General features: G+C 43.2%; 3 protein-coding genes across 5 annotated transcripts in view; all 3 read left to right on the forward strand.

The window, feature by feature from the left end:
- Positions 1–7222: 7222 nt before the first annotated feature.
- On the forward strand, positions 7223–69220 carry tmem45a (transmembrane protein 45a). Its single transcript, XM_034180597.1, has 6 exons — positions 7223–7351; positions 45985–46195; positions 50915–51127; positions 51249–51433; positions 67777–67919; positions 68059–69220. Exons 2-6 carry the CDS (start codon positions 46000–46002, stop codon positions 68150–68152), a joined length of 831 nt encoding a protein of 276 aa, XP_034036488.1. The 5' UTR covers positions 7223–7351; positions 45985–45999; the 3' UTR covers positions 68153–69220.
- A 5442-nt stretch (positions 69221–74662) lies between these two features.
- On the forward strand, positions 74663–94457 carry sft2d2a (SFT2 domain containing 2a). Of its 2 annotated transcripts, none has more exons than XM_034180598.1 (8): positions 74663–74804; positions 74862–74963; positions 80523–80608; positions 81982–82063; positions 83842–83877; positions 85952–86010; positions 92237–92266; positions 92360–94457. In XM_034180598.1, exons 1-8 carry the CDS (start codon positions 74739–74741, stop codon positions 92397–92399), a joined length of 501 nt encoding a protein of 166 aa, XP_034036489.1. In that variant the 5' UTR covers positions 74663–74738; the 3' UTR covers positions 92400–94457. The 2 variants fall into 2 exon arrangements, with proteins under 2 accessions (XP_034036489.1, XP_034036490.1); XM_034180599.1 differs by having other exon boundaries at positions 74874–74963.
- Positions 94458–119140: 24683 nt separating this feature from the next.
- Positions 119141–122500, forward strand: part of tbc1d23 (TBC1 domain family, member 23) — a 76833-nt gene continuing 73473 nt past the window's right edge. For both annotated transcript variants that reach the window (XM_034180600.1, XM_034180601.1), the window contains exon 1: positions 119141–119252. In XM_034180600.1, coding sequence (XP_034036491.1) covers positions 119215–119252 — 38 coding nt within the window. In that variant the 5' untranslated portion in view covers positions 119141–119214. The remainder of the gene's footprint in view (positions 119253–122500) is intronic.

Below are 122500 nucleotides of genomic sequence, written 5' to 3' on the forward strand. Positions count from 1 at the left end.
GGGACACACACACACACACACATACACATAGATACACAGGAGGCACAGAGACGGGACACACACACACACACACACAGGAGGCATGGAGACAGCACACACACATACACACACACACACATAGATACACAGGAGGCACAGAGACAGGACACACACACACACACACACAGGAGGCATGGAGACGGCACACACACACATACACACACACATAGATACACAGGAGGCACAGAGATGGGACATGCACACACACAGGAGGCACAGGCACTCTGGTCAGAGTGGGACCATACCGTATGTATTGCTCTTGTGTAGCTGCTCTTATTTGTATTTGTGCTTCAAGATATTTTCCTTCATGTAGATTTTTATAACTTTGTCACAGTGATGCCCCAAATTTACTGAGTTTTTATGTTTGGACATAAAGTCATTGTTTTATGCTGTAACCAACAAGTTCAAATGCAACAAATAATGGTATAATTCAAAATGAATAAATAAATAATAGAAATACCTGCAAAAACCAGTCTAGATAAAACACAGATGTAACACTCTGTTTCAACATGTCTTTCAGGGTGTGGAGACGTGGCTGTGGAAGAAAGAGACATGTCTGACATGCTGTGTCCACATGCCCATGCCAAAGCTCCTCTATTGGTCCTTGGCTCACATAAAAGTCCCTTAACAGTCCTGGACCTCCTGCATGCATGTGTGACCCAATGACTCCCCACACCAACCTCCACCAATCCTTAGTAGTACTCAGACGGGAAAGCAGAATCAGAATAGGTTTTATTTGGCAAGTATCCACAGAATACAAAGAATACGACTTCAGTTTGAGCTGTATTCTTTCTGTACGGACATGTATAAATATACACTAAACACTGAATAATTCACAGGAAAAAAATGTGCAAATGAAATGTGTAAGTAAAATAAAATGTGCAATAAGTGGAAAAAAAATGAATGCGTGAAACAGACAAACAGATTGAAGTTGGTCTGTGGAAAGAAACTGTTCCTGTGTCTAGTTGTTTTGACATACTGAGCTCTGTCACTTCAACCAGAGGGGAGGAGTTTAAACAATGTGTGTCCAGGGTGTGAGGGATCTGCAGAGATGATACAAGCTCGCTTCCTGGTCCTGAAACGGTAGAAGTCCCGGATGGAGGGCAGGCTGGCTCCAATGATTTTTTTTTTTTTCCTGCAGAACTGTTGTTTGTTGAAGTCAGTGCTTGTCATGTTTGGAGGCAGGGGGAAACCAAACAGATGGAGATGCACAGGACAGACTGGATGATGGATGTGTAGAAGATGATGAATTCCGGGGGCAGGTGGAACACTTCCTGAGCTGTCTGAGGAAGTCCATCCTCTGCTGTGCCTTTTTTCTGATGTAGTCGATGTTGGAGGTCACTTCAGATCATGGGTGATGGTGGATCCCAGCAACCAGAAAGTGTCCACAGTACACACTGTGTTGTTGAGGGTGTGGGGGGGAGATGGGGGGGTTCTCCTGAAGTCCTCTGCTGTGCCTTTTTCCTAATGGAGTCTATGTGAGTTTTTGTGTCTGTGTGTGTGGGGGGGTCCACTTCAGATCTTGGGAGATGGGTGATCACTCTGTCACTTCTACATTTTCCAAAGAGTCCTGGAAAAACCATTCTAAATGTCCATAAAGCCCTGCTCTGGGTGTCACCATACTGACAGTGCCTACTCTGTCTACATGACTAATCCACGAATGTCTTATGACATGAAGGGTGGGCAAGAACCTACTGGTATGTAACCTGGATAGGACAAATGAAGCCTGAACACTCCCCCATCTTAGATTTAACAAACCAGCTAATCTAATGTGCTAACCTTATTTAATCATATTTTTGGTAACTGGGCAGTTGTTTTTATGTTTTGGTTTTATGGCAGTTGCTTTCATAACTTTGGTGTGGGCTTTTAAAAGTATAGCCATTTTATTCCCTCATTATTAGTGTATTAATAACTAGACCTAATGTCACCAAGCTACTGCTAAAAGTGCTAACTCTGTTAGTGTGACAGAGGCCAGCAGGTGTCGCTGTGCATATGGTTAGATAGTAAACCTCACTCCCCAACACCAAAAGATGCTCTGGCCACAGACCGAACTGGATGAGTTGATTTAATTCATTAAAGTTATTCTGAATGTGCAGCTTGAATGTGTAGAATGTATGCAGTAGAGGTTGTTGTGTGTTGGGGGGTTTGGCTGGACATTGTTTGCTGTTTTTGTGTTTGTTTTCCTTCCCAGGTGGTTTGGAGCTGATCTCTGGGGAGAGTGTGCTGCAGAAGAGTCTCTCACCTCTGTCACGGCGATCTGCTGCACCTGTTGCATTCACGTGCGGCTCTCCATCAGGACGATCTACGACACCTGTGGCATTCACGTGCGGACCTAAGGACTCTCAGCTGGTGCCAATGAAGAAATGAAGAACTGCATTTAAGCCAGCAGTGATCGGGGCTGAATTGCCGGAGAATACGACCTTGTGACGACCGTTTGAGGGACGCTGAGGGCCGCTCCAGGTTCTGACATCGCGCCTGTGAAGGAGGACGAGGTTGAGAGGCAAACGCTGTCAGCACACGTCAGAGGTGATTATTTTTAAGAGATTATGTGTGATTGTAATTTGGCGTTTTTGCACAGTTATATTTAAATATTGGTGAAAATTGTCTGGTTTGCTCCTCACGGCTGTGGCGCGTGGATCAATAATCCTCCACTGGCTGTAAGCAGCTGCCCTTTTAAATTAAGTCCAAAGTCAGACCTGAACGTGTTGCTGATAAGTGTGCCTCTAAATAGTATTTCTTGGCAACAGTGTTGAATAACCTCACCTCTGTTCCTCCTTTGCAGAGTACAGTCCTGGGAAAAGCCACCTGGGGGATGTCAGCGGGATTCCTGAGTCCAGAACGTTCGGGCTGCGATCCGTTGTTACACTGAGAGAGCGCGCCGCCTCTTCACCTCACCAGATTTATTATTTAGTATTTTGTGTACAGCACAGGGGGAAAGAAAATACATTTGTTTTTTTTGGAACTGCTTCTGGTTATTTAACGCTGGGTTCAGGTAGACGCTGGATCGGTTCTCACCAGCGTCCTACACATAACAGTATTCTCCGGCCAAACCAGTATGGACCCAGCGGCAGAGGCGGTTCCTTTTCAGGAAAAAGTCCAAAAACACCTGGAGATGATTTGGGAGCAAGTACAGCACCTTTCGATCCAAATTAAGCAAACAAATACCGTGGCTCAACGGTTGCTGAACCTCCGACAGGGTCGGGGAAGCGCAGCCGATTATTCTGTGGATTGTCAAATCTTTTCCGCACAGTCCGGCTGGAATGCTGCCGTTTTGAGGGGGGTGTTTGTAGACGGGTTGAATGAGTCCCTGAAAGACGAGCTAGCAGTCCGTGACGAACCGAATGAATTAGATGAGTTGATATCATTGGTTATTCGTCTAGACGGTCGGATTAAAGAGTGTGGACGGGAGAGAGGGCGAACGTCCGAGCGGGGTTTTGTGTCTTGGGGCTTTCCCCGACACCAGTCCGGACCGCCTCTTCTTCGCTCCACTGAGAGTCCTCCGACGGGACTTCTAGCTCCTCTAGTGGATGAGACAATGCAACTCGGAAGGGTTAGAACAGCCATATTGCCCCGGTCAGATGAGGGTCAGGAAACAGGTGTTTTTGGAAATTAATTAGGACATAAATGGGGAAATTTTTTGTATATCGCGTAGTAAGAAAAAAAAAAAGAAACAGACCACATGTTTCTGTTTTAGTTTTTGGTCTGTTTTTGTTTGTTTTTCTTGTTGACTGATTTTGTGAATTACAGCACTTGAGGCAGTTCTGGTGGAGTGAACAGGCTGGTAGATCGGAGTTCGTTGGACTCATGTAAGCATGAGTTTTTATTATTTGTAGTTAGTTTTTGTTAGTGGGGTGGGTCGTTTTGTTTTGTTTTTTTATTTGCCTGTCCCCTAACCCCAACCTCACACGCTTCTGACCGTTCATCTTTAGCGTTGTGGGGTGGTGCAGGTTGGTTACGCTGGGCGTCTCCGAGAAAACCTCTGCACCTGGGGGGTTTCAGGGTCCTTATTTAGGTTTAGTTGATTCCCGGTTCCACTCCAGCCTCAGTGAGCCTCTGACCGTTCGCCATTGGCGTCACTGAGGTGTAGTGCAGTGGGAATATGCTTCAGTCGGCGCGGTGGGGCCGATCTGAGCCGTACGCCTTTTCTGCTGTCCACCCCTCCCGGTAGGCTGGAGTATAGTCGGAGTGACGACACTGGACGTACTTCCGGTTTTCCTCTACGCTTGGGGGTGGACTGGGTTAAGTTTTTCCTGTTGTCTCCACCCAGCTCAGTAGTCCTGAGCCGATTGCCGTGACGTGACTGCCGATAGACTCTGGGGGTGTTCTGGGGTCTTTCGGGGTGCTGGGGGGGTCAACAGGGCTCCCTTTTGTTTTTATTTGGCCCCGGGGTGGTTTTTGGGGTCCCCTGGGGGTTTGGGATCTTTATGTAATTTGTTTCCTCCTGTTTTCCACCTCCGGGGTTTGATGGGACGGTCCTCTGGGGGGAAGTTGACTGTGGGGCCAACTAGCCGTGTATGACTGGGGTAGGGGTTTCTGGGTCATGGGGGTGTCTCCTGGGGTTGATGGGACGGTCCTCTGGGGGGCGTTGAGACTCCCGTGTATGCCTGGGGATTTCTGGATGGCCCTGGCCACGGTTGTTACTCCTGGAGCTGGTGGTAATGTCCTCTGGGGGTGTTGTGCTCTGCGTGTTGGAGGGAGGGTGTGTGTTGTTTTTCTTGCTGCTGCTTGTGTTATATTGAGTTATTGGGGCTTTGTTGGGTTTTTGGGTTTGTATGTTTTTCGTTTCTCCCCGGGGTTTGATGGGACGGTCCTCTGGGGAGGTGTTGGGGTGGGTGTTGTGTTTTTATCTTGTGTTTTCCCCGGTACGCTTCCCTGGGGTGTGTTTGTACTGTTATCTGGGGCGGTATGTTGGGTTTTTTTTTTCTGTGTTTTTATTTTCATGTTGGATTGTGTTGGGACTCTTTTGGGGCTGTTTGGGAGTGTTTTTGTTTTGGTGCCAGCCGGCCTTCCAGCTGCATCTCCTGGCCCTGTTGCCTGCTGTGGACACTGGGGGCGTCGTCACTGCCTGACTTCTGCTTTGGACCCTGGAGAGAGGGGCTGTTTTCGGGCCAGGTTTGTGTGGTCGCCGGGAGGCTTCCCGTTGAAGGAGGGGGTACTGTTGTGTGTTGGGGGGTTTGGCTGGACATTGTTTGCTGTTTTTGTTTGTTTTCCTTCCCAGGTGGTTTGGAGCTGATCTCTGGGGAGAGTGTGCTGCAGAAGAGTCTCTCACCTCTGTCACGGCGATCTGCTGCACCTGTTGCATTCACGTGCGGCTCTCCATCAGGACGATCTACGACACCTGTGGCATTCGCGTGCAGACCTAAGGACTCTCAGCTGGTGCCAATGAAGAACTGCATTTAAGCCAGCAGTGATCGGGGCTGAATTGCCGGAGAATACGACCTTGTGACAACCGTTTGAGGGACGCTGAGGGCCGCTCCAGGTTCTGACATCGCGCCTGTGAAGGAGGACGAGGTTGAGAGGCAAACGCTGTCAGCACACGTCAGAGGTGATTATTTTTAAGAGATCATATGTGATTGTAATTTGGCGTTTTTGCGCAGTTATATTTAAATATTGGTGAAAATTGTCTGGTTTGCTCCTCACGGCTGTGGCGCGTGGATCAATAATCCTCCACTGGCTGTAAGCAGCTGCCCTTTTAAATTAAGTCCAAAGTCAGACCTGAACGTGTTGCTGATAAGTGTGCCTCTAAATAGTATTTCTTGGCAACAGTGTTGAATAACCTCACCTCTGTTCCTCCTTCGCAGAGTACAGTCCTGGGAAAAGCCACCTGGGGGGTGTCAGTGGGATTCCTGAGTCCAGAACGTTCGGGCTCCGATCCGTTGTGACGCTGAGAGAGCGCGCCACCTCTTCACCTCACCAGATTTATTATTTAGTATTTTGTGTACAGCACAGGGGGAAAGAAAATAAATGTTTTTTTTGGAACTGCTTCTGGTTATTTAACACTGTGTTCAGTTAGAAGCTGGATCGGTTCTCACCAGCGTCCTACACATAACAGAGGTGGGCGGATCGATCCTAATATCGATAACATCAATACCAACGCTGGTATTGATATTGAACGATCACCGTGTAAAAAGATTGATACTCAAGCTTTTTTCTCTCCCGCACGCACTCCCACAAAGTCTACTCTCTGTAAGAGCAGCGCTGCGCTGTTCACACAACACAGAGCAGCGCACCCTTGTATTGTGGTTTGTCAGCCCTGTACCTCAGGAGATTTAGTTTTAAATTGTGTTGAGTGATATTTTTTAAACAAAAATTTGATTGTGATAAAGTATTTTGTTGTCACATACAATGTTTGGCAAAATTCTATCCTAGGTCTTTTGGATCCATGAAGCTTAAATATGAAAAAGTATCTGTATCAATATCGGTGATACTGGGCCTGTATTTACTTGGTATCGGATCAATACCAAAATTCCCGGTATCGCCCACCTCTAGTATGCGGGTCCTGTTGTACACAGAATCACTGTCAATTCCTTGGATATATAATATATTGTGTATGTATGTTTATGTTAAATGTATTTATTTAGGATATCCAGACTGGGGCAGAGGTGGTCAAGCAGTTAAGTGTGTGTGTTTTCAGTGTGGAAGGTTCCTGGACTCACCCTCACTCAATTCTACTATACTTTGAAAAAAAAATACTGTATTTAATATATTATTGTTTGCAATATTTAAGAATAAAGTAATGTAGTTTGAACCATGTTGACTTTCAAACTAAGACTGATTTTGACTGATTTTGTCTGAGCCCACTGAATAAGCCAAATCGGCATTATCAACATGCATGCACCATTGCATAATTTTGTAAAACTTTATTTGTGATTTAAGATATTCTCTTCACTTTCACATATCTGGACGGGATGTGACAGAGTGAATTTCAAATGCGCGTTCCCGCGAAGGGGCTGATTTTTGGACACCGGAACCCGACAGGATCCGCGTACGTGCTGCGGCTCTCGTTCCGTCTGGAACTTGGAAAGTCGCGGTGAGCGGGGAGGTACGAGCGGCTGGAGCGAAAGTGCACACGTGGAAACACGAGACTGACAGGGATTCCAACCAATCACAGCCAGCGCTGCCGTTGTCTCTGTCATAATCAGCCAATGAGATGCCTCCCAGCTTAAAAAAAAAAACAGCAGCGAAAAGATGTTTACTGCGCTCGCGCTGAAGAAAATTATCATTTTTACATCTTGAAAAAGCGAGGATGCTTTGATGTTTCTCATTGAATGCAGTAGCTTTTCATTTCCAGACACAACAAAACGCTGCTTGGGTAAGACGTCCTTTCTTCTTTCATCTGTTAATGTAAAAAGCAGTTTTCCCCTCAACGGTATGTTATATTAATTAATCAGCGATAATCCCGTGATTCGGGTTTCTACTTTTACACTGACTTTGCATTTAGCTACAGTAACAAAAAAAACAACAATAAAAAAAAACATTTGCAGCAGTGGTGAAAGTAATGATTAAGTTTGTTTAGTAATGAATGACAAGGCGAGACTTCATATCTGCTTTATGTCTCTGACTCCTTCCATTATTATAAAGTCGGCACAGTTCAAAAGAACATTTTAAAAGTTTCATTTGTGACCTTAAAAATCCAAATCCTGTCAGTAAGCATTTTTAAACCTCATTAATTGTTTATGTTTTAAGTACCTAAAACTAAGCTTTTTGGTTTGAGTCTTAACCCTGTTTACACCACATAGACCACATGAATAACACTGAAAAACAGTCCTTATGTGGTACATTCGGGTGCTTTCAGTATAAACTGGGTTAACGAAAGGTTTGTTTTCGGAATCGCCTTTATTCACCAAGTATCTACAGGTATACAAGGAATTTGACTCCAGTTTGAACTGCACTCTCTCTGTACCAGCATGTATAAATATACAATAAACACAAAATAATTCACAGTATAAATGTGCAAATAAAATATATAATAAAAATATGTACAAAGGAGAAACAGACAAACAGACTGAAGTTGTACATGAGGTATATGATTTAGTGAGTCTTATGGCAGGTTAAATTGTTCATCAGTGTGATGGCCTGTGGAAAGAAACTGTTCCTGTGTCTGGTTGTTTTGACGTACTGAGCTCTGTAACGTCGGCCAGAGGGGAGATGATGAGTTCCGGGGGCAGGTTGAACACTTCCTGAGCTGTCTGAGGAAGTCCATCCTCTGCTGTGCCTTTTTTCTGATGTAGTCGATGTTGGAGGTCCACTTCAGATCATGGGTGATGGTGGATCCCAGCAACTAGAAAGTGTCTACAGTAGACACAGCGTTGTTGAGGATGGGGGTGGGGGGGGTGGGGGTGGGGTTCTCCTGAAGTCCACTATCATCTCCACAGTCTTGAGCGGGTTCAGCTCCAATTTGTTCTGACCACGCCAGAGGACCAACTGTTCCACCTCCTCTCTGTTTGCAGCCTCATCACCATCCTGGACGAGACCAATGATGGTGGTGTCGTGTGCAAATTTCAAGAGTTTAACAAACGGGTTCCCTGACGTGCAGTAGTTTGTACAGAGGGAGAAGAGCAGTGGGGAGAGCACACACCCCTGAGGGGTGCCAGTGCTGATTGATCTTGTGCTGGATGTGATGCTCCCCAGCCTCACCTGCTGTGTCCTCTCCATCAGGTAGTTTGAGATCCACTGACAGTTGGGAGCTGGGCCAGAGAGGTTGGAGAGCTTTTTTGTGGAGAATGTCTGGGATGATGGTGTTGCATTCTGAGCTGAAGTCCACGAACAGGATCCTCATGTACGTCCCTGTAGAGTCGAGATGCTGCAGGATATAATGCAGTCCCATGTTGACTGCATCCTCAACTGACCTGTTTGCCCAGTAGGCAAACTGCAGGGGGTGTAGCAGGGGTCCTGTGATGTCCTTCAGGTGGCTCAACACCAGTCTTTCAAAAGACTTCTTGACTACAGATGTCAGGACAGCGGGCCTGTAGTTATTTAGTTCTGTTATGGAGGGTTTCTTTGGGTCTGGGAAAATAGCAGGGCTGTGAAAACTCCGCGGATCCGCGGGATTCCGCGGATTTCATCATGGGGAGGGGGGGTGGGGTGTTAGTGATGTACTCTTTAATCGTGAACATCACTTGAGTTTTTAAAATGCTTATCGCAAAACATTGTCTTTTTTACGACATCGTGTAAGTTTTATAAGTCCGCGGACACTGATCTGTGTGTTACAGATACAAATCAGTTTCCTCCGATCCGCGGAGTTTCGCGGAAGCAAAATGCCCCCCAAAGCGTAGCTGTTACGACAGTTGTCGTAAAGCGGGACTGGTTGGTTGCTGCGGCGACGCTGTGTGGCTCCTGTGCGGCGCTTAAGCTAAATGTAGCATGTGGATATCCCAAACTTTTAGAGCTTTCAAGTTTTTAAAAGAAGATTTGTGCAGCATGTGCCACGGAGCGACGTCGCACAGAGAGAAGATGGTGAGAAAGACTTTTTGAAAAAGTCTTGTAAGGACAACAATCCGTGGGATCGTTGCGGGCTTCATCAACACACCTGAAAGATAAAAGAAACGGGAAAAGTGAACTGTGCCCTCTCAGGAAAACATGGTAAGAATTTTTCTCTCCCTGGAAAATAAATATTCTGCTGTTCAAACAGGATTTTAGACAAGATTATGTAACTTTTTTCACTAATCTAGATTTTCTTTCATTGTTAAATAGACATTGTGGCTTTTAATGGATTTAGGCTACATGAATTTACACAAGAATATGTGACTTATTAATATTTTACCATGATTTTCCAAATATTCTACAAGCTTTAGCTGTGGTTTTTGAAATGTAACAGTCTTTTCAGTCTTCATAAATTTCATGTAGTTTAATTGTTCTGAGTTGATGCATAATTTGGTTTACAATTAAAAGGAAAATCATTCCAGGTCCTACTTCCACGTCATATTCTGTTATTTCAACATCATCATTGACAGGTCAAATAAAAGGTTGAATGTAGGATCATTTAAATATCCACTAATTTTGAGATTTGTTCTTCCAGGAGATGCTGAAAAAGTATCATTAGATAAAAATTTAATTCTGGGGCCCCACAGGGCCCTAGACCCCGGCTCCTGGACGCTGCCCCCCCCCCCCCAGACCCCCTGCATATTTTCCTCGGATTTCACAATTTTCATTTGTCAGCCCTGTAATAGTGGAGCGTTTGAAGCAGGAGGGGACCGTGCACAGCTCCAGTGATATGTTGAAAATCCAGGTGAAGATAGGAGCCAGCTGATTAGCACATGCTCTCAGACATGAGGGAGAGACACCATCAGGTCCTGGACCCTTCTTGATCTTTTGTCTGTGAAACTGCTGGCAAACATCCTCTTCATAGATCATTAGTGCAGGTGGGGTTGCAGAAGGGAGGGGGAAAGAGCTGTCCAGGGGGAAGGTAGTCCATTGTTGTTTGGTGTGTGAGGGCCTCTTTAAACTCTGGTGTAAAACACGTTCAGCTCTTCAGCCAGTCGGGGGTTCTCCACAGGCAGGGGGGATGGTAGGGATGCACCTGAATTTGGATACCTGCCGATACCGATACTTTTCCGATCTGATGCCAGAGCTCTGTTTGCTTTAATATTATTATTATTATTATTATTATTATTATTGTTGATTTTATATGAGGATTTTCTTAAAAAGGAGACCTGAAAGTTGAGCTACAATTTGCTAGAATGTGCATCTAAGATGAAAGCCTAGATTTGATGTTTTGGTGAAAGAATTACAGTGAGGAAAATAAGTATTTGAACACCCTGCAGTTTTGCAAGTTCTCCCACTTAGAAATCATGGAGGGGTCTTTTCATCTTAGGTGCATGTCCACTGTGAGAGACATAATCTAAAAAAAAAATCCAGAAATCACAATGTATGATTTTTTAATAATTTATTTGTATGTTACTGCTGCAAATAAGTATTTGAACACCTACCAACCAGCAAGAATTCTGGCTCACACAGACCTGTTAATTTTTCTTTAAGAAGCCCTCTTATTCTGCACTCTTCACCTGTATTAATTGCACCTGTTTGAACTTGTTACCTGTATAAAAGACACCTGTTCTCACACTCAGTCAATCACACTCCAACCTGTCCACCATAGTCAAGACCAAAGAGTTATCTAAGGACACCAGGGACAAAACTGTAGACCTGCACAAGGCTGGGATGGACTACAGGACAACAGGCAAGCAGCTTGGTAGAAGACAACAACTGTTATGATTATTTATTAGAACGTGGAAGAAACACAAGATGACTGTCAATCTCCCTCGATCTGGGATTCCATGTAAGATCTCACTTTGTGGGGTAAGGATGATTCTGAGAAAGCCCAGAACTACACAGGAGGACCTGGTCAATGACCTGAAGAGAGCTGGGACCACAGTCACAAAGATTACATTAGTAACACATGACGCTGTCATGGTTTAAAATCCTGCAGGGCAGCAAGGTCCCCCTGCTCAAGCCAGCACATGTCCAGGCCTGTTTGAAGTTCACCAGTGACCATCTGGATGATCCAGAGGAGGCATGGGAGAAAGTCATGTGGTCAGATGAGACCAGAATAGAGCTTTTCGGAATCAACTCCACTTACCATGTTTAGAGGATGAGAACAACCCCAAGAAAACCATCCCAACCATGAAGCATGGGGATGGAAACATCATACTCTGGGAGTGTTCTTCTGCAAAGGGGACAGGATGACTGCACTGTATTGAAGGGAGGATGGATGGGGGTCATGTATTGCGAGATTTTGTCAAACAACCTCCTTCCCTCAGTAAGTGCATTGAAGATGGGTCATGGCTGAGTCTTCCAGCATGACAATGACCCCAAACACACAGCCAGGGCAACTAAGGAGGGGCTCTGCAAGAAGCATTTCAAGGTCCTGGAGTGGCCTGACCAGTCTCCAGACCTGAACTCAATAGAAAATCTTTGGAGGGAGCTGAAACTCCAAACCTGAAAGATCTAGAGAAGATCTGTATGGAGGAGTGGACCAAAATCCCTGCTGCAGTGTGTGCAAACCTGGTGAAAAACTACAGGAAACGTTTAACCTTTGTAATTGCAAACAAAGGCTACTGTACCAAATATTAACATTGATTTTCACAGGTGTTCAAATACTTATTTGCAGCAGTAACATACAAATAAATTATTAAAAAATCATACATTCTGATTTCCGGATTTTTTTTTTTTTTTTTAGATTATGTCTCTCACAGTGGACATGCACCTAAGATGAAAATTTCAGGCCCCTCCATGATTTCTAAGTGGGAGAACTTGCAAAATCGCAGGGTGTTCAAATACTTATTTTCCTCACTGTAAGTACTTTTATTTTTCATAGACTTTTATAGCCTTATTTTTATAGACTCTCTCTGCCTGTCTCTGTCTGTCTCTCTCCCTCCCTTTCTCACTCTCTGCCTATCTCTCTCTCTCCCTCTCTGTCTCTCTCTCTCTTTCTCTCTCTCGTTCAGTTTCTCTCTCTCTCCATCTCTCTCTCTCTCTCTTTCTTCTTCTCTCGCTGTTTAAGTGCTGCGCAAACTTAAAACTTTTAGGAAGCCTTTCAACTGTAAAGTAAATATCATCATCAACGCTCACGTGCAGGATTTTAATGGAGACTTTTCCCTTTCAGCAGACAGAATCTCTGTTCGGTGTCCTCCTCGGCTGCACGCTGGGCTGCCGTTTTACAGCCTCGGGACAGTGAAGTGGCTAACTTTTTAGCACACATTTTCAGCAACAGTTCATTTAATTTTTCAGTAAATTCGTGCTCAATGTACAGACAATTTGAAACAGAGAGCCAGGCAGAAATTTGCTGTTACCCGCAGCTAGAACACTGCGGAGGAGAGCTCTCTCAAACAGTCCGGCTTCAGAAAAATCCCTCCTCCTCCCGCTCGGCAGTAAACAAGCAGAGAGTAAACAGCAGTTGAGAGGATTCACAGTGGCTCTTCCCCAGTATCGGAAAATGTCGTGGGTTAGATCGGTATTTTCCGATACGTGAATTACGTCTCCACACTGTCGCAGGATCGTTGGCTGAGAACTGTATTTTTTCAGCTTATCAGAGTAGCTCCTCTTTGCTACTTTGATCTCCTTTGTCATTGTGTTCTTGGCCTTCTTGTGCAGGCGCCTGTGCCCACTTCTGTAGGCCTCCTCCTTGGCCTGGTAGAGCCGCTTCCGTTTCCCAGGAAACCAAGGTTTGTTGTTGCTGTATGTGCATAAGGTTTTGGTCTGCACACACAGGTCCTCACAAAAGCTGATGTAACAGTTCACAGTGTCACAGAGTCCATGATTGTTTGTAGATGCAGCTTCAAAGACACTCCAGTTTGTGCAGTCAAAACAGGCCTGTAGCTCCCGCCTTGACTCATCCGTCCACTTCCTTACAGTCTTCACTACAGGCTTTGCAGATTTCTGCCTGTAGGTAGGAATGAGGTGGATCAGACAGTAATCAGAGAGTTCCAAACAGAGCGATAGGCATCCTTTATTGTAGTGTAGCAGTGGCCAAGAATGTTTGCGTCCCTGGTGGGACACGTGATGTGCTGTCTGAGATGTACTCAAAGCAACATCCCATTCTGCGCTAATCAAAGCAGCAATGTCAGCGTGTATGACGCTGCACTGGGGAGGAAGGGACTGTGTGAATTTTCACTCCTCTCCGCTCTGTTTCCTGCTTGCCATGAGCCACGGTCTTTCTCCTCCCTGTCTTCGTGAGAACATTGGCAGACCTTCCCCAAGTAGAGTGGGTTGTGGCTTTGCTTCGAACCAATGAAGCATTAATCCGACTCACTGTTTCGATATTTTGTTGCATTATTTTGCATTTTTCTTAATTTTCCCCCGCTAAAACCCTAAAGAGCATATGTCTGTGAGTGATATTTACCTTTTTTATATTAAACCGACCTGTTATGATCTTCTAAAACAGTTGATGGATGTATTTTAGAACTTAAAAACGGGACCAATGCCAACGCTCTCGATTTACCGATCGATCTACGTTCTAATCCTCACCTGTGGTCATGAGATTTGGCTCATGACTGAAAGAACGAGATCGCGGGTACACGCGGCCGAGATGAGTTTCCTCCGCAGGGTGGCTGGGTGCTCCCTTAGAGATAGGGTGAGGAGCTCGGTCACTCGGGAGGAGGTCGGAGTCGAGCCGCTGCTCTTCCACGTCGAAAGGAGTCAGTTGAGGTGGCTCGGGCATCTTTTCCGGATGCTCCCTGGACGCCTCGCCGGAGAGGTGTTCTGGGCACGTCCCATTGGGAGGAGGCCCCAGGGAAGACCCAGGACACACTGGAAGGATTACATCTCTCGGCTGGCTTGGGAACGCCTTGGGGTTCCCCCGGAGGAGCTGGGGGAGGTGTGTGTGGATCGGGAGGTCTGGGCGGCTTTGCTTGAGCTGCTGCCCCCGTGACCCAACTCCGGATAAAGCGGAAGAAAATGGATGGATGGATGGAATATTTTTTTATAAGCTTTGCTTCTTCCCACCCCCTTTTCAGGCACACAGTGTTTAATTTGGTCTTGTCTTTTTTTGATTTGTTTGATATGTTGTCTTTATGCTGCTGTGTTGTTGCTGAAATAAATTCTATTCTATTCTATTCTATTCTATTCTAAATACAGAAATAAATAACTGTTTCCTGTGAACACCTAGTAACTCTTAAATCTCCACTTCATCCCTGTTACATTTAAGTTTAACAACAATTTGTTTCGGTCAAACCACATCTGTGTTGTTGTGTGTGGGCCGCCAGAAGAGGAGGTACTGCTGGCCCACCACCAGTGGGCGCTCTGCCTGAAGTGCGGGCTTCAGGCACGAGAGGGCGCTGCCGCCATGGACACAGCCGGGGGTGACAGCTGTCGCTCATTACCTCTTGACAGCTGTCACCCATCTACTCAACATCATCTCACTCCATAAAGACCAGACGTCATCTCCACCTCGTTGCCGAGATATCATACTTCATTGGAGGTAATATCCTCAGCCTTTATAAATCTGTTTATTGTGAGTGTTTGCAGGAGAACCGGTCGTTTTTGAGGAGGCTGTGCAAGACGGCGCTCCTTTTCAGCTGAGACCTCTGCAACGCGCTGAGTGTGAGGTGGAGGTGGCATTCCCACCGTTATTGTTACTGGGTGTACACACACCCACACTTGACTGTCTTTGTTCTTCGCCAGCAGTACCAGATCCGACAGTCGGGGACGGTGATCACCTGGGAATTCGGGACTTGGCGGCTCCAGTATTCACCAGGTTCTGGGGCGGCGGAAATCGTGTGGTTCCGGCTCTCCTCAGGACAGACGTCTTCTATCCTCGAGCCTGCCCACACGTCACCTTTGTGTATTGACTGTTGTGATATTCTGAGATTGTCTGTATGTTCGTTGTGCACATTCACAACATTAAATTGTTATATTTTGGCTCATCTATTGACCGTTCATTTGCGCCCCCTGTTGTGGGTCCGTGTCACTACACTTTCCCAACGTGTTTTTACACAAGAAAAAAAAATGCAGTAAACCGCACATTTGTGTCTTTTTTTTATGAAAATAACTTATTAAAGATCACATATTACACTTTAGTCGGGCCTTTAAAATACTTTTGTGGACTCTTGCTGTAATATGTTGTCAGTGGTTGAGATAGTTGTTGTAGGCATCTAAAAATGCTCATAATTGAGTGAAACCAGATGGAAATCTCTGTGATGTGTCAGTGATGTATGTATGTACAAAATAAAACAAAACACTACTCCAGGTATGTTTTTGATGAGAATATAACATCATAACTTTATTACAAACTCAAATGTTGATGTTGCCTGACAAAGGCCTTTTAATAATAACTCACTTCAAGAAATAATGGCAAAACTCACATGTAAGTAAAAAAAAACAAACAACAAAAAAATGGTTAATACACCAGTTTTGAGTTTCTCAGTGCACATGCGTTTTCAAAACTGGTGACAGTGTTACTTTGTGCACAGCAGAACAATGTTGTCAGTTGCTTTAGGCCCTAATTTTGTATTTTATTGACTGTACAGCCAGCGACACAGCACCCATTTGGTGCATTCACGAATTAGAACAGATCAAAATGAGTGAGTTTTCTTTGTTTCAGAGGGCTTCATACCCATTAAAATTCACTAGAATATGCAAAATTTGACTTGCTCTTTCAAAAACATTTCTGGGGGAGATCCCCCAAACCCCCCATAATCAATACTGTGATTTACTTCACACTTTGAAGTGAGTTTTCGTTGTTTCAGAGGGCTTCATTCTCATTAAAATTCACCAGAATATACAAAATTTGACTTGCTCTTTTAAAAAATATCTGTGGGAGATCCCCCAGCCCCATAGTTTAAAGTGAGTTTTCTTTGTTTCAGAGGGCTTCATACCCATTAAAATTCACCAGAATATACAAAATTTGACTTGCTCTTTTAAAAAATTTCTGTGGGAGATCCCCCAGCCCCCCATAGTTTAAAGTGAGTTTTCTTTGTTTCAGAGGGCTTCATACCCATTAAAATTCACCAGAATATACAAAATTTGACTTGCTCTTTTAAAAAATTTCTGGGGGAAATCCCCCAGACCCCCATAGTTTAAAGTGAGTTTTCTTTGTTTCAGAGGGCTTCATACCCATTAAAATTCACCAGAATATACAACGTTGGACTTGCTCTTTTAAAAACATTTCTGGGGGAGATCCTCCAAACCCCCCATAATTAATACTGTGTTTTTACTTCACAGATTGAAGTGAGTTTTATTTGTTTCAGAGGGCTTCATACCTGTTAAAATTCACCAGAATACACAAAATTTGACTTGGTCTTTAAAAAATGTTCTGGGGGCACCCCCAGACTCCCCAGAATCAAGACTACACCCCGTCCCCCACCACCCTTTTATGTACCTTATGTTCAAGTTTTGCATTCTTTTTATTCTTTGTCTGTCTCTCCTTAGAGGCTATTTAGAATAGATTTGTATGCTGTATAATGTGTTTATTGTATTTATTGAGGAAAAAAGAGTGTGTGCCCCCACTACACCACATTTTTGGGAATTGCTGGCATTGATTTTTGCCAGGATAAAATTTCAGTCAGATGAAAATTTATTGCTTTAACCCATGCTCTACATTGATTACAGAACCCCTGCAGGGTCTGTAATCAACCGTTTCTGCAGCACAGCTCTTCTTAGAAGCTTTAAGCAATGAAGCATTGATCCGATCTGCTTTGTTGGTTCTTTGTTTTATTTCTCTTTATCGTAATTTTTCCTCGCTAAAACCCCAAAGAGCACATGTCTGTGAGTAATATTTACCTTATGTTAAACAGACCTGTTGTGGTCTTCTGAAACAGTTGATAGATGTATTTTATAACTTAAAAACGGTACCGATGCTAACACGTTAGCATGTGTACGGCGTTTTCAATTGTAGCGGGATGAAAGTCCCGGGTCCCAATTGAAAAGACATTCCCGCTAGCTTGGCTAACGGGGAGTTCCCCTTTGGCTGACCTGGTAGACGAACGGTCTTTTGGTGCGAGCCGCGTGGGTTCGATCCCCCACTGTCGTCCCGGCCACGAAGGTCCTGCTGCTTCAATCTGGCGTCACGAACAGGATGTGGGTCACAGAGTATGCTAACATGCACCTGTGACTTTGGGACGAAGTCAAAAATGGTGGGGAGATGTGTAGCGGGATGAAAGTCCCAGGTCCCAATTGAAAAGACGTTCCCGCTAGCTTGGCTAACGGGGAGTTCCCCTTTGGCTGACCTGGTAGAGGAACGGTCTTTTGGTGCGAGCCGCGTGGGTTCGATCCCCCACCGTCGTCCCGGCCACGAAGGTCCTGCTGCTTCACAATGTTAATGTTAGGATTAAGTTGTTCGCATCTCAGCACGTTTGTGTGCATTTTTCTGTATAATAATTAATGGCTTAACGTTTGTTGTCGTAAAAGAGTCAAATATATTACAAATTGTAATATTTTTAAAAAAGTTTTTGTTTATATATTATTAATAATAATAGCAACAACAATAGTAATAATAACTAATAATGTCACAATGCAATTTTAGAGAAAGAGAAAAAGAACCTGATTAAAAACACAACAGAAAATATAAAACAAACTAACAATGAACATAAATAAATATAGAAATAAGTAACTGTTTCCTGTGAACACCTAGTGACTCTTACACCTCCACTGACGGGGTGGCTGCCCGACAACTGTAGCGGCTGGACCCGCAATGAAGACTCCCAAGCAAGGCTTTTGTGTATCAGAAATCGTTGTCTTTATTCCAGGCTTAGGTTCGGAGCACAAGCAGTCAAGCAGCGGAGCGGAGGTACAAGCAGGATCAGGCAAAAATGCAGTCATAGTTCAGCAGGGGTCAGAGGCATGAGCTAACACAGTAGTCAGAGATGAGACAAAAGACATGGTTGAGGAATACAACGCAGAAGACGGTACATGGCTAAGCAAAACAGGACTGTGATCAAAAGACTGGAATGTGTGCTAAGAGCAACGACAAACTGGCAAAGGTGTGGTGGCTGGGAGGAGATTAAATAAGCAAGTGTTAACAAGGTGCACATGAGGAGAAGGATCTAGAAAGGGGGCGTGGCTGGTGAACAAAGAGTTTGGATGGGGCAAGATAGTGGGGAAGGGAGTGTGCAAATTGGAGTGATGTAATAGACAAAGACACGTGAGCTGGTGCAAGAGCGGGAGTAAATGAAAACACAAAGCAAACTGGATCAAAGTGTGGGAGGAGGGCACAGAGCTGGTGAAGTGACGTGACACTACAAACAGAGATGCGAGAGGGATGAAGACATAATGGCAGGTGCAGGGCGTGGAGTGAAAATTAACTTGGAGGGGCGTGAGGGAAACTGAGAACTATGAACAAAAGTAAAATAAAAACTGAGGGCAGAATAACATAACCGAGAACTGGGCATGAGCATGAGAACTGAAAACGGAACATAAATACTTAAGCCTACCCTAAACTAGGAAACAAGCTATAAGAAAAACAAACTACATGAAAACAGAAGGCAAAACCTGAGATAAAGCACAACTGATAACACAAATGAGAAAAGCAAAATAAACAAGTGATAAACAATGATCAATAATGCAAAAACAATCTGGCAGAACAAAACTGGAACAGAACTGGAGAAAGGCTCAAGTATGAAAAGTAACAAAACAAAGTAACACAGCAAAACTAGAACAAGAGAATAACCACAAGATGAAAAACTAACTGATACATCAAAGCTGAGGGAGGAGGTGAGCCATAGGGAGAGGCAAAATAAGGATTAAGGCCTAGACCCAGGTCGGGCATGGCATCCACTTCGCCCCTGTCTTATTTAAGTTTAATGACAATTTGTTTTGGTCAAACCATATTTTCAATTTGTTATTTTCTTCAGTGATTTCATCCAGAAAAATCTGCCAAGCTAGAAAACTGCTGCATGCTAGTAAGCACAGAATACTGCTGGAATGAATTTGAATAAGGAAAGTTGTGTTTTTTTCTCACAAAAATGGATGCTGCACTCTCTGCAGTTCATTGTCTGGAATAGCCACAGATTGCATTTCAGAGCTTCTAGAATTTAAACATTTTCGTGTGGGTGGTGGTGGGGGTAATTTTGGGTTACAGCTTTTTTTTTTTCACCACTTTCATCACTGAATATATCAATCGTGAGTCACCTTTGTGCGGATTAAAGTCACTAAATGGGTCTTGTTGCGAGAAAGAAATGAGAATGGAGCGACTGTGTGAACAGCTCCAAACACTGCACGGCTCTCTGCTGAGTCAAGTTAGAACAATAGAGTCCAGTTGGAATTAATAAATTCTAAGCGAAACACCGTTTAAATCAATTGACACCTCTTTCCAAATGTTGTAATACAAACAAACTGCAATCGATCAAAATGTTTTTTTCCTCCCAAAATGTTTTTTTCCTCCCAAAATGAGATGTCCTGCGCTGATGTGCAGCAGTCGGCTGGGCTCAGCTCAGAGGTATGGAGAGACATTCATGCCAAAATGTCTGAAAGGAAATGCTTTTGACAAAAACTACAGACTTTATTTTTATTTATGTCCAGAGATCAAGGATACAGTGACTCATTTCATATTTATTTACTTTAAGACTCAATAAAATGTTGTTGACATAGAAAATTCACAAGAGGTATCGATAAGGGAATTGATAAGGAATCGGATCGATAAGCAGAATCGATAATGGCATTGATATTGATTAAAATCTTATCAATACCCATCCCTAGTTAAAATCTCCCAGAATAATGAGCAGGGAGTTTGGATACTTTCTCTCCATGTCTGTGATCTGGTCAGCGAGCTGCTGCTGTGCCTCCGTTATGCATACCTACGATGGAATATACACACTGACCGGCACAAATGAGGAGAACTCCCATGGTGAATAGAACAGGCGACAGTTTATGAAAAAGTTTACAGCTGAGGGCTGCACATCCTCTTCAACATAATGACATCCGTACACCAACCTTTGTTTATATAAAAGCATGTTCCACCTCCTCTCGTCTTCTCAGAGAGCTCTGTTATGTGGTCTACACACAGCAGCTGGAAGCTGGAAAGGTGTAGAGCCAGGTGCTGTCTACATTTATCCTGGATGGAAACCATACAGGCAAAAAACTGGTCCATCCTCAATTGTCAAATGTAAATATCTGTAGCCAGGTTGAGCATCCCCTTGGCCTTCTCCAGATGCTGGAGTCCACAACACTGAAGTACCTGTGTGCTGGATCATGCACAGAGAACCACTTGGCCATAATGTTGCGAGGTGATGTTCCCTGACAATGCAAATCTTATCTGTGTTTCCCTAACACTCCTGTCACACCTTGAAGATTAGGCAACATATGTCGAGCATATTTAAAACGCTGGCATACGTCTAATAAGTTATGGGTAAGTTTTGTATAAGTTAAGCCCACATTGAAGCATGCTGATATACATCGTAGTATGGCGAGGTGGTCAAAAAATTGTTTGCATGCACAATATTTTTGACGTATACCAGCATATGGTTCATAAGTCCCGCATACATGGGACATAAGTTGTAGTTAAGTTATGCACACACCCCCACACATTATTTGTAAGTCACGCATAAGTCGAAATACGGCGAGATAATGTTTAACATACCCAAAAGTTTTTTACAACCTATGATCAGTGGTGGGCACAGCTAACCAAAAAGTTAGCTTTGATAACTGCTAATCAGCTAATTGAAAAGTTATCTTTTATAATGCTAAACTGATAAACTCAGGGAGCGTCTTAGTGAGCCCTTCTGATTGGCTCACATAGATGCCAGACAGTCTAGTTCCCACCGCCGTCTTTGCAACAACTGTACATGTTTATTTTTCACCACATAAAATTCTATTCATAAATTGTTTTTGGCCCAAGTGCTGTATTTTTTATTGACCCTAAATTTTAATCCAGAACAACAAAATTATAAATAAATGTCCCAACTGTGCCTTCCTGTGTGTCATGTCAATTCTGGGCAGTTTTTTCTTTGTCAAAAATAAATCACTGCACTAAATACCAGACTTAAGAAAACTTAAAGCAAAAAAACCCCCCACAAACAAACAAACAAAAAAAAGCAAACAAAAAACGTTCGATATGGCTTGGTAGGTCTTGATACACTACTACATATGAGATCTGTGAGAAAAGTATCCGACCTTTTTATTTTATGCAAAAAATATATGGATTTGATTCATATGTTTTTATGTCAGCCAAGCTTGAACCTTCGTACGCATGCGTGCGTTTTTCACACCTGTCGGTTGCGTCATTCGCCTGTGGGCAGGCTTTAAGTGAGCACTGGTCCACCCCTCTCATCGTTTTTTCATTGTGAGGAAATGGCAGAATGATTTGGGCTTTGTTCCATCAGAATTGTTTCAGAAACTGTTAGAGACAGGCAGCTGGAAACTATTTGGAAAATTCACATGGCTTTCGGTGAAAATTTTATGGGCTTCACAGAGATTAAGGAGTGTTACTACCACTTTAAGGACGGCCCACAATGGCGTACGGCGTGCCGCGCTCTGAGCCACGATCAACAGGCAGAAACGACCATTTCATTTCTAAACGGATGGCTGTATGGATCCAGGACCATCGCGTGCAATTTCTCTGGTTATCACAAGAGCTGGACATCAGCCATTTTCCGGAAGATTTCACTTTTAACAAGAGATTTTGTCATGGAAAGCCGCGCGGAGGCTTCGCGCGTCACGATGGATTCGCTGATGGAGCAAGACAAAGAACACCTCCGTTTTGGAGTGTCAGAGGACAAGTTTGTTTGCTTTGTTTGATCAAAATTTTTTCAAAACCTGTGAGGCACATCGAAGTGGACACGGTTCGAAAAATTCAGCTGGTTTTCGGTGAAAATTTTAACAGCTGATGAGAGATTTTGAAGTGATTCTGTCGCTTTAAGGACTTCCCACGGAGCGGGACGTCACGCAGCGCTCCCAGGCGCCGTCGTCAGCCTGTTTCAAGCTGAGAACCTCCACATTTAAGCCTCTGTTGACCCGGGACGTCGTGAGAGAACAGAGAAGTTTCAGAAGAAGTCAGTTTCAGCATTTTATCCGGATATTACACTGTTAAAGGAGATTTTTTTAATGAAAGACGTGCGGGCGGATTCGCACGTCGGCTTGCAGCCGCCGCGATGCACCGCCACAGGAAAAACACCTTCGTGTTGATAACCATTTGTAAAATCCAGGCGGCGTTTGATGGCTTTCAGTGGAGTGAGTATCTGAGAAATTGTTTAACAGTTAGGCATGTTCCAACTTGTCCTTAAGGCTTCCAACAGAGGTGTTTTTCCTGTTCCGCCACGCTGCGTCGGCTGGGGCAGCTTTTCTTTGTAATCCGCTGGGAGTTGCTGCGCCACGGTAGTCCTCGCGCGGATAGAGAGCTGACGCCTTTTCATAAAATGAAAGCACCAAGACGGACCTCCGTCAAAGTTTTCGATGTTCATGTCTTGTGCTATCGTTTTTGCCTTCAGCCGAATGGTGACTGTAGAGACGCTTCTCCCGGCTGTTCTTTGTTCAATGACCCATTGCTCGAGTTGGTCTTCTAACTGTGGCCACCTCGCTTTGTTCCCGCAGAAACTCAGTTTGGTCTTTTTAACTTGGCGCAGTTCATTTTCTTGTTTCCTCCACTTACGTACCATAGATTCATTGATCTTGAATTCTTGAAGCAGCTCTATTCCCATGAACAACCGTGTAACTGATAGCCTGCAGTTTGAATTGTGCCTCGTAAGCATGTCTCTTCGCTGGCGCCATTTTCGGGGGTCCTTAGACAAACAAATGTTGTTTTGCAGGATACCTGTAGTATACCTACCGGAGGAGTGGCAGAGGTACCGGTAAGTGTACGTACAACGGACTCTCCTCTGATTGGTTTATCGCTGGCAGCGTACGTACTCTACGCTGCAAGTGTACGAACTTTACGTATTACGTAATGTTCTCTGATTGGTTTATCGCTGCCAGCATACGTAATCTACGCTGCCAGCATACGTATTTTACATATTACGTCCCTGTGTCAGCGGGAAATGGTCCGCTATTCTGAAGGTCAAGGAAGACCTTCAGAATAGCGCTATATAAAAAAATTGATTGATTGATTGATAAGACGCACCGGATTATAGGGCGCACTGCCGATTTTTGTGAAAATTTAAGGGTTTTACGTGCGCCTTATGGTGCGGAAAATATGGTGTGTGTGTATATATATATATATAAAATTATGGTGCCATCACAGATGTGTACGTTGTCCATGCCATGTGCACTAACACACCCTCATACCATCGCAGATGCTGTCTTTTGAACTTTGCGCTGGTAACAATCTGGATGGTCTTTTTCCTCTTTAGTCTGGAGGACACGACGTCCATAATTTCCTAAAACAATTTGAAATGTGGACCATCATCAGACCACAGCACACCTTTCCACTTTGCATCTGTCTATTTCAAATGAGCTCGGGTTCAGAGAAGGCGGCGACGTTTCTGGATGTTGTTGATGTATGGCTTTCACTTTGCATGGTAGAGTTTTAACTTGCACTTGTACAGTGTGGCAAAAAAGTATTTAGTCAGTCCCTGATTGTGCAAGTTCTCCTACTTAGAAAGATGAGAGAGGTCTGTATTTTTCAACATAGGTACACTTCAACTGTGAGAGACAAAACGAGAAAAAAAAATCCAGGAAATCACACTGAAGGATTTTTAAAGAATTTATTTGTAAATTATGGTGGAAAATAAGTATTTGGTCAATAATAAAAGTTCAACTCAATACAGGGTTCTAGCTAGGATAAAATTTTAGCGTAGTGGTAATGTCGAGGGAGTGAAGCGACCGGGGGGGTGCGGAAGGGGGGAAGCTTTTGAAAATTTAAGCTAAAAATTGGCCATTCTAGGGGTACCCAAAGGGGAAAAGCCAGGTACGACAGCCTAAAGCCCCTTTCACACCGGGGCTGCTCCCGGTTGCGCCGTGCGACGCCGCGTGGAAGCAACTCGGTGCCGAGACGATGCAGCTCGGCGCCACAACAGCGCGAGGGGCGCAAAGGAGGAAGCAAGTCGGGTGCCGAAAAATTAAAACTGTTTAATTTTTTTGGCGTCCTCTGCTCGACGCAGAAAGGAAGTGGTTCCAGCGCAAGCGGGGGCAAAGAGGCGTTACCCGGCGTGACTCGAAGTCACACCCTCAAAAGACCGCGCTACTCGGCGCCATTTCGTGATCGCACATTGCTGCATTGTTCAGCTGTATATAAATGTTGGATTGTGCGTGTAGTACACCGTTATTGATTTTTGTCAGATTTTTGTCCCGCTGGACTGTATTGTTTTGGAACTTTTATCCTGCCGGAGGCTGCTGCAGTATTTTTAACTCGCTGGAGTCTCATCCCGCCACAAGCCGTTTTATCCCGCCGGACTGTCCCGAACTTTTATTTTCTATACTTTTATTTATTGGCTCCAGCTGCATGAAGTTGGTAAATGCTGAAACATCCTCGGCAGCTCCTTCATCAGCTTTTCATATTGTCCATGCAAGAGTCTGCACTAGATCCAAGGTTTCACCCACACACTTCTTCTTGCAATAGCTTGCCTCCTTCTGTGTTCCTCTTCTTCTCTCAAGCGCTCTGATTCTGTAATTAACCAGCAATTAACAGCGCGGTTTTTCGGCATCGTCGTGGCGCAATAGGGAGCAACCGGGAGCAGCCCCGGTGTGCCAGGGGTGCTCCCAGTTGCGCCGTGCGTCATTATGACAACGCCGCATGGAAGCAACTCAGTGCCGAGACGATGCAGCTCGGCGCCACAACAGCACGAGGGCGCAAAGGAGGAAGCAAGTCGGGCGCCGAAAAATTAAACCTGTTTAATTTTTTTGGCGTCCTGTGGTCGACGCAGAAAGGAAGTGGTTCCAGCGCAAGTTGGGGCAAAAAGGCGTAACTCTGGGCAAAGACGCTTTACCCGGCGTGACTCGAAGCAAATTTATGATTCCTGCTGTGTTCCATTGTTCCCGCAGTATAAATCACACAGGATTGTTTTTATACCGTGTACTTAATGCAGTAAAAACTACACGCTGAACAAAAAAAATGCAGACTGAAGAAATATGCCAGAAATATCCAGTAAAAAGTCTGGACATCTCTAGTCCACTCATGGACGTTCATTCACGTGCGCACATTTGATCAATTAAAAGAAAAAAAAGTCTGGCTGCAGGCATTAGTTCCTTGTTCTCTGCTCAAACTCTCACATCACAGTTAAAAAAAAAGGACAAAAAAAAAGGACATAAGTCCTGAGACAGGACATTTCAACATCAAGTAGAACTCCAGACATCTCCAGATTTGCTTGACGGTCCGTTCGCTCGCGTGTGCATCTCGCGGTCAAAGGAGGAAAGAAAAGAAAAAAAAATTGTCTACAGGCAGTTAGTTCCTTTCTCTGCTCAGACTCTCTCATCACAGTTAAAAAAGGTAACTCCAGGACATGTCAATATCAAGTAGAACTCCAGCAATCTCCACATTTGTTTAAGGACAGTCCGAGCGTGCGCGCGTGCGGATAAACTATAACAGAACTCAGAGCGCAGCCCTGCAGCTCAGCACAACAAGTAGAAGAGAAGTTAGAGTGCACAGTCTGTCTGCACTCTGACTTCTCTGTGCAGAGAACCTGCAGGCTGCTTTCTCACCTCCTCTCTGCCCCCTGCTGCGCGCAACTGACGCAGAAATTCCTGCGTTGACATGACGCCACAGGGAGCAACTGGGAGCAGCCCTGGTGTGAAAGGGGCTTTAAGTCCCTTCATCATGTCCAGAAGGCTGGGGAACTTTGTTGAGTGGGCAATCTCATTTTGGGTTAGCCAGTACATGGCCCTCAATGAGGCAGTCGGAGTCCGTGGACATTTTTAATTCAAGACTTAAAACCTATTTTTATTCTCCTTCTTATGAGTAGTTTTTATTTTGTTATGTTTTATTATTTTACTTCTGTTTTTAATTAGGTATTTGATTTTTTTATATTTTTATTAATAAATATAAATATTTGAATTTTTTTATGTTGAACTGTTCTGTGTGAGGCACCTTGAGATGGCTTTTGTTGTAATTTGGAGCTTTATAAGCTGATTAAATTAAAATTGAACAACATTTTATTGAGTCTTAAAGTAAATAAATATGAAATTGGTTACTGGATCCTTAAACTCTGGACATAATAAACTCTACATGGTGGATCTTTGATCTCTGGACATAAACAGAAATAAAATCTGTTAGTTTTTGTCAAAAGCATTTCCTTTCAGACATTATTATTGGCATGAATGTCTTTCCATACCTATGAGCTGAGCTCTTGTAGCTGTGCTGCAGGTCAGGTTTATAAAGAATGCAGGGCGTCTCATTTTGGGAGATTTTAGTCGATTGTAGTTTATTGTCTGTATTGCAATGTTTGTAAGAGGTGTCATTTTATTTAAAGCAGCAATTCATTTTGAAGTTATTAATTCAGAGTGGACTCTGTGTCAGCAGAGAGTCGCGCAGCGTTTGAAGTTGTGGCAACGGAACGGAGGCCGATTCTTGTTTCTCGACTGCAACAAGACAACAGTCCCAGTTAGTGACTTTAATCCAGACAAAAGTGACTCATGATATTTTAATGGCTTTCAGAGGGGTTAAGAAGCGGACTTACCGCTTCTGAAGAGCTGCGAATCAAAGCCACGAGCCATTGGTTCGAAGCATTGCTTCGATTCACGCTTCAAACTGGAGTCGCTCTGCAGAAATGGTTGATTATAGACCCTGTATTGAAAATAAGCGTAACAGTCCAAAATTATAGCGTAACGGGCCACAACGCAAGTTTGTGCTAGCTAGAACCCTGCAATACTTTGTAACATAACCTTTGTTGGTAATGACAGAGGTCAAAAGTTTCCTGTAAATCTTCACCAGGTTTGCACATGACACTGAATTGAGTTGACACTTGTAACGGATCTAACAAACCAAATGTGACGAAATGCGACGTGTCTGGAAGCTCAAGTCTTGTCTCCATTACAGTTGTGCTCAAAAGTTTACGTACCCCAGCAGGATTTTAGAATATTTTTGGCCATTTTTGAGAGAATATGAATGATAACACAAAACTTATTTTTCACTCATGGTTAGTGGTTGTGTGAAGCCATTTATTGTCAACTATGTTTACTCTTTTTAAATCATAATGACAACAGAAACTAACCAAATGACCCTGATCAAAAGTTTACATACCCTGGTGACTTTGGCCTGATAACATGCACACAAGGTGACACAATCAGGTTTGAATGCTACAAAGGTGTCAGGATTTGGGTTTTGTTTGGGTTTATTTTCATGGTTTGGTTAGGTTATGTTGCTTTTCTGTGTGTTCTTTCTCTTGTCAAGGTTTTTCTGCTTTTGGCTTTCTGTCTCTGCCTCTCTTGTCTGTTTCCGCTTTCTCTTGGTGGTGGGCGTCTCCCCCGCTCTGGCCACTCCCCCTTTCTGGGGCGTTCCACACACACCTGCTTCCTATTTGCACCTCATCACGTGGGTGTACTTATAGCTCCCCAGTTTACCTTGTCCTTTGCCAGATTGATGTGCCCTGTGCCTTCTTTCAAGTGCTGTATTGTTTTCACGTCCTGCTAGTCTCTTGTGTATTTTTGACCACCTGCTTGTTTCCTCAACCATGCCTTAGCCTGCCGCTCCTTGTACTGCTGCTTATTTTAGACTGCCTACCTGTGTACCAGACCCCGTTTGCTTCAACAGTAAACCATTTTTATCTACAGAGCCTAGTATCTGAGTCCTGAATTTGCGTCCTACCTAACCTGTCTACCAGACCTGTCAAAAGGTAACCGTCTTCACCTGTAATCTGTTTGCTTGTAATCAGTGTGTGTGTATAAAAGGTCAGTGAGTTTCTGGGCTCCTGACAGACCCTTGCATCTTTCATCCAGTGCTGCACTGACGTTTCTCTTTCTCTTTATTGTTTATTTGACAAGGACAATGCACATTAATGAGCACTTTGTGCATTTTCATGCCAGTGTAAATTTGCCAGATTTAGCTAAAAGCTACTTTCCATCTGTAGTCCTCAGACACACAACAACAAACAATAATTACAATAAATAAATAAATACAAAACATTAAAATATGTACAATACATCTCACCTGTGTTGACAGGTTTGATTGTTTTTGAGCCATTTTTTATGCCTATTTTTAAAAGCACTCAGGGTGGGACTGTCTCGTATAGTTGTTGGAAGGCTGTTCCAGTTTGTATAACCCTTCACAGAAATGGCGTTTTGTCCTGTGGCAATTCGTCTAAAGGGCACCTCACAGTCCCCTCTTGAAGCAGACTTAGTCCTAAGGTTATTATCTCTATGTCTAATCATCCAGAGGAGGAGGGGCTAGGCCATGGAGAGTTTTGTAAATGAGACAAGCATGCTTAAACATTATAAAATTGTTAAAACTTAACAGATGGTAAATCTCTAGAATTTCACAGTAATGAGTGGAATATGGCTTTTTGGCAAACACTTTGAGGGCTTTTTTATAAAGTTGCTCTAAAGGTTTTAGTACTGTCATACCAGCAGATGACTATATGGTGCAACAATATTCAATATGAGACAGGATCATACAATGAAGGTACGATCTAGCAGCATCAGTCGAAATACAAAGCCTGATTTGTTTAAAGTTTTGAAGGTTAAATTTTACAGTGTTGACAACTTTTATCACATGTTTTTTGAAAGAAGGTTTAGAGTCCAAGATGATATCAAGGTACTTGAAATGGGGTACCGTTTCAAGTACCTCTCCACCTATCGACACTTTGAGGCTGTTCTGCTCAACTGGTCTTTTTGAAAATGTCTTAAACTGTTTTAAGCATAACTTAACTGTGTTAAGCATAAGCCAATTATCATTAAGCCAATCTTGTATCTTGTTTAAATATTGGTAAGTTTGTAAGATATTATATCAGTTGTAGAACCATAGATGTTTAATGACTGCATTGTCTGCATACATTTGAGTATTGAGATCACAGCATACCTCTGGAAGGTCATTTATATAATGAATTTGTATAATGAAAATAATAAGGGCCCCAGGACTGACCCCTGTGGGACACCTACAGGACAGCTGCGAAAGGAAGATTTGACACCATTGACTGCAACACATTTAGTTCCATTTGAAAAATATGACTCAAACCACTGAACCAGGTGAGAAATTAAAGTATGAGAGTTTATTAAGCAAAACTTTGCGATTGATGGTGTCAAATGCCTTCCTGAAGTCAAGAAACACTGCACCTACATAGGAATACTTATCCAATAGACACTTAACCTTTTCAGTTAACATACAGTTAGCTGTTCCAGTTGAGTGGTGTGACCGAAACCCATACTGCATTTGATGTAGTGGTGTGAAGCCTTTATCAAGCTGTTTGATCAGCTGATTTCCAACCCATTTTTCAGCTACCTTGGAGATAATTGGAAGAATGCTGATTGGTCTGTAATTGGCCTCTTGAGTTTTACAGCCCAATTTAAAAATGGGAGTTACTGAAGCAACTTTCCAGGTTGTTGGGACTGTTTTATGACGAATTTACAAATTAACCAAGTGAGTGATAGGTTGTACTAATGCATTAGCATGTGTTTTTATAAAGATGGTATCCAGACCATATACATACATCTTTAGCTTTGGAACATTTAAGTCCTTTAATAATTTTTAATACTTTGTCTTCAGTTATTTTGTTCAGTTGAAAAATGTGTTGGTCACAGTTTAGAAAACGATGCAACAGAGGTGGGGGAAAACTGATTTGTTATATTGAGCACACTATTTAAAAAGTAGTCATTCAAAGTATTTGCTAATTTTTTTAGGGTCCTTGTCCAGAGTATTATCAATATCTAACTCAAAAGTGTTATTGTCATATTTGCTATTTTTACCAAGTAATTTATTTAGTGTCTCCCAAACTTTCCTCCCATTACCCTTTCAATCCTCAATAACCGAGATGAAAAAAATGGCTTTGGCTTTCCTTAAAGTCTGAATAACTTTGTTCACAGTTCTGTGACCAGTCAAGTTTTCAGATAGAGCTTAAGTTGCATGTCTCTAGATCTCATCAGATCTTTACACGTTTGATCTGACCACGGAAGTTGTTTTTGACCTTTCTTGACCCTGAAGCTGAACTTCCTAGTACAAGCAGATATTACATCTTTGATTTTCTTAATAAAAAATTCACTGCTAGTGTCTGTGGTACATGATATGAGTTTCCTCCCAATTAATTCTGTTCATTGCTTCACAAAAATTTTGCAATTGTTTTTTTGGTATTACATTAACATAGGAGGGAGAGGAGGCTTTAAGTAATCTTGAAAATATTGAGTTGGTGAGCTTCCTAGACAAAAATATGCAATTGTGATCTGAAATGCCAGTAAGAAAGTTATGTCTTTGCAATTCTATCAGGCTTATTTGTAAAGAAAAGGTATATTCTTGTTTGTGATTTAGTAGCCAGTCTGGTTGGTTTGTCTATGGTTTGTTCGAGGTTCAAATTTTATGTTGTTTAAGTTTTTTCTTTCTTGTTTTGTCATCCCAGTTGATGTTTGGGTTAAATGAGTTTAACATTGTCTTTAGCTCATCATAAAACACAGCGTTGGCATTTGGGGGTGATACACACAAATACAGACAAAAGACATTTCATTGGACAACTTGATTTTGACACCAACACCATCAAATTCAAAAGCTGTTGGCAATTCCAACTGCTTACATGTTAAACCTGCCTTTACATAGAGTAATACCCCCCCACCTTTTCCCCTTTCTCTATCCTTCCTAAACACCTGATATTTAGGCATTGTTACCAAGGCTTCAGGTGATGATGATTTCAACCATGTCTCAGAGATACCTAGTATGTCTATATTTGAATCAGTCAGAAGATGCTCCATTTGTTCATATTTGCTACACAGACTACGGATGTTCACATGACCACAAAACAGTCCCTTTGGTTTACAGTTAGGGTCCCATACAGGTCTTGCCTGATTCAGAGTAGTAAACAAGTTTGTACACCTATGTTTTCTAAAAACTTTATTTCTTGGCTTTACTTTAAAGTAGTCTTGAGAGGTAATAGACAAGTTAGTGACTGGGTTTTGCCTGGTAAGCTCCAATGCTAACACTGATGTAGAAGATGGAGGCTTCATGACTGCTGGGCTGTTAGACGTAGGCGCTACCCCGTCGCGGGCTCCAGGTGGCATCAGCTCCCCTGCGAACACCACTGGAGGAGATGGAGGTCTCGCATCTGCTGGGCTGTTAGCCATAGGCATGACCCCGTTGCATGCGCTGGTTGCGTTAGCTCCCCTGCTAACACCCCTGGAGAAGATGGAAGTCTCATGACTGCTGGGCTGTTAGCCGTAGATGCGACCCCGTCATGGGCCGCTGGTGGCATTAGCTCCCCTGCCAACACCGCTGGAGAAGATGGAGGTCTCGCGTCTGCTGGGCCATTAGACGTAGGCGGGACCCTGTTGTGGGCCACTGGTGGCATTAGCTCCCCTGCTAACCCCGTTGATGGCATTAGCTCCCTGGCTAGCACTGCTGGTGGTGGAGGCCCCTGGACTGCTAGGCTATTATCCTTAAGCACGACCCCGTCTGGAGCCGCCCGTCCGCTGATAGTCGGTGTTGGCGCTGGTAGAAGAGCCCATTCAAACCCTAGGCGGATCACAGGAGCTGCTGGTCCACTGCTACAGGCTACGCGGGTAACCACGCCATTGCCAGATCTCATGCTCAATCAGGTCAGCTGCTACGTCAATGTGGTGGAATGGACCAGGGCACTGATGTACGTCCCCAGATAGCAGGAGGAACATTCCTACCAGAAATGCGTGGCTTCGCTGTGACTTAGGCGTGGTCCCAGAGCACTTTGTTGAATGGCTGCTGAGTTGTGATTGAATGAGGGTGGTGGCTAGGACATATCTCCCAAAACCAGGATGTTTATTTACTTGTTTTCTTGGAGTTTTTATTTCACAGCATAGTTTTAAATTGCTGTTTAGGTAATGTCCATTCAAAATTTGTCCAGTCTCGATATAGTAAGAGATACTTGTGAGCAGCGCATAAGTGAAGAGAGCTGCTGCAATACCTGTCACACCTGGTTGGCGGCACCAGGAGTCATAGGGAACACAAAAGAATTATCAAAGAGAAGGTAATTGAACTGTATAAAACTTGAAAGGAATATAAAAAGATATTAAGGGACTGAGAATGCCAGTCAGCAGTGTTCAAACTCTAATTAAGAAGTGGAAAATGAGGGATGCTGTTGGAACCAAACCACTGCCAGGTAGACCAACACATATTTCAGCAACAGCTGCCAGGAAAATTGTTTGGGATGCAAAGAAAAACCCACAAATAACTTCAACTGAAATACAGAACTCTCTGAAAAAAGTGGTGTGGTTGTTTCAAGATGCTCAATAATAAAGCACTTGAAGAAAAATGGGCTGCATGGTTGAGTCATCAGAAGACAGCCATTACTACACCAATGCCACAAAGTATCCCACTTACAATATGCCAAAATAGCACAAAAACAAAGTGCTTTGGAGTGATGAGACCAAAATTGAAGTTTTTGGCCACATCCATAAATGTTACATTTGGAGAGAAGTCAACAAGGCCTAAAGGTACACCATGCCTACTGTGAAACACGGAGGTGGATCACTGATGATTTGGGGATGTGTGAGCTACAAAGGCACAGGAAAGCTGGTCAAAATTGATGGCAGGATGAATGCAGCGTGTTATCAGAAAATACTGGAGGAAAATTTGCACTGATCAGCCTGGAAGCTGCGCATGGGACATACGTGGAGATTCCAACATGACAACAATCCAAAACACAAGGCCAAGTCAACCTGTCACTTACTACAGCAGAATATAGTGAAGGTTATGGAGTGGCCATCTCAGTCTCCTGACCTCAATATCATTGAGCCACTCTGGGGAGATCTCAAACGTGCAGTTCATGCAAGACAGCCCAGGAATTTACAGGAACTGGAGGCTTTTTGTCAAGAAGAATGGGCAGCTTTACCATCAGAGAAAATAGAGCCTCATCCACAACTATCTCAAAAGACTCCAAGCTGTCATTGATGTTAAAGCGGGCAGTATATGATATTAAGAACTGGGGTATGTAAACTTTTGATCAGGGTCATTTGGGTAGTTCTTATTGTTATTATGATTTAACACTGGCAAGCCCAGAGATTTTTGTTTCTGCTGCCTGGCCCCTCCTCTTTGCAAAACATGTTAATTCCTCTCCATATGCTAACATTTGGACAGGAATTAACATGCAGCTCAAGTGAACCTGTCTGGGCACATTCCAAAGAAACAATAGGCCACATTCCTCTGTCGTGTCTGATTGAGCCTGAGTCCAAAAGTATTATTTCACGCCCCACCCCCAAACAAAAAAAAATTTCATCTTGGAATAACAACAAACACAAGGTATAACGTCAGGAAGAAAACAAATATTATTAGACGGTATTGCTTAAATTTTCATTGTTACGCAGATGATACCCAGCTTTATCTATCCATGAAGCCAGAGGACACACACCAATTAGCTAAACTGCAGGATTGTCTTACAGACATAAAGACATGGATGACCTCTAATTTCCTGCTTTTAAACTCAGATAAAACTGAAGTTATTGTACTTGGCCCCACAAATCTTAGAAACATGGTGTCTAACCAGATCCTTACTGTGGATGGCATTACCCTGACCTCTAGTAATACTGTGAGAAATCTTGGAGTCATTTTTGATCAGGATATGTCATTCAAAGCGCATATTAAACAAATATGAAGGGCTGCTTTTTTGCATTTACGCAGTGTCTCTAAAATCAGAAAGGTCTTGTCTCAGAGTGATGCTGAAAAACTAATTCATGCATTTATTTCCTCTAGGCTGGACTATTGTAATTCATTATTATCAGGTTGTCCTAAAAGTTCCCTAAAAAACCTTCAGTTAATTCAAAATGCTGCAGCTAGAGTACTGACGGGGACTAGAAGGAGAGAGCATATCTCACCCATATTGGCCTCTCTTCATTGGCTTCCTGTTAATTCTAGAATAGAATTTAAAATTCTTCTTCTTACTTATAAGGTTTTGAATAATCAGGTCCCATCTTATCTTAGGGACCTCGTAGTACCATATCACCCCAATAGAGCGCTTCGCTCTCAGACTGCAGGCTTACTTGTAGTTCCTAGGGTTTGTAAGAGTAGAATGGGAGGCAGAGCCTTCAGCTTTCAGGCTCCTCTCCTGTGGAACCAGCTCCCAATTCAGATCAGGGAGACAGACACCCTCTCTACTTTTAAGATTAGGCTTAAAACTTTCCTTTTTGCTAAAGCTTATAGTTAGGGCTGGATCAGGTGACCCTGAACCATCCCTTAGTTATGCTGCTATAGACGTAGACTGCTGGGGGGTTCCCATGATGCACTGTTTCTTTCTCTTTTTGCTCTGTATGCACCACTCTGCATTTAATCATTAGTGATCGATCTCTGCTCCCCTCCACAGCATGTCTTTTTCCTGGTTCTCTCCCTCAGCCCCAACCAGTCCCAGCAGAAGACTGCCCCTCCCTGAGCCTGGTTCTGCTGGAGGTTTCTTCCTGTTAAAAGGGAGTTTTTCCTTCCCACTGTAGCCAAGTGCTTGCTCACAGGGGGTCGTTTTGACCGTTGGGGTTTTACATAATTATTGTATGGCCTTGCCTTACAATATAAAGCGCCTTGGGGCAACTGTTTGTTGTGATTTGGCGCTATATAAAAAAATTGATTGATTGATTGATTGATTTCTCCCAAAGAAAAGGCTTGTTACTATACAAAGCACACAAATGTAGTATACAGTTGTTATAACTAGCAGTTTTCACATTCCCAAGGTGTGTCTTTCCTCTATTTGCCAAAGGTGTATTTTCGGCAGTGTACACAACGTTCAGTGCTTCTGTTATTATTGCAGAGTATGCACACCTGGCACTGTGTCTTTTACTTCTGAGTAACTCTCAGCTCACAACACTGCTGTTTGCGCTCTTCCCCTAGTGCCTTTTCCTGCAAATGTCTTTTTGAATTTCCTCTGTGATCTCCACCCTGAACAGTTGCTGACTTTCTTTTCATCCTGTACATGCTGTGTATAAAACATGTGCATTTGTGGCAGCCATGTCCAACAGGTTGTAAAACACAGCCATGGGCCATCTCCGTGTTCCTGCATGCACGGAGTAGTTGTGTAATTTCTGGTCCATGATATCAATACCACTTTTGAAATGGTTGTAATTAACAACAGTCTTTGGTTTTTGTTTTCAGGTGTCTACAATTTCCACTTTCTGATGCACGATGCTCAGAAAGTGCCCAAAACCTGATTCTAAACTTGTCAGGCTTGGATGCAATGTACTGCAGAAAGGGAACCTTTGATGGAAATAATTGCTCATCTACAGTAACATGCTGCCCTGGACTGCAGGACAACACACACTTCTGAACAAACCGTTGCCAGATATCAGAAATTGCTGCAGATTTGTCTGTTTGTAAGCGTTTCTTGCGGGTGTCCTTGTCGTAGCGAAGGTACCGCTTTATTTCAAGAAAGCAGTTACAGGGCATTATGGCTTTGATATCTGGATTGCCGAATCTGTTGTGCTCACATGAATCGCATGGCACCAACGTAGCCCTTGGCAGCCCTTCGGAAAAGGATTGCAAGGAACGCCATCAGCTCATAGACACTCATCTGCCAGCTGTGGTTTCTTCTATGGCCTTCCTGGACTGTGCAGTCTCTGATGGTCAACAACATGCTGATATCCACCAAACACAGGAAGCTTTGAAGGTGACTCATGATTTTGCATTTTGCAAACTCTGTTGGCCCTCCAGATACACTGAATGCTGTGTGTGGAGCTCAGTTATATAACAAAGGGAGAAGGTTGGTGTCGAAGTGAAACTGCCTTCAAGTGTTAATTGGCACATTCCAAAGAAACAATAGGCTGCTTTTCTCTGCTGAAACCTGTGTCAGCCTCCATATTTTATTACATATGCAGGCTATACAAAGCACACAGGGACTCGACTCATTTATATAACAAAGGGAGGAGGTTGATCATATGCTAAATTTTGGGGGGATTTTCACTGCACTCTGGGCCCATTAGTGTTAAAAAGAGCAAACAGTTGTTTTCACAATAAATGACTTCACACAACCACTAACCATGAGTGACAAAACATTTTTGTGTTATCATTGATATTCTCGGAAAAATGGGCAAAAAAAAATCCAAATTTCTGCCAGTGTATGTAAACCTTTGAGCACAGCTGTATATGCTGAAAAGTCAGCACGTACATGGGTATTTCAGTCAGACAAGTCATGCAGAAGAATGTTTGTTGCAGCATCACTCCCTGCAGATACTTCCTTGAGATAAAGGAAGTGATGATCAGATGCATATTTTCTCCCTGATCGAAGCCCACAGGTGGATGCTGAGGTGGAGGCGGCGCTGAGCAGCAGCAGTGGTGTATTGCAGCAAGTAGCGTTTTGACAGGCAGAGCGGGAGCTGTGAAAATTTGCATCTAAATAGCCCGTTCAATTTAGAGGGAATTGAGAGAATCACATAACATTGTGTTTTAGCAGGAGGTATGTGGAAATTATGTTTATGACACCTTGGTCAAATTAGCTACAAGTAGGGCTGAAACGATTAGTCGAGTAATTTGATTACAAAAAATGTATGAGGCAAAATCTGTGCCCCAAAGCTCTGTTAATGTTGTAGTACATATGCCAGGGCTGTGTGTGGCGCTGTAACATCCGCAAAAAAAAAGATGACTAGAGCATGCACATAAGCCGTGTAAACGTTAATCAATTTAGCGTTAAAAGCTACAGCTGTCCAGTGCGACACACAGAGTAAAATAAAGCCTTTTAAGAGAAAGATGGTCAGCTCTGATGATCTTAAATAGACTTACTACCCATTTAAAGTGAAGCATTGTGTTTGTGTATTTTTTAAAAACACATGGTCCGCTCTGTGTGGGGAATGGCTATTGACCCGGCAGCCGGCTGTTGTCTCTCTTGCCATGTCTGAGGTGCTCGGCCCTCCCCTCAGACCTGGCAAGTCACAGCTCCATCCCCGGCCACACTGACAAACACTGTCTGTCATTTTCAGCATTTTATTATACACATTTGTAATAATAGGGATTGTTTTGTGGTGAAATGTCCTAATGGATCATTGAAGACATCCCTACTGCAATATTCACTTGAAGGGAAACTCTCATTTTATTTAAGGTTGTATGCTAATGGCGTTAGCACTTTTAGCAACTATTGCTAGCCTGATCCATTAGGTCGTTAATGCATGATTACTGAGAAAATTCTTTATTTTTTTGTGTCGATCTCTATTATATAAGTTGTGACTTCAGTTTTACTGCCTGCTGTGTCGTGATAAATATTTCACCATTTGTTTAGTGATTCAAATAAACGTCTCACTTTCATAGTTTTTCGAAGCTCTTCCTTTCACCCCTGATTATTTCCTATCTTTAACTTCATGACATTAAGGATCAGACTAGTATCTCATGCCGTGGCAGACATAGTGTGTTTAAATATGCTTCTGTATGACAAAGTGATGGTATTATTTTCTATGTTGCTTCACAACATCTGGACTGGGACAAACAAATTAATTAAAGTCTGTTATATGAATAGTCTGATCCTCTTCTGTATTTCTTTTGACAAATAGTGGCTGTACAAATGTGGGACTGAGTTTGAATAAATGTAACAGCACAGAAAATCCAGATTTATGGTGAAACTCTCTTGAAAAGATTGATCATGCCCATTGATTTCTATTTATGGCTGGTTGTTAGACGCTAACCAAGATGGCGGTGCTCTAGCAACAGCCAGCAAACGAGCGGATCTCCCCGGTTCTCCATGGAGTGAGTAAACAGAAACTGATGGTTTGGCTACACACAGAGTAACCATGTTAGTGCTGCCAACATGGTCATGCCCAGATATGGGCTAATTATTAGCTTTTCTGGGTCTCTGTACCTATGGATGACATCACACAGGCTTTGTCTAGTATATATACACTTTGTGGTATAACTCTAATATGTTTGACATTTTTTTCTTATTATTTATAAAGTGTAAGACCCTGGGTTCTTTGGGCTTGTCCTGGATCAAAGAGACTCTTATTTCAAAAAGGACATTTTATTAATTTCATGTGAAGTTGATGAGATCTGATTCTCTCACGGACAGAGCTTGTGGGACCGCCATCCAAGAAAGACCCCAAACATTGTTTACAGTAAGGTTTTTATAGAAATCAGTTATGATAAAGAAGTGTGTGTGTGTGTGTGTGCTTACATGATCAAAAAATGCCATGTCATGTTTAGGCCATGTGGCTAACTGGATCAAACTTGAAAGATGCAAAAGCAAGGCCTTGCATCAGTGAAATCACTACCTGCTGTTATGCCTTTCCACATGATAAGGTAATGAAAGATGATAGCTTTTACAAGATGTACAGACAAATATCTTAACAAGAGTACAGTGTGCAGATATCAGGAACATATTGACCCAGTGCAAACTTGCTGAGCAGCATTACTATTTAGCTTGGGGGTCCAAAATAGACCTGAAGTCTTACTTTATGCAAATACTGAGAGATGCGACTGCGATAACCAATTAGAGTGAACAGACAGGGTAACGTCAGCTGGCTTTGAGCTTGAACTAAATAATCCAACATGATGGAAAATGGCCTGAAACAGCTGTGTTTCTATATAAAACCAGCAGATTCCTCATATATTTTGTAAAGGTTAGCAAGAAATTAACACTTCTAAATCTAAAAATGCTTAGAGATGTTGGTGTGCACGCCCATCAGGTGACAAAGCCAAATGTGTGTTGCGGTCATTTGTAGCTAATGTGACAGTAGCGCATGTTAATGTGTATATATAGCAAGCTCCTCAAGTTCTCTGCCGGAACTACCGTACGGGTTCCCTTCATTTTGGAAACCAGAGATGTCCCACCTTCATAAAACAAAAAAAATCCCATCCACACAAGTGCTGTTTTACAAAATATGTCTGCTCACATGAAATGCAAAAGCATACCAAAGAAACAGTTGGTGATATAACCCGACTTGTATTGCCATGTTGGCCAATCAGAAGCCTGGAAATGTGAAAAAAGTAAAAAACAACAAAAGAAAACAAACAACTCTTGTTTACTTGTCTACACATAAACACTGAAACTGAGTATCTGAAATTATCATGCTGGAAGGAGTTCTGCCTAAAACACAGTTTGCATGTGGGCATAAGACCAAAACGCATAGCTCAATTTTCCAAAATATCCATGTTGTCATGCTTGGCCCTGGCTCAGGGTTTAGTTCTAATGCTTTACGTTATTTCTATATGGTTTTCTGGTTTTTACTCTTCATTAGTTTTTACTTTATCATGTAACTCAGTTTGGTTCTGTGTATTACTTTGTTTACCATTTAGTCACAGGTTCACTCTCTGTTATCTCTTATTCGGCATTTGGCTATTGTATTCTTTCACTCGTGGTCCCTTAAAGTACTTTAGTCTTAGTTTACTTCTGGTTATCACATTCATTGTGTCATGCTTTAGTCACAGGGTTTTGTTATTTATTTTGTTATCTTGTTATTTTATTTATTTCCAGTTTTGCTCATGAGATTATGTTCCATTTGTCATGTATTGTATTTTCAGTATGTCAGTTATCTTGTTTTATTCATTGCTTTATTCTGTAGTCACCGGGTTTGTTTATTACCTGTTGTACCAGTAGTTTGTTTTGTCATCATCTTTATTGTATTCTCTTTTATATCTCAGTCAGCATCAGTTCTGTCCTAGTTTGGTTTACCATTAGGTTCTTGCTTTTTCCCCTTCTTAGACTAGTCGCAGTATTTCTTAGTTTTGCCCCTTTTTGTTTTGCTCACGCCCATCCGAGTATGTTCCCACTCCTCACCACTGCATCTGCCATTGTGTGTTTGTCTCACACTTTGATTCTGTTTGGTTTGTGTTTTCATTCATTCCTGCTCTTGCACCTGCTCTCGTGTCTTTGACTCTTTCATCACTCCACTCTGTGCTTTCCTTCACTATCTTGTACTGTGCACAATCTTTGTCTTTCCCAGTCACACCCCCTTCCAGATACTTCCACACACCTGCTTCACGTCACCCTGATTAGTTTGCTCCTTATTTAAACCCTCACAGTTCCACAGCTTACTGCCTGATTGTTGACTTTGTTCACTCTTTTGCCTTCAGTTCATGTCCTGTTTGCATCTTAGTGTTTTGACCTTGCTTGTTTGCTCTGACCTCCGCCTTGCCTTAATCCTGAACTCAGCTTGTATTTTGACTCTGCCTCTGTTTTTGCCTGTGATACTCCTCGACGCCGTTGGTATGACCTCAGCTTGTATTACTGACTACGTCCCAGCCTGTACCCTGTCTGATACCTCTGCCTCATTATCTGACTACTTGTGTACCGAATCTACTGCCTGGTTACAAGATAAAGCCTTTTATTCATCACAACCAGCCATGTCTGAGAGTCTGCATTGGTCTCCACCTGTTTCCTGTGTCAGTCCATCACGAGCCCTGACACATGTAAGTGTGGACAGGGACTCAAATGGTTTGGATGACTTTTCTACACAACCATGACATTTCCTGAACAAAAAGCTTTTAAATGTTACTATAACACACATGATGTTGGTGTGTTTAAAATATGCATCAAACATCACAAAAAAAGGACACAGTAAAGTCATTTGTCAAAAGGTTTTTGCTTTTTCAGGGAACTAATTGTAGTTTGATATCAACATCAGACCAAAGTGTGTAAAAATAAACACTAGTCCATTGTTGCTGGGGCATGTTTTGGGTCCTGTGCATCGATTCCTTTGGTGCACGTATGTTGATAACGTTGTGATAAACCTGACAAACACAGTGTTCACGATGACTGAACTGATTGCTATGGTGACTGAAGTGTTTTCCACAGTCTGGAGAGGTTGCACGTACGTCTCTGAGTGTACTCCTTCAAAAGCTTTGCTTAGTTGTCAGGCAGAACATTCGGTTATCCCCCCTCACAAAAGAGTGAGCCGCCACAGATTTAATTCTCTGTGCCTGATGTATGTCACTTCAGTTTGCTTCCTGAATTTACAACAAAAATATAAATGCAACACTTTTGGTTTTGCTCCCATTTTGTATGAGATGAACTCAAACATCTAAAACTTTTTCCACATACACAATATCACCATTTCCCTCAAATATTGTTCACAAACCAGTCGAAATCTGTGATAGTGAGCACTTCTCCTTTGCTGAGATAATCCATCCCACCTCACAGGTGTGCCATATAAAGATGCTGATTAGACACCATGATTAGTGCACAGGTGTGCCTTAGACTGTCCACAATAAAAGGCCACTCTGAAAGGTGCAGTTTTGTTTTATTGGGGGGGGATACCAGTCAGTATCTGGTCTGACCACCATTTGCCTCATGCAGTGCAACACATCTCCTTCGCATCATCCGTGAAGAGAACACCTCTCCAACGTGCCAAACGCCAGTGAATGTGAGCATTTGCCCACTCAAGTCGGTTACGAGGATGAACTGGAGTCAGGTTGAACCCCGATGAGGACGACGAGCATGCAGATGAGCTTCCCTGAGACGGTTTCTGACAGTTTGTGCAGAAATTCTTTGGTTATGCAAACCGATTGTTTCAGCAGCTGTCCAAGTGGCTGGTCTCAGACGATCTTGGAGGTGAACATGCTGGATGTGGAGGTCCTGGGCTGGTGTGGTTACACATGGTCTGCGGTTGTGAGGCTGGTTGGATGTACTGCCAAATTCTCTGAAACGCCTTTGGAGATGGCTTATGGTAGAGACATGAACATTCAATACACGAGCAACAGCTCTGGTTGACATTCCTGCTGTCAGCATGCCAATTGCACGCTCCCTCAAATCTTGTGACATCTGTGGCATTGTGCTGTGTGATAAAACTGCACCTTTCAGAGTGGCCTTTTATTGTGGGCAGTCTAAGGCACACCTGTTGCACTAATCATGGTGTCTAATCAGCATCTTGGTATGGCACACCTGTGAGGTGGGATGGATTATCTCAGCAAAGGAGAAGTGCTCACTATCACAGATTTAGACTGGTTTGTGACAATATTTGAGGGAAATGGTGATATTGTGTATGTGGAAAAAGTTTTAGATCTTGAGTTCATCTCATACAAAAAGGGAGCAAAACAAAGTGTTGCATTTATATTTTTGTTGAGTATACAAAGCATATTTAGTGATGATTGTAGAAAGTGAAAGATGTGTGTAAAGTATCTTTATGTTCTTTTCAGTAACATAATCTTATGTTGACACAAACCACAAGAAGAACTTCTTGGCAATGCTCATATCAGTTAATTTGGTTAATACTCCAGGGCTGTGAGTTTGAAATGGCTATTGATATAACAACACAGGGTCAGGTTAATAAGTAATTGGACAGACACAGTTTTTGTTAATTTGCCTCTCTGCACACAGTGGAGTTGAGATGGAATGATTCAAGATGTGCTTGTTTCAGCTTTAATTCAAGGGGTTGAGCAAAAAAAATCACATTAACCAAGGAAGCATTACAGACACTAATATACATAGTCCCTCCATGTTCTGAGGCCATAAGTAGAAGTCCAGTCTGAGAGCATGTGCTAGTGCTGCGCTTTACCACATCCACAACATCACAGAACCACCCCAGGTCCTGAATGGCAACCAGGCGGGTAATCGGTCCATTTCCACATCTCTAAAATAACCATCTGTCTGCCACAGCCAGGTGAAATGTGGATATCCCCTTGGCCTTCTCCAGCTACTGGGGTCCTCAACACTCAGGCACCTGTGTGCTGGATCATGCACAGAGAATAGGGCCACATGGCCAAAATGTTGGAGCTGATGCTCCTTCACAATTCCAGTGGTACTCCTCATCCTAGTCTCTCACTGCCCGCTCATTTGATGCCAAGTCCTTTCAATGGTACCCAAGCATCCTTTGAAGACACTTCCCAAAGACATTCGGTCATCGCTCCAGGCCACTGGTTAGTATTCAAGTCTCACAACCATACAGCAAGACAGATAGCTTTGTCCTGCAAAGATATTTGCCTCACCAAACACCTCTGTCCAGTGACCTCATGACTCCATAAAGCCCCTTTCACACCGGGGGTGCTTCCGGTTGCTCCCAGTTGCGCCGTGCGTCATTATGACAACGCCGCATGGAAGCAACTCAGTGCCGAGACAATGCAGCTCGGTGCCACAACAGCGTGAGGGGTGCAAAGGAGTAAGCAAGTCGGGCGCCGAAAAATTAAACCTGTTTAATTTTTTTGGCGTCCTGTGCTCGACGCAGAAAGGAAGTGGTTCCAGCGCAAGTTGGGGCAAAGAGGGGTTACCCGGCGTGACTCAGAAGCCAATTTATGATTCTTGCTGTTTTCCATTGTTCCCGCAGTATAAATCATGCTGGATTGTTTTTAAACCGTGTACTTAATGCAGTAAAAACTACACGCTGAAAAAAAAAAAAGACCACAGAAAAAAAAAATGCTGATTGCAGCTCAGTTCCTTCTCTGTGTGTAGCTGTCTGGTGAAGAGAGGCACTGTGAGACAGCAGCAGCTTCTTCTCTCACAAATGTGTTTAAATAAAATCTATAGTCCTGCTCACAGACTGATTGCCAGAAATATCCAGTAAAAAGTCCGGACATCTCTAGTCCACTCATGGACGTTCGTTCACACGCGCACATGTGAACAATTAAAAGAAAAAAAAAAGTCTGGCTGCAGGCATTAGTTCCTTGTTCTCTGCTCAAACTCTCACATCAGTTAAAAAAGGTCCAAAAAGGACATAAGTCCTGAAACAGGACATGTCAACATCAAGTAGAACTCCAGACATCTCCACATTTGCTTACGGACGGTTCACTCGTGCGCACGCATCTCGTGGTCAAAGGAGGAAAGATAAACTATAACAGAACTCAGAGCGCAGCTCTGCACAAGAACAAATATAAAGTAGAAGAGAAGTCAGAGTGCACAGTCTGTCTGCAGCCAAACTGTGCACTCTGACTTCTCTGTGCAGAGAACCTGCAGGCTGCGTTCTCACCTCCTCTCTGCCCCCTGCTGCGCGCACCTGACGCTGCATCATCATGACACCACAGGAAGTAACTGAGAGCAGCCCCAGTGTGAAAGGGGCTTAATGCTTCGTTTACACATAACGATGACAAGTCACGAATGCCACGAAGTACACATTCTTGGCCGCTGATCACAAATGTGATGATTCGGGGCAGAGGCATCAGGTGTCCTCAGGAACTGCTGAAACCTGTTACCATCCGTTACGATTAATGGCACGTGTTGCTGGAGAATTATCAGGAACCATTACGCACGGTCAAGAATAGTGTTCCGTGTTGTTGCGCGCTATTGCGTGTAACAGCGCATCGTTCTGTCACGTTGTGAACGAGGTGAACTGTCTGCACACACACACCCATATTCATCCAACCGAATTGAGATCGCTCCAGTTTTTCAGAAGAACTTTGTGACTGCATGCGTCGTTGGGCTCTGTGCCATGGAGTGGCGCAGAGAGGAGGAGATGGACAGAGCCAGATGTGTGGCTTCATGCGGCTCTCGTCTCGCCCATTTTCCCAAACATCAGGCACATGCAGCAGGTGGAACACCTGCAGGAGCGCACTGAAGAGCAATCAAACTCAAATTGAATGCGATGCAGCAGGGTTTAATTGTGCGCACGCTTCTTCCTCCGCCGGACTGGAGGAGGTGCAGAGATGTCTGGCTGCACATGAGTCTCGTTCCTCTGGTTCCTCTGGCTCAGACTCGTTCTCCCGCTCATCGGTTACAACAGCAGGTGGAACACCTGCAGGAGCGTCCTGAGGAGCTTCAGCAGGAACCGCGGAACGACACTTGGAGCCGAGTTTAATTGTGCGCACGTGACAGAAAACTGTCGTGGCGCGCAGTGAAATGTGACGCCGCGTTACAAGTCGTGTCAAAACTTGACAGTTTCCGTGTCACTTCGTAATAATGCGTGACACTTTGGGCTCCAAGAACCATCACAGGAACCACTACGAACGTTGTCACGTTCTATTAAGGATCAATACTCATCAAGACGGATCAATACGCTCAGTTGCGACCTCCATGACGTGAGACGAAATGAGGGTGGTGTGTGACATTCATGGAAGTTTTTTTGACAGCCAAAAACATGCTCCACGAATATCAAGAATATCACGCACTATTAAGAAACCTATTCAGATGCGTTAAGTCACATTAAGAATATCAGGAATGTGAATGACAGAAAAATGACGTTCATAACGCGTCTTGGTTATGTGTAAACGCACCTTAAGGTCTTTCCAGACACCTCTCGATCTCAAAGGTCAAGGACCCAGAGATGTGTATGTATGTCACTGCAGAGATAAGTCTGGACATTAGTTCAATTCTTTCATCACATACAGACACACTTTTGGTGACTGAGTCCAGGAAGTCGTTAAAAGCCTGCATCTTAGTCTTGATCCAAGACAGTTTCAAACCTAGACACTCTGATTCCTCACTCAATGAACATATTGCAATGACAAACATTCCCAAGTCAGACTTCACAAAACCTCTCGAGATCAAACGTGACTTTGGAGTAAACAATTTTGGTGGCATAATGCTGACTTGGCTTTCAGGGCACAGTCTGTGATGCTGTGAGTAGATCATCTGAAGGACAAAAAAAAGTTTGGGTCCTTGGCAGAGCTATGCATACTACTGCGTTCCAGTCTTGTTGCTGACTGATATGTTTTCTTCCATGATTCAGGTGCGGTGAAGAGTCATGGGGAACTTTAAAGGTCATGCACTCCCTGGAAGCCTGTTCCTGATTAATGGACTTTGGTGGACAGGAAAGTATTCCCTTTGGCACGCCACCTGCAAGAACAAGAATCTGGGTTGCACTTGGTTGGCCAACAGGACCTCACAGCGGCGCCTTGAGATAATTGAAAGCTCTGCCATGCTCATCTTCTCTGTTGTTGGTAAGCCACTATTGTAGTCAGAGCTTGAAAACAATATCAGAATTTTGTGATATGAATCTATAAGCATTTATTTTAAAGATGGCTTCTATTATACAAGCCAAATGCATCATTTTTTTTTTTATTTTTTTTTTTTTTGATATTATTGTCATTTTTGTTATCCGGTGGTCTGTAATAAACTTGAATTGCATTGAATATTTCACACATAAAAATTCTCCATTTGGCCACTTAAGAGCATAAAACCAACACACATCAAGCCAATATGAATGGCATCATTTTAGTATTGTAAGGTTTGCAGTATGTGTGGATGTATTTATTGGGCTTTATTTTCTTTTTCAGCTTGCAACATGTATGCAAAAGTGGCTATTGTTCTGGCCATAGCCAGTGCCAACTTCTTTCAAAAACTCCCGGTCTGACAACTCACTGAACTTGCTCAAATGTCACCAACACAGATTTTTATCAACCATTCAGTGTGCTACCTTCACTTGGTCTGAAAGCAATAGTAAACATGAACAATATCAGGCGAGGCTGGAACCGGGTGGACACAAATGCAAGCTCCCACAACTGATAGAGTTCAAACAGTTTAATGAATGCAACATGCAGGGGTTCAGTACACGGGTGGTCCAGCAGCGAGGCAAAGGCAACAAAAAGGTGAGAGGCTGTGACGTGATTCAATAGAGGCACAGGTCAAAAAACACGGTGTAAGGGCTGTCAGAGGTAAGGCAAACTCAAAGTCAGAAACAAGGCAGAGTCAAAATACAAGCAGGCAAAACAAAGCAAGGTACAAGGCTGGAAAGTGACACAAAATCAACAATCTGGCAGTGAGCTGAGAGACTGTGAGGGCTTTAAAAGGGAGCAAACTAATCAGGTATGATGAAGTGCAGGTGTGTGGATGGCTCTGGAAGGGGTCGTGGCCGGAGAAGACAAAGGTGAGTGCAAGGGAGTGCAGTGAGAAGAAAAGCAAAGTGGACTGGGGCAAGATAGTCATTGACAGGAAAAACCAACTCTGAAAAATGTGACATGCTCAACAAACAATAATTAACGTGAACAAAACAACAGAGGAAAACTAGGAAATGAGTGACTGATCTAAATAGCGGGAAATCAAGAGGATCAATGATTATAATCAAAACTAGAACTGGACTGACACAGATTAAAGTATAAAAAAAATGCAATAACTGATGAGCAGAAAATGAATGACATAAACCAAAACCAGTGACCAGAGAATACACAGAATAATGATAAACAGATAATGCAATAAATACTAAAAGGAACATAACTGGATAAAAACAAATGAAGGCAAGTAATAACCAAAACCTGTGACTAAAGCATAATACAGTAAAAGTGATAAATAGAATTAAACTAAGACTAAAGTAACATAAGGGACCGAGAGTGAAAGCAAACAATACAGCAAAACTGACAAGACTGAGTGGAGGCGAGGCACAGACAGATGCAGGCTCACACAAATGCAGGCTCACAACAGGACGTATGAGTAAAAAGGATGGTTTTATTGAGGCCTGGGTTCAGTAACAGGAAGGCAGTCCGCGGAGCAAAAGTAACAGGCAGGGACAAGACAGAGGACGTGGTCAAAAACAAGCAGGGTCAGTACACGAGCGAACAGAGTTTTCAGGGCTGAGGCAAAAAGCAGGATCCGGTACACAGAGCAGAATCAAAAAACACAGCTTGGCATAAACAGGACGAGAACAAAGTGCTGATCAGTGAGTGAACTCAACAAACGAGCAGGGAGGAAGTGAACTGAAGCAGTTTAAATAAGAACAGGTGGTAATAGGATAATGAAGTGCACGTGGTGGAGGACAGGCCTGGAAAGGGGCGTGGTCAGATGTAAACTAAGCAGCAAAAGAGATGCGGAAAGGCAGTGACAAATGGGGCGTGGCCAACAGTGATGAGAAGGTGCAGGACACGAGAGGGCAGTGGACTGAGAGAAGACAGTAATAACAATGAAGCTGGGTGTGAACACGTGAGAACTGAGAAGAGTGCAGATACAGAGGAGACGAAGACAGGATGAGACAGGTGAGCAGTGAAGAGAATTACTAACAAGACAACTAAAGATCATACTGTACAAAGACTACATGACCAGGAATCTAAACTCGAACAGGACTGAAAAGCAAACCAGAAGATGATAAACAGAATAATAGGAAATTAAACACTGACAAAACTAAACTGGAACAGACAGACAAAAACTATAAGAAAAACAGAAACTAAGTCATAACAAAACCTGGCATAACAGTACTACATAACAGAAATGAGAACAGCAAAAAAATAAGCAAACAATAACTAAATGATAAACCATGAAAACCCAGACTGATAGAACAAAACTAGAACGGAACTGGAACATGGCTGAAGTATAAAAGTAACAAAGAAAGAAAGTGCCAAAGCAAAAATAGAACATAGAATAAACACATGATGAAAATGGCAATTAATAAAGCAAGGTTGGGGCAGAAGAAGCAGAACCAAATAAAGAGAGAAAATAAGGACTGAAGCCTGGAACTGGGCGGGGCATGACAGAAACGATATATGTGGCAGGCAAATAATACACCGAAAATAAATGAAACAAGACCAAACATAGCTGAAGCATGACCATGATTACATGACAAGACATGAATAAAAACACAAAAGGCTCAGAGCAGCGAAGTGGAGAAAAGTCCAGAATCATAACAGCTGGCCCAAAAGGGCCGGATCATGACAAACAGACTTCGTAACATCTACATGAAATTCCACCACATAACTACAGGTCGTTGCAATGCCCCCCCCCCCCAAAAAGTATGTTCCTCGTCCCCGAAGTAACAACAAAGTCCCTAAAGCTGGGCGGCAGTTGGCGACACCTCTGGGCATGCCTAGGGCTTCCAGACGCTTCAGCTTGAGGGGATGGATCCATTGAAAGGAGTGACAGTCAACTTGCAATTGTGCTTGCACTGAGGGTGGTGAGCGAGATTCTGGTAAGGGGGAAGCTCTGAGGCTCCTGACCTCATAGGAGGGTTGGTGGGCATCGCCGGTGGGGGGGTCAGCAGGACCACTTTCCTGCCCCTTGGTAGTAACTGAACTCTGTAGACCACCTCCCCAACCCTTTCGAGGACGCTGCAGGGTCCCACCCAATGACTGTCCAGTTTAGGGCAGCGCCCCTTCTTCCTCCTTGGGCTATAGGCCCAAACTAGCTCTCCAGCAAGGAAGTGTCAACCTTTTGCTCTGGTGTCATAGTTTCTCTTTTGTCTCATACCTGCTTTCTTCAGCTGGTCCCGAGCAAATGTGTAAGCTGTTTCATGCGGTCCTGCACTTTCCTTGATTAGTCTGGGCAGCACAGCAGGTGAGTCTGGTGGCTTCCCAATGACAAACTCAGCAGGAGTCCGGAGTTTCCTCCCTAACACCAGAAGGGTAGGTGTGCACATAGTGGATTCCTGCACAGCAGATCTGTGTACCATGAGAATGAGAGGCAAATGTGTGTCTCAGTCACATTGGTGTTCTGCAGTGAGGATGGTTATCATTTTGCCAGTGTCCTATTAAATCTTCCCACCAGACCATCACTTTGTGGGTGGAAGGGAGTTGTGTGGGGTTTCTGCATACCCATCCACTCAGACATGGCTGCGAACATTCTGGACTCAAAAGTTTGGCCCTGATCACTGTGTACGGTCCCTGCTGTTCCAAATCTGCTGAACATGTCCTCGACCAGGGTGTCTGCTACCGTCTCCGGCTCCTGATCTGGGATGGTGTGTGCTTTGTGCCACTTAGTAACACAGTCCACAGCAGCCATCACATATGTCTTACCTTTCTCTGTGGGTTAATGGGCCCATGATGTCTACAGCTACCCTCACCATTGGCACTCCTGCAGGCTACTGTTGAAGTTGAGCACGACTGCTCCAATGGCCCTTTTTAGAGACACCAAAGCGACCCGACCCTGTGCCTCCATGGCAGACCCCCAGTATAGCATTCCTCAGCAATTTGGGTGCTACCACCTGCCACCTCTCTTCTCCCATTGCAAGCTCCATCCAAGCCCGCTGCACCACCTCATTCTTCAGGCATAGCATATCAAATTTGGCTCACAGTCCTTTGGCGGCAGCAGAGAGCCCTGTGATGCCATCCAGGGGTGGCCTTTGTCCATGCTCCAGCCACTGGAGCACTGGTTACAGGTCCGGGGGAACCCAGCTTCAGCTGCAAGGGTCATTGCAGTCTTTTTAATGGGGGTAGCAAGCGCCCACTGCCTCTCCTCCACCTCTGACTTCTTGATCTTAACATTGCTGGTCGGCATACCAGATAGCCGTTATAGCCATTAACTTCAATTGCAGCTATTGGTAAACCACTTCTGACACCAGTGTAACATCTGGAGTATTCGTAGAAGTACCAGATGATTTCTCTCTTCACAGGATGGCTTTATTTTCTTTTTAACTCAGCTTACCACATATACGCAAACCAGGCTATTGTTCTGGCCGTAGCCCACACCAACTTCTTCCAAAAGCTGCTGGTCTCACAACTCACTCAACTGCCTCAAACGTCAGCGACGCAGGTTTTTAGCAGTCTATCAGTGTGAAAACTTCACTTGGTCTGAAAGCAACAGTAAACATGAACAAACTTGGTAACATCAACATGAACATCCACACACATAGCTATAGGTCATTACAGTATAAATAAAGTATGAAGTACAAAACAAATGGAAGTCTATGTTATCCACTTTAATGACTGAGTGCTGGTTGTTGTTCTGGTTCTGCCCTACAGGGATTCTGGCAGAACAGTTTGTGTCAGATGGACCGAAGCTCCAGCTGTATAACTTTGCAGAGAAACACTGGGACCATCTGATGAACTGGCAGCATGCCACCATGTACCTGTTCTTTGCCCTGGCTGGTATGGTGTCTCTGGTTATCCACACCACAGAGGCTGCACCACTGGCACTGGATAGGCTAATGCTGGCTATGGCTTTCTTTAATGAAGGTGAGAGGAAATGCTCAAAATGCCACTGGCTAGGTGATGCAAGTATAAATTTTGTTTACCTCATATGGTAAAGACAAACTGTTCCACCATTGAAGCCAGTGTCTGCCCCTCTGCCCCTCAGGATTTCTTTTCCTCTACCACCTCCATGGTAGGCGCATGCTGGATGTCCACGTGCATCAACTCCTGCTCTTTGCCATCTTTGGAGAGGCTCTTGTTGCCTTTTTAGAGATCTTCCACAGAGGCAACATCATTCTCGAGCTTCTACGCAGCACACTCACCTTTCTGCAGGGCAGCTGGTTTTGGCAGGTAAGATTTATTATAGATGTGCAAGAAGCGATTAAAAGCTGCATTTATAATACAGAAATTTTACTGTACTCAGACCAGAACCACAAAATCAAGGCTGGATGCAAGATATAAAATTTACCGCATGCCCGGGACAAATGGGCACCGTGTTCAAAAATCGATTTAGAATGTCTCTTTTTTTTGTTTGTTTTGTTTTTATTTTTTCTGCTCACAGCGATTCCCCATGTATGTGCCTTGTGTGCACTCCACTGGAGGGAGGAGGAGGAGAAGTGAGGGGCCTCAGCCTGCTGTGTGTTTGTGTCACAGTGTTGTAACGACGCAGTGCAGAGTTTGACAAACAGTCTGCTCTGAGTGTCCTTGCTCTGGTTAAACTAAAAACACAGCTTCAGACCCATGATGCATTACAACAAATGCTAATGCTTCCCCCCAAAATGCTCCTAGAATCTCTTCCTGAGGATGGTGTCATGGAGAATTTAGGAAAAAGTTCCTACTCACCAGACATGAGTCTAAAGCCTGGGTCCCACCGAATAAGCCATGAATAATGAGCCACGCGATTATTCAAAAAATGACCCACGTTTTCATCTATCACGTATCCGCTACTAAGGTGCCTCTATGTGCCTCTCTGTACCCCGCATGTGCCATGTAGCAGCATCTAGTGAGCCACGACCGACGTGTCATTAGAGCCTCGAATGGCTTGCATCAGCCACACTAAGCCACGTAGTGCCGTGATAGTGCCATGATAATGCAATGTTGGAGCACGTTTAGGCATGGATTTGGTCCAAACCTCCAGCCCTCCCACACCTGGTCCCTTTAAAGTGTGGATTTTCAATTCACAGATTCACAGCAACATTTAAAGATGTCACATTTTTTAAATGCAGTCCAAAAATAGACATTCCAGTACAGTCCTGTGGCTGTGCGCCAGGTTGCTGTCTACCTGTATTGCACCAGACCAGCTAGAACCAAACCAAGGGTTCCTGGACAGCCACCTCTGTGCTCCTCGCTGGCTCCGCGGCTCACTGGCTTTATTTCTTCTGTGGCTTTAAACACACACACACCATGATCCCACTTTTAACTTTGTGTTCATCCATTTATTTCTGCAAAATTGCTCTTTTGCGCGCGCACTGCTGTTGTCCATTCCTGGACAGCCGCCTCTGTGCTCCTTCTCACTGGCTTCCTTTCCATCCATGGCTTGCTGGCTTTATTTTTTCCCTGGCTTTAAACATTCATTTTCACACCGTGATCACACTTTTAACTTTGTGTTCCTCCGTTTATTTCTGCAAAATTGCTCTTTTGCGTGTGGTGCCGTTCTGCATACACAATGAGGTGGCCACTTTAATTATATACACCTGTGGATCACTTTAAAAAAAAATTCTTTATTTCTTCCGCAGCTTACAAGTCACCGTGATACAACTTTTAACTTTGTGTTATGTCTTCAAAATCGGTCTTTTGTGCGCTCTCCTTCTGTGTTACTGCACAGCTCGGCGTTGCTTTTAGCAGCTTCACTGGAGTTATTTCTTCCGCGGCTTTAAACACACATCCACTTTCACGCAGTCATCCAAATTTTAACTTTGTGTTTGTCCAATATTGACTGACAAATCACTCTTTTGTGAGCTGGCATTCTGCCTAAATGCTCATTTGGAACGTGATGAGTCACTGCCTCAGCGCACAGTGCGCACACACAGCGAAGCTCATGTGATCCATTAAAAAGCTATTAAATCAACCATAGACATACTTTTACAGCTAGGAACTGTTTTATCAAGCTATAAAAACATTAAAAATAGTTACCTTAAGGTGTTCCAAAATACATTCCACATGGAGCAGGAAAGAGAGGAAAAAAGCATCCAGATGACCCAGTCCTCTGTGATTCCAGAAGCGATTAGAGGTGTTTTCAGCATCCAAGGTTTGGCAGGGAATGATTAATCTGCTACAAAATAATTATTTTATATACAGCGTCCAGCGCACAGAGCAGGTGGAATTGTGTACGCAAGAGGGCAGCCGCTCCAAAAATAGCCTCTCAGGTCCTGCGTAGCTGCCATGCGCATGGATAATGGGCTTTTAGTAGCCTTGTAAGCACCACGCCTCTAAAACCTCATACACAAACTGCCCTACACTGTTGTTGCTAAATTTTGAACATCTTGAAATTAGCGCCACGCTCAAAGATGAACCTCGTTAACTGAAGATAATGCCTCTAAGAGCCTCTCAGAGCCACCATTCTGCCACAATAGTTGAAGAAACCCTCTCGTAGCAAAGAAAACATGCTGTGTGGCTCATTATTCATCCTTCATTATTCGGTGGGACCTAGGCTTAAAGGTGCACTGACACTAGCTGCACGCACGTCGTCGTGATGTTCCCAGCTGGACGCCGTGTTTTGTTCCACCACCTGCCATGTGCTCTGTGCTGGATGCTGCGTATATAAAATAATTATTTTGTAGTGGATTTATCATTTTCTTTGCAATTTGTCTGTTGAAAATGGCTCTAACCACTTCCTGAATCACAGAGGACCGCTCCAGCAGCGCCGTTTGCGTGCTCGCTGAATAAGCTGGAGAAAGCATTTGGAGCCATCTAAAAAGGTAATTATTTGTCGTGTTTACATTGTCGTGGCTTGGTAAAATAGTTGCATGTTCTTTCCTTCTTGTCTGCAGGTGTTAAAGTATGTTTATGATAGATTTAACATCTTGTTATAATCATTCAGACCAGTTGCACCAGTGAGCAGCTCACGCCACGTTGCATGACATTTATGCGTGAAGGATTTCTTGAACATTTCAAAATTCGCTTTGCGCAATTGCGCACGCCGGCACCCCTCTCTCTCTCTCAGTCTGCACCCGTTAAAGACGAGTTTACTCTTGTGCACGATACAGTGTCAGTGCACCTTAAGTGTTTTAGCTGCTCAATTATAAAAAAAAAAAAAATCCTCAAAGGTGTCCAAAAAAACAAAAAAAAAAAAATGAGAGAATCAAAGTCTCACAGCAACAGTCTATTTTTGCTGGCAAGAAAGGAAGCAAAATCCAGAGTCTTCAGGAACACCAGGACAGCTTCAAAGAGACAATGACTGACAATGCATTTTTATACATTTCAGGGGTCAGCAACTCTACCCAAAAGGGGGTGGCCTTTCTAAACTTAGCACTTCTTACACCAGTAAAAACAGTTATTAATGACATCATTATACAAATGCAAATTAGTTAATTTCTTGGAAATCCCCCTGCCAGTGAGTTCACTCTTCGTCAGGGTGGAGCTATTAAAAAACCTTTGTCATGAAAATTTACCAGGCTAGTGAGTTCATTTTTGTGTCTGCAGGTCCTGAGCCATGAAAATTTGCTACTCTTGCAAACTCACATTTTAATCCAGCATTCATTTTTTTTAACAGATTAAATGTTTCACTAAAATTATACCTTTAACTCCAAATTCTGGTCTTATAGTTTCCTTTGAAAGAAAAACACACATTTTGCACAACATATTTTCTTTAAACATCTGTTCACTGACACAAGTTTTTTTTTCATCTTTCTTTAAAAAAGACACTACAATGGCATGATGTAATATATGCTTATCAAACCATATTACCTCTCAATCAGGTTACACTTTCCACGTAAATACACAAATTCTTGATTGTTGATTGAGATGAAAAACCAGGGGCGAATCTAGATGGAAAGAAGGTGTTGTGGCAGGGACATTCCCTCTACAACATCCCTTGATTAAAGGTCCCCTTTTGAAGAGAAAAGGAATCCTTTGAATTATCCTCCAGGTCCACGTCGCCTTCCATTCCATTTGTGGGGAATTTTTTTCAGTGTTAACAGCAAACATCCACACGTTTCTTTCACAAAGCACTCGTTCTTCGTGGTTGTGTCTGACGTTACCTGTGGTGTCTTTCTCGAATAGCGGCGGAAAAACCTGGACAGGATCTCTGCGATACACCGGAGCTGGAATTTTTCTTGTTATTCCTGGCAGTTTTAAATATATAATGGCACCGAGCCGTTTTGTTTTTGTTCTTGTTGCAATTTTTGGACTATTTTTGTACAGCAGCACTGGATTATATAATGGATCCAGAAACTCTTTTTCACGTTTTCAACTTTTTAATACAGCAGAATGGGGAACCTCCGGGTGTGAGCAGGGTTTCCCAGGTGTCATACAGCGCCCCCTACTGTTGTTTTCAGTCACAGTTGAGCTGGTCCAGCTATCCAGTGTTATGATTTTTCAGGAGAACTTCATTATTTCGGACAGGGTTTTTCATAATTATTTATCTAATGTACATAACTCTGCACACAGGGCTTATAGAAGCTCATTTAAGCAGAGATTGATTGTTTTATTGTTGTTCATGTCTGGTAATGTACAGCCTAATCCTGGCCCTGGCTTTGATACACCTGTAGATTTTAAAGCAAGATCTGGTCTTGGCTTTCTCCATCTTAATGTAAGAAGCTTGGTTAACAAAATGGACTTAATTCGAATCTGGGCACATTCTACAGATGTGGATATTATGATTGTATCTGAAACTTGGCTTAATAAATCTGTTACAGATAAGGACATTCATATCGATGGTTACAAGGTTTTTAGGGCAGATCGACCCAGGCGGGGTGGAGGTGTTGCAATTTTTATCAAAAATAGGTTCCATGTGAATGTATTGGTTTCAAAGTCTGTAGTAAAGCAGTATGAATTTTTAGCACTGGACATTGAGGTATCTAAAAACTTGCACTTAACTGTTGTTGGCTGTTACAGGATGCCATCAGCTCACAGTACTGCTCTCATTTCCTTAATACAGCTTTTGTCAGAGCTGAAATTCAATGAAATTGTTGTTGCTGAGGATTTTAATCTGAACTGGTTGCAACCAGTATCCGATGAGTTTAATGCCCACTGTGATGCACTGAATCTTTCTCAAATTGTTGGCAGTCCCACAAGACCAAACTCCAAAAATCCAGAAAAATCTACCTTAATTGACTTAGTTTTGACTAACGTTCCACATAAATATACTTCTGCTTCAGTATTTGCAAATGACTTGAGTGATCAGTGTCATTGCAATTGCAAGAGATATAAAAATACCTAAAACAAAGCCTCGCATTATAAAGCGCGATATGAAACATTTTTCAGAGCAGAGTTTCTACCACAATTTGTACAGTTTTGATTGGGATAGGATTTATTTGATTGCTGATGTTGAAAATGCCTGGAAGTATTTTTATGATGGTTTTAACAGTATTGTTAATAAGCTTGCACCTTTTAAAAAGTTTAGAGTGAAAGGATGAAACAATCCTTGGTTCACACCTAATTTATCCAGTCTGTTACACGATCGTAATCTGGCTTGGGCTGAAGCCAGGAAAACAAACACTGAGAAGGACTGGCTCAAGTTCAGACAATTACGGAATTCATGTACAGTTGCCATTAGAAATGCTAAAGCAGATCACTTCCTCACTCAAATGGCACAAAACCTTCAAAACCCAATGAAGTTTTGGAAGACAATTAAATCTATTAATCAAACTAATAAATGTGCTGAGCTCCCATCTTGTATTGAATCAGACACTCAAAAAATTTACGATAAAGCAGAGATGTTGGACTGTTTTAACAAACACTTTGTAGCGTCGGGTTCCTTGTTCGATTCACTTTATAGTACTCACAGAAACTTAGTAGACTTAAGTGTTGATTCTCATGTTGCTATAACTCAACCTTTTAGTTTCGCCACTTTCACAGTCAGTGAGGTGCATAAAGCCCTCAAACTCTTAAACATCTCAACATCTCCAGGACCTGACAACCTTGAGCCCTATTTCCTAAAAATAGCAGCTGACTTGATAGCCTCACCTTTGACTCACCTCTTCAACCTCATTCTGGCCACAAATGAAATTCCATCAATTTGGAAATCGGCTTTTGTTCTCCCTCTGTTAAAAGGTGGTGATCCAACACTTTTGAATAATTACAGACCAATATCTAAATTATCCGCCTTGGTCAAACTACTGGAGTCACTCATCAGTATTCAAGTTAAAGAATTTCTCTCTGACAATAATATCTTATCTGATTTTCAGTCTGGTTTCAGGAAGCAACATAGCACAACCACTGCTGCCTTAAAAGTAGTCAATGACATCATTACCACCCTGGACAGTTAACATCATTGTGCAGCCCTGTTCATAGATCTCACAAAAGCTTTTGATACAGTTGATCATACATTACTGGAACATAGGCTCACTGCATGCGGATTTTCAAATCAGACAGTAAAATGGTTTCACAACTACCTTTCAGGCCGGACTCAATGTGTGAAGATAGATGGATTCACATCACAAACACTCACCATCACCAAGGGAGTACCACAAGGATCAGTATTAGGACCTCTGCTATTCATTCTCTACATTAATAACATAAATCAGAATATCCTAAATGCACATTCACATTTTTACGCTGATGACACAATCATCTACAGCTCTGCACACTCACCCGCTCAAGCCATCACTTATTTACAATCAGCTTTCGACATTATTCAAAATAATCTTCTTAATCTAAAACTTATCTTAAACTCAGACAAAACAAAAGTCATGTTGTTTTCAAACACCAGATCCAACCTTCAAATCCTGCCACAAATCACCACCTTGCAGGGAATTCAAATAGAATTTGTTAAACAATACAAATATCTTGGAATTTGGATTGACAATACACTTTCATTTGCACATCATATTAATCTGCTTGTAAATCGACTCAGAATCAGGTTGGGTTTCTTATTTTGAATTCGGACTTGTCTGTCCTTTGAGGCCCGGAGGAGGATGGTGCCACCACTTTTATGCCAATATTGGACTATGGCGATGCCTCAAAGCTCTTACACATCACTGTATTCTTTATGCTCGTGTTGGTTGGTCCTCCTTGGCGTTTCGCAGGCTTAGGCATCTATATTTACTCATCTATAAATGTTTACTTGGTCAGCTTCCTGGTTACTTAAGGATGTATATTTCTTGGAAATGTATTGGTTCCTATCAACTTCGTTCTGCCGACCGTTTTTTATTGTCAGTCCCAAAGATCCGATCAGAACTGGGAAAGAAGGGCTTTCATTTTGCTGCACCCTCTGCATGGAACCTTTTATAAAATGACTTAAAACTGAGGGAGCTGGTCTCCTTAGAATCTTTTAAAGGACTTTTAAATGACAGTGATGCTGGCACATTGACATGTAGTTGTTTTAACTGATTTTTTTTTTTTTTTTTTGTAAAAATGTGTTGTTTTTGAACTTTTATACTGAAACTTTTCCATTGGCTGGTAATTTGTTTATTCTGTATGTGTGGTGGAATGCTGAAATTGACACGTAACCTTGCTGCCTGTCTTGGCCAGGACGCTCTTGTAAAAGAGATTTTTAATCTCAATGAGACTTTTCCTGGTTAAATAAAGGTAAGAAGAAGACATTTTTCCTACTACTACTATGACTTATAATAATGATAATAATAATAATAATGATAATATGAATAATAAAGGGGAGATGTGAAGCAATATCTTTTTTAATGTAAGCTCTAAGCTCAGGCATCACTGGGTCTGTTTGAAGTTCTAGCCTTAAAACCAGGTCAGTTAGGATGAGGGAAGCCAAAAATATGCAAATGATTACAGCTCTTGTGATTAGTAATCTTATCAAGCAAATATGTAGGTTGTGATATCGATTTTGGTAAAAGGTGATTTTTTTTTTTTTTTAGGAGTACATTAGTAGACACTAGTACAGTTCCATCTTATATTTGGAATGTATAATAGAAGATACACCTTACTGAATTTTCATGTGCAAAACACTAATACAACACACATTTTAGCCAAACATCTAAATTGAGGGGGATCAGGTGAGAAAAATAGTAATCAAAACATCCTGTAGAATGCATCCCTGGACATTAAGACCCCAGCCCCTAGAACCCCTGCTTACAGAGGTCCACTTTCACCAGAAAGGAGTCTCCCCCATTTCAGATCCTGGCTACATGCTTGAGATTTTAATTTGTACTAGCTGAGTTACCCGTTCTACACACAGGTAATAGAGATGAAGTTTAGCCATGTCATTGTATATTTCATGTCACTTTAGTTAAGGTGTAATAAGTTGCATTGTGTGTATGTTGTCATCATTAATTTTCATAGAGCAATTTGTGACATTCATGAGACTCATTTGACTCTTATCACGGCAATGCTCTGGCATGTCATACACAGCAGGTACATTTTAATTGAAAAAAAAAATCTGCGTTTTAACTGGCACATGGTGCACACTGGCCCGTTCAGATTGTAATTAAAGTGCACCCTAGCCAGCCGCTACTATGTAGTAAGTAAAGTGTAATGCTTGCTACCTGACCTTAGTACCACGTGAACTGCGAAAATAAGGGCTGCAGTGCGCGGGTCGTGATCTAATACATAAAGCTGGCCGTGTGTGTATGTGTGTTCACTATGAGACAGCCACAGTAATTAAACAATGCACACCAAACTTGCTATGGTGACTGGGGGCACCAAGGGGGGGTCACTGGGGCCCTCAGGTTGAAAGCGTATGTGCACAAACGCACACAAATGGTCAGCCTTATGTATTAGATTGAAGTAAAAGCTCTAGAAAAGCTGTCCCCTTAAAATGTGTTTATCCTGAAGTATTTTAATAATTTGTAGACTAAAGTCTTTCTACATGTTTCACACTAGAAGCACTCGGAGAGTGCAAACCTCTGCTAAGGCCATGGGGTCACTGACGCCATAACATCTACACGCCGTGGAATCACTGAACCTAAAAAACAATGATGATTGCTAGTAAAAAAAGTTTCATCTGCTGTGACTGGATAGCATGTATCCTTAGGTCTTGGCATCACAGTTTATTGCAACTTGCACCTTTCCCAGAAGCTACTGTCATCTGAGCACTGATATTGATATTGCATGTGCTTATAGACAAAAACAAATAAGAGACAAAATTCAATTTATTATTCAACTAAACTGCAAATATATTAATTTTTTAACATTTATGAAACACGTCTCTAAATAAATAACAGTAAATTCTGAAAAGAACTATTTTTTAAGTGTTGCATGTGCTACACAAGACCATAGGGTCACTGACCCTAAAGCGATTCCCTCCTTGGCACAGTGATCTATTCAACAATTCAGTGTTACAACCAAAACTATGATACATACACTTTTCTTTCCTTTATATTTGACATCCTTGACCATGGAAACATACCACTAGAACTTGGAATCACTTTTATGTCTTTATTAGTTCAAAGTTATTGTATAAAAAGGATTTTTCGGTAATGGCGGTTTTCTTCTGGATCTAGCTTCATAACATTTGAAGCTACATCAAATCTGATGACACCTTACTGAATCAGTACAGATTCAGGTACAATATGGTGTTAGTTGTGCATCTCTAGCTTCATTTGTCACCTCACACTGACACATTTTCTATTTTCCCTATATTTTTGCATATTCTGGATCACCAGATCCGGAATCCGGATCCGATCATCACCAAACTTTGTTGTTTGATAGAACATTTGACTATGTTACACCCTAATTTTTTTTCAAGCCTTTCTGCCTTGTTTTTGTGGAGTTAGAAACTAGAATGTCAAAATTCCCCCTATCCCGCAATGGTGAAGAATCCTTTAAAAAATTCCTGCATCCGGATCGTGATCCGACTCACCACTAAAATTTAATCACTTGTTCCTCTTGTCATTTACAACCACTCCACAAAATTTCATCAAAATCCATTCAAAACGTTTTGAGTTATCCTGCTGACAGACAGACAAACAAACTCGACCGAAAACATAACCTCCTTGGCGGAGGTAATGATGCTGCATTAGAAAAGAGCAGCAATGGTTAGTGAGTGAAATAGAATTGTGTTTTCTTAGCTGTCTCCACATTGATTTACCTTAAATCCTAGGACATGATTGCAAAAGGGTTTCTATGAAAAGGGAGATGGTGAACAGCTTATGATTTGGCCATGAAAAAATTTTCTGTAAGATTTTTTTATTTTGCTTTAATCCCTATGGTTGTCATCCAGGACCCAGTTCCTTCCTGATGGTGGATGCTGCGATGCGTGACACCGCTGCCTGTCCCCGGGCCTAAATGTGATCTGACAAGAGCACGTTCACAATGATTACAATATGGAGAAAAGAAACAGTACAGGAAGTACAACAGACACTGAGTTGTGAGGTGTCTGACAGCCAGCATGGTCAAAAGTGTGTGCCACGTAGTCAGTTCAGTTCAGTTTATTGATGTAACGCTAAATCACAGTCTAAATGTTGTGTGGGCCGCTGAAGAGGAGGTACTGCTGGCCCACCACCACCAGAGGGCGCCCTGCTTGGAGTGCGGGCTCCAAGCACGAGAGGGCGCTAGACCCAGAAGAAGTGACAGCTGTCACTCATCCTCTGCACCAGCTGTCACTCGTTCATCATCACCACCATAAAAGCCGGACTGCAACTCCACCTCCCCGCCGAGAAATCGACTACCATTACCAAGGTAATTTCTCTGTGAACTTAAGACTGTGTATCTGTCTAAACTCTTCTTTGCAGCCGTTTTCCTGTCGGTGAGACTCGTCTGTGGAGGTGGCGTTTGAGGTGTTCAGCGACGGCTTCGCAACACCTCCCACCCAGATAAGTGCTCAAACAGGAGCTGCACGGAGTGTGTGCTTGGAGGTGGAGGCGCTTCCTCCCTCGTTAACTGTGGATTTACTGAGTGTGCGGACTCACACTCACTCATCATATTTCTGCTTTCTGCCAGCAGTACCAGGGTCGACAGCCGAAGACAGAGGCCACCTGGGGACTCGGGACTTGGCGGCTCCGGTGTTCTTCAGACTGTTGGTGGTGGAAGTCGTGTGGGACGCGGCTTCTCTCTCGTCGGGGGTCTTCTATCTTCGAGCCTGCCCACACGTCACCTGGTGTTAAATTGACTGTGCAGATTACAGTAAGTTTCGTTGTGTATTATCGCAACATTAAATTGTTACCTTTTTGGCTGATTCATTGTCCGTTCATTTGCGCCCCCTGTTGTGGGTCCGTGCTACGACACCTTCCCAACAGGATTTCTCGGCCATCGTCATGGATTCCGAGGGGCATCAACCCGAGCTTGAACGGCCAATGGAAGAGCAAGGAGCGCAGGTGTCAGCAGGAGGCGTGTTGAGTGAGCTGCAGCAGATCTTAACCGCCTTCACGGCTCGGTTAGATTTAGTGACCGAGCAGAATGTCCTCCTTAATCGGAGGGTGGAGGCTCTCACCGCCAGGGTGGAAGCGCGCGATCAGGGCGCTGCTGCAGCCACTCCTCTGGCTGGTCCTGGGCCTGTATCAGACGTTCCACTGGTCGTTCAATGAACCCCCCCACCGTCCCCTGAAGCATACATAAGCCCTCTGGAACCGTACGGGGGCTGTGTCGAGACGTGCGCGGACTTCCTCATGCAGTGTTCGCTCGTCTTTTCACAGCGCCCTGTCATGTACGCATCAGACGCTAGCCGGGTGGCTTATGTTATTAATTTGCTTCGAGGAGAGGCACGCGCATGGGCTACGGCGCTTTGGGAGCAGAATTCACGGCTCCTAACGTCTTATACTGGGTTTGTACGGGAGTTCAAACAAGTGTTTGATCATCCCAACAGAGGCGAGACCGCTTCGAACGTGCTGCTGTCGATGAGACAGGGGCGCCGTAGCGCAGCCGAGTATGCAGTCGACTTTCGCATCGCGGCAGCGAGGTCCGGCTGGAATAACGTTGCGCTCCGCGCCGCCTTTGTAAACGGACTGTCCCCGGTCCTTAAGGAGCACCTACTGGCTAAGGAGGAACCGCGGGATTTTGACGGGCTTGTCGATTTAGTTATACGCTTAGACAACCGTTTAAACGAGCATCGTCGGGAGCAGGCCGGGGGCGTGACCGGGCACGAGCCGTCCCTCCCCTTTCCGGTTCCGACAAGGTGACGTCGTCCCCACGCTTCACTGCCAGAGAGCTCCATGTGGCTACAGCTCCCCCTGCTGAGGAGGCTATGGACACGAGCAGGGCCAAATTAAGATCAAATATCAGACAAAGGAGGCTGGCCCGCGGGGAGTGTTTTGTCTGCGGCTCTTGCGAGCACATGCAGAAGGACTGCCCCAAACGGTCAAACTACAACGCCCGTCCTTAGAAACTGGGCTAAGGGTGGGCCATAACACGCACGTGGGAAAATCCCGCAAATCTGCACGAATCCCAGTAACAATCCTTTGTGGGGATTTAACCCTTCACGCCCCAGCACTGGTAGACACGGGGTCTGAAGGGAATCTGCTGGACAGCAGATGGGTAAAGGAAGTAGGGCTCCCTCTGGTGGCTCTGCCGACACCATTGTGGGTGCGAGCACTAGATGGCACCCTGCTTCCATTAATCACACATCAGACACAACCAGTGACTTTGGTTGTGTCTGGGAATCACAGGGAGGAGATAGTGTTCCATGTAACACCTTCTACCTCCCGAGTGATTTTGGGCTTTCCATGGATGGTGAAGCACAATCCCCGGATAGATTGGCCGTCCGGGGTTGTCACGCAGTGGAGCGAAACCTGCCACCGGGAGTGTTTAGGATCCTCGGTCCCTCCCGGCACTACGGCTAATGAGGAGGTCAAAGTCCCCCCCAATCTATCGGCGGTGCCAAAGGAGTACCATGATCTTGCTGACGTTTTCAGCAAAGATCTGGCGCTCACTCTTCCCCCGCACCGACCGTATGATTGTGCCATCGATTTGGTCCCGGGCGCTGAGTACCCGTCCAGTAGGTTGTACAACCTCTCACGTCCGGAACGCGAATCAATGGAGACCTACATTCGGGACTCCTTAGCTGCCGGGCTGATCCGGAACTCCACCTCCCCGATGGGTGCTGGTTTCTTTTTTGTGGGTAAAAAAGACGGCGGACTCCGTCCATGCATTGATTACAGAGGGCTGAACGAGATCACGGTTCGCAACCGATACCCGTTACCTCTGTTGGATTCAGTGTTCACGCCCCTGCATGGAGCCCAAATTTTCACTAAATTGGATCTTAGAAACGCGTACCACCTGGTTCGGATCCGGAAGGGAGACGAATGGAAGACGGCATTCAACACCCCGTTAGGTCATTTTGAGTACCTGGTCATGCTGTTCGGCCTCACTAACGCCCCCGCGACGTTCCAAGCTTTGGTAAATGACGTCTTGTGGGACTTCCTGCATCGGTTCGTCTTCGTATATCTGGACGATATACTCATCTTTTCCCCGGACCCTGAGACCCATGTCCAGCATGTACGTCAGGTCCTACAGCGGTTGTTGGAGAACCGGCTGTTTGTGAAGGGCGAGAAGTGCGAGTTCCACCGCACTTCTTTGTCCTTCCTGGGGTTCATCATCTCCTCCAACTCCGTCAGCCCTGATCCGGCTAAGGTTGCGGCGGTGAGAGATTGGCCCCAACCAACAAGCCGCAGGAAACTACAGCAGTTCCTAGGCTTTGCAAATTTCTACAAGAGGTTCATTAAAGGTTACAGTCAGGTAGTTAGCCCCCTGACTGCCCTGACCTCCACCAAGGTCCCCTTCGCCTGGTCGGATCGGTGCGAAGCCGCGTTCCAGGAGTTGAAACGCCAGTTCTCGACTGCACCAGTTCTGGTGCAGCCTGATCCTGATCGCCAGTACATAGTAGAAGTGGACGCCTCTGACTCAGGGATAGGAGCCGTGCTGTCCCAGAGCGTGGAGGCTGATAAGGTTCTCCATCCTTGTGCCTTTTATTCCCGGAGGTTGACCTCCGCTGAACGGAACTATGACGTCGGCAATCGGGAACTTCTTGCGGTGAAGGAGGCTCTTGAAGAGTGGAGACACCTGCTGGAGGGGGCATCGTTGCCCTTCACGGTTTTCACGGACCATCGGAACCTGGAGTACATCCGGACCGTCAAGCGGCTGAACCCCAGGCAAGCCCGCTGGTCTCTGTTCTTCGGGCGCTTTGACTTCCAGATCACGTATCGCCCCGGGACCAAGAACCAAAAACCAGATGCATTGTCCCGGGTGCACGAAGAAGCCAAAGCGGGGCTGTTGAACCCCACCGAGACCATCATCCCCGAGTCCACTGTCGTGGCCACCCTCACCTGGGACGTGGAGAAGACCGTCCGGGAGGCCCTGACAAGGAGCCCAGACCCGGGGACTGGCCCCAAGAACCGACTGTACGTCCCACCAGAGGCAAGAGCTGCCGTATTGGACTTCTGTCACGGGTCCAAGCTGTCCTGTCATCCCGGAGTGCGTAGGACCATGGCAGTAGTCCAGCAGCGCTTCTGGTGGGCATCCCTGGAAACCGACGTCCGGGACTATGTCCAGGCCTGTACCAACTGCGCCAGGGGCAAGGCAGACCATCGGAGGACGACGGGCCTCCTCCAACCCCTGCCAGTGCCTCATCGCCCCTGGTCTCACATCGGCCTGGATTTCATCACGGGCCTCCCGCCATCCCAGGGTAACACCGTGATTCTCACGATAGTGGACCGGTTCTCCAAGGCGGCCCACTTCGTGGCCCTCCCGAAGCTCCCGACGGCCCAGGAGACGGCAGACCTCCTGGTCCACCACGTCATGCGGCTGCATGGGATACCATCGGACGTTGTATCAGATCGTGGTCCCCAGTTCTCTCCACAGGTGTGGAAGAGTTTCTGCAAGGAGCTGGGGGCCACCGTGAGTCTCTCGTCCGGGTACCACCCCCAGACCAACGGCCAGGCAGAGCGGGCCAACCAGGAGTTGGAGCAGGCCCTTCGGTGTGTCACCTCCGCGCATCCGGTGGCCTGGAGTCACCATCTGGCCTGGATCGAGTATGCCCACAACAGCCAAGTTTCGTCTGCTACCGGCCTCTCCCCTTTTGAGGCATGTTTGGGGTACCAGCCCCCATTGTTCCCACTGGTGGAGGGAGAGGTCGGTGTGCCCTCAGTCCAGGCCCACCTCAGGAGGTGCTGCCGGGTGTGGCGGACCGCCCGCTCTGCCCTATTACAGGCCCGGACGAGGGCTAAGACCCATGCGGACCGCCGACGTTCCCCGGCCCCCACATACCGGCCCGGGCAGGAGGTGTGGCTTTCAACAAAGGACATCCCCCTTTGTGTGGAGGCGCCCGTTGAGGGGGGGGTCCTGTTGTGTGGGCCGCTGAAGAGGAGGTACTGCTGGCCCACCACCACCAGAGGGCGCCCTGCTTGGAGTGCGGGCTCCAAGCACGAGAGGGCGCTAGACCCAGAAGAAGTGACAGCTGTCACTCATCCTCTGCACCAGCTGTCACTCGTTCATCATCACCACCATAAAAGCCGGACTGCAACTCCACCTCCCCGCCGAGAAATCGACTACCATTACCAAGGTAATTTCTCTGTGAACTTAAGACTGTGTATCTGTCTAAACTCTTCTTTGCAGCCATTTTCCTGTCGGTGAGACTCGTCTGTGGAGGTGGCGTTTGAGGTGTTCAGCGACGGCTTCGCAACACCTCCCACCCAGATAAGTGCTCAAACAGGAGCTGCACGAGTGTGTGCTTGGAGGTGGAGGCGCTTCCTCCCTCGTTAACTGTGGATTTACTGAGTGTGCGGACTCACACTCACTCATCATATTTCTGCTTTCTGCCAGCAGTACCAGGGTCGACAGCCGAAGACAGAGGCCACCTGGGGACTCGGGACTTGGCGGCTCCGGTGTTCTTCAGACCGTTGGTGGTGGAAGCCGTGTGGGACGCGGCTTCTCTCTCGTCGGGGGTCTTCTATCTTCGAGCCTGCCCACACGTCACCTGGTGTTAAATTGACTGTGCAGATTACAGTACGTTTCATTGTGTATTATCGCAACATTAAATTGTTACCTTTTTGGCTTATTCATTGTCCGTTCATTTGCGCCCCCTGTTGTGGGTCCGTGCTACGACACCTTCCCAACACTAAATCTTTTAAAGTGCCACAAGCATGCACGTTTTTGACATTGTCATGGAAATAAATCAGAGCAAGCAGATAAATAAGCGCCACAGCCGACAAAGACATCAAACAAAAACACTAATGTAAATAGAGACCAAACATGTAAATAAAATACATGTTGACAAATAGCAAAAGTACAGACAGGACACATCCTGCAGGAACAGATATCCCATAAAACAACTTCATAACTGAAAAAGCAAATGCCATAATAAAGAAGACCATAAAAATATTACAAAAAAAAACCTACAGCCTCTTATTTTTGTCACAGTTCTGTTCCGTGTGCATATTCCACACAACAGCTGCTGTGGCCTCTAATGAAATGCGTTGAACACTTAATGGAGGGTTGCATATATTACGTACACTGTCCATAGGACATGAGAAACGAGGTAGTACGGTAGCCATGAGGTAGATTACCGCAGCTTGTCCTCTGTGTAGTGTACACACTCTTATTCCACTTGGGTTGATCTTGTATTGAGCTCGGTACACTCGTGTAAATGTCGAGTAAGGCAGTGCTAACTTTTGACATTGCGTTCTTCTTGAGCACAGATTGGATTTGTGCTGTACCCTCCACGTGGGCCAGAGTGGGACCTAGAGGATCATCACAATATGATGTTTATTACCATGTGTTTCGCCTGGCACCTCGTGTTCGCCATGCTCATTGTGAGCATTCTCTACTCCACCATCTCCTGGTAAGAACATAACACAGTACTCTTTTGTTTTTTTTTTGTTCTGGATGACAAAATGCACATCCCTAGCTTCTTGACTGCCCTAATAGAAGGTTCTCACTACAGTTGTCAGGACTAACTTTTGTTTGTTCTTCTTCTGTAGTGTGGTTCAGTCCAAACTGAAGCGGACCCCTTCAGTGGAAATGGGACTTCTGAAGGCCACAGAGAGGGAGCTGGATTCAGACGATGACAATTAATGACTGTTTGCCACATCTATACGATGACACGCAGTGTTGCAGATTAATCAGGGAAATCACTTTTGCAGGTCCAGTTGCAGTACAACTGGAAAAAACCCACAGACAGGAAAGGAACAAGAATGTGGTTTTTGCAAATACTTTATTTGTTCTTGTAAGTGCCTTATTTATTCAAACGTGAATGACTCCTTTAGCTGTTGAGCAATGATCATTTTTTGTTGTTGTTTTGCACACGCCATGTTCTTTTATGAAATAGTGCCATCTGGTGGTCACCATCTTCAAATACGCTGCAAGGTGTATTACCAGCACATTGTCCATGTACAGTTCTGTGGTGTTGAGGATGCAGTGAAGTGCAGCACCAGTGCATACTCCCACACTTGACATTGTACCTTTCTGCAGCCAGTCTGCTTTGTGTGTACTGATCCTGTCAGATCTCAGCTGTGAAGCAGAATAGGTCCTGATTTTTACTTGGCTGGGACACTGCTCAGAAACATCAGGGGCTGTGTGTGTCTCCACGTAGAGCTGGAGTTTGATGTAAAACCTGAGCAAATCTCTGCTCCTGGAAGTCACCTGCATGCTTTCTGACTCCTGCTGGTCCATCCACTGCTAATGGACTACATTAAGCGCATGCAGCCAGTCAAGAGCTGGGAAACACCAGATGTGACTAATCAGCTGTTAATGCAGCAGGCAGATGTGGGAAAACATGCAGGGCAGGTGATCTCCAGGAGCAGGGTGGGTGACCCCTGCTGTACTGGTTCTACCGCGGTGGCCCTCAACAGCTGGGTGCAGCCAAAAGAACAGCATTGCCATTGTATGTTTGGAGATTTTAAAAAACCTTAATGATTTGGTAATATGTAGAACAGAAAATGAACACAAACATGGGGTTATGGCTGATAGACAAAATGTAGCACAAATAATAAAACAGGAACAGACACAATCTTAGCATAATTTCTCTTTTTTTAAATAGGTTGGTGGCTTTCTGAATCTTGTCATTAGATTGCTGGAAATCACACAGTATATTCTTGTTACCAAATTTCCATTTATGATGTGAAGTTTGTTGCATATTATAATAACATTTTTTGCTTCTGTCCATTATTTAAGTTTGTATTTGTGTCTCGCACACATATATATCAGATAAATGAATCACACCTTCTTGAGCTTCTCTTTAAAAGGTCTGACAGAGCCCATTGATACAGTGGCAGTGCATTCCATAGATTTGGAGCCACAACCTCAAATCCACAGTCTCCTTTGGTCTTCAGCCTTGAAATAAGTACAACCAACAGGTTCTCAGAGACCTGCTTGTTACACAAGTGTTCACTGATACAAAGATTTGACTGTGCGGGCCTCTAAAAGTCACCAATATTTTAAATTGCAGTCTGAACTGAATGGGGAGCCAATGCAAAGAGAATAGAATCAGTGTTATGTGAGACCTCTTAGATGACCTTGTAAGAAGCCTTGCAGCTCCATTCTGGACCGTTTGTAAGAGATCCAGAGAAGTCTTACTGAGGCTAGGGAGCAGCAAATTACAATAGTCAAGATGTGATGAGATAATAGTGTGGATGATAATTTCCAGCTCAGGTTGAGACAGTATTTCTAAGGCAGGCAATGTTCCACAAATGGAACAAGCAAGATTGCACAAGACAGGTAACGTGTGTCAAAATTGAGACCCTGGGAAAATGTGCCAGTTTTTTTTAAAAAAAACATTTATTATGTTTATCAGCAAGAAACAAAACACATTTTCAAACACACCATTTATAAAAGTGCAAGTACAATTAAAATTAAATCAAATATGTGTTACAACCAAAACATTCATGAATATTTAATCCCAATATAGAAACCATAGGCCCTACAAAATAATAATAATAAAACACACCACACCCATGACAAGCAGTTCAATCAGGTCCAAAGGTTTTCAATGATCCAAAATAAGTAATACAAGGTTGCCACAGTTTTAATTTATTTCATTTCTAGGGCGCCAAATCACAACAAAGTTGTGACCTGTCTGACAGCAGTCTGTGTCTGTTGTCCAAATACGCTTTGGATGCAATCGTGCAGGTGTGGATGAGGCAGTCTGGACAAGATCTGCTCACAATCTACACGCCTCTTTCACTCCCAATTGCGTCCGGATTATGGCCATTTTTGCCGTGTTGGCCTGGTTCCTGCGCAATCTTAATATGTGGAACGGGGGCCTAAGTAACCACTCATTTGACACAGTCATTTCAGCGGTACCCTCCTGAGACCTAGTATCAAGGATTTCCGGTTGTTGCCTTAGGCTTAGGGCACTGGTTTGTGGCCAAGTCTCACAACCATCCAGTAAGCAAGTGTTATGGTTTTAACAAGGTCTGAATTAACTCAATTTACAGGGAGTAAATGAACAAAAAGTGTAGTGCAAAAGGTTTTAATGCTCCAAAAGTTAATATTAATCCAAACCAGTGAGATAGAAAAACTGCTCCAAACAAAACAGGATAAGGTGGTGCAAACAGGGAGTAAATACAAAACTAACTACAACCACAAAGGAATCCAGATACTACCAGATAATAGTCCAGATACTTACAAACACTGTGCACCAAACAAGCAAAGGGTTAACGCAAACAAGCCTGGAAATAAATACTAACTCAACTGATGAACAAAATGGAGGACAGGTGTGATGGGGTCAAAGATCAAGAACCAACCAAAAGGTAAAATAAACTTAGACATCTAAGGGTAAAATAAAACATAGAACAACAACAAAGACAGCAGAACACACAGAGGAAGTAACAAAGCCAACATATAAATCCAAGTACAAGATACCAAAACCAATGCGCAAACAGGCAAAACTGACATGAAACTAACACTTTAATATAATCACACTACAGAAAGAACTGAACCATAACCAAAAACTAAATCCAGGAACAGAAGTACAAAAGTCAAAGTGGAACTCAACAGTTAACAGAACACAAGATAAACCTACTGAAACACATAATGAAAACTGATGAGCACAAAAACACAAATGCGGTGAGCAAGAGACATGAGGAACATAATGACAACTCACCAGTGGTGGGCGCAGTTCCGATAATGCGATATCAGATTATCGAAGATAATGTTTTCATTACCGGATTATCTTTTTACATAACTTTAAAAACCATTATCGGACTAATATCTTCCGATAAATTTTTGTCCGCTAACTTTTAGACTGATAACGTAGTAAACAAAGCTGAACAGTGGCAAACATTTTTAAAATTTAAAATCAGTTGAGCACTTACTTGTTAAAAGTTTCCTAACAGATGTATAGTTCCACCCTCTGCAAACAGAAGAGAGCTGCTTCCAGGAGAAACCACCCTGTCCTCTGCAAACAAAGTAGAACTGGTCACAAAAAAAAAATAATTTCCTTTAACACTATACTGATACACTGGCAATATCACCCAAGTCATCCAGAGGCATACATTTTTAACTTATGGTTCAAATTTTTTAACCAAACTAATTTTGGACAAGTTATTTAAAATTACTGTCATGTCTGAAGTTTTATAAAGTGAAAATATCAGATATATGTTTTAGTTTGAAAGTATTGTGCTAATTTATAAGGTTTTAGTGAGCACATGCTGTGCCCAGCAGTGCATTATGGGTAGGATAGGGTAATCTCAGTACGTTCACAACAGGACAAATGCATTTCAGACACTCTGTTCAGGCTCCATGGACAACAGCATTAAACTCTATAGTGCCTAAAACTCTCGTGAACATATTCTCTGGGTTTATAGATGTTATTGTATTTGCGTTTGTTAAATTCCACGCATCTTAAGTGTAGCAGACATGGATTATCTGGAATTTTGTTTTGGCAAGTTTTCAAGGCCTCTACTGCCATCTACTGGCCAGTAGTGTTCATGGCAGTTCATAGCAGTATTCGTCCTGAAGCTGAGCAGACACTGTATGATATTTTTTATCACAAGTTAAGTTTTTTTCAAACTTAATTTACAAAAACTCTCGATGGGAGACATCAAAGTTTAAAAACAAAACAAAACGACAAAAAAAAACATTAGACAGGTCTGCGGTGTTTGCACAGGCACAGTGCGAGCAGTTGGATGCTTGTTGCTCTTCAGCAGCAGGATACCCTCATGATGGCCGACCAGAATAATATCAAACAGGTTTGATTTTCATTCGACCATACGATCGGCAATCAGGAGGTGGTCGTGAGATGTTAAACGCAGCTTGTTACTCCATGTACACTACACAATGCAGGACACACGATTAACCTGAAACTTGGTCCAAAATCTCGCACGAATGAAAAATCATCTGAAAAAGGGCCCATACTCGCACAGTGTAAAGCCAACATTTATGTGTCAAGACAATATTGAGTGCACATTTTACAACATCATAAAACGTGTGCACGGCACTAATAAAACGTGCACACATTCTCTCCACATGCAAAACATTTTGCGATACTTCCAGGGCTCCGTAAAAATGCCTGTTTTTACAAATAAAAAATGGAATATTTTACAAAAGCACATTTATCTGTAAACACCAACACGACACAAGTCACATTAACATGTTGGTTTACGTAATGAATGACTGAACAATCAGTGTTTAGCAGAGGCACTTTTACCCAGAATCCTTTGCGATCTGTCTGTGTTTGATACAAAACCTCACAATTAGTGCATTATTCAACATTAAAAGATATATGTTATATTTTAACTTTGTACAAATAACAGAATTGACATTAGTGGAGTTATTCTATCATTGTTCACATCAAACCATAAGTCAGCATGACTTCATTGTCCAAGACCTCCGCCTGACCAGAGCGTTGTGATTGGTAGAGAGCTGGCTTTGTGGCTGCGCTTAGCTTGCGTCTGTGCTGTATAGTCAACAAGAGCTTCCAGCAGGGGGCACGATGTTCAAACATTGAAGTGCGAGCTCATTGTTTTGGTCTTATCACTTTTGATGCTTCCAAAAGCGATCGTGGTGTTAAAACTCAAATTCAGTTTATTAGTAGTTGCAAATGTACCAGAGACGATACTGGAATTTATCAGTTATCGGTTATCTGTAACATCTGATACATTTTTGTGTGGTTTATCTTTATCAAAGATAACTTTTCAGTTATGTGATTGTTATCGAAGTTAATTTTTTGGTTATCTGTGCCCACCACTGCAACTCACACAGAGGACTTATCACATAAAGGAAGAACAGAGCCACATGAGTGACCAACAGGGTAGAAACACACACACACAGAATACAAACAGAGTGCAGACGGAGACCAAACACACAGACAGAGACACGGAATCAGACAGGAAACTGGATCCAGCAACAGGACAACAGATATGGACCGGGAGCACACACACGAGGTACAGAGATGACCGGGAAAGAACATGTCCTCGCACACACACGTGCATACACACACACAGAAAGCCACAAGGGGCATGGAAAACAAACAGGACAGAACACAAACCTTGAACAGACGGCAGGAACAGGTAGTCAAACGCAAGACTTTGTACTGCTGCAAAGATATCAGCATCCCCAAACATCTCTGTCCAGCAACCTCATGACTTCATAAGGTCTTCCCAGACATCTTGTGCTCTGAGGCTGAGGACCCGGAGACGAATGTCACTGCTGAGATAAGTGAATGTCTCTACAAGTTCAACTGTTTCAGCACATGATAACACTTTTGATGTCTGACTCCAGAATATCATTAAAAGCCTGGATCTTAGTCTTTATGCAGGACAGTCTCCACTACTCTGGCTCCTCACTCAACTTCTCAAGTGCTGCAGAGTATGAAATGTGCCAGCAAAGATCACAACATCGCTGACATAGTCAAGGTCGGTAATCCTTTCCTCCCCAACAAAAGCACCTAAGTCCCTGGTTTCGACCACCCTACCGACACCCAGTCCATGCAAACATTGAACAGTGCCGGAGCCAGAACACCCTGGACAAGCACCAGTCTGCCCGTGCTCCGTACTGCGCTCACAGTATGCGTGTATAGGCTGGTTATGATTATTAAGACAGGTGCGATGTAAACTCAGATTTGACTGTAGTGTCTTTTCTCCCTGCCACCTGCTGTCTGTTTCCTTTGTTTTCCAGCGAAACGGTTACATCACAGATCTCTGCAAAGATTGTTGAGGGTCTGACAAGCCTACTGCCCAGTGGATTAAAAAGATGACCATGTTTAAAAAAATTATTGGCTGGTGTGACAGCACTGAAGCCTTTTATTAATTACAGAAACATTTAGTGCAGCCACACCAGTAAAATAAATGAATAAATAAAACCAGTGTCATTATAATGGAAAAGTTTAACAATAAAATTAATTGAACAAACTGTTAGTGTTTACGGTCTTTGTGTCACGTCGCATTTGCATTTAATGTAAAGCTGTTGGAGACGATTTCTACTGTATAAAAAAAGAACACTGTGATCCAGTACAAATTTGAAAAAAGACTTGGTGTGTTATTGTTTCACGAAATCAGAGCAGAGTGAGAGGTCTTCTTGTTTGTCTGTGATCAGCTGTGAGTGCTGTGATGTCATCCACCTGGTCAGGTAAGTTGCCATTTCCACGTGATGTGGTGATCGTTTACACAGATTGGAGGAAACTAGTTACCCCAGAGCTGGTGATTTTAAGTGGTTCTCAGCTATGGATAAACTAAAATCGGTTTTAAGTGGAGAAGAGGCTCGAAGAGACGATCGAACGATCTTAGAGGTAAAGTCCTGTGTGTTTAGACTGCAGTCTCAGCAATAACTGCCCATTTAATTTAAGTTCTCTTTTCAGACTGTGAATGAAGCCACCAGTTTGGGCTGGGGCACGCGTGTGAAGGGATTCGTCGCCTGTTTTGTGGTGGGGGGAGCTTGCACAGTCCTGGTATGTATCTGAAATTTTTAAAAAGCTGTATTTATTCTTGGCAGCAAGGCAGCACTGAGGAGAGCTGATGTGGCCTTACTGGTTTGTCTTGCTCAGTTGGAATGTTGAGGATGTGACACTTCTTGTCATTCATGGTTCACACCAACCACACAACACGATCCAGCCAGTGTATTCACACACAGAAACATTTGGAAGGCCGTGAGGACACCTTAAATGGTCATATTGTGAAATTCTGTTTTATACACCGCTAAGAGTTAAACATGGGGTGGGTTTAATATTCAGTAGTCTCTCCTGCTTTTAGTACAACTCAGGGAGGGAACAGTTTGTTGTAGCTTTCTGTCTCACAACCTGTTATGTCAGATGTACCTACTGAGCCACTGGTGTGTGATAAAGTGTTTTCCTCCAGGATGCACTGGCGTCCAGGAAGCTGCTTTCATCCAACCGCTGGGGTTGGATGCACTGTCCTGTGGGTGGCAGTGAAAGTCCAGGGGATTGATGGACCAGACTCAGGTGGCAGAGACTAGCTCTGGGGGCATGAAACATCACCTTGCTGTGGGGGCATGGACCATCACCTCGCTGTGAGGGAATTAGCTGGTGCTTGTGCAGGAGGTGGAGCGCTACCAGTTAGATGTGGTGGGCCTCTCCTTGATAGGGGTTGGACCTTATTCTTCTCTGGAGTTACCTAGGGTGTGAGGCACCAGCCGGATGAGGGGATACTCACAAGTCCCCCTGAGTGTCACTACGTTGGAGTTTACCCCGGTAGAGGAGAGGGTCTGCTCCCTGCACCTTCTGATGGTGTGTATGCACCGAACAGCAGTTCGGAGTATTTGGCCTTCTTGGAGTCTCTGAATGGAATCCTGTATGGGGCTCCAGTGGGGGACTCCATTGTTCTGCCGGGGGACTTAAAAGCACACGTAGGCAATGACAGAGACACCCAGAGAGGCATGATTGGGAGGAAGGCCTCCCTGATCTAATCCCAAGCAGTCATTTGTTAATGGACTTCTGTGCTAGTCATGGACTGCCCATAATGAACACAATGTTCAAACACAAGGATGCTCATAAGTGCACACGGTACCAGAGCACCCTAGGCCGAAGATTGATGAACGATTTTGTGATTGTATCATCTGATCTGAGGCTGCATGTTCTAGACACTCGGGTGAAGAGAGGGGCAGAGCTGTCAACTGATCACCATCTGTTGGTAAGTTGGATCAGAGTTAGGCAGGACTTTGGACAGACTTGGTAAGCCCAAATGGATAGTGCGGGTGAACTGCGAACATCTGAAGGAGCCCACTGTCCGACAGATCTTCAACTCACACCTCTGCCTGAGCTTTTCTGGCATCCCTGTGGAAGTTGGGGGCATTGAACCAGAATGGGTAATGTTCAAATCTTTCATTGCTGAAGCTGCAAGGGGGAGCTGTGGCTTGAAGGCCTTAGGTACCTGAAGGGGCAAGCAACACAATGGTGGACACTGGTGGTCAGGGAAGCCGTCCGACTGAAGGAGTCCTTCCTGGATATGTTATCTCAGAGAACTCCGGATGCACTTGCAAGGTACCGACAGGCCCGAAATGGTGGCAGCCTCTGCTCTGTGGGAGGCAAAGCAGCGGGTGTGGGAGAAGTTCAGAGTAACCATGGGAAAGGACTTTCAGTCTGCACCAAGGTGCTAATGGCAGACTGTGAGACACCTCATAAGAGGAAAATGGGGAACCATCCAAGCTGTCTACAGTAAGGATGGGACTCTGTTGACCTCCACTGAGGAGGTAATCGGGGGCTGGAAGGAACACTTTGAGGAACTGCTGCATCAGACTGGAGCGCCCTCTATAGTAGGAGCAGAGCTGGAAGCTGATGGGGGATCATAATCAATTTCCCTGGTGGAAAACACTGAGGTAGTCAAACAACTCCGTAGTGGCAACGCCCTAGGGTTGATGAGATCCGTCTAGAAATGCTGAAGGCTCTGGGTGTGGAGGGACTGTCTTGAATGAGATGTCTCTTCTACACTGGGTTGAGGCCTGGGACAGTGCCTGCGGAATGGCAAACTGGGGTGGTGGTCCCCATATTTAAAAAGGGGGACCAGATAGTGTGTGCCAATTACAGGGGCATCACAATTCTCACCCTCCCTGATAGTCTACCCCAGGGTAGTGTCCTCAGGCACCGTGGTACCCTACGCGCAGTGCGTGATTAGTTTGTGTGGAACTACGGCAATGGGTATAAAGTTGTGGCCTTACTTACCTTTCCAGGGATTAAAAAAGAAGGTTTATAAGTCATTTACGTAGATGCACATGCTTAGTGTTATGTATTTTTAACACAATGATAAAATGTGTTTGCATCTTAAAACATTAAATTCAATTAAAATATTAACCATAAGTTTTAAAAATAAACAAATCATTAAAAGCTAAGTCCATGTGTTTAGCCAGTTTTGGTCGGCCTAAAGTGGTGTAAATGACAAATGGTGCTACTTTGTGGTGTTTCAGCTGTTCTTGGTTCCATAAATATTTCAGAATGTTTAGATTGTGTAGCATTTAAAAGAATTCTTAAACTAAGGGTCAAAACCATCTTAATGGTTAAAACTTTGATAAGGTGTTTGAAGACCTGGAAAATGATATTAAACCTTTGAAACTGAAGATATTTGAGATCAAAACGACACAGATAAGGGGTTGGACTAATATGTAGACTGGGGTCTTATTCCTGGTCACCCTGCCTATGTGTCCCAGTCCACCCAGCTGCAAATGTGCTCCAGCCTTGGCTGGGGGGTGTAACTTGCGATGGACTAGCATCCCGTTGAGGGGGAGTTGTAGACTCGCATCTGCGTCATGCTGAGATAAGGCCCCATAAAAACAAAAACATCAGTTTATCATCCCCGCCCACATGCCGAAATTGGCCCGCATCAATATTTTTTTTATTTTGGTGAATTTCATTCTGATGCTGATGCAAGAATCGGCACGTCTGCTAGAGTATCCTTTGGCCAAAGACAGTCAGTAAACACAACAATCTGATCCACTAATCGGATAGAATTCAATCAGATCAGCAATAAAGAGCCCATGTAAACGTGGCTGTTGACAACCACACAGTCAGTTGCGCTGTCTCACTCACACACGGTATGCATGCTTATCACGCTACTAGTGTGTAGCACACTGACTGTATTCAACATGGAAACAAGGTTTATCTTAAAAGTAAAATATATTTTCAGTTCCTCACTTGGTATGCAGGTGCTGTAGGTGTTGTTCTTCAGATTTGAAATGATGTTGTATGTAAATTTCTAAGAAAAAAAAAACTGCCTTCCCACATCACTTTTTTCTGATGTCAAGGTTGATAAACTAATGTTTCTTTTTTTATGGGGGCTAATCACAGGGATAAGCAAGGCTTCGGGGCTTGTGTCGAAATGACAAGTAAGTTCTTTCGGCTTCTCCTGTTTTCACTTGGAGTCATCACTGCAGATCCGATATGGACCTGAATGTTGATTTTGGATTTGATTTGTTTTACACTGAATGCCCATCCTGACACAACTCAACTTTACTTGGAGAGTGGGAATTGGTGGACTTCTGCTCTAACCACTACACTGCCCCACTGCGTTAAATTACTAATTTAAATAAAAACCATAAGATCCAACATAAAACACTGACTTAAAAAGAGGATAATTACAACCCCAGTTCCAATGAAGTTGGGACATTGTGTGAAATTTGTGTGAAAAACAGAATACAGTGATTAGCAAATCCTCTTCAACCTATATTCAACTGAATACACCACAAAGACAAGATATTTAATGTTCAAACTGTTAAACTTAATTGTTTTTGTGCAAATATTCGCTTATTTTGAAATGGATGCCTACAACAAATTTCAAAAAAGCTGGGACAGTGGTATGTTTACCATTGTGTTACATCACCTTTCCGTCTAACAACACCCAATAAGCATTTGGGAACTGAGGGTACTAATTGTGTGTGTCATGACTGAGTATAAAAGGAGCATCCCCAGAAGGCTCAGCCGTTGACAAGCAAAGATGGGGTGAGGATCACCACTTTGTGAACTGCGTGAAAAAATAGTCCAACAGTTTAAGAACAATGTTTCTCAACGTTAAGTTGCAAGGAATTTAGGAATTCCATCATCTACAGTCTATAATATAATCAAAAGATTCAGGGAATCTGGAGAACTTTCTACACATAAGCAGCAAGCCCGAAAACCAACATTGAATACCCGTGACCTTTGATCCCTCAGACAGCACTGCATTAAAACCGACATCATTGTGTAAAGGATCTTACCGCGTGCGCTTAGGAACACTTCAGAAAACCATTGTCAGTTAACACAGTTCGTCGCTACATCTACAAGTGCAAGTTAAAACCATGTAAAGCAAAAGCCATATATCAACAACATCCAGAAATGCCACTGCCTTCTCTGGGCCCGAGCTCATTTGAAATGGACAGAAGCAAAGTGGAAAAGTGTGCTGTAGTCTGATGAGTCCACATTTCAAATTGTTTTTAGAAATCATGGACGTCGTGTCCTCCGGACAAAAGAGGAAAAAGACCATCCAGATTGTGACCAGTGCAAAGTTCAAAAGCCAGCATCTGTGATGGTATGGGGGTGTGTTAGTGCCCATGGCATGGGCAACTTACACATCTATGATGGCACCATCAATGCTGAAAGGTACATCCAGGTTTTGCAGCAACACATGCTGCCATCCAAGCAACGTCTTTTTCAGAGATGTCCCTGCTTATTTCAGCAAGACAATGCCAAGCCAGGACAAAACAGATTTTAAACAGTCCCATAATGGATTCAAGGATTCAAAAGAATTTTATTGTCATATGCACAAAGGAACATGTTCCCTGCACAATGAAATGTGTTTACTGCATTTAGCCCATCCTAATTGTCAGTTAGGAGCAGAAGTCGCCTTTAGGCGCCCGGGGACCAGCTCCAGATGTATGTCCTGCCTTAGGTCAACAGCAGGGCTGAGCAAACCATGACCGGCCTAATGACGACAGACGACACACACAAACAACACACATAAGCCGGCCCGGTACATGAACACATATAAAAAGCACACACAAGGTAAAATTAAAATTAAAAAGGAATTACAGCTCTATCACTATCCAGGACCCAGGGATCCCTGGGGAGGTGATGGTCTAGTGGTTAAGTGTTGGGCTTGAGATCAGAGGATCCTTGGTTCAAATCCCAGCTTGGCCGGAAAATCACTAAGGGGCTTTGGGCAAGGTCCTTAATCCCTTAGTTGCTCCCAGTGTGTAGTGAGTACCTTGTAAGGCAGCACCATTGGGGGGAAAGTGAGGCATTATTGTAAAGCGCTTTGAGCGTCTGATGCAGATGGAAAAGCTCTATATAAATGCAGTCCATTCATTAAAAACTGGAGTCCATTTCCAATGCTCTGGAAGAAAAAAGGTTTCATGCACTATATTGAAGATTCTGCAACACAATATCACACTCATCTACACTGTAATCATGAACTTTAAAACAGAAGAATAATAATCAACATGGATAATTCAATTATATACGTATAAAGAAATAAGTAAAAATCTTAAAAAGAATGAGGTCATCACCTGCCTTTTGTCTGTCTTTCAGGGGGTTTGTATGCTCTTTCTCCCCAGGGTTGGGCTCACTCTCTTCATTGTGTTTTATACTTTTGGAAACATATGTGTACTGTGCAGGTGAGTGTCAGTAACAGCAGTGTCAACTTTTGCAAATACACTCAACAAAAATATAAATGCAACACTTTTGGTTTTGCTCCCATTTTGTATGAGATGAACTCAAAGATCTAAAACTTTTTCCACATACACAATATCACCATTTCCCTCAAATATTGTTCACAAATCAGTCTAAATCTGTGATAGTGAGCACTTCTCCTTTGCTGAGATAATCCATCCCACCTCACAGGTGTGCCATATCAAGATGCTGATTAGACACCATGATTAGTGCACAGGTGTGCCTTAGACTGTCCACAATAAAAGGCCACTCTGAAAGGTGCAGTTTTGTTTTATTGGGGGGGGATACCAGTCAGTATCTGGTGTGACCACCATTTGCCTCATGCAGTGCAACACATCTCCTTCGCATAGAGTTGAAGAGAACACCTCTCCAACGTGCCAAACACCAGCGAATGTGAGCATTTGCCCACTCAAGTCGGTTACGACGACAAACTGGAGTCAGGTCGAGACCCCGATGAGGACGACGAGCATGCAGATGAGCTTCCCTGAGATGGTTTCTGACAGTTTGTGCAGAAATTCTTTGGTTATGCAAACCGATTGTTTCAGCAGCTGTCCGAGTGGCTGGTCTCAGACGATCTTGGAGGTGAACATGCTGGATGTGGAGGTCCTGGGCTGGTGTGGTTACACGTCTGCGGTTATGAGGCTGGTTGGATGTACTGCCAGATTCTCTGAAACGCCTTTGGAGACGGCTTATGGTAGAGACATGAACATTCAATACACGAGCAACAGCTCTGGTTGACATTCCTGCTGTCAGCATGCCAATTGCACGCTCCCTCAAATCTTGCGACATCTGTGGCATTGTGCTGTGTGATAAAACTGCACCTTTCAGAGTGGCCTTTTATTGTGGGCAGTCTAAGGCACACCTGTGCACTAATCATGGTGTCTAATCAGCATCTTGATATGGCACACCTGTGAGGTGGGATGGATTATCTCAGCAAATGAGAAGTGCTCACTATCACAGATTTAGACTGGTTTGTGAACAATATTTGAGGGAAATGGTGATATTGTGTATTTGGAAAAAGTTTTAGATCTTTGAGTTCATCTCATACAAAATGGGAGCAAAACCAAAAGTGTTGCGTTTATATTTTTGTTGAGTATATCTCAGCTGATGTTTAAATTTTTAGCGCTGATGTTTATGCAGAGCTCTGTGTGCTGTGACTAACTGTAAGGAGTGCAGGGCGGCACAGACACCACAGAGTACAGTACTCTGGTTAATGACATCACATTATCCTTTATAACCAAAATCATACTGGCACAAACACTTCTAGAGTGATTTATGTTTAACCAGAGCTGTTCTGCAAATTTTTTTTTTCAACCAGTACAATGTTTCTGATGGGGCCAGTGAAGCAGCTGAAGAGGATGTGTGACAAAACGAGAGCGCTGGCTACAACAATTATGATTGTGAGCACACACACCTGCACACCTTTCACTACAGGACTGTATTTAATGACCATAATACATTTCTCAGATTAAATTAAGAGCCCTGACTTCCACCCAGTGCAGAGCAGTGAATAAGTCAGTGAAAGTGTCACAGCTAATTTCTGACTCATGCAGTTCTTTTTTTTTTCCCAAATAGACCAAGTGCAATTTTCCCTCATTTGTGCAACCACAGATGTGATGGTCTGAAAATGAGGTGTGCTCATAGGCAGAACAGGTGCATTGCTGAGTGAGGTAGCAGAAGGTGACTGCACCAGCACCCAGCAGAAACCTCAGTGGCGTTACATTTGTTTTCTCAGTGAAGGAGTTTTAATTTAATTATTTTAATTTATTTTCATTTATATAGCACCAAATCACAACAAAGCTGCCTCAAGGTGCTTCACATAAGTAAGGTCTAAAGTTACCAACCCCCAGAGCATGAACACAGGTGATGATTTGAGGAAGAAACCTCAAGCAGACCAGACTCAAAGGGGTGACCCTCTGCTTGGGCCATGCTACCGACACACTTGAAAATACAAACATACAGGAGATTTTGGGAGTCCATGCTGGTGTCCAGAACAGGAGGCTGGCTGGGGAGGAGAGGGGAAGGGGGAGGGGGTTGGGTCCACTAGTGTGCCTTAATTGAGAGAGTGGCGGCAACTCAGAACATAGCACCATTTTTGTTCCAACTGTGCTGAACTACTGAATGAACCTTTAATGTTTTCAACATTTTTAAAAATCATTTAACCACATACAGCAACAAATCCAGGTACAGGTACTATCTAAATAAATATAAAACTAGTTACGCTATCAAATTTACAATTTATGATTTTATTTAATTAATTTAAAGCCTGATTTATGCTTCTGCAGCTCTGTAACTCATCAGAAATGAGTCACACACTGTCAGAGTCACAATTTTAAAGTTCTCTGTCTCTGGGTTATGCTTTATTCTGGACTATTTTGACCCTAATTTGACGATCATCACCTCCAATTCAAAGGTAAGCTGTACAATTTCATCTTTTACCAACTTTTCTGATCCATTTTTAATCGGTGTGCGCACAGCAAGTACTATTATAATATGATGGCAGACGGAAGGAGTAAAAGCAGAAAAGTGTCAAATCACACCCTTTTGTGTAGCAGCAGAAAGACGACAAATACAGTACAATTTGTCAGCATTAAGTAACAAGAAAAACAGATGAAGTACTATGGGGATTGCCGGCCACGAGCCCTAAGCTTCACTAAAAGACCCAGAATTTAGGTAAAGTTGAGGCCGCGACCTGCTCTATTTCCTATTAAAATGAATTTAAACGAGTAAAAAGCATAGTATCCTACCATGCCAGTATGCTCGACATACAAAAGGGAAAATAAGTGCGTCTTAAGTCTGAACTTGAAAGTCTCTACAGAATCAGACTGTTTTATTGACACATGGAGATCATTCAACAGAACAGGTACACAATAAGAGAAAGGAGTGAGCTGTCTCAATGCCACTTTGTGTTGCAGAGAGGAATCTGATTTGTGCAGGTGCACAAAACTGCAGTTCAGAGTACCGAGCTTTCTTGGAGCATTTACATGGGATCATGGGCAGGGTTCCTATAGGGAACTCCATAGTTCTGCTGGGAGACTACAGAGCTCATGTTTATATTATTTCAAATGGATCAGATTTTGGAACCATGTGTAACTTCTGGAACAAAAGACAAATTCTAAAATGTGAAAGTGGGATTTGTGTGCCACCTTGACGCTGATATTTGTTGATATTGTTGCAGACATGCCTTGTGTTGACTCTGTGTGCAGCCTTCTGGGTGAGTTTATAACAAAGTTGTCACTCACAGGCTTTTCAATGATACATAAACTGTGCTGCCATCATGTGAGGGACTCCACACTGAAAGAAGTCATTGTCTGATAATGGCTTCAAAAAGCTTATATGCAAAACGCATGAGAAAATGGATAAATATACATAAATAAAATTAAATTGTGTGTTCAAATTCTTTAACATTTTGCAAATGATAGTGACTTAGGTAGCAAAGTACATGTTTAAGAGCCCCTTCACACATAGTACCAATAAGTACAAATCAGTTCGAATCCCAGCGGAACTGCTCGTATGAGCGAACTACAAAAACATCGAGCCGACTGGCAGGTGTGAACGAACCCGCTCCGACGGTGTTGTGCATGCGATGGTGTCGTGCAAGCAGGAGCACAGCGCGAGCAGCTGGGACGTGATGCACCACATCGCGCCGCTGATGTGGAGAACAATAAAATAAAAACCAGCTGTATAATTAGTGAATATCACTGGGTTGATATCAGTAATAAATAAAAGGGGACACAATACAGAACCCTGCGGTTAAATAACCTTGGTTAATTAAAAAATAAAAGCCACTCACGAGATTCAAATCTGTAATTTACAAAAGCTCTGACTACCAGACGGAAACTTTACCACTGCGCTACAATCACTGTCTTATAACAGGAGCGTGAAATGGCTAAAATCATCAAGGAGATAAACGTATTTTTAAATTAAAAAAAGCACAGTGATAACTAACCAAACAGTATTTGTTACAGCATATTTCTGATGATATGTGACTGAAAAATAGCGTATTTGTCACACTGTTCGCTTGTCATATAGTCCTGCGCTGCTCACAGGACACTTGTGTCCTGTCAGACAGATGTGACATTCAGATCGCCTGCTGCGTGTCCACATGAACTGATCATGGCATGTCGTGATTCAGCAGCATGAAATATACATTAATCTATTGGTTTGTGATATTGTGATGAAAAGTGCCACGTTTTCATCACAGCAGCTCAAATTCATTCTAATTCATTCCATGATGGCTGCATGAAATTAAAAGTGAAGCGGGGGGGTCGGGTGGTTATGGTTAGGGTTGGGGGAAGGAGTAGGGTTAGGTTGTGTTAAGATCAGGGTTTGGGGTAAGAGCTGGGTTAGTAATAGTGAGTTAATAAAAAAAAAAACCATCACGAAATTATTCAAATTTTCGTGACAGGGTTTTAAAAAAAGTGAGACTGGGCTGACTGACGGTCTGTTTCTCCAGCCCATTGCAAAAGCGATATATGTTTTTATGTATTACCAGGTGAGGACAGCAAGCACACACGCAGTGTGTCCATCAAAACACGCCCCCTGTCCATTCAGCACACGGACCAAGGTGTTACTGTGTGATCAGATGAGAGGCACCACACCTACGGGGGGGCACCACACGCACGCACGCATGTGTTGGGGGGGCACAAAACACATGCACACATGTTGTGGAGAGGAGGCGACACTCTGGCACGCCACATGCGTACTTGGCAACTTCACAGTTGTGGGGGCACTAAGACAGATTTCACATCTAGCTCGAAAGTGATCGTCTGCTGATCATTTTTGTGCTAACAGTGCAAATGGTCACACATTTTCTAAGTGCCACGCGAACGGTGTAGATGTTAATGTGTGTCACCTGGAATTTAGCCAACACCTGCCGCAAGGGGGAAGCCGGAGCACCCGAGGGAGCTCACACAAACACAGGAAGAACATGCAAACTCCACACAGAAGGGCCAAAGGTGGGAACTGTGAGGCCACAGTGCAAAGCACTAATCCACCGTTCTGCCCTAAATAAGACATATTTTGTGAAAAAAAAAAAAAAAAAATCAAGTGAAATATTGTGCGTCCCAAAATGTATTGTCTCTCTTATGTCTTTGTTTGTTTATTTAGCCTTTGTTTATGTCCCAGATGAGTCCCTCATAATATGGCTGCCAACTTTACATGCATTAACCAAAGCAGTGAATGCAGTGTCAGGGGCTTGATTGAAGGCTGATTTGTAATTTGGACCCTTTTTTACACAATGCAGTATTATTTACACAAATTCAAACATAATTTATTTTATTTTACAGTGGAAGAACTTTGGACTTGCTTTACTGTTTTGCATCTTGCAAATTTTATCCTTTTCCTGGTGAGTCACAAAATCTCTTCATATGAACTTTGACATTTGCACTTTGTTTCAAATTGACATCATTGCATAACCATTGTGTTAAAAAAAAAAAAAAAACATTGTCGTGTTCTGTCTGTCTGATTGTGGCTTTGTGCTCATGTGTTGTGAGGTCGTATGTTCATGGGCTTTTTTTTAATTTTTTTTGTGTCATGTCTGTCCTCGGTGGGTCTGGCCCCTAGTCATGTGTGTTTGTGTTCCTCCTGCCTCATGTCTGTGTCTGTGTGTGTGTGTGTGTTCCGTCTGTCGGCTGTGTGTGTGTGTGATTGTGTCTGCCATCCTGCTTCGTGTCCATGTCTAACGTTTGAGTGTGTGTGTGTCTCTGTCATGTGGGTGCCGTAGGTGTGTGTGTGTGTGTGTGTGTGTGTGTATGTGTGTGAGTTTTCACTCCTGCGTCAGTCATTTGCGTGTGTCCAGTTTCGTCCAGTGTGTGTGTGTATGTGGGCGTGTCTCCTCTATCCGTGGTTCTTTGTGTTGTTGATTATCAGTATTGTTTATTGTTATTCTCCGTGATTTGTCTCCTTATACCCAGTTGTTCATTTCCTTTGTCACTTGCTTTTGTTTTTTTGATGTGTCAGATAATTATTGTGATCTGTTAACTGGTTCTGCAATATGCTTTACATTTTGTTTGTACATTTATTATTGTTGTGTTGATTTAGTTACCCAGGGAGTTATGATTCATTTGTGGTTCTTGTGGCTGCTTGCTTGTTTAGTTATTGATTTATGGTTCTGGAATTTCTTGATCAGGTTTATTCTTCACCCTGTGATGTTGGCTTTGTTTATTTCTTGGTGTTCCTTATTTCTTTTAGTGTCTCAGCATTTCCATTTTCACCTGTTCTACACCTGTCACTCATTAGTTCTCATGGATATAGTCTCACTTGTTTGTTAGTCACTGACATTGTGTCAGCTCATGTGAAGTGCCGTTATCATTCTCGTCTGCCTCCTTTTCCATTCCAGTGGAAGTACTGCAGTGGTTCCTCGTGCACTAATTAGTCTTTGTGGGGTTTGTTTTGTCGTTTAGTTGTCCCGTTTAGCTCCACCTGGTTTTTCTCTGCCTCATGTTTTGTTGGATTTTTTTGTATGCTCATTCCTGCACCAGCTGGGGCTTAGTAAATCACTTTCTAGACTGATTCACTGTGCCCCGGGTGCATGTGACACACATGAGTCATGTTATCAAATAGCTGATAGTCTGGAGAAGACTTAGTCTTCTAACAAATGACAATTTTTGGGGGCCACCTTTCCTATGTTGTGAGAAATAAACACAAAGACAGTGACATCCACAAAGTTTACTTTTGATAGGACAAAACTGACTTCACTTGCCACTTTGTTTTCCTCTTAATGTATCCAAAAACAAAACACTAATTTATAAGGGGGATGTCTTTATGCATAAAAAATATGGCATAACTGCTGCAAATATATATATTTGTAGTTTTGCAGATATAGCTACTGATTCACTGTGCCCCGGTTTTCCCTACATTGCTGCATTCATCTTTCCCTCAATCCTGACTAGTCTCCCAGGTCCTGCCGCTGAAAAACATCCCCACAGCATGATGCTGCCACCACCATGCTTCACTGTAGGGATGGTGCCTGGTTTCCTCCAAACATGAAGCCTGCCATTCACTCCAAAGAGTTCAATGTTTGTCTCATCACACCAGAGAATTTTGATTCTCATGGTCTAAAGGTTCTTCGGGTGCCTTTTGGCAAACTCCAGCTGGGCTGCCATGTGCCTTTTATTAAGGAGTGGCTTCCGTCTGGCCACTCTACCATACAGGCATGTTTGGTGGATTGCTGCAGAGATGATTGTCCTTCTGGAACATTCCCCTCTCTACACAGATGAATGCTGGATCTCTGACAAAGTGACCATCAGGTTATTAGTCACCTCCCTGACTAAAGCCCCTCTCCCCCGATTGCTCAGTTTAGACAGGTGGCCAGCTCTAGGAAGAGTCCTGGTGGATCCCAACTTCTTCCATTTACAGATGATGGAGGCCACTGTGGTCATTTTGACCTTCAAAGCAGCAGAAATGTTTCTGTACCCTTCCCCAGATTTGTGCCTTGAGACAATCCTATCTCAGAGGTCCACAGACAATTTCTTTGACTTCATGCTGGGTTTGTGCTCTGACATGCAGTGTCAACTGTGGGACCTTATATGTAGACAGGTGTGTGCCTTTCCAAATCATGTCCAATCAACTGAATTTACCCCAAGTGGATTCCAGTTAAGCTATAGAAACATCTCAAAGATGATCAGTGGAAACAGGATGCACCTGAGCTCAATTTTGAGCTTCATGGCAAAGGCCGTGAATATTTGTGTGCATGTGATTTCTTAGTTTAGTTTTAAACATTTTTAATACATTTACAAAAATCTCAAAGTTTTTTCACATTGTCATTCGGCCTCACTTGATGTTCGGGTGATGACAAAAATAAATAAATCCAACAGGGTCATCCGTGTCATCCACCATGAGGACCCCTAGAACCATGGGTGCCCCCATTTTGAATGGTCACATGTGCCATGCCATCTGTTTCATCCACCATGAAGACCCGGTTGTGGCAAAGTCACTTCTGGTTTGTTTCCGCGGTCATAGCGTTGAGGAACAATTGATTTGGTCTTGGCAACAAAAAGAAAAACATTTGGTCGCGGAATATCACTTCAGGTTTGCTTCTGCATCAGATCAGTGTCAACCTCATCCACCTTAAGGACCTCTAGAACTGAAGGTCACATGATGTGATCTAAAATAGCGTTGGGGAAGAATTGATTCGGTCGCAAAAAAAAAAAAGATTCAGTCGTGGAATGTCATTTCCGGTTTGCTTCTGACGAGTCAAATCAGTCGCCGGCGTGGCTAAGCACGTTGTTAAAACCTCACAGATGGAGTGCCTAGATGTGTGACCGAGTCAGTAGACCGAAACGCAGAGCTCCCCAAAAGCTGAAGGGTTTTAGTCATGCTAATGTTCCCCAGAACCATTTTACTGAAAAAAGTCTGAAGGACCTAAATGACATGGTGAGATGGTGAGGAGTTTTTCTCATTAATGTCGGCGACATAAACATATTATTTACTGTTGTTGTAAATTACATCGATCATTCAATCTATCGATCTCGAGAATACAGAAGTTACTGTTCTTGATATTCTACTTAGCAATGATATTTTCATGAATACCTTAAAAAAAAACATATATATGTACCATTAAAGCCTAGAATAGTTTATCATTATCAATCAATCAATCAATTTTTTTTTTATATAGCGCCAAATCACAACAAACAGTTGCCCCAAGGCGCTTTATATTGTAAGGCAAGGCCATACAATAAACGACCCCCTGTGAGCAAGCACTTGGCTACAGTGGGAAGGAAAAACTCCATTTTAACAGGAAGAAACCTCCAGCAGAACCAGGCTCAGAGAGGGGCAGTCTTCTGCTGGGACTGGTTGGGGCTGAGGGAGAGAACCAGGAAAAAGACATGCTGTGGAGGGGAGCAGAGATCGATCACTAATGATTAAATACAGAGTGGTGCATACAGAGCAAAAAGAGAAAGAAACAGTGCATCATGGGAACCCCCCAGCAGTCTACATCTATAGCAGCATAACTAAGGGATGGTTCAGGGTCACCTGATCCAGCCCTAACTATAAGCTTTAGCAAAAAGGAAAGTTTTAAGCCTAATCTTAAAAGTAGAGAGGGTGTCTGTTTCCCTGATCTGAATTGGGAGCTGGTTCCACAGGAGAGGAGCCTGAAAGCTGAAGGCTCTGCCTCCCATTCTACTCTTACAAACCCTAGGAACTACAAGTAAGCCTGCAGTCTGAGAGCGAAGCGCTCTATTGGGGTGATATGGTACTACGAGGTCCCTAAGATAAGATGGGATCTGATTATTCAAAACCTTATAAGTAAGAAGAAGAATTTTAAATTCTATTCTAGAATTAACAGGAAGCCAATGAAGAGAGGCCAATATGGGTGAGATATGCTCTCTCCTTCTAGTCCCCGTTAGTACTCTAGCTGCAGCATTTTGAATTAACTGAAGGCTTTTTAGGGAACTTTTAGGACAACCTGATAATAATGAATTACAATAGTCCAGCCTAGAGGAAATAAATGCATGAATTAGTTTTTCAGCATCACTCTGAGACAAGACCTTTCTAATTTTAGAGATATTGCGTAAATGCAAAAAAGCAGTCCTACATATTAGTTTAATATGCGCTTTGAATGACATATCCTGATACCATTAACAAATTGTGTCAGTCTATTTAAAGTACCTTCATCTCAAGACCTTCATACACTCAAGAAAATTTTGAACCGTGGTGTATTACATACAATCGACACAATATATTTACATCAATCTACGTTGATGTTCGGTCCAAGGCTTTGCCTTAGTTATATTAGGGTATTGTTAGTAGAATTTTGAAATGAAAAAATGAATTTCATCCATTTTGGAAATATAACATAACAAAATTTGGAAAAAGTGAAGCGATGTGAATACTTTTTGTATGAACTGTGTGATGGGTTTTCTCATTAATGGCATGACCAAATTGCATCAAATTTGACATGTGTATGTGCCAAAGTTAAAGGAACAGCGCCAGTAGATGGGCTGCTGCAAAGCATTTCTTTATATAAATTTTAGAGGTCTAACATGCTCCAAAATTCATGTAGAGCTTGCCTGAGAGTCTTACAAGACTCCTCTGTGGTCCTTGCTTGGAGTAGGCTTGGATCCACAGTGGTGCAGGGGTGGTTGTACCTTTAATATTGTTGACCCTGAATATTTGAAAATCTACATAAAATTTTGAGCAATTCAAAGAAAATGTGCTTTACAGCGCCATCTAGTGGTGCAGGTCCAGCAAATTTGGCGCTGCAACTGTAACAGAGGCCATGCATATACCTGCCTGATTTCATGGTCTTCAGTGATCCTATTAATGAGAAAAGGCATCATGAAGTAAAGCGTATCACACATGGTCACAGTCAAAGCCACAAAAATTGCAATCAGAGCAACAAATTTTAAGGTCTTCAATCCAGTTATTGAGATTTGCAAATTAGAGAACATTTTGAGACCAATCTGGCTTTTCTATGTTAAAAATCCAGAGATGAGTTTTTGGACAATTTCGCATATTTTGCAATATTGGGAAAACACTATCTAGGCGCAAATAGCCGTGGCCATACTGTTGGGAAGAGCTCACTCCACCTATCGCAATGGTATAAGGTTTTTCTGTGTTTGATTCCATGGATCAAAAGTTATTAGAAGCTGTTTTTGTCAAAAGATATTTATTATTTATAGCGCCGTGAAAATTGCAAACAGAGTGACAAAGTTGTGCGACTGACAGATCACCATTTATTAAGCTGGCCGAAGGACCCAATTTTTTTGTAGTTATTTATTTAATGGGATAACCAAATAGCAGTAATTTTTCATGTGTATAAATGGCCTTCGTGTAAACCACAGTGCCAAATTTGGTGGAACTGCACCAGTAGATGGTGCTGCAAAGCATATTTATATAAATTTCAGATCTCTAACATGCTCCAAAATTCATGTAGAGCTTGCCAGAGAGTATTACAAGCCTTTGTGGTCCTGCTTGGGGAAGGCCTGGATCCAAGTTGGTGTGTCTGTGGGTGGGTGTTGCTTGGACCCTTAATGTGTGCTTGCAAATCTAGTTATAATAATTCTGTTATAAACAGAAGCATTACTATAGCAATGATCAAAATCAGTAAAATTCAGCCACTGCTCAGATCTCAGTGACTACTGGGGCTCAACAGCAGATTAATTCATTCATTTAATGCTTAGTCCCATTTGAATCATGGGAGACTGTAGATTCTCGTCATATGACTCAGAGACCCACAGTTTGTGTTTTCTGAAAGTTATGTTGACCTTTGACCCTGTGACATCACACCTTCATGTCTCTTACCAAGTTTTTATTTAATCCATCTGAACACTTTTTTCTGAACCTGAACAAATTCCTGTCTTGAACTTTGACCCTTGCTGTATTTCAGTAACAAGTCAGTAACTGTCATAACTTTTATGTAAAAATAAACGAATAAATAAATGTGTAAGAGGTTCAACTGAATATCTTTCTTCCAACCAAACTTGATGTAATGCATAATGTGCATAGTTTTGTATTTTAGAACTAATTTGACACCAAAAATCGAGAAAGGACAACTAGTTTAAAAATCTACTTTGTGCCCTGCTGGAAAACAAAAAAACATTTGAGGTTAACATTTGTTTTATTTGCAGGTACAGCCTGTCTTATATCCCGTTTGTGAGGTTTGTCATTTTCATACTAATACATAGCAATATTAGTGTGCAAAAATGGAGTTGTTTAAATGTGTGTTTGAATTTTTGTGTCTTGCTTTACAGAGAAGCAATACTGAAGCTCGTGGCCATGTGCATCAAATAAGCCTCATCTTTGTGAAGATTTGGGGTGAATGAAGTGTGTTTCACCAGGTATCGCTCGGAGTGGTTTTGCAGCAGAGATTTGGTGACCAGGGCCCGGTTTCATAAAGCAGTCTAATCTTGTTTAGTCGAATAAACTCAGTTGATTAATTTTTTGACGTTAGTTGTTGCACAAAGCCCTTAGTCGTCTAAAGTTTTTAAAAGCCTGGTACAGAAGAGGCGAAAACGTCAGTGTCTTACCTCAAAAAATGGCGGCTATCATGTATCACCACTTGGTGGAACACTCAAGAGCACCCCTTCGTCACTCGTATTGCTTCAAAAGGAGAGATTCCTTCACTTGTGGCCATGGTTGTAGCAGACGACTGTGTGTTTGTGACAGTTCTCACACAAGCCACCGGGTGTCGCAGTTACGATGAGCAACACTGTGCACAAAAAGTGTTGACGGAAGTGTAGAAACTATTAGGCTAAGAGCTAAGTACGTCATTCTGCTGTTTGCATGGGTACGTAAATGTTAATAAAGTCAGTTAACGAAACAAAGGCAACATAGTTTATGAGAACCACCAACCCGGAAGTAAACAAAACTGTCGCGCATTGGAGCCGTCTCTTGGCAACAGCACGCGCCCGTGAAAACCGTAGGCTAAGATAAGACGGCCAATCTACAAGTTTAACCGTCGCTGTGAAACTGTGATTAGGCGGATAATGTTGGCGACTAACTGTAGTCGACTAAGAAAGTTTATTAGACTGAAAGATTAGACTGCTTTATGAAACCAGACCCTGGTTTCCTGCCAATAAACCAATCACATTTTAAAGACTTTTATTTCCAGAAATGTTTTCACTGCTGTCTTGTTCACTGAGGGGATTGATTTTTAATGTGTGAACTTTACTCCAGTTTTAATACATGGGGGTTTATTTTATGTGTAAATATTTGTAATAGTACTGAACTTTTGCCTGTGAGATCTGTCAGAGATAACAAACTGCTGCGTCCTGCTTCATAATTCAGAAAGCACGAAGACACAAGTCCACAGTTCAAAAATGACATAATTATTTTTATTGTCAGAATTGTTGAATTGTTTTGCAAATAATGTGACTCTGCTGAACACAGCAAGTGTCATGTTCATGTTTGCTGTCAATCAGTATTTCATGATCCATTGATAAACTGGGTGTGTTTCCCAGTGCACAGAACCTTAAAACACAGATGCAGCAATAATTGATGCAGTTCTGTAATAGATTATTATAGAAAAAGCGTGAAGCATCACATAAATAAAAATGCACGGATTCACTTTTAATGGATTGACTGGATATATGTGGAAACTTTTATTACCTCTACCAATGAAGTTGGGTGGAGATTGTGTTTTCACCCCAGTTTGTTGTTTTGTTTGTCTGGCTGTGAACAGCCTGTAACCCACAATTTTTTTATATGGTTATGAATTTTTTTTTTTTATCAGAGGATTCATATCCTGATAGGCAAAAAATTAAATTTTCAAGGTCATAGGTCAAAGTCAGGAAAAGTCTTGGAAAATTCATAACACTGTCAAAAAGGATCAAATTTTATAATCTAATCCGGATTACAGATTTTATGGCTATTTCAATTTATGTCATTATTATGTCTTAATCAAACATGCCCCAATCACTGTCATATTTGAAAGTGACGTGTAAACGGGCACTGGCAGTGAATAGACTTAAGTTTTGGGAACAGAAATGCTTTTTGAGAATTTGTTTGTGCATTCCTTGGTAAAAATTAAGTGTTATTCATACAGTTGCAGAATGTTTCAGTGCAGCAGCAGCTCGGTTCAGCCCAGCAGCGCAGCTTAACAGCGTAGATCTGTGTAACTTTCAACACTAATATTTGGGAATGTGTGGGTGTCAGAGTAAGTTGAATACTTTCCTGACATGATTTAATGTTAATTAATTAATTTAATTAATTTTACTGGTTCGATATCCAGGTCAGAATGGCATTTTAACAAGTATGTTGCGAGTGTTTTCCTGAGTGTGTTCAGTTGCGAATCCCCATTGAAAATGCATTAACATCTGGGAACTTCATCAATATTTTGCCCGGTTAGGAGGCGTCGTGTTGCTGTCCATGAAGGGACGTTCATATTTAGTGGGCAGCATTGGGAGTGCAGACTCTAGTAGTCATACAGTGAGGAAAATAAGTATTTGAACACCCTGCGGTTTTGCAAGTTCTCCCACTTAGAAATCATGGAGGGGTCTGAAATTTTCATCTTAGGTGCATGTCCACTGTGAGAGACATAATATAAAAAAAGCTTAACAGTGCAGATCTACACCTAAAAGATCTACACCTTCCTCGCCGGGTGCGCGCTCTTCGCCGCTGCCCTGCTGGGTATTTTCTCCTGTTCACAGCTGAAGTCAACTAGCTGCTAGCCGCTAAGCCTTTAGCTGTGTTTTTTCGATGACGCCTGGCTACTTAGTTGTATCGTTAACCCCGTTAACTACGTGGTAGTGTGTGTATTCGAACCAGTATAGTGTGTTGTGTTGGGTTTTCCGTGAGTGTTTTCCACTCCTTGAAGCACTTTCATCTGCGCTGCCACCATTTTACTAAGTTCAACAGCTCTGCTAGCAGCTGCAGTTGTCATTGATGTAAGTGCCTTAGCACTTAGGTGGTGAGTATTTAGGCTGTGTGCATTGTGTTATTACTGTGGCTGTGAGTGATTCCCGCTCCGTGCCTTGTGTTACGGCTGTGGCTGTGAGTGATTCCCGCTCCGTGCCTTGTGTTACGGCTGTGGCTGTGACTGATTCCCGCTCCGTGCCTTGTGTTACGGCTGTGGCTGTGAGTGATTCCCGCTCCGTGCCTTGTGTTACGGCTGTGGCTGTGAGTGATTCCCGCTCCGTGCCTTGTGTTACGGCTGTGGCTGTGAGTGATTCCCGCTCCGTGCCTTGTGTTACGGCTGTGGCTGTGAGTGATTCCCGCTCCGTGCCTTGTGTTACGGCTGTGGCTGAGAGTGATTCCCGCTCCGTGCCTTGTGTTACGGCTGTGGCTGTGAGTGATTCCCGCTCCGTGCCTTGTGTTACGGCTGTGGCTGTGAGTGATTCCCACTCCGTGCCTTGTGTTACGGCTGTGGCTGTGAGTGATTCCCACTCCATGCCTTGTGTTGCGGCTGTGGCAGTGAATGATTCACGCTTCTTGCCTTGTGTTGTGGCTGTGAGTGATTCATGCTCCATGCCTTGTGTTACGGCTGTGGCTGTGAGTGATTCACGTGCCGTGCCTTGTGTTGTGGCTGTGGCTGTGAGTGATTCCCGCTCTGTGCCTTGTGTTGCGGCTGTGGCGGTGAATGATTCACGCTTCTTGCCTTGTGTTGTGGCTGTGAGTGATTCACGCTCCGTGCCTTGTGTTACGGCTGTGGTTGTGAGTGATTCACTCTCCGTGCCTTGTGTTAGCATTTACGCTGTGAGTGATTCATGCTCTGTGCCTTGTATTAGCATTTACACTGCGAGTGATTCACGCTCTGTGCCTTTTGTTATGGCTGTGGCTGTGATTGATTCACACTCCGTGCCTTGTATTAGCATTTACGCTGCGAGTGCTTGTTGCTCCATGTCTTGTGTTACTACTGTGGCTGTGAGTAATCACATTCATGCCTTGTGTTAGTATTTACACTGCGTGTGATTCACGCTTTGTATTGCTATCTGTAACCACCAGGGCTTGTGTTAGCCATCTGCATGCAGTTCACAATGATGTCAGGGGCTTTGTTGCATAGCTGTAGTACCTGTTTGGCTCCCTTGAGCCCAGGAGATGGACATATGTTTTGCCCCTCATGTCTTGGGATCGGACACTTGAGGGAAGCCCTGACTGACGATGCCTGCATTGATTGTGCCATTATGCCACTGGCAGAGAGGTCTGCTAGACTTGTGGCACTGGAAAGTGGGATGCCCAGTGGGACTTTGGCCTCCAGCCCCAGGAAGCGACCAAATGTAGGGACCCCTTCTGCTATGAAGGTTACTCATGACTAGGGATGGGTATCGAGAACCGGTTCCTTTCGGGTATCGTTAAGAAATGATTTGATCCACCGACATCAATAGATGGTTTTCAATCACGTGACCGATTTGCTGCAGGACAGGTGCCGTCTCCATTCTGGATTACAACGAGGCTGGCGCATAACAGAAAAATGGAGAGAATGTACGGTTATTACGATGCTTTAAATCCTCGAGATAAAGCTATTTATCGTGATAGATGTGTAGCAGTTGGTTCAGTGTATCCGTATCTTATACCAGATAATGAATTTAGTGGTGATGTAACGAACTGGCCGACAGTGTCACACTGCGATATTGTGAACTAGGAAGCTGCCGACCAGGTCAGCCTCGCCGGCCTCCTGCAGAGCATCACAGCGGAGCTCTGAAAGCGGAGGTCGACTTGAAGTCCTGACTGATTTCTCTCACCAGGCACTAGAAGGGCAGCTTGTGGATCAGCAGCTCGGTGCTCAAGGACCACAATGTAAATAAGCATCCGTATTGGAAGCGTTCTTGTGTTATCCTCAGCGGTATTTTTATGTATTCTTATATAATTTTATTGCTGAATAAAATAAGATAAAATTCTGGTAACAGTGGATTTCCGTTAGCGGCGGATCTCTGTCAGCCACGGTGCCGTGAGGCTTCTTCACGCCGACGTTGAAACTTCTGCGATTGTTCGCCAAATGCACATAGCATAACACAGTGGCCACTGCGTCCTAATCCAGAATGGCCGCTGAACACAAAATGACGTGACCGATACATCACATGAAAACCCTCTATAAGCTTTGTGCTTAACGATTCTGTTATCGGTCCTTCAGAGTGGCCGTTGTTTTGGGGGTGTTTGTCAGGAAAATGATCATTTCTCTACATTGATTACGGACCCTGCAGCGGGTCCGTAATCAACTTTTCTGCAGCGCGGCTTTGCTCTGAACCTTGAACCAATCGAAGCAGTGGTTCGCAGATTGAAGCAATGCTTCGATCTATTGCTTCGTTTATTCTTTCTTTCTTTCGCTTAATTTTCCCCCGCTAAAACCCTAAAGAGCATACGTCTGTGAGTATTATTTACCTTTTCTATGTTAAACTGACCTGTTATGGTCTTCTGAAACAGTTGATGTATTTTATAACTTAAAAACGGGAGCGATGCTAACGCGTTAGCATGTCTATGGTATTTTCAATGTTAAAATTTAGCATTAAGCAGTTGCAGCTGTCATCACATTTGGGTGAATTTGTTTTCAAATTGTAATATTTCTTAAATTTATTTTTGTTTATATATTAATAATCTAATGATTATTATATACAATATATACTTATTATATACAATTAGAGAAAGAGACAAAAAGAGAGAGACAAAAAGAACCTGAATAGAAACACAACAGAAAATATAAAAGCAACTAACAATGAACATACATAAAAAAAATAAATACATACAGAAATAAATAAGTGTTTCCTGTGAACACCTAGTGACTCTTACACCTCCATTGCATCCCTGTTTTATTTAAGTTTAATGACAGTTTGTTTCGGACAAACCATATTTTCAATTAGTTAATTTCTTCAGTGATTTCCTCCAGAACTATCTGCCAAGCTAGAAAACTGCTGCATCCTGGTAAGGCCAGAGTACTACTGGAATGAATTTGAATAAGGAAAGTTTTGTTTTGTTTCTCACCAAAATGGATGCTGCATTCACTGCAGTTTATCGTCTGGAATAGCTCCAGATTACATATCAGAGCTTCTAGAATTCAAACATTTTTGTGCACGTGGTGTTGGGGGGATAATTTTTGTTTTTCAGCTTTTTTTTGTTTTTCACCACTTTCATCCCTGAATATGTCAATCGTGAGTCACTTTTGTGCAGATTAAAGTTACTAAACTGGGGCTCCTGTCTTGTTGCGAGAAAGAAACGAGAATCGTCCCCTGTTCTGTTCACACAGCTCCAAACGTTGCGCGGCTCTCTGACGAGTCAAGTTAGAACGATAGAATCCAGTCTGAATTAATAACTTCAAAGCGAAACACCATTTTGTTTATTTTTATTTATGTCCAGAGATCAAGGATACAGTGACCAATTTCATATTTATTTACTTTAAGACTCAATGAAATACATAGAAAACCTGTAAAGCCTACTTTTAATGCAAAATTCACAAGGTATCGATAAGGGAATCGATAAGGAATTGGATCAATAAGCAGAATCAATAATGGCATTGATAGATAAAATCTTATCAATACCCATCCCTACTCATGACCATGCTTTGGCTGAAAAGGTTGAAACATTGACTTTTGAGTTTGCTCAGATTAAGTCCTTACTTCTGAATCTAGAGCCTAGGGACGCTGTAAAGTTTCTGTTGTCCCTAATGAGGCCGATCAGACCGATGTAGTTACTCAGCAGGAAGAAGATGCCATGTCTGTTGCTGCGACTGATTCCTTATACATGACAAGTGATACAAACTGTGTGGAGGATCAAGATGAGAGGGGTCGCTCTTCAAGCCATTCATTGGTGGGCTCTCACACCTCTGAGGCAGAGTCCCTGCCAAAAACCGGACCTGGACTATCCTTTGTCAAGCAAGCTGTTCAGGTGGCTTTATCCAGGCTCGGAGTCGACAACCCCCCCGTGGAAACCACCACTTCAAGTGCCTTTTTCAAAGTCATTCAGAACCTTGAATTCAATGTTCCAGCTTCGCAACCATACATCGAGGAGCTCCACCAATGTTGGGCAGACCCCAAATCACTCACCCATCTATCGCGGGACTGCAGAGCCCTTAGCTCTATGTGTGATTCGGCTCAGTATGGTCTGAACTGTATGACCTCCATTGACAGCATGATTGCGAACCTGGTTGTGGCTCCGGCGGATGTTGCTCAGTGAGATGCCCACTGCCAGCTGATGAGCTCCTCACTAAGGGTTATGACATAGCTGCTCACATTGGTCGCTGAGGCAACTCACTGTCCCATTTAGCCCTTGCCCTCTCAAAGTCTTTGAGGGAGGCAGAGGTTAATGATGCTACTCAGTCTTAGTGATGCCTCACTCCAAACTTTTGTTTATATGTCCAGAGAGCTTGGCAGACTGATGTTGACCCTTACTATCACTATACGTCAGGTGTGGCTTGCGCAGTCCCCCCAATCCCAATCCTGCAGAGGTACACTCCTTTCACTGCCGGTTCTTCCAGGCCAAGTATTTGGACCTGCAGCCCAACAAACTTTGGACTGTGCTGTTGAGGCTAGTAAATCTCTACGACAGTTTGTTGACCTACACTGGACTTCCAGGCCTCAGCCAGTCAGACGTGCTACAACTTTTCACTCTACATCCAAGCTCCCGCCTACTTCCAGAGCTGCACGTGCCTTCACAGTTGAGGGCCAGCTTTCCCAGCGGCCTGCCTTTTGGGAGCCTACGGGCAGACCCCCGAGAACTGAACGGTTTCACAGAGCTTCCAGTAATCGCGCACAGAGGTCCTCAGGGATGCAAGGCAGAGGTGGTCGGGTCTGACTGCCAACGTTTGTCCCCAGCCATTTTTCAATAAATCATCTCAGACACTGGAAGGCCCAAGTTCAAACCCATAGGTGATTTCAACCTTGTTAGAGGGTTACAGTATTCAGTTCAGATGTCGTCCTCCAAAGTTCAATGGGGTGAGGATGACCATTGTTTCCGACCAAGTGCAGTCTGCCGCCCTACAACAGGTTTTGGAACTCCTGGAGAAGGGGGCCATAGAGCCAGTTCACAGTTCAGAGGGTTCTATTCAGTCTACTTCTTTGTTCCAAAGAAGGATGGCAGCTTTAGTCCTAGCCTCGATATCCGACGTCTGAATTGTTATCTCAAGGTGCTGCAGTTTCACATGCTCTGCACAGTAGATGCCCTTCAAGTTGTCTCACCAGGAGACTGGTTCACAAGTGTCGACTTAAAGGAGGCCTATTTCCATGTGCCAGTGGCACGTCGTCACAAACAGTTTATCCGCTTTGCTTTCGAAGGTCAGGCATACCAGTTCAGGGTGCTTCCTTTCGGCCTCTCTGTCGCCCCTCGTACATTTACCAGATGTATGGCTGCAGCACTAGCCCCACTGCAAGTTCTCGAATTAAGAATCCTACCCTACTTAGATGATTGGCTTGTCTGCGCTCCGACTCAGGTGCAGGCGTACAACGATACAGCTCTTCTACTGAACCATGTCTCTCAGTTAGGACTCGCAGTGAATTTTGTGAAGAGTTCTCTTGTTCCCAGTCAACAAACAACCTTCATCAGCATTGCCATCAGCTCCCTAATTATGACTGCATCACCATCCCTGCACAGAGTAATATCCTTCTCCACTCTACTCCAATATGAAGCTAAGAGTGGTGATGCAAAATGCAGAATTTTCACTGTGCACAATTTCTCCAGTTACAACCACATAAGCCTATAACTTCTGAGTTGTCCAGGTGTCTTGGTGGCTTTCCGCACTCTTCTTCTTGCACAGTCGCTCAGTTTTTGAGAACTGTCTACTCCATACAGATTTACCAAAGAGTGCCATACTGTTTGTATTTCTTCGTAATTGACGTAAATAAAGTCCAAGACATATTCAGTGGCAGCTTTACCATCAGAGAGCCTCGTCCACGGGGTTCACGTGATGCAGTGCTGCTAGGAGGACGCGAGTTTGGTGGCTCTCCAGTAATTTATCCTGCAAAACACTCTTAAACTTTTTGAAACGCTTAAATCTCCACCTACTCGGGTCGATAACTCGCACCATGGACCTAAGGAATAAAAAAAAGCCAGGTAACCTGACAGACATGCAATCTCTGCCGCGTGAAGAAGAAAACCCACACGGAAAGGCTAGCGTCATGGTGCAGCCCCATGCTATACAAGCATCGGTGGACGCAGCGCTTGTACTACAGGAGATATGAACTGGGAACCAAGCCCTTTCCAATAAGATGGACATAAGAACGGCAGAGATCAACAAGTCCATAGCGGGACTGAAGGGCTTGCTTGACGGTCTCTCGTCCCGCGTCACCAAGGCAGAGGACCGCATCAGAACAGTGGAGGACCAGTTAGCTGAAATGAGGGTGGAGGTGCAAAAGCTATCCAAAGATAATACGCTTTTGTTGGAGAAAGCAGAGTCGCTAGAGAATTTCAGCAGGCGCAACAACATTCACATTGTGAATTTACGTGAGGGCTGTGAGGGAAACAACCCAGTGTCATTCTTTACCAACTGGCTGCCAAATCTCCTGGGCCGTGAACACTTCACTGAGCCTCTGAAGATAGAGCGGGTACACTGGACCCTCGCACCCAGACCATCTGGAGACAAGAAGCCAAGGGCTATATTGGTACGCCTGCTGAACTACCAGGACCGAGAGAATATACTGCGCATCGCCTCCAAGCTAACCAAAGAAAACAAAGGTCCAGTCTTATTTGAGGATGAGCCGGTGATGTTCTTCCCTGACCTCAGCGCCAGCCTGGTGAAGCGACGAAAGGAATACGACCAGGTGAAGAAGAAATTACGGTCTATGGGCATCGATTATTCTCTACTGCATCCTGCGACACTGAGGATAAAGCTCCCGGATGGAAAGTGGAAATACTTCAAAACACCGAAGGAGGCAGGTGTGTTTGTGGGCACTCTGGAATAAGACGGAGAGTCAAATTCTATTTTGTTACCGCTACCCAGCGAGCTGCTCTTGAGTATGTTAATAACTTATTATACACAGTTTTACGATCACCAAGACATCAGGACATATCAACACGTTACCAAGTTGAGAGTGTTTATGTTTAAGTTTTGTAAATTGACATTTTCTGTGTGGAGAGCCCCCAGAGGGCAATTGGTAAAATAGAAGTTGTTCACGAATAAGACCATTCCAGATTTGTGCCATACGTTCGGGGATGGTGCTACAGGGTTTTGTGCTCACTGTCTTTGTTTTGGGGACATTATCTGTTTGTTTTGTTTTCTATATAGAATGCTCCACTAACTCATTTTGTTTAGATCTTATATTTATCTGCTATAAAAGCTTATATACCAGCAGATCTGAATGAACAGAATATTGAAGTTTGTTAGTTTTAATGTTAATGGTTTAAATGGGCCAATTAAAAGAAAAAGGATTTTGGCATATCTGAAAAAGCTAAAAATAGACATAGCTTTCATCCAAGAAACTCACCTTACCCCCCAAGAACACAAAAAATTTAAACGAGAGTGGGTTGGACAGGTGATATCTTCATCGTTCAATCAAATCATCAATCAATTCAAAAGCAAGAGGAGTGGCTATTTTGGTAAACAAACCTTTGGAAATTATTGACTACTATTGATCCATCAGGGCGCTATGTTCTGATTAACTGTAAAATATTTTCAGAAAAATGGTCCCTCCTCAATTTATACGCTCCGTATTATGATGGTGCAACATTTATGAAAGATATTTTTCTGAAGGTTGCAGGTGGAAAACACAATGTACTAATAGGGGGTGACTTCAACTTTTGTTTAGACCCTGCTTTGGACAAATCTAAAACTAGTACCAGATCGAAAGCAGCTATTACCACTCAAACATTTATGAAATATTTAAACCTAATGGATATTTGGAGACGGACGCACCCTCAAATGCATGATTATTCCTTTTATTCATCCCGCTATGCCTCATTCTAGAATTGATTTATTTCTGATGCCCTCACAATTATTCCACAGCGTGCTGGATTCCGAATATTTATCCAGAATTATGTCTGATCACTCACCATTAACTCTGTCCATCCTGTTCCCGGCTGTACCAAGAAATACCTATAGGTGGCGCCTAAACCCCACCCTTCTTCAGAAAACTGACTTTTGTACATTTGTAAGAGATCAAAAAAAGTTTTTCTGTGAAACAAACAGTGCCTCCTCTCCAAATTGCTTTATTTTGTGGGACACACTAAAAGCCTACCTAAGGGGACAAATTACTTCCTATACCAAAGGCCTTAAAAAGAAATATACAGAAGACATTGAAAATCTTGAAAAGACATTTCACAGTTGGAAAAAGAATTTCAAAGAAATGGTTCAGACGACACCTACCAATTGTTAGTCCAGAAAAAACTTCAATACAATACATTAAATACCTACAAAATTGAAAGACCTATTTTAAAAACTAAACAAAGATATTATGAATTGGGAGAGAAGGCACATAAAATTTTGTCATGGCAACTGAAAGCAGAAGGACAATTAATGCTATTGAAACTGAAATGGGAACAATGTCATATAATCCAACTGAGATAAACAACACATTTAAAACATTTTATTCCAGATTATATACATCAGAACTTCCAGATGATTTGACATACATTGACAATTTTTTTTTTATCTACAATTGAATTGAAATTGATGAAAAAGACCGAAATAATTTGGAGCTCCTCTTCACTCAAGCAGAATCAACAAAACCTTGTGTTCACTGCAGTCTAACAAAGCACCAGGAGAGGATGGATGGAGGGAACAAATTAAATGCTGGTCCACAGCACTCAGATCTCTCCTTATCCATGTTCAAAACATCATTCTGAAAGTGATAGTTTCCTCTTCTTCCAGTTGTTGTAACACCCATGAACTGAACAATTTATGCTGCTCATGTTTGGGTACTTCTTGCGTACTGTGTTCCCACGTAACTAATCATCAGACGCAGTGGCAAACCTCAAGTTTCCTGCCAAAATGGAACCGCCCACCCTGACGTCCTGAATAAGGTGAATAGCTTTCAATATGATTGGAACATTTTAAATTTTGACCCCTGTGTAATTCTTCAATTGACCTCTACCAGGTCGCCTATTGAAAATTCAAGTACATACTCAGTTTTTTCAAAAGAGTAATGTTTAGGGAGTATTTGTGCCAACTTTGGTGCTTGTATCACCATTTGAAGGATTCCTCTGTAAATATTCTGTTAACTACTGCACGATACTTTCAGTTGCCAGTTTATTAGGTACACCTAGTGAAAAGTTATGTGACCCTGCTCTATTAAATCCTACTTCATGAAGGAGTGAAGATCTTAAAAATCATCACCACCAGCCACCACTGAATTTAATGTGTCAGAATTACCTTCACAAGGTCTTTTTTGTCAGGTGGGTTCATGAGCTGTAGAGAGCGAATGATCTTTTCCATGCTCTTGAGCTCAGCAGCCATCTCTCTGACCTAGTGCTGCAGCTTCTTCTCTCTGTCAGCAACTGCCAGTTTTCTCCTTTGTCATCATCAGCTCCTTTCCCATGATGCCCTGACAGTAATGGAACCACTCTATAGAGAGCTGGGTCAGCTGGACAAGCTTCACAAAGTTTGGGTCCAATGGGCTCTGACAACGCCAACAACGCTTTTCCTGCAGACTGCAGAACGTCACCATGTTGATGTGGTTCTGTAGGGTTTCCACATCCACCTGCTTCACCAACCGATCCACATCAACACCGCTGATGGACCTCAGGTCCACCTTCTGTGTCCGTGACTGGAAATGGAAGGGAAGGCATAGATTTGCGTCCATGCTTCCTGAATATTCCTGATCAGAACAAAGAAACAAGACAGTGATTAGCATCATCCATCTACCTCAGTCTGATCTTCTGGCCGTCTGACATTTGTTGAGTCATGGGAATGACAGCATTGCAGCTCACAGCTAAAGCCCGTCTCCCTTTACAGATTTTTATACCCGATTCCCCCCAACCCAGTTAGATTCCCAATGGGGGCTGAAATCGTGTGAAATTGGTGGTAAATGTAGCTTTGCAGAACATTGAGAGCAACTGGGAAAGTTTTAAGTTTGAGTTTGGCATGACAGCTATTTGTTTTACAATTAGCTATCAAACAACGTTGGTGCAAATTTTGGTGCCTTTACCATAAAACCGATCTCTGTCAGTCTGACACATTCACACCTATGGTCAATGCAGAGTTTCCAAGTCAACAAATAAACATGTCTTTGGAAGTGGAAGGAAGCCAGAACACTTGGAGGAAACCCACATAAACAGGGGGAGAACATACAAACTCCACACAAAGGACCAGATGGGAATCGATCCCAGGACCTCCTTGCTGTGAGACAACAGTGCTAACCACTAAGACACTGTGCCTCCAATTAGAAAAAAACATGAAATTTTCAGTGCACTGATGAGTTAATGGCGATAATTACTTAATGGACATATTCTGAAAATGTTGTAGGTGTTAAATTCAGCTCAACTTCTAATCAACTGTTCCTCAACCAAAACGTCCACTATATTTCACTGAAATCTCTTAATGTGTTTTGGAAATAATCTGCTAAAAATAAAAAAAAACTTCCTCTGTCACTGAGGTAAAGATCTTACACACAGCAGAATAAGACAAGCACGAGCCGGAAGGCATACCTCTGCCAAACTACAACAGGAACTTCATCAATATTAAACTAAAATGAGCCAACTCTGGACTGAAACGGCAAGAAAGAAAGAGTTTACAAACCTGATTCAAAGAAGAATGTGTGGTTACAGCAGGTGTAGATGGCTGAGCTTACAAACACCAAATACCTAAATATCTGTAGTTCCTGCAGAAACAAGCCAGAATGAAAAGCCTTTGTGACATCTGAGCCCCCTGAACAAAGCAGCAAACTAGCTCTTACTTTATTAGTCACAATGCTTTATGACTGTCATGATTCTCAGGGGAACTGGGCACAGCAGGAGGCACAATGCAGACTCACAAGCAGGTGGTAGGATATAAAAGGCTTTATCAAAAATTCAGGCAGTGGGTCTGGTACACAAAAAGGCAGTCAGCAAGGCGGAGGTACAGGCAGGTGTAAAGCAAGGGCGTCCTCAAAAATACAGGCTGAGGCCTAAGCACGGCAAACAGAGTCACAAGGGCTGAGACAAAGGCAAGGTAAAAAAAACAAACAAAAAAAAAACAGGCACGGTCAGCAACAAAGAACTAGGATGCATGAGCTGAAACAGAGACAGAACATCAACGAACAAGTAAGAGACCTGAAAAGTAGCAGGGCTTAAATGCACAGTGGTTTAATTAGGAAGTGATTTGGAGCAGGTGTGGCGAGCAGGCAGGAGGAGGGTGTGGACAAACAAAGATGAGACACTGAGGCAAGAGAGTGCAGTGACAAGATGGCAGACAAAACGGGGTGTGGCCAACAAAGTTAAGGAAGTGCAGGACAAGAGAGTGCAGGGATCAGATGGAGACAGTGACACAAATGAAACTAGGTGTGATGAACAGAGATGGAGAGTGTAGACAAGGGAGTGCATAGACAACATGAACATAAATAATAACCATAAACTAACAATACTAAAATAAGTCCGAGAAGAACTAATGGACAAAGGATTCATGGACACTTGACAAGAAAAGATTCATACTAGACAAAAAAAAAAAAATAGAAAAGCATGCATCAAGAAAATAGAACTGACATAAATAATACTACAAAAACTAATGTGATAAACCTGACAAATCAAACTATTGACATCAGCAATTATGAAACAATCAAAACCAGTGGATCAAAACTAAACAACAGAACTCAACATGTGGCAGAAGTGTGATAAACAGAAAACAAGCTCTGACAAAAGTAATGCTGAACAAAAATCAAAAACAGTGGATCAAACACTGAACTAAACCAGAATGAAACTCAAGATGTGGGTGAAGAGTGATGAACAGAAAACAAGCAGTTGTGACAAAGCAAAATAAACAGATGATTAAAAAACAGACAAAAGAACTCAATAAAGACAAACTGGCAGAAAATTATAATGATCACAGACAGAGCAGGGGCAAATCATGACATCACCCCTCCCCCAATGGCCCACACCGGGGGCGTACAAAACAACCGCCCAACCCGCCAAAGATGATAGACGAATACGGGAGGGAGGAGGGGGACTGGAGGAGGGCACTGACGCCCACAAAACCTGGCAGAAACCACCTGACAGGACAGGGACCAAAAGGCCAGTGGTAAACTACAACCAGAGGGACCCGGTGCAAGAAGCCATATGGCTGACTGAAATCAGGAACACCTGCTGAAGGGTAAGGCAACTTTGAGTCCGGGGGGCGGCCCTGTGACCCAATGAACCCCACGGATGAACCCCGAGAGTGGCCATGTGGCTTAGTGGGGGCTGGTGGAGGAACAGGGCATGACCAAAACTGAAAAGGCCAACCCAGGAAGGTGGATGTTACACGCCAACGAAGGTGGGCGAGGTGCCTCAACTGACCTATTGACCCTAAGAAGATGCCAGTGAGTGCTGGAAAGTAATAACTAAAATGATAAGCAAAATAAAAAACAAAGCAACAAAACAAGCCACAGAGTAGGGAATGAACCAGGGAAGGGCACAGAGCGCAAACCCCACAAAACCATGAGACAAGGGGTGGTCTGGCCAAAAGGAAGCAACCTTCCAGAAGGAACACATACCCAACAACCCCACCGCAGAACAAAAAATGAAGACAATACATATGGACCTGACAAGCCATCTGAAAAAAACAAAAAGAGGAACACGTGGTCCAAGAACTGCTGAAAACCCCAGGAAAACCCTACAAAAAGAGCCAAGGTGACCAAAAACTGAACAAATAAACCAGCAAAACAGTTGGAGTGGGAACAAAACAGAAAACATCAGGGACCTGGGAAAGACCATAACCCCACAGTGAGGTGGGCTGAGACCCTGTTCAACCCTTACCCACAAATGGTAAAAGAACTTAAAAAATGAGAAAACTTTGAACTGCTTATAACAACAGATGGAGGACAAAATCTTGGCGCTCCAACTAAAAGGAGATCCAACCAGAAACTGAAATGGGCTACCAAATGGAAAACCAAAAGAACGCAAATGGTGAATTAGCCAATAGCAAAATTTCAGGGGGTGACAAAAATTAAAACACTTGATGAAGGACCTGTGAGACCAAGTTGTCTGTTGGGAGGGAGGAACACAGACCCAATTCCACAACAAATGCAAACCATATGAGAACCAGAACATGAAATCATCCTTAAAACACAAAAGACAAGTCAGAAAAACATGATATGGGGAAATAAACCAAATGCACACATGAAGATTGCCATTGAATAGCCAACCGGTACAGAGTGTGTGGAAAACACACACTGAACAGTAGAATTAAGCAACAGAAAAAAGAAAACTACCTGTCCAGCTGGTTGTGGATTCTAATGTCCTCTTTGAAGATGGCTCAGATGATCGGATGAGAGGAGTCACTGAAGATGGTTCTGGTGGCAGGCGTGCAGTGGATGATTCTGAGGACCTGACCGGGACTGATGGTGGATGAGAGGGGCAGACCGGGGCTGCTTCGAAGGATGTAGCAGGAAGCTGTGAAGGCAGGCTGGTCAGAATTGTGGTTGGAGCTGCAGCTGCAGGCTGGGAAGGTGGTAGTATCAGAGCTGTTTCTGTCAGTGCAACCGCTGAAGACAGAAACGGGGGGCGTGGCGGGGCAGCTTCGTTCAGTAACGCTGAAGTCTGTGGGGGCGCAAGTGTCGGTGCCGCAGGAGGCTGTGAAGGTGGGTGCGTGCATCAGAACCCGCTCGGTCGGTACCGCTGCTAAAGACTGCGGAAGTGGACATGTTGGAGCGGTTTCAAAAGTCCGCCCTGAGAGACGTCGTGGGGCCGGAACCGGTGTTTCCCGGAGCTGACGTGCAGAGGTGGTCAGTGCAGGTGACGTTAGCTGCTGTAGTGGCGGTTCACTTCCTGATGGCCTTGCGAGAGCAAGGAAGTCAGGCAACAAGCAGGCTTCCATAGCAGTAGACGGAGAGGAGACAGGAGCAGTTGGTGTTAACAGCAGCACCTGCTGCTTACGTGGAGCCGGTTTGGGTACAGCCAGCATCAGAGTAGAACTTCTCAATGTAGCCGACTCTCCTGGCTGCTTTAGATCAGCTGGCGTCTGCATCATTGAATGCTGAGGGGGTGGTGCTGGCGGCTGACTGGGCATGATTGGTGCGATGCTCTGAGGAGGCGTGACCGCAGGGGCTGACAGTGTGATTGCTTGAGGTGGGTCTTGACAGGAATCGTAAATCTCAGATTCATAAAGAAAGTCCATTGGATCCTCTATATATGGTGGGATCCAACCTTGCTCAAACTGTGCTTTAATGTTGAGCAGATCAGGGTAGGCCGATACGATCTTGAATTCTTCCTGCAGGATCTGATCTAGTGCGGAAAGAATACGACGCCTGTCCTGCTGTCCTGGACTGTCCAAAAATTCATAAAACAGATCTTGAATCTTGAAAAATACTGTGGCCGTGCTCTGTAGCTCAGCTCCTTCCATCTCTGATGAGGTGTCATCTTCCAGGTCTTCCCATTCAGACTCATCATCTGTGAACAGATGGTCTGATGGCAGGTGTCCCTCTGGATGCCTGACCCAGTCTGGAAGTCTCCCCGCTGCAAATAACTCATCCAGGTTTTCTAATTCTGGGAAGAACTGGTACAGCCATACGTTGGCTTCAATCACATTACAGACTTTGTCCAAAAAAATCAAATTTTTGCTTTGGAGTGTAGCAAGTATGAAAGCAGTTGAAAAAAAATTGAGTTCAGAGAAAATGTTCTTGATGACTGAAAGGTCTGGAGTCATGGCTGGAGGTGAGTCTGCGGCTTCCTTGTGATGGCTTGTTCGTTCTGTCATGATTCTCAGGGGAACTGGGCACAGCAGGAGGCAGGAAGCACAATGCAGACTCACAAGCAGGTGGCAGGATATAAAAGGCTTTATCAAAAATTCAGGCAGTGGGTCTGGTACACAAAAAGGCAGTCAGCAAGGCGGAGGTACAGGCAGGTGTAAAGCAAGGGCATCGTCAAAAATACAGGCTGAGGCCTAAGCACGGCAAACAGAGTCACAAGGGCTGAGACTAGTGATGTTAAGCTCGAGTCAGGCTGCTCGACACAGCATCGAGCTTTGTGAACCAGAAATGTCGGTGAGCAGCGTTTCAAGCACGCCCCCATCATGTGACCACTGCGAGCGAGGCCTCGTTACGTCACACCACGTGTCGAGCTTCACGGGAAAGTCGAATAATCTGGGCGTGTCAATACCACCCGCCAAGTATTTAAATGAGATCTGAATCGCGGCACAAACTGTGGGTTTGTGAGAGGAGGAGACTGCTAGCGACAGTGTTATTGCCAATTACTATGTGACAGGGACAGCATTAGTTTATATTTAGGTCTAGTTTAGAGTTCATTTAGTATAGTTAGCTACATACACATAGGACCTAACATAGACAGACACACACCACACACAACAGGCATCCATTCATATACAACATCTATCCACACAGTACATCAACACAGGTTATAGGTTAGACTATATATTCATAGGTAGATCAGAGACTGAGCTGAGTGACTGAAGAGCTGTGATTTTGGCGAGCGGGTCTTCTCCAAAGCTGGAGAGGTGGTGAGGCAGGAGCCGATTAAAGCCCAGCACTGTTGAAATGATTCATTTTTTGAATAAAAATTGTTGATAGTTGCACAATCACCGTCTCCTATCCCCTCTATTCTAATTTACAAATTACAGTATCATAAGCACAAGTTGCCTTTCTCACTTTTCCCGTCACATTCCATCCAAATATTGAGGACTGATGAATCTACATAGTCTACAATAAAGGCTTTCATAACCAGTATGTGTGCATCTGTAGGGACTATTTATTACATTAACAAAGACACAATAATGAAGATGACATTTTTTATTAGTATTTTTCAAGGACAAACCACATCAGTCATGAATTACTGCAAACATTTGTCACAGCACTCGCTCAGGGTAATTCTCAAAGCAATTCAGCAGATGTCACCCTTCAAACTGTATCAAACGCCTCGAAGCAGTGTGTCGATTTTCAGCCAGTTGTGTTGAAGTGGCTCATTGGTTCATGAGGCCTCGAAATTGCCATCACTTGCTGAGACAAAGGCAAGGTTAAAAAAAAACAAAAAAAAAAAACAGGCACGGTCGACAACAACGAACTAGGATGCGTGAGCTGGAACAGAGACAGAACATCAACGAACAAGCAAGAGACCTGAAAAGTAGCAGGGCTTAAATGCACAGTGGTTTAATTAGGAAGTGATTTGGAGCAGGTGGTGAGCAGGCAGGAGGAGGGTGTGGACAAACAAAGATGAGACACTGTGAGGCAAGAGAGTGCAGTGACAAGATGGTAGACAAAACGAGGTGTGGCCAACAAAGTTAAGGAAGTGCAGGACAAGAGAGTGCAAGGATCAGATGGAGACAGTGACACAAATGAAACTAGGCGTGATGAACAGAGATGGAGAGTGTAGACAAGGGAGTGCATAGACAACATGAACATAACTAATAACCATAAACTAACAATACTAAAATAACAAGACCGAGAAGAACTAATGGACAAAGGATTCATGGACACTTGACAAGAAAAGATTCATACTAGACAAAAAATAGAAAAGCAGGCATCAAGAAAATAGAACTGACATAAATAATACAACAAAGGCTAATGTGATAAACCTGACAAATCAAACTAGTGACATCAGCAATTATGAAACAATCAAAAACAGTGGATCAAAACTAAACAACAGAACTCAACATGTGGCAGAAGTGTGATAAAAAACAAGCTCTGACAAAAGCAATGCTGAACAAAAATCAAAAACAGTGGATCAAACACTGAACTAAACCAGAATGAAACTCAAGATGTGGGTGAAGAGTGATGAACAGAAAACAAGCAGTTGTGACAAAGCAAAATAAACAGATGATTTAAAAAAAACAGACAAAAGAACTCAATAAAGACAAACTGGCAGAAAATTATAATGATCACAGACAGAGCAGGGGCAAATCATGACAATGACATGCTGAATTTTTTATACATTTTGTTGGTGACTGGACAAACCCTTTGTGACATCACCCTACCCATGCCTCAGTAACCATGGCAACAACAGTGAAGCTAATGTCACCAAGCTAACAATACCTGCTAATTACTGGTAACAGTGCTACACAGTAAATTTTGCAGAATAAATTTACTCTGCTGGGATAACATTTGGTCCCAGTCCAAATATAGTTAAATATACTATAATAAATGGCAGCTATTGCAAAACAAAAACATTAAAATGCTGGTGAATTTAAACTGAACTCACCTTCTGATCATTGTTCCTCAACCAAAAGTCAAAATGTCTATCAAATTTCACTGAAATACTTTTCTGTTTTGGAAATAATCTGCTAAAAACAGACTGAAAACGTTGTGTGTGACTGAGGTTAAAAAAAAAATCCAACACATCCAGAACTAAACAAGCATTAAGCAGAGGGCATACCTCTGCCAAACTGCAACAGGACTTTCAACAGTATTAAAATGAGCCAACTCTGGACTGAAACAGCAAGAAACAAAGAATCTGATTCAAAGAGGAATGTGTGGTTACAGCAGGTGTAGATGGCTGAGCTTCCAAACACCAAATATGTCTGATTATCTGTAGTTATGACATCTGACTCCCTGAAAAAAGCCACAATCACATTCTTACTTTAATTGTCTCACTGCTTTATGACACACTGGATTTCTTATACTGTCATTTGTTGCTGACTGGACAAACTGACAAAAAAGGGCATTTGCAAAACTGAAAATTTGGCTCGTGAAGTGTGAATTACCATTTGAGGATCACCAGTCACACACATTCATCACTTTGCTCAGTTATGGAATTTTGAGACATTCTAACCACAAAACTGCACAAATCCACGAACAAAAAACTAATTCACACAAAGCAAACTGTCATACCCGCAAATGCACAGAGGGTGATCTACAAAATAGTCCTTAATTTGCACACGTGATTTGCGATCCACAAACACACATTTATGATTTGTAGCTTGTCTGTTGGTTTTTACAAATAAATGTGTATTTGTAAATATATCATTTTTATTCATTTGCAAATAAAGACTTTTGCTAAAGTGAAAATTCTGTTTGTGAAGTGTGATTCAGCATTTGTGGATCACCTATCACACGCATTCATTGCTTTGCTCAGTTGTGGAATTTTGAGTCATTTTGAGCGCAACCTTGCATTTGAGATTTGCAAATATGTACCTCACTGTTTACTTTCCCATCCAGTTGATGGCAATGTTGTTCTATGCATTTTGATTGGCGGGGGGGGGGGGGGGGGGGGGGGGGTGAGTGATGAGACAGAGACTCAGAAAATATAATTTCCCATAATGCCTTTTGACACCTGTGTCAGTTAACATGCAAACCTTCACAATTAATGTGTTACTTTAAAAGATATGTGCGACATTTTCACGTTGTAAAAATGACAGAGTTGCCACTAATGTCGAAACTGTCCAGAATTAGCTTGGTCAAACAAAACTGAATGTTGATACGATTAATTTTTAGAGAAGCTACATATATTAGCTAACAACACTGAGCAATGGACATTGATATTTACATTCTGTACTCACATGCCATTCCAGCAGGGGGCAGTAAATCATCAATACATTTAAAGCATGTGTGAGTGTGTGTGCAGGTGTTTTTATTTAGTAAGTTCAATGTAGGTACATAATATAAATGTAAATACATTAAAAAATACATGGATAACACAAGAAAGGGAAAACACTTTTCACTGTGGGCCATTTAAAACATCCAATGACAAAATAGAAGTAATAACGATGATGATAATTATAATCATGATAATAATAATTATGTGTCGGACGCAGCTCGGAGAACCGACCAGCGTTTGAAGGACCCAGTATGAAATAAGCAGAGCACGGTACAAAGGCTAACTGAATTTAATACATAACAGTGATACAAAAAATAACAAAAGAAAGTGCGGTCTGGCGTGGTGCGCTCCCAGCAGCGCTAACGGTCCAGAGCCAGAAGCTGTTCGGACCCAAGGACCCCGCCGACACCCCCCAGGTGGCCGCAACAAACCGAGTCTGTGAAAGAAGGAACCATTATGTGAGTCCACACTCTACACACAGAGAGAACACTTAAAGGTGTACAAACAGCAAACACTTCCTGGCTTGATTACTAATCAGCTTCCCAACCTGCAGGCGTGGAACATCCAGTTCACAAAACTCCACTGCAGTGGAAGCCGATACATGACTAACATACAGCTCAATATAAAAAGGTGTGAGGGACACCACATTTACTGACTGTATAAATGTTAGTCACAAAATCTAACGTACCTCAGGAAGTGTGCTGACGAGCGTGAGACCTCACCCCCTCCTCTTTCACAGACCGTGCATCAAACCCTGGACGTTCTCTGCATCCACTGATGATGAGATGGCTCCCGAGACGACGATCTCACCCGTCTGGTCACAAGGTCGAGTCTCTGGCAAATACGCACTGTATACTCCAGTCTTAAATGCCACCATGTTCCAATCCATATAGATGCACCTCAGCTGTGAGTCCTGACGAGCTGCAGGTGATCAGGGTGAGGTCCTGATAACCTCAGCAACACAGCCACTCAGTCCCAAATGCAAGCCACCTGGAAGGAGAAACAAAGGACAGAAACAAAAAGGCAGCCAGGCCCCCCCAGCCATATAACAAATAATGGCATGTATATGATAACAAGAACCTAAACAATTTATAAATACATTAAGACAGCAAATTAACATTTTAAAAAATTACGTAATTAACAGGAAGTAAAAGGTTTGAGGTGTTCAAAAAACTGTTGAGGTCTAAGGTCGAAGGTTCTAAAAACATTGTGGACTCGCACACCTTTCCAGCTCATTATAGAAACTTTGCACAACTGATTACCACCCTTGAAAAATGTCAGCTACCTATTTTATAAACACTACCCAATCTATAACCCGTGGATCCCCACAGGCAATGCACTAGTACATTTTAATTGCAAATGCGTGTGTGTGTGTGTGTGTGTGTACACATACACACAAATTGTGACATGGTAATTTGTAAATAAAGATTTGTTTGATTACACCATAATTTGTGTAATTTGTAGTGCACGTTCTACAATGATTGTCATGGCAATCAGGGAAACATTACACAAAATAATGTGGAAAAACAGGCTTTTTCCAATATATATTCAGTTCAATAAAAGCATCAATTTCAGACAAATGATTGATTTTAATTGAGGACATATTATAATTTTTTAACTGTTTTTTACAAAATGAAAGTAAAGCTTATTAATTTTGAGTGTATAATCACCACACCAACAACTGTCAGTGGTAGAGGTACAATATATATTTACTTTGAAATTCATTTATAGCCATTTTTAGAAAAAGTCTGCATTCTGTGATATGTACATGCATACAGCAATATGCAATCAAAGGACAAATATTGACACCACCGCCTCTGCTCTGCATACCTTTTACCCTGCACAGTCCATAACCAACTGATTTAAAATATGATGCATATTATGTGCTTTATATGAAAGAGTTTAAAGAACTGTATTTATTTATTCATTTATTTATGTATTATTTAATATAAAAATGGACGCACATCCTCTGGACCACTGGGATAGGCTCCAGCACCTCACAACCCTGAACTGGAACAGGTAGGTTTAGAAAGGACATCCTCTGTCTGGAAAGTTTTCACAGCACTTCACTTTTTCCACATTTTCTGTTACAGCCTCATTCCAAAATGGATGAAAATCATTTTTTTTCCCTTCAAAATTCTACATACAACTCCAATATCAATGAAGTTGGGACATTTTGTGAAATGTAAACAAAAACAGAATACAATGAATTACAAATCCTGTTCAACCCATATTCAATTGAATACACCACAAAGACAAGATATTTAATGTTCAAACTGATAAACTTTATTGTTTTTGTGCAAATATTTTCTCATTTTGAAATGGATGCCTGCAACACATTTCAAAAGTTTATCAGTTTGTACAGGACAGTCTGAGACGTGGATAAACAAGCCGAGCACAAGGGGGCAGCAAACCAAGACATACACAGGTGGCTGAACATAAAACCTGACCCTGACACATAACCAAATAATACACCTTAGTAATACAAATGCAGACACAATGTGAAGAGACAGACGTCAGCATAGAGTAACTAAAGAACCAAAAGGCACTCGAAAATAATCACAAAGAGGTAAGGACCAGGAGGGAAAGGATTCAATTCACAGGGAATCACAACTAACAACGGAGAATAAAACCCACAGAGTCCTGGAGACTAAGGACGGGGAATCACTGGGACACACAGAAGGCAGACAGGACGTGACGGAGACAGACAGCGGGGAGGAGGAAGCACGCCTATATACACACCCACACACACATAGTCACACGGCCCGAAGGGGAGGAGCCAATACACCAGGGGCTGAGTGTGCAGCCCCACCAACTCTCAGACATGACAGCTAGCATACTTGAAAGACTCACACATCCTGGACTCATCCATGAAATGGGGGACATGACGTGCACATTCACATACACACATGCATCGGGATCGTGCCCACCAGACACTCCACCCGGAACCGACACACAGGAGTGGAGACACGCAGCTGTGAGAAAAGCCACCACAAGCACACTCAGACCATTACACGGTCACCCACGCACACATGGATACATGCAGGGATTGGAAAGATAGGTGCATCGGCACTGAGACACGAAACAGACGACACGTGCTAACCAATAACACACACCCTGAACACGGGGAGGCAGGACTCACAAACCAAAGAACACAGGGACGATGAAAAGAACTGAAGCCCAACGTCATTTCTCCAATGACCGAACCCAAAGTCTCCAGGCATCAGTTACAAATGTCCTGTGCCCAATTCAGCATACTTCACATTTTCTCTGAAAAATCCTTGATATGAATTATTCCCTTTCTGTATCCATTTATTCTAATTAACAGTCACTGGGGAGCTGAGAGACAGTTTACACTCTGGATGGGCCGCCAGTTTATCACAAGGACATAGACAAACACAAGTTGGCTTTCAAATTAAAGTTTCCAGATGTTCAACAATATTGCACAAGAGACTGAGTAACTGAATAGCTCTGTTCATTACGTATTCATTCTGTTTAAGGGGGAGGATTTATACAGCCTGATTGCCACAGGTAGGAAAGACCTCCTGTGGCGTTCTGTGGTGCACCTCGGTGGTCTCACTCTATGGCTGAAGGTGCTCTGACAGGATGTCAGTGTGGCATGTAGAGGGTGGGAGTTGTTGTCCAGGATGCTGAGCAGTTTCCTCAACATCCTCTGCTTTGACACCTCCGCCACAGACTCTAGCTCAACCACCAGGAGAGAGCCAGCTTTCCCAATGAGCTTGTTGAGTTTGTTCGTGTCAGTTGCCTTCAGTCTGCTGCCTCAGCACACTACAGCAGAGACAACCTGGTCTCACAGCAAGTCGTGATTCAGCAGCACGAAATACACATTAATCTATTGGTTGGTGATATTGTGACGAAAAGCGTCTCATTTTTGTCACAAATTCATTCATTCTAATTCATTCTGTGATGGCTGCACGAAATTAAAAGTGAAGTGGGGGGGTCAGGGGTGGTTATGGTTAGGGTTGGGGGAAGGAGTAGGGTTAGTAATAGTGAGTTAAAAAAAACCCTGTCATAAAATGAGTAAAATTTTCGCATTAAAAAAAAAAACAAACAAACGTGAGACTGGGCTGAGCGTAGAAGAAGGCACCTGAGATCACCGAGTGATAAAACATCTGCAACATATTTCTGCAGACATTGAACGATCTGAGCCTCCTGAGGAAGTACAGTCAGCACTGACCTTTCTTATACATAGCATCTATGTTTACAGTCCAGTCCGGTTTGTTGTCAGTGTGGACACCCAGGTACTTGTAATTGGCCACAAGGTCCACCTTAGTTCCATTGATGGTAACTGGGTTCAGACGGGTCTTCCATCTTCTGAAGTCTACCAACAGCTCCTTTGTCTTAGATATGTTGAGCTGCAGGTGATTGAGTCCACACCACTCCACAAACCTGTCCACCACACTCCTGTACTCAGCCTGCTGGTCACATACAGCCCACAATGGCAGAGTCCTCCAAAAACTTGTGCAGGTGGCAGGACTGTGACCAGAACCTGAAGTCTGCGGTTGAAAGTATATGAAACCTGAAGTTTCATATACTGTGGGCAGCCCATGATGTAGTTGGTAATCCAGACCACCTTCATGTCACTTACCTTATTGCTGAGCAAGTCAGGATGGATGGTGTTGAATGCACTAGAGAAGTCAAAGAACATGACTCTCACAATGTTGCCTGCCTCCTCCAGGTGAGAATAAGCTCTGAGCATCATGAAGATGATGGCATCCCCTGTTGGGCTGGTACACAAACTGCAGTTGGTCCAGCGATGATTGGATGACTGTGCGGAGGTGCCTCAGGACAAGGCTCTCAAGTGACTTCATAACATGTGATGTTTGGGCCACAGGTCTGCAGTCATTAAGTGTGTTGGGGTTCTTCTTCTTGGTCACAGAGACCAGACATGAGGTTTTTCCACCGCTCTGGAACAACCATCTGACTCAGGCTCAAGTTGAAGATGTGCTGGAAAATCCCACACAGCTGGGTACCACATCCCTTCAGCACTCTGAGTTTGAGGCCATCAGGACCCGTAGCCTTTCCCGGACACAGGCAACTAAATTCTCTTCTCACATCCTCAGCAGTGATGGTGATGGGAGGCATCAAGGAGAATGGGGAGTCGTGGAGGGAATGATCAAAATTAAAATTGAAGAAGCTTTGAACCATTTTCGTTTATATCTAATGAGTCTAGAATATTAAATATTCACTTCCTCAAATAACTGACAAAAATATTAAACTTTTTCCACAATCTTCTATGTTTTTATTATTAATATTATTATTGTTTTTATTACATTTACTTCTAATTCCTGAGCCAATGCGTCGCTCGCAATCTAAGGCATGCCTATTCATAACTTGAAAACAACGTCACATGGATAGCAGAAGCAACAAGGAATTTGACTACTATTATTTCTAAATTCACTGTGATATTTTGGTGAATTTCTGTGGTCAAAATCATTGGTTTTATGAAGGGAGTGGCAACATGGCCGTCGGTGGCTTCGGTGCGTTGTTTGACTGATACCGCTTTTAATGACGTAAACATTGTGTACGACACTTGGAACGTGTTAACGGCATATTGTGCCGTCCTGTCAACACAACAATGGCAGATGCCGTGGAAGCTGCTCTTGGAGGAAGCTGGTGAGATCGTTTTTGTTCCTTAACAAACGCTCGTATTTCGCTTGGCACTTTTTGTTTTTGCGTATTGTTGTTCACTTTCATGTACAGGAGCAAAAGATTTGGTTTCGTATCCTGTGACTTATTGATGAAGTTGCTTTTAAAGCAATTAGCGTCCGGCAGCTAGCGATAATTGGCAAAGTTGAATGTTAATTTTCCGTCAGTTATCATAGACATACACAAGAAAAGCACTGTTGATAAAATGCCACCAAAGTATTTGTTTCTTGTTCGTGTTCTTTTTCTTATTGTCGTTTTGTAGATTGAGCATTTTTTCGCCAACAATAGCTTAGCCAGATAGCCGAGTGTTGAGTTCCTCTGCTTTGTGTTTCATTTCATGCCACACAGTGTAAACTCTATTAGTTTGTGTTTCGCTTTATGCAATTAAAACTTCAGTCTCAGCAGTAGACTGGACTGAAGCAGTAGGCAGTTTTCAAAAAGTGAGTGAACATGCTGGAAGTAGACTAGTGAGGGTAGGCACCAAAACCCGCATGACAGATGAGAAAGAATTATGGGCTTCTGTGTATGTGAGTGGAGAAACTTGGAATAGTGCAACTATTTTTTTTCTCCATTTGCTTTGTGCCCCATCTTTCTGCTTTGTGGTTCTATACGTATGCTTCATTTATGAAATTCCAGAAGGCAGTGGCTATCCGTACGTAACCGTGCATTCATAGAGTGAACTTCTATTGGTACGTAGCATCTTTGTCATTAGGCAATATAGATCACATGATCATAAGCCTATGCACTTGTACGTGTATTTGCTATTGATACGTAGATTCCTAAACTGTGTTAACCACAACCACTAATCCTTACCCTAACAATAGCCCCAACCTTAACCATAACAGTAACCCATAACAAGGCTGCGTGATGTACAGTGCATCCAGAAAGTATTCACAGTGCTTCAGTTTTTCCACATGTTGTTAGATTGCAGCCTTATTCCAAAATGAAGTAAATTGTTTTTCTTTCTCTCTCTCAAAATTCTTCTCACAACACCCCATAATGACACCATGATTTTTATTTTTTTATTTTTGCCAGTTTATTAAAAAACAAAGAACTAAGAAGTCACGTACATAAGTATTCACACCCTTTGCTTTTCAGTCTAGACAGGCTGGCAACTCTAGGGAGAGCCTCAGTGATTCTGAACTTGTTCCATTTACAGATTTTGGAGCCAACTGTGCTCACTAAGGCCTTCAAAGCAGCATAAATGTTTCTGTACTCTTCCACAGATTTGTGCCTAGAGACAATACTGTCTCAGAGCTCTAGAGACAATTCCTTTGACTTCATGCTTGGTCAGCTGTGGGACCTTATGTGTAGATAGTTGCGTGCCTTTCCAAATCATATCCAATCAACTGAATTTACCCCAGGTGAACTCCAGTTAAGCTGTAGAAACATCTCAAGCCACACCTGAGACCAATTCTGAACTTCATGGCAAAGGCTGTGAATATTTATGTACATGTGATTTCTTAGTTTTCTTTTTCTTTTTAATACATTTGCAAAAAAATCTCAAAACTTTTTTACATTGTTATTATGGGGATATTGCGTGCAGAATTTTGATGAAAAAAATGAATTTCATTCATTTTGGAGTAAGGCTGTAACATAACAAAATGTGGAAAAAGTGAAGCACTGTGAATACTTTCCGGATGCACTGTACAAATGTTAATATGGCTACATACGACTAGCCACTTCCATTACATAACTACTCTTAAGAAAGATTCATTTTATGGGTTGTCTGACCAACTTTAAAGCCCTTTATATCAGTGTCTCTTCTGAATGCCTCCACCAAGGGCTCAGTGACTAAGGCAAACAGACTTGGGGACAGTGGACAACCCTGTCTACTGGATCTATTTAGGGAAAACGTTGATGAGACTTTCCCATTAATAGTAATCCTTGCTTTGGGTTTATAATATAGGGTTCGCACCCAGTGAATAAATATTTGTCCAAAACCAAATTTAATCAGTACCTTAAATAAATAGAGCCATTCCAACGTATCAAAGGCTTTCTCAGCATCTAACGCCACAGTGTGATCAGATCTTGATTTTCCAAATGGATTATATATACATATACACACATATACAACCCCAATTCCATTGAAGTTGGGATGTTGTGTAAAATGCAAATAAAAACAGAATACAATGATTTGCAAATCCTCTTCAACCTATATTCAATTGAATACACCACAAAGACAAGATATTTAATAAAAAAGAAGAAATAACTGGTGCAGCACAGAAATAAGTGCAAAAAGTCTTTAATAAGGTGCTGAAAGGAAAAAAATTGTTCAAAGGGACTGACGTTTCGATGTGAGAGTCACATCTTCCTCAGAGTCCTGTGTGACTCTCACATCGAAACGTCAGTCCCTTTGAACAATTTTTTTCCTTTCAGCACCTTATTAAAGACTTTTTGCACTTATTTCTGTGCTGCACCAGTTATTTCTTTTTTTTTTTACAAATTGGTCCTGCCTGGTTGCACCAGATTTGTTTGTGCTGTGCAGAAGCGCGGTGAACTCTGTTTTTGTTTTACAAGATATTTAATGTTCAAACTGATAAACGTTATTGTTTTTGTGCAAATATTTGCTGATTTTGAAATGGATGCCTGCAACACATTTCAAAAAAGCTGGGACAGTGGTATGTTTACCACTGTGTTACGTCACCTTTCCTTCTAACAACACTTGATAAGCATTTGGGAACTGAAGACACTAATTGTTGAAGCTTTGTAGGTGGAATTCTTTTCCGTTCTTGCTTGATGTACGACTTCAGTTGTTCAACAGTCCGGGGTCTCCGTTGTCATATTTTGCGCTTCATAATGCGCCACACATTTACAATGGGGGACAGGTCTGGACTGCAGGCAGGCCAGTCTCGTACCCGCACTCTTTTACTACAAAGCCATGCTATTGTAACACGTGCAGAATGTGGCTTGGTATTGTCTTGCTGAAATAAGCAGGGACGTCCCTGAAAAAAGACGTTGCTTGGATGGCAGCATGTGTTGCTCCAAGACCTGGATGTACGTTTCAGCATTGATGGTGCCATCACAGATGTGTAAGTTGCCCATGCCATGGGCACTAACACACCCCCATACCATCACAGATGCTGGATTTTGAACTTTGGGCTGGTAACAATCTGGATGGTCATTTTCCTCTTTTGTCCGGAGGACACGATGTCCATGATTTCCAAAAACAATTTGAAATGTGGACTCATCAGACCACAGCACACTTTTCCACT

This window comes from Thalassophryne amazonica, chromosome 10 (assembly GCF_902500255.1).
Source record: "Thalassophryne amazonica chromosome 10, fThaAma1.1, whole genome shotgun sequence".
Classification (NCBI taxonomy): domain Eukaryota; kingdom Metazoa; phylum Chordata; class Actinopteri; order Batrachoidiformes; family Batrachoididae; genus Thalassophryne; species Thalassophryne amazonica.

Coding starts and splice junctions, on each gene's coding strand:
- sft2d2a (XM_034180598.1), top strand. CDS start 74,739: ATGGATAAACTAAAATCGGTTTTAAGTGGAGAAGAGGCTCGAAGAGAC. Junction 74,964..80,522: donor GGGGAGCTTGCACAGTCCTG/GTATGTATCTGA, acceptor TCTGTCTTTCAG/GGGGTTTGTATGCTCTTTCT. Junction 80,609..81,981: donor AACATATGTGTACTGTGCAG/GTGAGTGTCAGT, acceptor TTTTTCAACCAG/TACAATGTTTCTGATGGGGC.
- tmem45a (XM_034180597.1), top strand. CDS start 46,000: ATGGGGAACTTTAAAGGTCATGCACTCCCTGGAAGCCTGTTCCTGATT. Junction 46,196..50,914: donor GCTCATCTTCTCTGTTGTTG/GTAAGCCACTAT, acceptor TCTGCCCTACAG/GGATTCTGGCAGAACAGTTT. Junction 51,128..51,248: donor TATGGCTTTCTTTAATGAAG/GTGAGAGGAAAT, acceptor TCTGCCCCTCAG/GATTTCTTTTCCTCTACCAC.